Below are 144,179 nucleotides of genomic sequence, written 5' to 3' on the forward strand. Positions count from 1 at the left end.
TTTTCTTTCATAAAACTTCGAATTCCTTGATTTAGTTCATTTACGGAACATATTTGGTTCTTATTTATAGTTTAGTGTTTTTCACTCGTTACGTTAGTCATTACTAACTCAATCGTTTTTAACTCTTTTTGACAAATGTAGGGTAGTAAATGAAACAAATCAAACGTGAAGTTTATCGAATAAACTACACGTAATTTACCGAGTAGATTACCTGACGTAATCTACTCTGCCATCTCTGTTCAAGATTAATTGTTGTAATAAAAAGTAATTTCTCAAATTAACTGTCCGCATTTAGCTTGAAACTATAGGTTGCTGACAACATTACTCGCATACAGGAATGGTTAAGAGTTGTAAGTCACTAGGCCCTAGTTCTTAAAGGACTGTTGCGCCAAATAATTTATTTAAAGCTGACCATACACGAACGATCTAAAGAGCCAAATGGACCATGTGTGTGGAAACTGAGGCGCTCGGTTTGGATCTGTTCATCCATTAGGATTCTCAACAAGTTGAAACTCGACGAGCTCGAGCCATAACAAGCCAAGGCTAGGCTCTGCCGTGTGAGAGGAATCAACGAGACAAGTATTTCTGTCGGATTCCACAATTTTCGCTCGCCGTCAAACAAACTATTTCGGCCTTTCTTATGCAATAATTGAAGGAAGCGATTTGTCACTGCCAATTTCCTTTTTATAATTTTCTCTAGTTCCATTTGCCACCTTAAAAATGTTCGGTCATATTTTTCTAAATCAAATTTTCTTAATTTTAGTATTTTTTTAAAACAACGACCAATCTTCAATGTGTTTTATAAACATTTTTATTTAGAAGACTTCCCAAGAGATTATAAAAGCTGTGGACATTGGGCTGGTGACAACATAAGGGACTTTATTTCCTTTGTCATGAATTTCAAATTGAGAACTTTATTCCACATACCTCTACTTTAAGTTCACAGTACAAAAACTACCAAAATCATTATTGTCTACAAAACACTCCTCAGGCAAGCTACAAGTCAATCACGATTTATATTTTGAAGTGTAAAGAAGTACAACTTATTTCTTTTCCAAATTTACAAGAAACCCTTTAACAGAAAGCATTAAATGAAGGTGTGCAGAAAATAAATAAATCATAGAGTAATTACGTTCAGATTTCAGTTGAACGAAAAAAAAAATGATCAACTTGTCCTTTTGATAGAAGTAGACATGACTTAATAGTCAGGGAGATTTTTCTTAACTTAATTTCCAGTCAACTTTCCATTAAAGTTGCCTTAATTGGAAGATTATTTTTTGGGAGCTGGCCATTCAGATACTAGAAACTTGCCTAACTTTCAATTAACTTACGTCTTCTGTATGTTGCAAATGACTTCAAATTTAACATTTAAATTCAAAAACGACATAAGTTTTAATGGAAAGATTATCGGTGAATGATCTTAGAGACATTAAGTTAATGGACGTTACGAGGAAGATTAAAAAGGTCAATTTGTAAAACCTAAAGCCTGGTCAAGCAGAGCGTGGTCAGGTGGGATAGGAAACAATTTTGCCTGTCACGTTCTCGTTCTTCTATAGAATTATAAGTTTTTGTTCAAACAGAACACGATCAAGGCAAGCGGTTAATAATGGAAGGTGACGGTTAAATTAAAGTTGTGAATTTTTACAAAGAACGCAATGGTCCAAATAGAAACAAACACATATTTTTTGCTGCTAAATATTTCGAAAGAATTTTAATTCTTCACAGCAATCCCTAACTTTTGCTGTTAAAAATGACACTGGAATTTTTTGGATTTTTTTTCGGTAAATTATAAAAACAAAATAAAATGAGTTCCCGTGATTTTTAAAACTTGATCAATAGAACTTCAAAAGTTGACCCCGATTTGTTTCACCGGATTGCATTCTGAATCAAAAACACGCTTCAGCTTCGGCTTCACCTGACGTTTACTAGTTCAGCCATAAAAATTCAATGCATGCTATTAGAATGGAGCTTCGACCTCACGTTTCGTTAGACAATCGTAAGGAAAAGAACGTAATGTGACTCCAAACGGAAGCTCTAGTTCAATTATCTGAACATTTGCTTTGTCTGACAGCTCAACAGCTGTACAAAAAATGTCAACAAACAAAATATTTGCTCTTTGGAGGGATGAAATAATAGCAACCTCGAAGAAGGCCCACTGCAACGCAGACGAATCCGAAGCTGAAGCGTGTTTGTGATTCAGCCATAAGTTCCTTGAATATTCTAATTGCGGGCATTATGTAACCCAACAACGCTTAGAACCATTTCTTTTTTGGTATACCTCTATACCACTCTTTATAATTTAAAATATATGTAAATGTGCCAGAAAATGTTTTTTATCATTTTTGTATAATGGCATTTCCTATAATCTGCATTACTACAAATCTTTTGTATTTTCATATTTTTCCTCTATTTAAAAACTATTCTTGTGCGAAGTGGATCATCTTCAATCCATGATAATGATCTTGAAAACCAAAATGTTTGTATTACGCTAATAAAATGGTTTAGGTTGATAAGTGTAACTGAACAAAAACCTCTGAAACTTTTGTTAAATACCTTATCCACTGTGAACAAACTAGCCTTTGATGTTATGGTCTTACAATGGTATTTTTTAGGTTTTAATTAAAAAATCGAATTCAATGTTTTAAAGAGGCATTTGACAAGTGCAACGTTCTAGTTTCAAGCTACAATTATACGATCAACGCAAAGAGTCAACGAGTTGACTCACTAAATTCACCAAAAAATTAAAAATGTCTCTGTCAACCATTGGAGCCGTTTTATGTTGTCCCCGTAAGGACCGACGATGATAGTACTACAAGCCTTATATATAAAGATGACATCCTTTGGTCCTAAAATGCATTAACGCGTATGTGAATCACCGTGACATTTAGGGTTCTCTGTCAACGCGTTGACGTTGGCAAAATAGGAATCGATTTCATGTTAAACACATGTTAATTTTTGTAATTCATCAATGTTTAAAGTTAGGCCCCTTTGTGCCAACAAATGTTTTAATTTAAGTTATTGTTAAATATTATTTATATTAGAATTAAGCCAAATGTATATACATTTTTTATGGTTAAATGTGAAAAATAAATGTTGACAAAATTTAACTCAACGTTATTTTTATAATTAATTTTAAGCTTTGAAAGAATGCTATTATCATTGGTACAATATGTGGTAGGAAAATTCATAAGAAATAGAAAGTTGATGTGAAGGTTTGATTTACTGATTAAAAACAATAATGAGAAAAGTCATAGATATTGATGATTTTTTTATAGGGAAATGTATTTACCTATAACTTTTTTCGGGGAGCGTTTATAGTCTTAACTTTGATTTTAACTGATTAAAAGTTGAACAAAAAAAAACATGAATACATGACTTTAATTTTAGCACTGATCACTTGCCCCATTCTTTCCTCACATCCTGTTAAAATGCGCCTGGAAATTTTGGTAAGGTCTTGGGTTCAATGCCTGCCTGTTTCACGTAGTTTTTTCATGGGTACTGCCTCTTGCAAGGAATTGACAAATCCTCTAAGAGTAATTGTTGTCATGAAAAGCGCTTGCTTAAATTAAACGAATTATTTTTGAGGCACAATTTTGTTTGATTAACATTTAAAATTATAATTTGGAAAAGACTAAGAAAATTCAAAACCCCTTACAAACTAGTTTTGAAGAAATTTAATATTATGGGTGAATTCGTTATTGAGCAGTATTAATCAGATGTTTCAGATATACATATGTAATGTATGTTATGATTGCATAGTAATGTAACCTTTAACCTTTACTCTATTCAAAAGAAAAATACATATAATTTCCGGCATTTTGTTTCAACATTCTTAACCCTCATATATTTGGTTCTAGCTACTACATTCCTACCCTGTCTAGGACAACATGTCATAATACTCCAGTTTATCGAAGTTTAAAGAACCGAAGGTAATACTTTTACATTCAGCGACATTTTATTTAGTTTAACGTTCTTAAAAACAAAATAATAGTAATAATAATAATAATAATAATAATAATAATAATAATAATAATAATAATAATAATAATAATAATAATAATAATAATAATAATAATAATAATAATAATAATAATAATAATAATAATAATAATAATAATAATAATAATAATAATAATAATAATAATAATAATAATAATAATAATAATAATAATAATAATAATAATAGCGTATTTAAAAATATATCAGATAATAAAAACGGTTTTTTGTTTCGGTAGCTGTTTTTTTATAATAAGCACACACTCAAGGGGATATTACTTCCCTTATTAAGCAGACACAGTGTGAGCACGATGAAAAGGGGAGGGTTTGAAAGGAGCGTCGGTGCACATTGGTTTTGAATTCCTAAATATTGCAATGACTAGGAAAGACGGAGTGTGGTAAGGTATTCCTCATTCGCGCAGTACGGCTAAAGAACGAATCTCTGTATTTAACAGTACGGCCGAAGAAGCGCGGGTATTTCGGTTGAACTGTTTAAGGGGAGAAATGCAGCTGGCTATTTCACTAGAGCATAAACCGTTAAAATAACGGTAAAAAAGGGTCATACAAGAAACATTACGACTATATTTAAGCGAAGTAAATGAACTTATGAAGATATTATCATCTATCAATTTAAATGCTCTACGTTCAATATTATCCGAGAGGCTAAAGCAAATTGCAGGAGCACCAGCCCAGAGATGGGAGTAATACTCAAGTTTTGGACGTATATAAGTCCTGTAGATAACAGCCAGATCAGAAGGGGTGAAATATTTCTTGCAAGGAATGTATCATTCTTTTTGCAACAAGCATGAGGAACTGTTCAGGGGATCGATGTTAAAATGAAACAAGGATTTAACACATGGGAATGAGGTTCAATAAATTGATGGTATTACAAGTGAATGTTTAATTTTGATAATTTATTTTTTTTTAAATTAAGTATATAGATATACGTATTAAACAACCTTTTTACATTTTATTTATTGTATTCTATTACTATATTTATCTATTTAAAATAATGCTCCTCCTAAGTTTTTCGGGAATAGATTTGTAGAGTAGGTTAGGTTAGGTTAACGTGGCTGCGGATTGAAATCCACACACATCTATTGAATTACTTCTTACTAGTCGAACCATTTTGAGCTTTTTATAAAGCGAAGAAGATATTTTATATCCTTTCTAGCTAGTTCAATGGGATTATCAAAAGAGTAGTCCCCCAGATGAAGTTTGCGTCTGAGTGAAAGAGCAGGGCAAGTGCAGAGGAGATGAGAGATTGTTTCCTCCTCTTGTTCGTCCATACAGCTCATACAGAAGTCATTTGAGGCTACACCAAGTCGTATTGCGTGTCTGCCTATAAGACAGTGTTCCGTAAGGATACCTATTAGGGAGCTTATATGAAGTCTGCTTTGAGATAACAAGTCTTTAGAGCACTTTATGACGGTTCCATTTTTAGCGAGTTCATCGGATCGACAAGCGAGGGCCGTTAGAGATTTGGTTGAGACACCGTCAAGGGATTTGATAGCAGCCTGACTGTCAGAGAAGATGCGGATATCAGAAGTTGATATCACGTTTTTTCTTAGCCAGAGAGACGCTACAATGATTAGGGAGGCGGAATGAGATGCTTAGATTAAGCTTTTCTGAGTACACACCACTACCAACTCCCTCATTTGTCTTGGATCCATCTGTATAAAAATGAATACTTTTGTTATCCAGGAGTTTTTTGTCTTCAAATTCATCTCTGGGGGGTTATTATGAAAAACGAAACTCGTTCAAAATAACGCTTATTCGTTAAATTGCGATTAGAAAAAACGATTGTAGTGGCATTAAATCGTCAAATTGCGATTAAGAAAAACGAGAATCGTAAAAATGACGATACTCGTATTTTTATTTACGAGTGCCTTCAGTTCTCGTTCAGCTTTCGTTTTGGGGGTAGATGTCAAATGTCATTTATTTTTTTGTTTTTGTTTGGTTGGTTTTTGTTTTGTTAAGTGCGCAAAAAATGTAAGTAAATAATAAATAAAATTGTCAAAAACATACAAATAAGTTATTTGTAACCTTCTAGGCCTACAACTAATGCTAAGCAGTTGGATTTGCTGGTAACTTTTATGGAAACCAATCCAAACATAGCAAAAAATTACTTGCCGACGAGCCAAGCCAAAGCCAAATCCAAAATTCTTTGGAAGGCTTTGACTGATAAGCTAAATGCATGCGGTCCTCCAGAGAAACTAATGGATGGTTGGAAAAGTGTAGGTTTTCTTAAAACAAAACTTTGCGTTTATGATTAATTCTGTTCTTCGTTAGGTATGGAAAGATTTTAGGTACACATATTTGAATGCGTCCTTGTTCAAACGATAAAGAAGCTTGAACCTGGCAAATATTTAAGGAGTTTTTTTTTAATACTAGATGGAAAGGATTTCACTTTACTTACGTTGAACTTGGAAGGCTCATTGGGTTCGATGAATCTCTTAAAACTCTTCTTTTTATACGCATTTCCTCTTCTTAGTTAGTTTGGGATTCATCTTCGCTTTCAAGGAAATAGTCGCAGTGAAAAAACATTTCATAGAATTTATGCAAATTACATTTATTTTTGAAATTTCCTCGACTTTATTTATATTTTGACATTTGTTAATAGGAGTGAAGTTAGTTGCTCCTTTAACAAATTATCATTTTTCGTTTTTGCCTGGCAACTTTTTTTGCTTTCTATTTTCGTATCTTATAATCGCTCTTCACCATGACTTTCGTTTCTTCGAGTTTCGTTTTTTCTGCCGTTCGTTTCGTAATTCATAATAAGGGCCCTGGATAGAATGGATGACTGGAAGTTTTTTCCAAATAGGGGTTTAGGAATAGTGTAGTCTATGTACTTTGGTATAGAACCAAAGTGGTTCAAAATGATGGAGTGCCCCACATTGTTGGTGTCCCATTGAGTTGAGGCGTTGAGTCTTATAGCTGTACTCGCTGCCACTTGTTTACTGAAGATGTCGAGGGGTGTCAGATGGAGGAGAGTGTCTAACGCTGCTGACGGGATGGTTCTCAATGCCCCGCTAATGCAGAGACATGCAGTGCGTTGGACTATGCTGAGTTTGTCGTAGTATGTGACTTTCTCCAGTGCAGTCCACCTTACTGCAACCCCGTACATAAGTATTGGTCGGATGACCGATGTGTATAGCCAGTAGGTTATGCTAGGTTGAAAACCCCATTTGCTTCCTATACCTTTTTGCAAAGGAAAAGAGCTGCTGTAGCTTTTTTAACTCCTTCCTGTATATTAGATTTCCAACTTAATTTTTTGTCCAATATCAGACCGAGGTATTTGGCTTCATTGGTAAACATTAGTGGTATACCTTTTATTGAAGGAGGTACAATTACTGGGATCTTGTATTTCCGTGTGAAAAGGACGAGGCCTGTTTTTTGAGGATTAATACTAAGTTCGCAGTGATCAGCACATCTAGTGAGCATATTGAGTGCAGTCATAGCAGAAGTGATAGCGGATGTGTCAACGTTGTTGAAAGCGCCCTCAATATCCAGGAAGGCCACCATAGTATATTCCTTTTTCTCTAGGAAGTATTCGATAGTTCTTACCAGAGTGTGCAAGGCTGTTTCTACCGATTTCCCTTTGCAGGAAGCATGCTGAGACATTGAAAGTCTCTTCTCAATGTTGTTACGTATATGGATATCGATCAATCGTTCCAGAGTTTTGAGAATGAAAGAAGACAGGCTAATAGGTCTTAGGTCTTTAGGATTGACATGCGAGCATTTGCCCGCCTTGGGAATGAAAACTACCTTTACATCTCTCCATCGCTGAGGTGGGTTTGTAGAGTAGATATTAAAAACTTTGTTTTGTTTTTTATATTTTTCATTCATAAAACCATGTTATGAATGTCAGGATTTTGTCTTAACTTATTACTTTAAACTAACATTCGTTTTTAAGATACTATACTGCATTTTGATTTTTTATGTTTCGATGACTTTAATATTTTAAAATACGTATTCATTTACATATATAGTCGATATAATATATAACATAATATATTTAACATTCCTTTTTTTATTTTTGTACGCCCCAAATCAGCTTTATTACGAATTCCATTGTAATTGGAAACTTTTACGGTACCTGTTAATTCTTTTATTCTTGTCTTAATGTTCATAACTTCTTATATAATGAAAATTGTAATGCGTACAACATTCGAAATTTGTAACTACGTTCCTTTAAACTTTTTTCCATTTAACTTTATGGAAGTTACCGATGCGGTAAACATAAAAAAGCTTCCAAATTTGATCTAGCTGTGTCGCAAAAAGTTCGAAATTTGTCTTTATAATTTCGAGTTTTAATATTTGACTTGACTGTTTGAAGAATGTAAAGTTAGAGAAAATAAGCGATGATTTAACGATAATCTGTATATTAACGGTATTTTCCTTTTCAGTTCCTGAAAATCTGAATATTTTCTGTGAAACTTAGAAATTAATAAAATGTATACCCTTATTTTTTCATATACATTAAAAATTTAATCTTTGAAACTGGTACATACAAAAAAATATACATATAAATATTTATTTGAATAAAATTCATTCCATTTATTTGAAGTTTGCTAGAAATTAATCTATACTACTAAAACTGAAATCAAAAATAAATAAATAATAAACTTAAAACCTAATTTCTATGCACAGATTTTTGGCAATATTCTTTATACATTATTTACAGTGTTATTTTTATTAATTAATTAAAAAAAAAAAAAAAACAAAAAAACGCAATTCAATATTATTTGCTATGGCTTTCATTTAGTTATTTATATTCTCCTTTTTTCGTCCTTTTCCTCCCCCAGAGTGTGCTTTCTCAGGTGCAACATAATTGTTATTGTAGACGTAAGGCATAACATTGGTTTTATAATCGACTTCTTGTTTCAATATTGAGCTCAGAACAAATTCCGTTGTTAGTATCCAGCATTTGGGTTTACCTTGTCTCATTATGTCAACTAAAAGTGGCAAATCTTGCGGACAGGTTATAATTATATAGTTATCAGGTGATTCAGCGCATGTTTCATTGATTTGTTTCACAGTTCGTCGACTTTCTTCAACTTTTCCACCCGAACTAACAATCATACGCACAATTTCACTTCTTGGTGGAAAAACATCGGGAGTTACATAAAAGTATTTATTAGAAAACAACGACCGGCGTTGGGTTGACATGAGTGATTTCTCCAAAGGTATTTTCATGTTTTCGTCAACTTCAATATATTGAATTTTATACTTTTCTGGCGAAAGAAATTTACCAGATTTAGCACTATCTTCCAGCCATGTGCTCTTAAGAATATAGTCTACATGACAAATTGCATGTATTAGCTTGCAAGTACGTGCCTCTCGTGTCATTACCAAATAATTTGCTTCTGCTGGATCTTCCACAACTAAGCCTCCAAGAGAACTATAAAATCAAAACAAACAAAATATAATTTGACACACAGATGATTGTAAGGATAAGTAGGTAAACTTACAGAACTGCCTTTGTCAGGCGATCAATATATAGAACCTGCGAAAACATTATCCGAGGAGGTTTATCCATGTCAGGATATTCCATGCAGATTACGTTTTCAGGTATATCCTCTTGAAATTCGGATACTTTCTGTCTTTTGGTACGTGACTCGTACGGAGACTCGGAGGCTGATCGTTTAACTCGTTCGTGAGCCTCTTGAGTAAGATTAATTGGTGCCTTCCATGGTGCTATAAATAAATATTTTATATTTTTTTTAAAATGCCATCAAACCATAAATAATGTAGAGATTTCTTTATGAGATGATACATGAAATGAGTTTAATATTAATTTAATTTAATGATTTATCTACGCATTGCTTGATAGAACAGAATTTCAATAAAAAAGAAACACACAATCTCTTTATCATCTCCAAATTCAACAATTTATTCAACTAAAAATCCTTCAGGCATAAAAGAACAACAAACATATTTAAACAGATTTATTCTTTTAATTTTGCATAACCACTTTGTCTAAGCCAAATAATCTTTGTTAAGCTTGATATGTTGTAATTTAAATAGCCGAAGAGTAACAGAAAATGATTATACTGCTGCGAGCAATTTAATACAAAAGAAACTACACTAAACTATTATTCATGCCTTAAAATGTGTTAACTTTTCGACCAAATTATAAGATACTTTCCTTTAACATAAACGAAATGAAAAAAAAAACTGAATCACTAAAAATAACTTTAAAAAATAGTATAATTCTTTACTCACCCATCAAATGACCAACAAGCATATAATCAATTCTAAATGGTGAAGTCAAATTATATTGTTGATACTTTTGATTCTCATATTGATGTAATCCACTCAAATTTCCAATAACAATATCGCTAAGCCACAACGAGTTTACAATTGGTATTTGCCATTCCTTTGCTTTGTTGTACTTTTCACCATCAGCGTAGCGGCAAATAAGTACAGTATTCATTGGTGACAAATATGAAGTGTATAGGGCACCTGTTTCTTCGAGCATATTTTGCAGCCGTATCTCATCCTCATCATCAAAACCACTCACAGTAATTATATGTTTTTCTAATGGCTTTTGTATGCCGTATATGCTGGGAAAAGGTAAATGAAGACACTGCCATGGAGGTTGCATTTGCTTTTTTAAACATGTATCACTAAGCCAAAAAGCTGTTATACAGCGTTTAGAATCACGTATTGCTTGCATCACAACTCCATGCCGTTGAGTGCGGCACAGAACATGCGTTACTCGAGGTCCATAGGCGGTTTCGACTTCGCCACCAAAATGTTTTATGGCTTCAATCCAATCTGGTAAATCTTCTTCGTCAGTCTTATCATATTCTACTATATGGAAATGACATCCTAGTAGGAATAAATTCGGCGGCAGTTTAAGGTTAGGATTGTGGCCATAGAACTGTGGTCTGGGTGGCAGTGGAGTTCTAGTTTGTACAAATTGCGCCCCAGGCATCATTGCAGCATTTTGTTGGGGCGAAGTTATAACATTTGCGCCTACAATTTGAGCATTAGCTGGCGTTATAGTTCGTCGTTGCTGTTGTTGTTGTTGTTGCTGTTGTTGCTGCTGCTGTTGCTGTAGCAGAAGGAGCTCCTGCTGTGACCGTGCCACTGGTACACCTTGACTTAAAACCGCATTTCGTTGTTGGGTCATCAGACGGAGAGTACCAGCTGCAGATGGTTCAACGGGTGATACTGGAACCATAGGGGATGCATTCGCATCTACAGATACAATTTGTGAAACATTGTTGACAATTGTGGCACCATTGTTGCTTAAGCGATTGCTTAGCATATTGGCTAAGGCAGTCTTGGTTTTGAGGTTCATTTGTTGCTGTTGAGTTTGTAGTACAGCATTTTGCGTTTGTAAACTGTTAGCTGGATCTTGTGGTAGAACAAGAGTCTGTTGCTGTTGCTGCTGTTGTTGTTGTTGAATTGTAGTTATCATGGATTGACCACCACTGCCAACAGCAACAGGCGATTGTAGTCCTTGTAATTGTTGATCGGGCAATGAATTGCCAATAACATTAGCAGTAGCAGGTATAATTTGAACTGGAGATTGCTGCATTTGCGGAGGTTTTTGTTGCTGATTCTGTTGCAACTGAATTTGCTGCACACGCAACTGTTGTCGCTGCAACAACATCTGTTGGTTAACATTACTAGGGTCGACAACACTGAATTGTTGCTGTGTTGCTTGGGGTTGTGGTGTGCTTGGTGGAGGTGGTTGTTGAGATTGTTGAGTTAATGGACTCAAGCCTGGAGCAGAACCTAGAATTATTGTTATTTTTTTTTGTTCAATAAAAAAGAAAATACTTTGCCAAATTTTCAATAAAATAGCAATTTAATTTTTTAACTTTATTGTTTATTTTGTTATTTTCTTCCAGCTTGTAGTGCTTACAATATTTAAAGATCATATATTTGAAATAAAATAAGAACACCAAGTGAATATTTTTAACTAAAAAGACTTCAAAATTAGCTTGAATATATAACGTATTATTTCCTTGCAAAAAGTAAAATTTTAAAGGTACAGAAAACAAAATTCATATTGTTTTTTATTAAAGCACTTTTTTATGTGATGTTACGTACAATTTTGCACAATAATAGAAAATGGTATTCTCAGAAAAATACAAAATTTCTACTGAGGAAAAAATAAAAATTAGCGAATATTTTAAATGCAACTTTTAAATGCAAAACTGTTCGCAGTTATGTCTGCCAGTTCAATTCCTGAATTGAAAGTTGAAGAGCGCAGTTTTTTGGTTTTAGGTTCTAAAATATACCAAGTTTGTTTATGACTGTCAGTACGAATTTCGTGTTAACATATCCTCTAATAATTCAATGCCCCACTCAAAACTGAACTTTAGAAAAATTGAATGCGTTGGATTTTTAAGAATTTAATAGAAAATAATTTAAAAAAATCAAGCTCTCTTAACGATTTTCGTTAAGTCTTTAAGCTTAGATCAGAAGGTTTGTGTATGTACTTACATTTTATTCGTTTATGGTATCTTCAAATTCTACACACTTTTTTCAGAAATACGATTTGTGTGTTCTACAAAAAAATCTGTGGTTCAGCCAAATTGTGTATTTTATCTCACAAATACAAATCGTATTTATGTAAAATCAATGTTTTAAACAAAATAAAATTATGAGAAAATTTGTATTTACATGAAATCAATTATGTTCTGTTCGAGGAAGCGTTAAAGGTAAATAAAAGGTTGCGATGGTTGCATCAAATCCGGGTAGTATTTTTTTATAACTATGAACGCAAACACATCACCGATGGTAGTCAACTACCGCACAGATTGCACTAACTAGCCGAGGAATACCTGTGCCCTGTGCCGTATGGTCAACGCGGTCTAAGAATGGTGCAACGGGTCTTCAATTATTGAGTGAATCGTACTCGGTACCACATAATAAGAAAATGTCTCAAGCAACATTATCTGCAAGTTTTTGGTTCTTTGGAAACCAATCGATTTAGACGCAAATAAAAAAAATAAATAGTTCGATACACGATAACAAAGTTAATTTAGTCATCGGTTAATGTCGAGATGTTACAATTGAGACAACGCTACATCCAGTGCAGTCAGAGGTAGACCGAAAAAAAAGCTCGACAACAAAACGGTTCAAAAACAAATTTGCAAACTACTTTGTCGAGAATGGCGAAGTAAAGTGAGTGAATGGCGAAGTAAAGTGACCTTTTTCTCTTTGGTCTATCAAAATATAATGACCATGCATATATGAACCGTTTGAGATTTAACAATATTTGTCCTTATTATTCGTTTGTCCTTGCACAGACTAAGTGTCCACCCAGGAAGCAGACAATTTCCTGTCAATTGTGGTCATCAAAGTTTGTATTTCAGATGTTTCGTGAATTTGTATGACAGTAATACACAAATGAGTGAACAATTTTTTGGGTATACATTAATCGCGTGATCTAAGCTTTAATATTCTCTGGGTTTATAACTACATTTATGATCGTTCGTTTTTAATCAACTGTCTAAATCTACTCATTCATAAAACGGCTTTGTTAATGACAGTGCCGTGAGTTTTGTATACTCCTTTCCGGATTCATCTTTTTTAACCATCGCACTGCAACAGCGTATATATGTTGATCCATTAAATTTTGAATTAAACAGTATTGTTAGAGAGGGACTCAAAACTGCCTTGAGCCGTTAAAGCGTATTCCACTTTTCCACTATACATGCATGGAAGCAAGGATAGAGTTTTTCGATTATGTATGTGCTTCTATAAAAGGACCACATCCATAAATAAGTCTCCCTCTACGAATATTCACATGATACGAGAATTAGAAATTGATTAAATGCTAAAGCATAACATACAATGAGAAAGTCATTTTGTTTCTTTGTCCATCTTTCACGTCTCATCTAAACAATATTATGACATGATTTTTGTATGTGGTGATAGTTATGGGGCTGGAGAGACTACTTTTTACCGCGTTAAAATATCCCATTCCTAGTATATTGGAGGAGATTCACCAATAACACTTATAATTAATATTATATATTCGATTTACAATTTTTTTAGAACACTAATTAGTATCATATTAATATCGTGTTATAGTAGAATAAAATAAGGGGCGACATATAGTTCGTTAAGCATCAAATAATTAAGAGGAGAACTCGCTTCGTTAAGCATCGAGAAACATCGAGGAGAACTAACTTCGAGAACATTCAGCGCATACAAGAACCTCGAAGGGGCAACATCTAGTGATTAAGAGGAGAACTAGCTTTGTTAAGCATCGAGAACAACCTAGTAGTTTCTCCAACCGATTTGAGGTATATAAATAGGCGCTCATAAGGGAAGCGGGATTATTATTGGTTGTAAACTGCGATAAAGTAAAGACTGTGTTTAAAAAGTAATAATTGAGTAAAGATTGTGTTTGAAAAGCATTAACTGAAAGTGTTCAATAAATAAGTTGGACCAATTTAAATAAAGTAAAATTGTGTTTTATCTGCAAGTGTGAATAAGTTTTAATTGTCGGACCAAGCCGAATATTACAATATCATTAGGTTCTTCCTGCATTTGGACCTATCATCGTTGCCTATCATTAGGGGTTTCTTATAATGCCATTAACGTACGAAACATGCTGAAACACTAGATGGTCTGTTGAAAACCAATACCGAGACACTAACGGAAGATTTTTGTAATCTTGTACAGGGCAAACCTGAACTTATTGGAAGTGTTTACCCTTATTTACAAAATAACATACAAAACAATCAATTTCTTCGTCAAATAAAAATTCTAGCACTAAGAAAGGATTTTGTTTTGAAAATAAATTCAAACATATTTGATAAATTAGCAGGAGATATGATGTATTATTTGTCAAAATACACTGTCATGAACTCAGGACAGAGGACTTGCCGCAAGTAACATCTAGTAGACAAGATCTAAATAAAATCTTATTAGTTAGATTTTTTAGCAAAATATTTGCCATGTCTATTTTATGTTCGTCTTATTATTAAAACAGTTGATGAACTTAAATAAAAATAAAATGCAAACTATAAAAATATCATAAAAAAAAAAACCAAAACAAGTCAGAAAGTTAGTAAACTGAAGGCACCACAAGATGGAATGAAAAAGTGATGAAATGTTAGATGGGACAAATAAAAAATACTACTAACCTGTTCTTACAAGAACTTGTCGTGCTCCTTGCTGCTGCAACCACTGCATCTGTTGCTGGTGATTCAGGCCTGCTGGCATTTGGCTTTGAACTATAATATGCGATGTTCCGGCTGGTCGTGGAGCACTTACATTATTCGCCACTACATTGGGAGCTCCAGGGCGGGGTTGATATGCAACCGATTGTCTCAACATCACTCTTTGTTTGCTTTGCAACTTTGCTATATACTCGGCTTTCTTCACAGGATCTAAGGACATGAAATGCGCATGTGTCTTGTCATCCAATTGAATCAATTGCCTTTGTGGAGTTCCTGGAATTCCTGCAGTTGCTGTTGTTGGCCACTGACCTGGCCGTACCGTCCGAATGTATTGAGTCGGTTGTGCTGCACCTGGATTTGGTGTTTGGCGGCCCGATTGTATTTGCAATACTTGCTGCTGCTGTTGTTGCTGTTGTTGTTGAGCATTGAGGGGACTTTGTGAATTCCAGTGCTGTTGTTGTTGTTGTGGAGATTGTTGTTGAATGATTATTTGCTGCTGAGGTGATTGCGGAGGAGGAGTCTGTTGAATTTGCTGCTGGTTGATAATGGTTTGAGGATTTTGTTGATGTTGTTGTATGAGAACGGTTTGCGTTTGTGGTGTCACCTGAGTTTGAATGATTTGAGTTGTTGATTGTTGTTGCTGCTGAGGTTGTTGTTGTTGTTGTTGCTGTTGCGGTTGGAGGGTTACCTGATGTTGGCCAATTAGAGGATCACCTTGCTGCTGCAATAGTTGTTGTTGCAGTTGAAGTTGTTTGTGTTGTTGTTGCTGTTGTTGTTGTTGTTGCAGAATCATTTGATTCTGTATGGCAATTGTTTGCCCTTGATTTGTGAGAATTTGCTGCTGTACCGGAGATTGAATTTGCTGTGGCGATTGTGGAATTTGTTGTGGTGGACTTTGCATTATAGTTGGCTGGTTGGAAGTTGAGCTGGGCTGTGTTTGTTGAATTATAATTTGCTGCTGAGTGGATTGCTGTTTATTTTGAAGAAGTTGCTGTTGTTGCAGATATTGAAGACGTTGAGGATTTATAATTTGCTGCTGGTTAATAATTATTTGCTGCTGCTGGGGCTGTTGTTGTTGAGATATCGTGTGCTGCTGCTGTTGTTGGCTTCGATGTTGTGGTGAGTTCAAAATTACTTGTTGCTGTAGTTGTTGTTGTTGTAATAAATTACTTTGCATATCAGTCTGACCGACAGTCACGTTTGGCGTGTGAGGATACATTGGTGGCGGTGGTTTTTGTTGTTGCATTCGATTTATGGTTCCGTGAGAAGTTTGGAGGTTATTGATTTGTAATTGTTGAAGTTGTTGTTGCTGTGGGGATTGTTGAAGTTGTTGTTGCAGAATTTGTTGTTGTTGACCAATTGGTTGTTGTTGTTGTTGGACTTGCTGTTGAACCTGCTGCAAGTTTCCTTGGTTAACGAAAAATACATTTTGATTTTGATTTTGTAATATTTGCTGTTGTTGCTGGGGTGTTAGTTGATTAAATTGCTGTTGGCTGATGATGAATTTTGCAGGGAATTGTTTGCTATTTGTTTGAGAGCCTACATTTATCTGTTGTTGCTGCTGCTGTTGCAATTGTTGTTGCGGTAACTGCTGTTGTATTTGTTGCACCAATTGGGAGTTTTGTTGTTGAACCGTTTGCCCCTGTTGTTGAATTATTTGTTGAGGCTGCTGCGTTTGTTGCTGGTAAGTTGGTGATTGAAGCTGTGATACGACTTGTTGTTGTTGCTGCAATTGGTGTTGACCAGTAACTGATGTCTGCTGTACAATTTGCTGGGTTACTCCAAGACCTTGCTGCTGTATAATTCGAACTTGTTGCTGCAAACCGGGTTGTTGTGTTTGTGTTTGTTGCTGTTGTTGTGGTTGCTGGGAAAATTGCACCTGATGCGTCACACTTCCTGTATTTTGCTTTTGTAGCAGTTGCTGTTGTTGTTGCAACAGTAGCTGTTGTTGTTTTTGTTGGTGCATGTTCAGCATATGGCTTTGAATGATTTGCTGCCCCTGAGCTGTCGATGTGTTTATCACATGCCTTTGGGTGATTATTTGATTATTGCCTTGGCTTATGACTATTTGTTGTTGTGGTTGTTGCTGCTGCTGTTGTTGTGAATGTGGTGATTGACGTGGGGACTGTTGTTGTTGCTGTTGTTGTTGTTGCTGCTGTTGTTGCTGTTGCTGCTGTTGTTGTTGCTTTTGCAACTGTTGTGCCATTTGCTGTCGAAGAATAAGTGAATCATGAATAGGGCTTTGAGCTGTTCTACTTAAGACTTGAGCAACTTGCACTGGATCAGTGGGATCAATCGGTTTTGTCATGATAAGCTGTTTTGTTTGTGACTGTTGATGAAACAAAAATTTAAATATGATAACTCTCTCAACTATTCAAGCTATACATTCGATACAACTTCTCTTTATATGAAATTATTATTTACCATTATTACGGTATAAGAATAAAAAATGTTTTAAACGGATAAACGGAAGAAGAATATGTCATTTTTTTTAAAGATCTTACCTGAACTGAAACTGATGGATTTCCATGTTGTGGGGATCGCTGAAGAAGTTGTTGTTGCTGCTGCACTTTCTGTTGTTGTTGACTAAAGGAAAGCAATTGTTGTTGCAGCGATTGCTGTTGTGCGCCTGTTCCTGAGCCAGCAGGTGTACTTATTTGCTGTTGAGTAACGATCATTTGTCTGTGGGGTTGCCCTGCTTGTTGCTGACGTCCTTGAAGTTGCTGTCTCAGCTGATGATGTTGAACCGCTATTTGTTGTTGTGGAGACTGGGGAGGTGGTGTCATTTGTGGAGCTGGAGATTGTAAAGCTCTAGGAGATTGCGATGATAGCAGACTTTGAAGCTGAGGCTGAGGAGATGGTGTTTGGTGGACACTGGGCGAAGGGTTCTGTTGCATCCTCGTGTTCTGTTGATGCAATTGTAATTGCTGTTGCAATGATTGTTGTTGTTGAATGAGTTGTGCCTGTTGGTGTTGAATTTGACGTTGCAGGCTTTGTTGATGTGGTGTCAGACTCTGCCCACTTTGTTGTTGTTGTTGATAAAGCTGTTGATGTTGCTGCAGAATTTGTTGCTGGCGAAGGATATGTTGTTGTAGCATTTGCGGTGACATTGGTATTGATTGAGTTTGTGGTTGTGTTTGTTGCTGCTGCTGCTGTACCTGTGGCTGTTGAGAGAGCTGTGGCTGAGGCGACATTGCAATGGACTGGTGTTGTGGCGATTGTATTTGAGGTTGCGGTGTAGACGGTTGTGAAAGAGATTGCTGTGGGGTCCGTGGTTGGGGAGTATGTGGTGCACTTATGGATTGGGGCGTCCTTGGTTGTTGAAGCGGTTGGTTTTGTTGTGGTTGAGGAGTGCGCGGCTGTTGAAGTGGTGTGGTGCATTGCTGCGGTTGTGGAGTTCTAGGTGTACCAGTTGGCGTTTGGGGAGTTCGTGGCTGCTGTGGTGTTTGAGGCTGAGGTGTAATAGGTTGAGGTGTTCTTGATGGAGGTGGTTGCTGTTGCAGTTGATGTTGCCCCATCTGTTGCTGCTGTTGTTGTTGTTGCTGTTGCTGCTGTTGTTGTTGTTGCTGCTGTATTTGCTGCTGCTGTTGTTGCTGCTGTATTTGCAATTGTTGCTGTAATCGTTGTTGCAGCTGGTGGTGTACCTGAATTTTCTGTTGAATAACTTGTGTTTGGATCTGTTGTGGCTGAATTTGCTGCTGTTGGTCGGACGGGTTCTGTTGGGAAACTTGTTGCTGTATTAATTGTATTTGGGGCCCAGAACTTGAAGGCGATTGCTGTTGTTGCAGTTGTAGTTGCTGTTGCAAATGTTGCATTTGCTGAATGGATGGACTCTTAAGATTTCGCTGTACTTGGACATTAACAATTTGAGGAGAAACATTGACTGGAGATTTGTTGAGTGTAGATGTTACAGCCTGCTGTGGTGCTTGATTTTGTTGTTCAACAGCAACTGAATTAGGCTGTTGAATAATCTTTTGTTGAAGTATGATTTGGGGAGGTTGAGGAATAGTGGCATTTGGTGCATTTTGACCTTTGCCTTGTCCAATAGACCGTGGGCGTACAAATATGACTGGTGATTGCGTAGCTTGGGCTTGTTTGTTGTTGCCTATTTGCGAATTCGGAATAGTCGTGATGATAATGTTGTTTTGACCTCCTGAAGATAATGTCCTTATTATTTGGGCAGGCGATGAAGAGGCTGATACTGTTTGCACAGAACCAGATGAAGTAGTTGTCAATTGAGGTTGCGAGATAGAAATTGCTTGTAATTGCTGTTGCTTTTGAGCTGGAAGTTGCTGTTGTTGTTGTTGGGATTGCTGCTTCTGAACAAGCTGCTGATGTAACTGTTGCTGGAGTATTTGCTGCTGCTGTTGTTGTTGCTGCTGATGTTGTTGTTGTTGCTGCTGCTGCTGCTGCTGTTGTTGATGTTGTTGTTGTTGCTGCTGTTGTAGCTTTATTTTCTCTTGTTGCAGAAGCTGTTGCTCCATCTGTTGTTGTTGAAGCTTTTGTTGGTCTTGCTCTTGCAATAATTGCTGTTTAATTTGCTGAATTTTTTGCTGTTGCAGTAACAACTGCTGAGCTTCTTGTTCTTTTTGTAATTCTTGTTGTTGTTGTAGTTGCTGCTGTTGTTGTTGTTGAAGCTGTTGTTGTTGTTGCTGCTGTTGTAATTGTTGTTGTTGGAGTTGCTGTTGCTGTTGTAACTGCTGCTGCTGTTGAATTTGTTTAATTTTATCTTGTTGTTGTTGCTGCTGCTGAAGCTGAATCTGCTGTTGCTTAAGTTTTTCTTGATGTTCTTCCTGTTTTTGCTTTTGCTCTTGCTGTGTTTTCTGCAGTGCTTGTTGTTTTTGTTGCTGCTGCTGTTGTTGTTGCTGTTGCAATTGTTGTTTGTTTAAAACTGGCTTTCCTTTCTTTTCTGTACTCTCATCAAATCCAATTATCTTCGCTAGGGAAGTCAATGACGGTTTTTCCACTGTCGGTGTGACACTTCCTGCCGCTGCTACTCCAGGTAAAGCTACCGTTGAAGGTAAAGCTTTTACGGCCTTAAGTCTTTCTACAACCTTAAGCAATCTGGGATGATAGGGATCACATGGGAGAATTTCATTTTTGTTTATACAATCCAAAACCCAATCTGGCGAAATAATATTTATTTTTCCTTTTGGCAGGGCATTGGCTTTTTGATATGCATTTCCTGATGCTGATCCGCAAATTAAATGTGTGGTTTTTGAGCTGAGGTTTTGACACACTTCAGCTCCATGAAATGTCAGCATGGCATATAATTTACGCCTATCAGATGGGATGATTTGTGATAAAGTAATTCGAACACCAGCAAATATTCGAGGTTTATTTGGATCAAATGCTTTTGTTGATGCGAGACGACCAAGTTTTGCACTGTGAATTATCCAATTTTCAGTGACAGGGGTAACGCTGTAAAGATCAATTCCCATAACTAGTTCTTCTTCGGTAAAATTGCTTCCACATACTAGATGGGTAACTATTTCGTTCAGGTACGATCTTGATTGAGCACCACCAGTTTTTAAAAGCAATTCAACCTGTAATGGAAGAGAAAAGTAATCAGGTGAAAAAATGAAATTATTTGAGCATACAAAAAAGAATCGAAAAATATTCTTCATTGGAAGCTGTTACTTTAAATGTAAATTGGTGAAACCTTTTCACCTACTTTAGAAGTAAAAAAAAGCAACAATCAGTTATCTGCACAAATGGCACATATCGTCTGCTTGGACGTAAAAGTCACTAAGTGCAATTTTTTTTCAAATTCGTGAAAAAGTCATGTAATCATCAACACACAATGACATTTCCCATAAGTATGAAAAGTCACTAAGTGAATATAACTACTATAAGAGCAAATCAGAGAATGAAAAAATTCACTATTCAACTATTTAGCGTATCCCCGTTTTTTTGCTCTCCTGACAAATGTTGATTTTGTTACTTAATGACTTTTACCTCCAAGCAGACGATATAATCTTTTCATTTGTAAGTTTTTTTATAACAGTTGAATTGGAGCCAATTTTTGTGTTGCATGTTCTGCCTTACCTGAAAGACTTTTACCACAGACCAATTCTTATAACTGGAACAAAAGTCAAACGACTTTCTTATAAAGGTTTGACACTAGGTTCCTTTGTTTCTTATTAGAAGTAATTTCATATTAAGCCAAAATTGTAAAAAATCATCAATAAGAAAATTGAACAATCCCAATTATCTTGTAAGCAAGAATCCCTTAAACTTTTCTCTGCGTAAATTATCAAGAGGATAAAATTTTGAATTGCAAGATTTTGGATTGATTGGATTCTATCCCAAAAACAGGGCATGTTTTATAAATTAAGAAAATTAAATTTTTGTTATGAGAAAAAAACATTCTGTTATCTAGGGCAACTCAAATTGACGGTTATCAAAAACTCTCTAGAACTTATTTTTTTAGTTGAATAGAGTGAACTCATTTCCTTTTTTCGCAACATTTAAAAATACAGCAATCTGCTATTTACATATAGATTATATAATCGATTCACTAATTCGATTTTGTTTACACTGCCTTTGAATTCTACTTTCGATCGGGTGAACTTATTTAGTATACACGCTGTTCAAGTGAAAATCTTAGATAAATTGTTTTGACTTTATGAAAAATTTTCGTTCAACCAATTCGTAATTTTCCAATTTCGATATACATAGGTACCTATTACAAGTATAAAAAATATACTACTACCAAGTTGCAAGATCGGGCTAGTCTACAGTAAAAATTGACAAATCTTTCGAAATAGTTTTGCAGCCTAAAAGTTCATCAGCGTTCGATCTCGGTGTTTACACTTGGACTCATCAATATTTTAAGAGTGAAAAAATCTTGGTTATACTCTACATTTGTTTGCGTCTAGTTCACCTTATATAATGTAAATCATTTCCAATAAGATTAAAGTTTGGAAGAAAGTTCTTTTAATACAAATTCTATACATTTACAAGTAGAAGACAATGCACTTATTATTGAACTGGTGAATTATAAATTTGAAATAGCTTTGCGGTCCATCAAAAATTTGTAGGTTTTTGCGAAAATGTTTGCTTATAGATGTAACAATGTAAACTTTTGCTAAGTTTTCATAATCAGGTGCAAATTTTTTTGCTCAAAGTTTATGAATTATCTTATTGATATAATTCATTTTTATAAGTGTGGCGAGTTATTAAAAAAAAAAAAAAAACATGCCCGTTAGGTTAGGTTAGGTTTGGCGAGGTGATGAACGGTAGGCCAAAAACCATCTCACTCCGAACAATGTGGATTTAATGTGATCCCTATGAAATGGTAAGGATTTGATTAGGCATAGGTAATTAGAAAAGGATTTAGGTTTCTGAACCAACCTGATTTTTGTGTGAATATCAGAATGTCCTTAGGTGGCAATGATGAGACGTCGCATAGATCGTTGAAAAAGTATTTTTTTTTCTAATATCGTATTTTTTTTTTGATTAGGCTTAAACATACCATTTCCTCACTTTCGAAACCTCTGTATAAATAAGCTATCCATTCTACTAATATTTGTCTAGGTATAGGAAAGTAGATAAGGATTTAGGTTTCTGAACCATCCTGATTTTTGTGTGAATATCAAAATGTCCTTAGGTGACAAGGATGAGACGTCACATATATCGTCGAAAAAGTGTATTCCTAGTATCGTCATTTTTTTTTTGGTTAGGCTTGAACATACCATTTCCTCACCTCCGCAACCTCTACATAATTCACATAAGCTAATATCCATTCTGCTTATATCCTACCGGGTTACGATGAATTGTAATCCGGTAGGATACCTATCAATAAGGATAATTGAGCCGTGCTAGTTTCAAAAGGTATTTTTTTTTTGGGAAATACTTGGTCATAGGTTTCTGGAAATCCGGCAAGTTTCAAGCTCCGCTCATCTACTATTTGTGGTTAGATAAGTCCATTTGCTTGATCAATTGGCTTTTAGATCCGTTTTTGGCAAATTTGTTTGCTCTTTTATTTCCTTCAACGTCACAGTGCCCTGGGATCCATCCAAGAGTAACTGTGTTACATTCGCTGAGTGAACGTAACTCCCATAAGAACTGTTCCTCCAGTGTTGACTATCTATGCTTGTGTTTAACAAATTGTGGAAAGGAGGTGCAGTAAAAACATAATTTTTTATTTAAAAAATGCTCTTTTTGAAAACGATCCATTTTGTCCATCTGTATATGATAAGTAGACAGATGTAGATGAGGGACCGTCTCTAAACCTACCGCGTGATGTTGTCATGTGTTTTTTCTGTCTGTTTTTTCTCTTCTGTTTTTATGTAGAATGTAATATGTAATGTATTGATAATTCTAAAATCCTATTTTGAATTTTTGGCGTTTTATGAAACACATTGCAAATTTTTTTATGAACTCTTTTGATTTCGGTTTCTGCTTTTATGAGCAATTAAGCAATAGTTTTCAATAAATTCCTGTGAATAAATACATTATGCGTAACAGATCGTAGAGAACGATGACCTAGCAACTTACAACTCTTAACCATTCTTACTCGTATGTGAGAGTAATATAAGGGACCTATGGCATGACAATCCTATGCACTTACCATCGAACCACAGGTACCTTGATAAAACATCATTGCCTTAAAAAAGGAATTTTCATTATAATTAAAGACTTTCCTTTCAAGAATTCATTTTGATGTTTTCGTGATGGTGTTTTGAAGAAGACTTGTATTCAGGCATTCTACTTCATTTCTGTCCCACAGTACAAAATTTATTCGAATATTCCCCCAACTAACCGGGCGATATACTTATTTTTGTGGGCCGCATATTGAGCTGTTTCGTCTTATGCAACAGAAATAAAATGTATTAATTAATAATGGAAATGGATCACAAGTTAACTTTTCCAAACACAACAGTAATATTAATCGGATGGTCTCCATTAAGACTAAATAACACATTTTTATAACAAAACAGATCCCTATCAATTGCAACTGTAGATAGAAACCTAAAGGAGTTTAAATGATGATTGTTATGATTTAGATTCATAATAAAAATATCAATTGGTATAGTCAAGTCCTTATTATGTGTCCTTAGGATGAAATGAAAATGCCAAAATTTCAATTGTTACAATTGGCAATACAAATGTTGAAATCATTAGTCATAATAAACTTAAATTAGAGTACTAAACTGTCTTATAAATACTTAAATTAACTTCTATACACTACAAGTTTTTAATTTGGTTTAGATTCACAAAATTAGTTGGCGCCCAAAAATATTGCTGCCCATTCTTCTGCAAAAGCCCCAATAACTTTTAAATACATAAATTTCATATTTTACTTTACCTTATCATCCAGATTGCCGCTTATATAGTATTTCACACTGGAGAATAGATCCTCCCGAACTTTGAGGTTCTCCATTTTGATCAATTTTTTTCCAAAACTTTATTTTTACTATGCAGCGTTTTTATATGGCGCTAATTTGTATTGTTCTTATACATTTGTATAAATATGTTTGATTACTTTGTTTTTATATAATTTCTTAAAAAACTAAATCACTGAGCACATTAAAAAAATAACTTTTAACACTGGTGTTATTGTATCCGAGGGGAAATGCACTCGACACTTGCTATTTGCTAGTTAGTCCCTGTATGTAGTTCCTTGGGAAAAAGGAAAAGTTTTACACATAAATCATGAACGAATTTAACTAAATTAGTATTTGTTGTCGGTTCCAAATTAAATATAAACAAAGAAGAAAGTTATTAAAACTTATAATTGCCTACATTTTTCTTTAAATTTAAGAAAATATAACACAAAAATGATAAGACTATAAAAAATGAACGCCATAAAGACGACGTGAAAGCCCGAAAAGAAGTGAAGTTTCGAATATTTAATGCAAGTGATGCCAGTACTGACGTTTAACTTAACTTTAAGCAAGAAACATATTGATTGACAACAGTACAACATTTTTGAGATTGAGAGGCAGTCTTTTATCACTTTGATAATTTACTTGGCGAGAAATATTTTATGTCTTAATTATGTGTTTTTATCAGTGATAAGTATACGGGGCGACTTTCCATTACAAGCACGAACTTCCCTTTGATTTTTTTTACAGTTAGCTTAGGTTAGTCATAAAAAAATATTTTCTCTTTCGGACCTAAACCTACTTTTTGTTGAGTTTTGTTTTTTGAGCCACTGTGCACGCTTAAAACTAGTTTTTTTTTTATATAGATAGTACGGTGTACTAAATGGCATGGCAAAACATAGGATTAGGGGTGTTTGTGGGGTAAGGTATATGCAAAATACTGTTTGCATTTGAACACTAGAAAACTTAACATATCTTTTTTGTCTGTTTTTGTTCTATTTAAAAAGCACCTGCCTTGAATTCAATGAAATTTTCTTAAAATTAATAAATAATTTGAAAACAGAATCTAAAACAAATCAAGAAAATCCCAAAAAAACAGGTATGACAATACTGAAACAAAAAACAGGGAGAAAATGTCAAAAACAACCGTTTTTATGTGTGTACTAAGTGAAAAGAGGAACTTTTAAAGTCAATTTAAAATAGAAATACAAATTTTCGGACAACCAAAAAGAGAAAATATGACATAATTTTGTATAGTGTTTTCCATAGTCTCAAAATGATAGTTAGAAGGTATTTATAAATTTGTATGCAGTAAAAACTCTTCAAAATTCGGTAAAGTGTCTCAAGTGTAAGAAATACATTGCAATTGGTTGCATGAACCTCATAATTGAAATGAAATTTTTGAAAAAAATATGGCAACACTGGGCAGACAAAGACATTACAATAAATGTGAACATGTTAGCCTTCACTATAATCTTCATCCGATTTTTAATAATATGGGTTTTTTTGAAGACTTTCGAATTTTTGATCTTTTCTTTCTATCCAACCAGTGTGATTTCATTATTTTGCATCCTCTTTGTTTACAGACTTTAAAGTGCAGTGTGCAGTACAGGTAGATTTAAAACCACCATAGTGTGCCAAAAGCTGGGTTTTATTATTAAAAATGATCCATATGGGTTATTTTTTTATAGTTTACATTAAAAAGGGTAGATGTTTCACATAGGGTAATGTAAACTGTTGTTTAAAAAAATGGACAAGTTACGTTTAAGAAGTAAATAAACATAAGGAAAAAAACGATAATCGTATAAAATTAGTATTATTTTGGTTTATAACTTGAATAACCTAAATCATTTGTGATAGTAAAATTCGTCTAAAAAGTGCCTTTCATTAATTTTGCAAAAATTCTCACAGTAACATTTATCGCTATCACAACCGCTCAAGTTTAATCAAGCCTTAATTTTTTTTATGAAAAATTTCTTGGTATCACTTGTTTCTCGAATCAAATATATTGACAGTTATCTTCGAAAGGAAACACCAACTTTAGAAAAACAAAATTTGAGTTGTCAAAATCGAAGTCGAACTGACAGCGCCGACGATATTCTATTTTCCAAAATAAGTTTGTAGAAAATTATTTCCGTAGAGAAATAATAATTTTTCAGTGCTTTGCTATCGGAATTATTCTGAATACAAACTCTTAAAATGGCCTCAATGAAAATATTTTCCCTTGCTAAATACGGTAAATATTTTACTAAGCAAACATTGAAAAAAAAAACATACCTACGTTATTTTTGTTTTCAATTAGCTGCAAATTAGGTTATGAGTTCTTATGTCATCAACAAATCTAAATCAAATTTATTATGAAAAGACTTTAATATTATTTTATTCTATTCTAAGGACGATGGGGTGTGCCAAAAAATATTCGAATGTATTCTTCAAGGGACAAAGATATTCTACCACCAGCTAAAGGATATATCTATGTTAACAACAAGGAATTGAGTATGGAACTTAACGACGTCACCGATCGATCAGCCCAGACACTCTTCCTATCCGAACTTATGCGTGGTTTTGGTGTTACTTTGGCACATATCTTCAAGGAACCTGCAACCATTAATTATCCATTCGAAAAAGGACCATTGAGTCCACGATTCCGTGGAGAGCACGCCCTTCGTCGGTATCCCAGCGGAGAGGAACGCTGCATTGCATGCAAGCTGTGCGAAGCTATCTGCCCCGCTCAGGCCATTACAATTGAAGCAGAGGAGCGTGCCGATGGTAGCAGACGAACAACACGTTACGATATTGATATGACCAAGTGTATATACTGTGGTTTCTGTCAGGTACCTAACTATTCCTGTGTAGTTTTGTTATTAATACATTTATTTATTGCTTCGTCGCTAGTTTTTTGCGTTCCAAAATCACCAATATGTAAAACATCAAAACTGCATTATATTCAATTTGTTAAAGAGGTTCTTTAAAAAATCACTTTATTTGTTCTAAAGATGGCTCTATTACTCAGGGATTATTAAGTCGTTTTTAGTGAATTTTCAAGAGGAATTAAAAGTCACACTGATTGCATCTCAATTCTTTTCTAAAAAAAAAAATCGGCTGTGTAACATAAAATTAGATTAGTGTTTAATATTTAAAGCAAAATTCGGAAATTACGTTGTTGAAAAAATGTGTTTTAGTGTGGGAGATTGTCTTCTACTGTGCCAAATAGGTCTTAATGAGACTTACCAATTTATTTTACAAACCTTTTGTTTACAACGCATTTAAAAGAATAAATTAAACAAAATTATTGTTTTGCCAACAAATATTTATATTAAAACAGCAAGGTTGGCCACCTTCAGAAGTCTTAAACCAATTTTTCAGTTTGCTAACTACAAGAAACAATCTAATGGGTACCCAATGGCTATCCCATTAAATAACAAAACCGTTAAGACAATTGCCAATTTTTTTCAAACAATCTTTTGATAATACACTTTTCTTTCTGATTTCTTCTACTTTAGTTATGTACAACAATTTTATCTAAGCCAGTTTCTCATTTTTTTGTCTAAATTAATTGAATTAACTTCATGAAGAATTTAGTCGTGGTCGTGATGGTCCGCGTACAATTTTTCTTAACAAATTGCCCTTCTACACTTTCCTTTTATATCTCAAAAGTCGAAAGGAGGTGTTAACAATTGCCTAAGCATTTCCAAGCTTTCTAATGTACCTAAACTTATTGAATTTTTTTTGTACGAAATATTAAGCTTCCACTGTAAATCATTTTATTCCTTTTGTAGAGTGTACGTGTAAAATCACTTACCTCATTGAATTTGTGTCTGTCTATCACCCTCTCTGTCTTAGAAAAAAGTAACGAAGTCGATGTTATTCGTTTCATATGTGTCAAATCATACCCTTTCTTCGCTGCCTCTGGTTTTCCCCAAGGCAGCCATCTAAGTCCTCTTTTATTCTTCCGATCGTGACAGAATAATAATCGTGCCAATCAATCAATTAATTTGCAAAATCAACTCTTTCACACTGTTAAAAACATTCGAAACCTTGGTATTTTATGGGGCTAAGAACTTAATTTGATCTCCCATATATAATTTTAAAATCAAACTTAGCACTTGGTTTTGTTAAACGTTGGTCCAAACAAATGTCTGAACTCTATGTGAAACTGTCCATATTTATAACCTTTATTTGCCCAAACCTCGAATACACATTTCAAGTTTAGTCCCCTTTCCAGAGCTTTCATATTTTCAGAATCGAGAGCATCTGACGTCGTTTCTTTGCTTTGCTCTTCGTGGTTTATCTTGGAACAATCCTCTTATCCTTTCTCCCTATGTTGACAGCCTGAAACTTCTCAGCTTAAACCATTAGAAGAACGTAAATAAATTTCAGACATTTTCTTTAATCTTCGCATCCTTCTTGGTCCCATTGACTACATTTCAATCTACAACTCTATTTCTTTTAACACTAACCTTCGTAACACAAGTAATCCTCGTTTTTTTTTTTTAAATTCCTACCCACCGAACCTCCTATGGCTTCAACGGATCTATATCTCGTATGCTGCTAAATGTAAATTTGCACTTGATTTTTTTAATTTTGACCTCAGTACTCCTTCCTTTAAAATCCATCTTCTGAGCCACCTTTCCCCCCTCCACAATCTAAGGCCAAGTGCTTGGTTTTTTAAAGTTATATTAAGAATTAGCTTAAATTTAAGCCGAATAAATGGGGGTTTTGATGATTAGACACTGGTTGATATGCTAAGAGATGAAAAAGTTCTCAGAGTCAGAGCTTACGAGCTTGAACTCGCATGTGAGATCGATCGAGCAGACTCGGACCCAGTTTTATATGCAAACGAGTTCACTCTCTACAGTTCTGACTCAGTGATATGAGAACAGTCTCAAAGCTCTTTGTATGCACTTGCACTAGTTAAAACAGTAGTATCTATGCGGTCAGTCGAGTCAATAAGGAAAAATTTCTTCTGAAAGTGAAAATGAAAGTGTGAATTTCTAGTAACTGGAACTAAATAAAGTTTTACTGGAGAATTCGCGGTTACCACTTTTAAAGGCAAGAAAAAGAGATGCTATTCTTAAAAGCTTAAAAGCATTTAAAAACAAATTTGGCGAGGACTTAAGTGAACAAAAAAATTTTAAAATAACAGGAGATAAGAAAATAGTTCTTAAGGACCGGGAAAAAGAATTGCTTATTTTTATGCTTGTAAGTTTTTCATCCGCGTTGCGCGTAGCCTGTGCATTTATTGAGTAGTATCTTTTGCGGTTGACGTACTCCTTGTGATGATAGAGTGGGTTCCTTATAGGCACATGTGTAGAACCTAGAGCACCAATGGCGTAAGGAAACTCATACTTACTGCTCCATAACCTTTGCGCTTCTTCTATTTCTTCAGAAGTGTGTGGGAATATGATCCAATCAGTTGCAAGGCTTGAAATTTTTGTTGCGACTAACTGTACCACCCTAGATATCGTTGATTGATTGACACCAATGTCTTCACCAAATCCACATTGAAATCCAGGATCTCCTAAATAACGCCGAAAATCATCATTTTTTCTTGATGAGTCAAAGCACCACCGACCGCGTGTTTCCAGGGTTGGTTAATAATTGCACACCTGTTTCACTATTCAGAAACTCGTCCATTTTGATAGTTGTTTATCGACTGAGTAAGAAAAAACCAATCCTCAACATTTTGTCAGATCGGCCCCATGCAATCGAGCGTTTGCTCATCTTTTTGCATATCAAAACTAGAACTTTCTCACATAGAGCTTTCGTCAAGAGATAGATCTCAACACTTTGAGCTCAAACTCACACTCTAAGAAAGTTCTCAGAAAAGTGAGTAAAGAACTTGAACTCATCTTTTTCCATATGACCCATTGTGTGGTCCTTAGAATAGATTTCCCACGTTAAGAAAAGAAAACAGACTAAAGCTGGGCGGCTCATGTAATCATTCGGTCAAATTTGCGGGTTCATGAAGAGTTTGATCCGTATCTGCTCCAGAATTACAATGAGATATATTTTGGGACCCAAATGTTCATACATATGCCCCCACCAAAGTTAATATGCTACATATACATGAAATTCATAAGAAATGATTTTTTTGTCACATCTTAAATTTTCAATTATTGCTTTCGCCTTCTTCGTTTTGAATTCGACCAATTTACGAATTCGAAGGCGAATTTGAAATGTCATGTTTGTTGGCGAGTTGAAATCCGACAGCTTTTTTTTTTACAAATTCACAGGCAAAAATGTTTATTATTATTCACTGTTCGATTTCGTGGATTCTTCCTTGATTGTATTGTAATTCTATAAAAATGTGAGTTAGCTTTATTTTACTTTTCTTATAATTTATCCACAATCCACAATAAAATATAAAATTTTAAAATTCATTCATCTCCTGGACACCCGTAATTTTGATGGGTGAAACACATACACGCTTCAGCTTCGTCTGCGTTACGTTAGGACTGCTTCGAGGTTGCTTTGAATGAAACTTCCAATATAACATTTCTAAAATGGCACTTTTTTTCTCAAAATAAATCAAAGTTTTGAAATCGAAAAATTGAATTTATCGCTGAAGTAACTTACACAGCCTATAATAACCAATGGGAATCCCTCCAAAAGCAAATGTATCTTCTTTTTTGCCATTTTTACAGCTGTTGAGCTGTCAGACAAAAAAAATATTCAGAAAATTGGAGTCACATTACGTTATTTCCTTACGATTGTCAAATGAAACGTGAGGTCGAAGCTCCATTGTGATAGCACGCATTGAATTCCTATGGCTGAAATCGTAAACGTCAGGCGAAGCCGAAGCTGAATCGTGTTTGTGTTTCAGCCATAGAGAATTCGAATTTGAAACGCCGAATTTTTAGGTTATCATATGAAAAAGATGAGAATCAGTTCAGATGATGATTATCTATTTAGAGGGTGCGGTGACGAGGAGGTGCATGAAGACACTCCGCACTTTGTGTCACTGTCCCGCACTCTCCCATCAAGGGAAGAAACAAGAAACTGCTTGGCAAATATTTCTTCGGTCATTTAGAAGAACTCTCTAGTACGCCAGGTACTAACATTCTGAACTTCGTCAAAGCGCCTAAATGGCTTGATTAACTGAACACATAGGTTTTTCTTATTAGCTTGAGTAGCAATACTCACGGGTATCACAATGGATCTGTATTGATCTAAGTATGACGGTGAAGACATCAACTGTCAGCCCCTCAACCTAACCTAACCTAAAGTCGAATTGAAAACGATCTCCCGCGAACCTCATAATCAGGTCCAGTATTATTAAATTGTTTATTAAATTTTTTAAGTTTTTTTCCTTAAATGTATACAAATTTTGTCTACATTGTAAATAAAAGGGATAGAGCTTAGAAGACTCGTTTTTAATAGTTCTTTTATAGTCGGCTGGTTGCATTTCAATACCCCCACAAATTTAACTTAGATCACAATTCATTTCTCGCTTCAAACAGAACGGAGTAGCTAGCGTTGAAGCAGATAGCATCTACCTAACGCCAGTCCATAAAAAAGGTTCTCAAAATTTAGTAACGAATAATCGCCCTATTGCGAAATTGTCTGCTGTTAGAATTCCTTATCTGTGACATATTTCTTTTGTTATTTGTGAAAATCATGAAATTCTTCTTAATAAATTAAGTCATGTCAATTTAAAATCAATTGTGGTGTACCTCAAGGGAGTTATCTTGATCCATTGTTGTTTATTTTATTTGTTAATGATTTGCCTTCTGTTTCAAATAATTATATATTGCTTATCTCTAAATAGATGATTTTAGCATTTTTCGAATCATAAGCTTCATCAAGAACTGTAAGGCGCTACAAGAAGATCTAAATCCGAGATACATACGTAATTAAAATCCTGGGTTTTTCATACACTTACTTTGTAGGGGCGCCATACTCTTCCGTTCGTGGTATAACTTATTTTTAATTTAATTTAAAAACAAAATAGACTATTTAATGTTCTTGAAGTATAATACTTTATATATACATTTACAATTTGCATTCAATCATTCCAGTTCAGAAATGTAGTAAGTGTAATTTTGCATTCACAAACCTAGTTGAAATTTGACTACGCAGTCACTAGCTTTATAAATGCCCCTATTTTGTCTATGATTATTATATTTTGCATAGTTTTGGTAATCAATTTTGTTGACTCAATCAAAACTTTTTTAAAGTAATTGATAAAAAAACTTTCATTTTGAATGCAGGTAAATCTTTTCTACTGCTTCTAAAAATGTCCGTATTCTAATTGTTTTCTTATAAAATTATTTTTTCATTATACTATTTATTTGCAATTATTTTTGTAGTAAAATCTCCTTCCTTCAAAAAGAACTTAGTAAATTATTAGGTCTACATTCGTTTGGGTACATATCACTTTCTCTGTAGAAAACTCCACTAGATTTAAAAAGCCAACTCTTTATCTCTCTGGGCGACACACGTTTTGTTACTTAAGAATACCTAAAAATTCAGCATGGTTTGGTTTACTTTTCTACCAATGAAAACACATGAATAATTTTTGGTCCATGCGTTTGACTAAAGATATAACATTGCAGCATATTTCTCACTTAATATAATCCACTAACTATTTTAAAACTCAAAACATACCATTTTTTATATGAAATAAACTTTAAAAACTTTATATTGTCATTTCAACATTTCAGGAAGCTTGTCCCGTTGATGCTATAGTTGAAGGACCAAATTTCGAGTTCTCTACTGAAACACATGAAGAATTGCTTTACAACAAAGAAAAGCTATTGAACAACGGTGATAAATGGGAATCTGAAATCGCATCAAACTTGCAAGCCGATCATCTGTATCGTTAAACAACTCAAATGAAAAATAAAAGGGGAAAATGAATGGTCTAGTGATATATTAATAAGTAATCAATATAACAATACGAAAAGAGCTCTATTCATAGAAAACATTGGAAATCCCCATTAAATTTACCGAAATAAAACAATATGTTGGTGTTTCCATTTTAAAACTTATTTAATGGTTGTTTTAAGATTTGTTAATATATAAAAAAAAATAATAATAAAACAAAGTTTTCTCTTACTGGCCTGGTCCAGAGAGTGACTTTTCCATGAACTTCTTTTTTGCAAAGCAAGTCCACCATTTATTTGGCTTTCCATCGTCTGAGAAGACTTTGTCACATACTCTGCTGCCTGTTTCATGTCGCAGCTGAAGCAGATATTGCCTCATGAGATCTGAAAACACAAATCAATATTCTAGATATATTCGAATGTATAGAGTGCACAGTGCTCCTCACCAGCATCTCCTGGTCCAGATGGTTTGGCATACACAGAGTTCAGAGGAAATCCTGCATCACCTGGCAGGTCAAATTTAGAAATAGCAAGGCTGTACATTTCTTGTTGCCCTTGGCTTTTGTTGGAACATCTTTGAAGCTTCTTTAGACATTCAGTAATGTAAAGAGTTATGTAAATAAGAACCCGATCGATTTCGTTCTATTAGGAAAACATAAGATAGTTTATAGATTACAATTTAAGGCATTTTATAGATTTGTAAATCGAAACCCACCTTAACTTCGTATGTACGGAAGAATACGTTCGCTTTGAAGTAGTACAGTGACTCATCGATTATATCGGTTTCGATGTCTGCAATAGGAGCTGGACCTCGGGATTGAGTTCGCAGTGGAAGAATGGCCATATTACCAACTGATTGCTTATATTCTTTTATTTGGGAATGATAGGCCTGCAAGAGTATTAAGAAAGAAAAAACAAAAAGTTATTTAGGTTTATGCAAAAATGTTTATCAAACAAATTCTGATTCAGTTCATCACTTATCAGTGAAGATAACCACGCCCGTCTTTATTTTATTGATTTCTTTGAAGATATTATTTCTTACCGGCATTTTGTAATTTTATTATTTAATTATTTTAAGTTAAATTGGTTTAATAGTTTAAAAAATCAACAAATATAAAATTGAAGAGAATTCAATTTTAAATTATTTGCAATTTTCACTTTTGACGTTTGATTGAGTAGCAGTAGATGTGTTTGGTAATGTGGTTTAATTTAAAAGAAAAGAACAGAGGGAACACTTAGCGTTAATTTCCCAAACAGACATAGTAAATTTCAAATAGATGCGTTCGTTACCTATTAGGGGAAATATTTAATAACTCTTTTATCTCATTAAATTAATTACTAATAAAAATATTAAAATCGTTGTGCCATGGGTGGGTTTATATTTTTAAAGATAATTGATAAACAGTAGTACAAGGAACATTTTTACATTCGTAAAGTTAAGAAACTTTCCAAAATGACATTTAAATCAGTGCATTGAACAAAATAAAGTACATATATTACAGGTTCAACTTTCCTTGATCGCTGCAAGAATTTTCACACGCACAAATAAGTAATAATTACCACAAACTTAGAGTGAAGAAAGATTTATTTCTACTTTAAATTAATTTTTAAAGTTCACTTTTTAAAATAAAAACACATGTAAAATGTTTTATATTGACATTTATTCCCTGTTTTTTTTTCTTGAGTGATGCTATATTTGTTTTTTGGTATTCCATTAAATTTTATTATATTTTAAAATTATTCATACATTTTAAGAAAGCTACAACTACAACTTTAAGATAGTTGAAAACTTTGTCTATCGAAGCTTTAAAAATTAAACTCTTTCAAGTACAAAAGTTGTACAGTGAGTCAAAAAATATTAAAGAAATAATGGTTAAATAAGAAAAAAATCGGAAGTATTCTTGTCCTTCAGAAATGAAAACTCGCCTATTGGTGTCAATTAAAACCAAAGAAAGCAACTACTTGCATGTTGTTTGTTTATCGAAAGTTTTAACTTATTTTTGAAAAAGTGTAACTAGGCCTTAACCAAATGAGATCAATTTCGTTCTTTAAATATCTTAAACAGAGATTTCGTTTTTCTAAACTAGTCCACTTCATGATAACATTTAAATATGTGGGTTTGAACTCAGCCATTCATTTGACATTTCTCGTCTATGAGCCTAGCTGAAATGTGTTTTGAAGATTCAAAACTTTGTAAATTGTAATATCATAAAAACAAATTAGACAAAGTCCCAATTTTCATAAAATATTTCAAAATGCGATATGCTCAGATCGTTATGGGTCCAGCTGGTAGCGGAAAGGTAAGTGTTTTTTATTTAAACGTTAATATATTCCATACTTTGTTAATGTTGTGTTTTTTAAACCCAGTCAACATACTGCGCCTTCATGCAACGCCATGCTGAAGACATGAAAAGATCCATTAACGTAGTTAATCTCGATCCAGCTGCAGAACACTTCGATTATCAACCGATTGTAGATATCCGGGACCTAATACAATTAGATGACGCTATGGAAGACGAAGAACTTCAGTACGGCCCTAATGGTGGTTTAGTGTTTTGTCTAGAATTCCTCATACAAAACCAAGACTGGCTAAGAACTCAGCTAAGCGGTGGGTCAGATGACGAAACCGATTGTGATCCAGACGATGATTATATCCTCTTCGATATGCCAGGCCAAATCGAACTATTTACACATCTGACAATGGGAAAGGAACTAGTTAACTTATTGGAATCATGGAACTTTCGTTTGTGTACGGTGTTTTTGGTCGACTCGCAATTCATGATTGATGGGCCGAAATTTCTATCAGGCACTATGGCTGCACTAAGTGTAATGGCTAACTTAGAAATGCCTCATGTGAATGTGCTCTCAAAAATGGATCTATTAAGCAAGTCAGCAAGAAGTCAATTGGACAAATATTTAGATCCAGATCCAAAAGCTCTATTGGGTGATATAACTGAAGAATCATCATGGGGAAGAAAACACCAAAAATTATCACAAGCAATTGGGGCGTTAATTGAAGATTTCAGTTTGGTGAGGTTTGTTCCTTTGAATGTTGAAGATGAAGAAAGTGTTCAAGATTTGTTGATGCAAATCGATAATGTTATACAATATGGCGAGGATGCTGATGTTAAAATACGTGATTTTGATCCACCTGAAGAAAATGATGATGATGATTATGAATAAAATATTGTGTTTTTAAGATTTTTTAAGTTCGTTTTTTTTTTTGTATTATAAAACTTGAATTTGTACATTTTAATCTATTTACATAATATGTATAAAAGAAAAGAGTAAAATTTCGAGTTAGTTTTAGGATTTAAAAAACTTTGTAATACGTTTATATGCAATAACCCTTCCAAATTAAATAGTTACACCATGCCTGGCTGGGCAAAATTGTTCCCAACATATTTAATAATATCTATTTTGTCACTTGACTTCGAAAAGGCTTTCGATAGAATTGGTTTTCATCAATTCTTTAACAAAATTGAAGCCTGGGGAATAGGCCCGAAGATATTTCATTATATAAAATCTTTTCTGACAAATAGAAAAATTTGTGTCAAAACAAACAATTGCTTTTCTAATTATTACTCTTTTCAGAATGGCATTCCCCAAGGGTCTACGTTATCATCGAATGCTCATTTAAACACTCTATGTAACGTTACAAGATCTCTGATATTGCTTACTTACTTAAGGTGGCTCTACAGTCCTGTTTGAACTAGGGCCTCACCCAACAAACTTCTCCATCTAGCTCGGTCCCTAGCTAGATGTCTCCAGTTTCGCGCTCCAAGTTGGGTGAGGTCACCTTCCACTTGTGCGCGCCACCTGATCCGCGGTCTTCCTCTACTGCGCTGTCCTGTGGGTGCGGATTCGAAGACTTTCCGGGCCGGAGCATTGGTTTCCATGCGCTCTACGTGACCCAGCCATCTTAGTCGTTGGACTTTTACTCTTCTGGCTAAGTCTACGTCGCTGTACAGCCCGTACAGTTCGTCGTTCCATCTTCTCCTCCACTCCCCTTCGATGCATACGTGATATTAAGTAAGATTTATTATGGTATTCTTATCTATGGTAACTCCCCAAAAACAACAATCAACATTATCAAAGCCCCGTATCGCCAAACAACACGAAGATGCTTAAACGCTTTTCCCATAAGTCCTATACGTAATATTATGGCTGAAGCTGGACTTCCTTTGGTTTGCGAACGCCTGTTGTTAAAAACAGTAAATACTTCCCAAACCCCAATTTAGCACATCATTCGCATCAACTTACGAAGATAATATTGCATCTATTTTTACTGCTGAGGTATCAGCGATCCGAGAAACCGCAACTATAATGACAAAGTTAAACAACAATTTTGGTATATGCTCAGACAGTCGTGCAGTTCTCAGCGCAAATCTGAATCCAAACAACAGAACTGTTATACTTGTAATGTAAGCAACATAAGAGATCTTCTGGTATAACATCAGAACAAATCAAAATTAATGTGGATACCTGGGCATGTCGGGATTCCTGGTAATGTACATGCTGATAAGGCGGCTAAAGAGGCTCACTCTGCTCCAGTCAAATCGAGTTCTAGTCTTACCAAACGTGATCTCTTGCGCGTAACTTAAAACAAACTCAAGGAAAAACAACTTCGTGACGTGCACAACAACAACTATCAACACCCATACAAATTAATCAACATCGACAAAAAACCATGCTATCTAATCACCACCTGCAAGCCGATGAACACTGTTATGCACTCTCTGTGAAATTCATAGTTGATAAACGTTAAAGTAAAATGGTTGGCGAGGTAGTCCTCTTGTAATTCAAATAGTTATCCATTCCACAAATTAATAACAGTTAAATAAAATTGTTTGGCAATGGTGAGCGTATAGGTAAAATGAATAGTAATACTTTTTGAGAATGTACAAATAGAAGCATTTCACTTAAATAAGCATCACCAAACATTAAATATTTATCTCAATTATAACCTTTTACCAAAGAATTTTATGTACATTCATATCTTGGGTTATAGTAGATGAAACACCTAGACAATTATTTAACGTCACATTAAGCTTTTGTTAACATTCGTAGTCTAGAGAAGGATATACATTGTAGTGAAAAGTAAGAGAGGGCATAACGAGACTTTTTACAATAGGTTTTGTGAAAACGTGAACCAAGATATTTTAAGAAGATCATAAAGAACGTATAATAAACATCTCTTATAGAATCAGAGACAGCTTTACAACAGGTAAGTTTGTTATTAATTTGGAAACCCAAATATTTCAATTTTGTATATTCATGAAATTTTTGTTCATCCATTAGGCCAAATTCTCTAAAAATATAAAGATCACCTTTATACACTTAAATGAGGCAGCTATGAACAATATAAGAAAGATTACCCTTACCCTTATTATTTAAAGACCCATTGTGAGCACTAGGAACAGGAGAGAGAGGTTGAAAGGAGGTGTCGGTACATATTGGTTTTGAATTCCTGAATATTGCAATGGCTGGGAAAAACATTCCAAATTCGCGTAGTACGGCTAAAGAACGAACCTATGCACTTGACAGTACGGAAGTTGGAATGAACATTCCCAGAAGCGCGAGTATTACGTTTGAACTGTTTAAGGGGAGGAATGCAGCTGGCTATTTCTCTTGAGCAATAACCGTGCATCTCGCTTGAACGATACAAGACAGCATTGTGTTTTAGAAGCATTAAATTCCACGCGTCTTAGGATGCTTCGAGAGAAAAATTCTCCGGGTGATTTTTGGTCCCGTACGCATAGATGGAGAATGGAGGAGAAGATATAACGACGAACTGTACGGGCTGTACAGCGACACTGACCTAGTTAGCAGAATTAAAGTCCAACGGCTTAGATGGCTAGGTCATGTAGAGCGGATGGACATCAACGCTCCAGCCCGGAAGGTCTTCTAATCCAATCCCGAGGGACGGCGCAGTAGAGGAAGACCGCGACTCAGGTGGCGCACCCAGGTGGGAGACGACCTCAACCAACTTGGCTTGCGAAACTGGAGACAGCTAGCTAGGGACCGAGCTGGCTGGAGACGCTTGTTGGTTGAGGCCCAGGTCCGCACCGGACTGTAGCGCCACCTTAAGTAAGTAAGTAAGTAAATTCCAAGCGGTTTTTTATTCCCCATTGTAAATTGCTGTTTAGGTCGGAATTTATTGAACTTATCATATTTTGTCGTTGCGCCAGTTCCACATCCGAAGAGGAGAGATGCGAGTCTAAAAACGAATATAAAAATTTAAGAGTACTATCGTCAGCGAAAGAATGTATTGGATTAGAAGTAGCAGACAAGAGATCATTAATAAAAATGAGAAAGAGTGTTGGAGATAGAACAGAGCCCTGGCGAACACCAGCATTTATTTTGTGGTTTTAGAACCCATCCAATACTATTTGTATTGCACGATCCGAAAGGTAATTACTAATCCAATAAAGCAGGATTTCGTGAAAACCGAAAGCATGCATTTTCGATAAGAGAGTTTGATGTCAAACCCTATCAAATGCTTTTAAAACATCAAGTGCAATAATCTTACTTTCTCCAAAACGATGTAAAGATTTTCTCCACTGTTCAGTGAGATGAACCATGAGATCACCAGTGGACCTATGGCTGCGAAAGCCGTACTGCCGGTCGTTAAGAAGCTTTCGATCCAGCGGATTTATGTGTATGGCACTCTCGCCACAGTACGAGTGCGAAAAAATATTTGCCCCATATAATCATTAACAAGCGGAATCATAACACTCACTGGCAGCGTTGAATTAGATTTCTCAAGAGAGCTAACAAATGGAGTATCATTTAACAACGAGCGTTGGAACCGGGGAAAAGGAAGAATTCCTCATGTCTTTTTCCGAATGACCAAACATTTTTACTGCCTTTGGGACATTGCAGTATTTTTGCCGTAATTTTTGGTTATGTAAATATGGGCTTTGTTGGCCTCCCTGGCTTGCTTGATCATATTCCGTTTTTCCACAGTTGGGTTAGCTTTAAAGCAACGGAAACTTATCTTCTTGACAGCTTTGCATCAAAGCATGCGTTTTGCTTAGGTCTGATACTTTTAACGCTATTCGGGATAAAATTACTTATTCCCAAGAGAATGAAACTTGTGATCAGCGCCCGCATCAACGTCACTATCGAGGAGGCATAGTGACTAATTAAAGATCCTGAAATAATGAGACCGCCCCAGTTGGTTTTCTCGTATTGCCAAACGGTTCTCTTAGGAACTCTTTCTTTAACTGTAGAGTTATGATACGAGAATTTTTGTTCTGATATGACACAATGGTCAGATGCGCCGAGAGGAGATTGAACACTAATAGTGTACTTACGAGGGTCAGAGTGTTTTCTGCTCTACCTACCACGTCCGATATTCGAGTGGGCTCATTGACCAGCTGAGTTAGGTGGTTCAACTCAGCGAAAATCTCAGCACACACTCCTTCGGATGTTGTGTGGCCCGAATGTCGAAGTCAAGAAAATATGTTTATATTTAAAAATAGTGAGAATAGGAGTGGTCCTTGAACTGACCCTTCGGGAACAACATGATTAACAATAAATGTACTTGGAATAGTAGTTTAATATATTTAAATCTGTTTTTAAAAAATTGAACTAATGACTTGATTGAGAAACTAAAATTTGATGGCCAACGCAGTCAAGGCTCTTAAAAAATTCCAAAGAAACAAGAGCAGCTTGAAAATCCGGGGTTACCTTAAGGACAACAGAACCAGAGGTATATTTTTTAGGAAAACCAGGCTGATAACTTATTATAGAAACCAAGAAATAAAATGTATTATAATAAATAATTTAACTTTATTCTAAACCAAAGAACTCTATGAGTAACATAAGAAAATCATAAAAATAATCACAATATTGTTTGCAAAATTTAACTTGTTCTTCTCAAAATCACTCAGCTTAAATTAAGCCTGCTAAAAACTAGTATTTAACATTGTCCGTGTCCATAACTAAATTACCATCTTTATCTTTAAGCCTAACTCTCCCATTTGAATATCTCGTTTCCTGGCTACCATCTGGATATAGCAATTTTACAGTTCCATCTGGATACTCCCTCCGCTTACTGTGCGCTGTATGAATCTCTTTCTGTCCATTTGACATCAAAAGAATCTTATCACCGTTTTTCATTTGAATTAAATTTGTTCCATCAGCGAATCTCCATTCTTCTAATTTATTTTCATCCGATGGATTAGTTACTTTAATTGAATTATTCGGAAAGTGCACTTCAATTTTTCCATCCTTGTATCGATGTTCGGTTTGTCCATTGGGAAATTCCAAGATTTCAAGACCATCTAGGTAAGTTGTATGCCATGTATTCGTTTCGGCGTAATAGTACTTGACTGTACCTTCATTAATATTTGTTTCTTTTATATCTTTGTTAAAATAGAGCATTCGAATTATCATCCCATCGGATGATATTTTCTTAAGATTGCCATTTGGATACCAAATGTCTTTGCTGCCATCGGGATTCCGAATTTCACGTTTGAATGAAGCATCTGCTTCAATTTGAGTTGAATCGTTTGGATCTAATTTGTTTGTTGGTGGTTTTTGAGTCTGCGGAGATGTCGTTGCTGATTTTGCAAAGGTTACTTTTGAAATGGATTTTTGATGACTGGCCTCATCAGAAGACACACTGCTCAGATCATCTTCAGAGCTATTGACAGGTGTTTCTTGTCGTTTTATAAGACTTGGTTTTCGTTTCAACTCGCTGCTTCTACGTTGAGTCAGTGTTTTGGTTTTCGGTTGATGCTTTGAAGTATTGTACGTTTTAGTTTTGGGTGATTCCTCCACATAACCTACAGAATTCTAAAATTAGAATATTAAGTTAAATTAGAATATCAATTTTTCAGATTTTATTAAAACATGCTTAAGGTACGTAAAATTTGTCGTCAAGTTCATACAACAAATGTAGAAATTGATTTATTCTTTACAGAAACTTTTAGGAGTCATGTTTAAATAATACAATAGGGGGGTTAGAGTAGTAATGATCAGAATATGCTGTTCTATTTTTCAAAATCTAAGATAGGGACAGTTAAAAATTAATTTTACATGGGATGGTAAAGCGCTGTTTTGAGTGAATGTTTACTTAAAAGGTTAAAAGTGACCGTTATTTGTTCAAAAGGTAGAAATAGGAACTGGAACGCAGGTGACAAGCATGATGATAAGCAATTGGTGTGCGAGCAGAACATCGGCAACTTGGCAACATTGGGCTGGAGATTGTAGACCAATTAGATTAAGACGATTCTAGTAAGGTGGAAAGTTCAGATGAAATTCAGCGTAAATCAAAACTAATAAATGCTATGATATTCGTAATATTATTACCAAATTTGGCAAAACATAATCACGAGTAGGTCTTAGGAAAGTGATATAATAAGATTATGTTACAAAGGGATTATCAAATTCCTTAGACAAACGTTTTAACAAGCAAAAAACAAAAAAAAGACAAATCATTTTTTCTACAATAATTTGACTGCAATAATTTGAGATTTATTGCATTCTTTGTATTCACTTAATGTCTTTGTATTCATTCAAAAGAATGCAAAGACTTTATGTTGATGCAAGGACTTCAAGTGAATTCGAAAAATGCATGAAGTCTTAAATGATTGCAGTCAGTTTAATTGATTAGTGACTGCAAAATATGAATGAACACAATCTTTAAGTTGAATTCATTAATTGATTTAAAATGAATGCATTCCCAAAAGAGTGCATTTTTTACATTTGCTTATATTTGACTCCAGAAAATTGTAGTCACTCTAAGAATAAAACAGATTAAGACCATTTTTAGGTTGGAACAGAGATAATGAAGGATGAAAGTGCCTTGAATATTTGAAAATCATCCGCAAACATAGAAAGAGAAAACTTTTTAAATAAGATTGACATAATTGCTTATAAGGATGAGGATTAGAGGTCCACGCTTACTTCCTTCAGGAACTACAGATGTAGTAAAGATAGATTTTGGCAATTATGATCTCAACCAAAGAGTACACCTTTTTTGAAAGTTAAGAGCTTTGAGCGTCATCAATGTTATCTATGAAAATATTGACTTGCTATTGAAGTAGATTTAGTCATAAATGGTGGTGGTAGGTGGCGCAACAGTTCGTGTTGCAAACTTCATCTGGGGGACTACTTTTTTGATAATCCCAGTGAACTAGCTAAAAAGGATATTAATTATCTTCTTCGCTTTATAAAAAGCTTAAAATGGTTCTACTAGTTAGAAGTAATTCTCTAGATTCATGTGGTATCACAATGGACCTTTCTCTTGGCCTAAGTGTGTGGCTTCTAAATCCGCAGCCACGTTAATGTTGTCAGAGAAACCTACAGTTTATGTGTCGAATCCGAACGACTAATTTTGAGAAAGCACTTTTTCATGACAAGAATTACTCTTGGAGGATTTGTCAATTCCTCGCAAGAGGCAGTACCCGTGAAAAAAGTTAGGTGGCAGAGGCAGGGATTGAAACCCAGGCCCCTTGCATGACAGTCCAACGCACTAAGCTTCTCGTTACGGGTACTAAGACTATACTTCACAGGATCATTTCTGTAGTCAGTCTTCTCTTACTTTTAAAGAAAGTATGAAATTTGGATATGATATGCAGGTTTTTTTTTTAGGAGAAGAGTTGGGACGCCATCGGGACCAGGACTGTAACTATTTTTGAGTATATTTTATTTATCAATAACTAAGTCCCTCGTTATTTTAACTGAAAGCAACTGAAGAAACAGTCACTATGTATTAACGGGATCTTGCTATATGATTAGCAGAGTTAAAAAGCAAATACGTTTAATACTGTTGTTGGGTCAGATAATGTGAAGTTTGGAAAAAAGAAGTTGAATGAAAGACCGTTTGATAACCAGTTTATATTGATAAAATTAAAATAGCACTTTAGTTCAAACCCTTACCGTTTTCAACATTAATCGCTTTTAACTTTAATATGCAAGATAATGGCTATAAAGTAATAGTTTAGAAAAACAAACCGACATCAGTCTCTCATATGTGAAAGTCTAAATCTCTTTGTAAATAACGTGATATCAGTGTGGCTTTAGACCAGGAAAGTCCACCATTGACCAATATTCACGTTTCGGCAGATCCTGCAAAAACCCACCAACTTCAAATTGATACCACCATATCTATATCGATTTCAAATCCGCTATTTGAAAATTTACCGTTTATGCACAATGAGGATGTAGAATGCACGCTGCCCCATTAAGGTCGGGAAAGATCTGTTGGCTCACAATGCTAGCATAAATATCCCCTTAGCTACATGTAAACTCATGCTAAAGCAAGATACCATAGAGAAAACAAACTTCAGGTGGAATAACACCACCACCTGTTTAGCGAATAAACTAATTTGGGCTTATCTTAGCGCCAGGCGCTTAAAACAATTAATCTCTCTGAGTAGATTGCACATTAGCTACGTTATTGGTGTCCTGACTGGGCACTGCTTAATAGGGAGGCATGCTATTCGACTTAGAGCGCCTGCAAATGATTTTTGTAGGAGTTGCATGGACGAGGAGGAGGAAGAGACAATCTCTCATCTTCTGTGCACATGTCCTGCCTTATCACAAAGATGTTGAATCTAAAAAAAACTGACATTGTCTCCTACGCTTCATTCAGAGCTCCAATTGGTTCGACGAGTTAAGCTGATCAACTGATCCATGTGTTATCACAACGGACCATACTTTGGTCTAAGTGTGTTGGACTTCCCAACCAACAGCCACTTTGACCAAATTAACCTAAGGCAATGCACTGACATTCAACATTTTCAACATCATTCTGGAAATTGTGCAAAACTCAATCGTCAACACTAAAGGCACAATCTTCAAAAAGTCTGTCCAATTACTCGGATACGCCGATGATATTGACGTAATTGGAAGATCAAAGCGTGTTTTCAATAGCACATTTTTGAACATTGCGAAGGAAACGGAGAAGATGAGTTTAGTGGCCAACGACACCAGCGCTGAAATCAAAGGGAGACTTAGAAGGCAATTGAGTAGTAAAGTCCTCTGTCGAGCATCTAAAGTCACCATCTATAAGACGCTCAATATTGCAGTTATCATTTATGGCGATAAGGCTTGGCCCTTGTCAACGCAAGATGAGATTGTGTTGCATGATTTGAGAGAAAAAATCGACGAGTGATTTTTGGTTCCGTCTGCATAGATGGAGAGTGGAGAAAAAGACAAAACGACGAACTGCACGGGCAGTACCGCGACCCTGATTTAGTTTAAAGAATACCAACGACTTAGATGGCTGAGTCATGTAGAGGGAATGGACCCATGTGGTTGAAGAGCTAAGCGAACTGGATGCAGTTAGCTATCAACCGAGTTGCCTGGAGAAGCATATTGGTTGAGCGCTCAGGTCCCATCTCGGAATGTGATGAAAGTGATCAAAGGAAGATTTAAAGAAAAAGAGTTAAGTAAGTTTTTCAAAAAATGGTTATCTCTTTCGAGGGAATATTGGAGTTAATGCATTACTTTTATTATTATTACTTATTATACTACTTAAGAGTACCTCAAAAACCTTCAGGAAGTGCACAATACACAAAATGAAAATATTAAATCTTACCCCTTTGGGTGCCAGTTTAGCAATGTTCCTATTAATTTCTTGCAGCATTTTATTGTTATTTTGTCGATTGATTTTTAGATTCTCTGCTTCTAGTCTTTTATTCTCTTTGGTAAGTACCTCAATTTCAACATTTAACTGTCGAACATCTTTTTCAAGATTTCTTACTTGAGCTCTTAATCTCGATTGTGCTGCTATATGCGCTTCATCTTTTTTCTTCATATCCTTTTGCAAACTTTCTATTTCTTCTTGCAATTTGGCTATTTCTTTTTTTTCCTTTCCTGAGCTTAAAGCCTTCTGATGTCGAATTTGCTTCTCCATTTTTTTGCGATCTGCTTCGATCTTCATACGTTCGTCGTGTAAATAGATTTCCATTTGAATCCTTTCGTCGTTGAGTTTTTCGGCGGCTTCTAAGCATTCTTGTTCAAAATGAGCCTTGTCTAGTTCGTGTTCCTGCTTCGACTTTACTAATTCTAAGTTATTTTTCTTAAATGTATTAATTTCGGCTTCGAGTTCAGTTAATCGAACTCGTATTAGTTCGGCTTTCTGAAGAATATCTTGTGCTATCTCGTTATTCGGCCTATTTTCGATGGTTGTGTTTGAGTCAGCAGTTTGATTGGCAAACAGGCGTTTTTTAAATTCTTCAAAGACTTGTGACGCATCGCTATTCTCAAGTGTTTGCGATTGCGATTGGTTTGTTTCTAAAGGTTTTATTAGTGGTAGTGGAGGGTCATCAGAAAACCTAACTCTAGCTGACAGCTTAGGTTGGCTGGTATCTATTTCCTCCTTGTCTTCTTCTTCTTCAACTTCCGATCCAGATGAATCGGAAACCAGGGATTTAGAGCTAGAATGTATTTCATAAGGAATAGGGGGAAGCTTGAGGGCAATCGGAGAATCAGCTTCTTCTTCTTCATTTTGATATTTATGTGTGTTTCTCATGAACCTTTTTATATAACTTGAATTCAAATCAAAGCTGCCATCTTTGGCCTTTTGCTCGAGCAATTCAAAAATACTCATGTTATCCGTATTGTCATTCGATTCCAAACAAATTGGACTAAAAGACGGTTTTTCAATTGGCTTAATGTTCATTGGATCAAGAATTGTAGCCCAGGAAATTGGTTCAGGTGTTTCTTTGATAGACGACTGTGACAATTGAGATTTGATATCTGGTGTTGAATTGCAAGCGGTTTGAGATGAAATTAAAGACTTTTGAAATTTTTCTTCCAATTCATCGAGGTTCGAAGGATTTGTTTTTGGCTTATCACTGGGTTTTAGTCTCAAAACTGCTTTCGAAATGGGTCGGGAGTCCTTTTGTTTTTTAATCTTTTCTGGTGGCTTTTTTGCACAGTTTGCTTTTAAACTTGGATGAGAAGAAGAAAATTTGTATGGCGGAAGGTTATTCAGGCGAAATTGATCAGGATCAACTTTAAAACGATTTATCAAGCCTTGTTTCCTTCGAAGGAAAGGTCGCTTTGTGTTTGCTTGGGGTTCTTGGTCTTCTTCGTCGACGGTTTGGTCAAGAGCACTTACTCCCATATCTGCCTCACTATTAGAGTCAGATTTGTCTGCCCTTTCATCATCATCATTTTCATCTAATACACTCGAATCGGAATGATGATAAATTCCAAGAGTTTCATACATTTTCCTGTGCTCCAGCCCAAGAAGTTTTCGTTGATTATTTTGCCGTTCAAATAAAATTTTCTTTTGTTCCTCTTGCCACTGATTAAGCTCTTCAAGACGCTGTGCAATGCCAGAGGGATCATCTTTGGGCTCTGACATGCTAAGGCTAACAATATTTTACAATAAATTAGTATCGTTTCAAATATGAAATTTGTGTGTAGAACAATTGGAAATTAGTTTTAATTTTTAAACAAAAAACAAACAACTTGTTTGATATTTGTAAATCAGTTGAGGCAACATTACAAAAAATAAAATTGTAATAGAGTTTTTATTTGAGCGAAAATAAAGGTGGTCACGTATGTTGATAGAGCAAAATAGGAGCAGATTACATCAGCAACAAAAGCAATACATTTTTAACACATGAGTGGAGTTAAAAAAAAATGTAGTCCGCCCTAGATTTCTAAGTCTACTGAGAATTGTCAAAAGTATTTGAAATGCGCAAGGAAATTGAATGAATCAAAGTTGCCAGTCAAAAGCAAAAGAGTGATAAATAAAATGTGAGCTTGAAATTTAATTTTGTCAAAAAAATTGTTTTTACTTGAAGCAGCAGATACTTGACCATAAAACACATTTACATATTTAGTTGCATAAGTTAACAAAGTAAGGGAGGCAGATATATGTCAAAAACCAAAATTTGGAGAGAATATACCAGTAGTAACTGTTTACTTCCCATTCAAAATAAAACACCCCTTAAAAGTGATTCCACTATTTTATCTATGAAGGATTGACGGACAAATTTATAAATACTTTTTAGTACAAAACACCCCTTGAAAGCGTTTCCACCTCTTTAGCTATATCTGTAGGTCTGACGGAAAAATTATTTTTTAAACGTCATTTGCTTTCAAAAAATCAAGTTCAAAAGTTTCTTTAAATTTCCGCTGGACCAAAACAAGTACGTATCCAGTAAGTCAATGGGGAGCAGCATGTCCCCATATACATGTACGCCTCTGTGCGGCATACGATTCGATTAAGAAAACACGTTTCAATCGTGTTCATCTGTGTGTCTGTTTTATGATTAAATATTTATTTATTTTAACTTATTTTCTTTTGATACCCGCAGAAAAATGTAAAAAACTCAGTTTCAGCTTAAGAAAGCCATTAGTAATTGAAGTTATACATAGAAATTCGTAAGCAAAATTTGGTCTGAAGGTTCGGTGTTGGACATTTTTATTTTCATGCACTTTAAAATTTCCTCTCTACCAATAATGCCTCATTTTGTATCCGACTTAAATGTTTCTAGTACTTTCTAAATATTCACAAAGATTTTTCAAAGGAAATAAACAACAAAAAATAAAAACCTACACAAAAGCGAAAATCAAAAGCAGCTGTCAGTAAATATTCACGCAAAAATTTTGATAGAGTTAATTTTTTAATTTTCCAAAGAAAATGAAGTAAGTTTTTATTAAAATATTTAATACTTTTTAAATATTAACAATAACATGTATTCCTAAAAGGCCATCCGGTAATCCACATACGATGCCGTTGCCATCGAATGTCCCCTGGAAATGGGAATGTATGCCTTGGTCCATGACTTCTGCAATGCAGCAGCAAAATGGTGTTGTGCAGTTTTCCGCTCCACATCTAGTCCTGGATCCTACAACAAGACGTACCCAGAATCTGCATAAACGAAAATCAAAAATGATTCCTCCATTGTAAGTGTGTAAATTTTATGAAAACAATTAGCATCTTATTAACAGATGTTAAATCCAAAATTTACAGGCCTAACAAACAGTTCTTCTCCGAAGAAAAAGTTATTGCCCATTTCAGTGGAATGCACATATCCCGAAACTATACCGAACACAATGCTGGCAGTAGCACAAGCGCCGCCGGCTCCTTCAATCCATCATCAATGGACTTTGATTTTAACAATCCAATTACACAAAAAGAACTCGAAGAAAAACTCAAGAATGCCAACCGAATAACTGTGTGCGATGAAATCAAAAAATTACATGCCGTTCATTCCAGTTTTATGCCTGCTGCATTAATGCAAAATAGAATAGAGCAACCATGCACAGCTTTGGTTTTATGGACTCCGCCACCTAAGTTAGAAGATCTATTACCCGAAGGAACCAATCCCAAACCCCAGAACAATAATTTAATTGATTTGGACTCTCCTGAAGATGATGAAGATGAGCTAGACAATAACAATTTTATTAACTCTAACATGAACACCATGGAAGCATCCACGGCAGATGGCATGGACACAGATTTGTAGTAACCGCCTTCGTATGTAACTTTCAGCCTAATATTTGTGAGAAAAAAGTATCTAACAAGTAGTGATAACAAGAAACAAAATAAAACAAAACAATTTTAAGTGAAATTCGAGAGGAGATGATAATGAAAAAAGTCCTACTACAGAATCGTATCGTAATTGGAATTCTCTTACGAATATTTAAAAATCATACACAAAAAGTTAAACTTTGCCTTTATTTTCAAGATTTTTAATCGGAATTCCAATTGCGAGAATTCAAATATTGAATAGACTCGTGGGATGGGTCGACTTATCAAGACTTATTGTGTTATGTTTCCTTTTTTTTATAATATTAAATATATCTTTATTATGTATTGTCGTTAGTTTTAGTTTGTCAAGAAATATATCTATATTAATAGAGAAGTAGATGTTTTTTTTTTGGTTTTTGTTTAATTCTGGAGAAAGGACTATTGTAAAAATTATGCATTTTTTTAACAATTTAGTATTGTAATAATTTTATAAAAATATGACTAAAATCAAAACGTTATAATAGTGTTTCTCATTGCTTGTTAAATAGTTGCTTTTCGGATGATTTTTGGAATGGTCGCCTTGTTGAGTCGAAAGTTGGATTTGCTAGTTAGAAAAAAAAACTTGCTAGTATAAAGAAATTTTAACATTGAGATAGGTCATAATGTTGAGGTAGGTAGTGATTAAAGATTTGCTTTGAAAGTCATTTATTCAAAGTGGTCATAAATGTTACTTATTCCCGATTATTCATTCATAAGTGTTGAGAAAAACCTAAAATTTGTTTGGAAATTTGTCCTTATATCTATGTAAGATCTATAATACAAAGAGCTGTTTTTATTTCGCTGTTGCCTCAACGTGGCTTTAAAAGTTTTACATATAAAGTTAATTAAAAAAAACTGCAATAGCTAATGTCGCTATAGCCACTAATTGCTGCCCCCGGAAAACCCACGGTAATAGTACAATAGTTTTTTTTTATACAATAAGCTGTGTTCAAATCGGTAAAGTGGAAGCTTGGCAATGTAAATGAAATTCAATGACGGCTTGAAATACAAAAACCTACCACAAAATAAATTGCATGTTGCTGGCATCTTGATAGCTTGAATGCCGAGCTCTAAAAGGCAGCTGGAGATAGTTTGGTTAGGAGTATGAAACAACTAATCTGTAAGATATGGTAGGAAGAAAGCATGTCTGATAAATGGAACATAGTTATTGTTTGATAGATGCTGAAAAAAGGAGACCCTCTAAACTCCACCAACTATAGAGGAATCTGTCTACTTTACATCGTTTATAAAGTCTTCACTGCCATAACATATGCAAGTCTAAATCCCATCGTCAACAACCTGATAGGATCAGGTGGTGCGCACAAGTGGAAAGTGACCTCACCCAACTTGGAGTACGTAGCTGGAGACATCTAGCAGGGACCGAGCTTGTTTGTTAGTTGAGGCTATAGTTCACACAGGACTGTAGTGCCACCTTAAGTAAATAAGTAAGTTACGAAAATCGTAAAAGACGATTATAGTCACTTATTTTCTTTTTATCTCAAATTTATCAATCTTTATGAATTTTGTGAAATGTATCTATAAAATAAAATGTATTTGAAGTCGATATCTCTACTGTATCTCTACTATATCCTGAACGTATGGACGTGCATACACACCACGTCGAAAAATGTCACCATTTTCAATTCGAAAAATCTGACAGATTACAATAACTTCCAATTGGAAGTTAGAAATGAAATTAAAATTGTATTGATTACCTAAGTGTAAAAGTCCGGTGGGTTTTTTTTTGGCACCACTGTTGTAGAATCGAAGATTAAAAAGTCGTTTATACCCGAAGCAGAGTTTCATGTAATGACCACTGTATCTCAAGAGCGCTGCAAAAATCTCTAATGAATGTCATGTCGACGGACAGTGTACATACATGTTCTTTGCATAAATAAAATACACTCAAACATTATATTTTACAATTTTTTGTGTATTTGCTGAGATTCTTTATTTTGAAATGTTGAGTTTTAACAACTTGTGATGCATTTATATAGGCGGCCGTCACAAATTAGCTACAATGACATTAGCTGTTGCAGTTTTGTTTTATATAACTTTATAATATAAACAAGACTTCCAACACCACCTTCGAAAATTTACGATACCAAAAATGACAAAAATCGAATTAGTCGTTTTAATTTATGAGTGATAGCTTATCTGGTTTCGAATAATATATAGCATCGAAATACCTTACATAAAGCTTGCTCTATCGTTAAAGATCGAATTTTGATTTTAGACTATGATTCTACAGATATTCTTAAACTCAAAACATATGTTGCGAACCTTAACAAATTATCATCTTAATTTTTTTAATTTCATTCCATTTACTCGTAGTTGCCTTACTCGTCACTCGAGACATCTCTATAGTTCTCTCGTGGGACATTAAATTTAAAGTTCAAAGTGCTCGGTGGCGCTGGTGATTTTTTCATATTCTCAATTCTAAAAGAATAAGTTGCTCTATTACCTCCATGGTATCAACTTGGTCCTTCCTCTCAATGGTACCATTTAATCTGGTATTCGATATCCTGGATAGTTGGATTTTTAGAGACCTTATTAAACGAGTTGAATACCTAAATTGAGAAAGCTGTCAGAAAAAAGACTTTCAGTTGTTTACAAGAGGTTCAAAAATATTGTAAAATAAAATGTTCGATTGAAAACTCCTCGGATTTTTACCACAAACACATAAAAACTTGAAATAAATTTTTAGGCTCCTTTGAATTCAACCAAATGTTCAATCAGATTTTCTTTCATATACCCAAATACGCCAGAAATTCTTGAATACCTTTATTTTTTTTTTCAGGCTCCTTTGAATTCAACCAAATGTTGAATCAGATTTTCTTTCATATACCCAAATACGCCAGAAATTCTTATTGACAGCCAAGCTGTTTTTGATTAGCTGTTCTTTTATACAATAAAGTATCCGAATATCACCAATGACAGTACCATTCGTTTTACAAACGTACAATGGTGTCATTAAGTAGGTTAATTTATAAAAAAAAAAACGAGAAAAGGTAAAGATGTTGGCGTATTTTACAAAAATAGTTTTCATATAATGTTTTTTTCATTCTGGAAATACTTTTTTAGTCACTTGTCTACGGATTTAAGCCCGAGAAGTTTAACGCTTTGAAATAGAATATTCATACGACCCAAATTGCTGCAGAAATTGGGCTTCGCTTCCGGAATCCATTCGAGTTAGCCAGGCCAACCAACTACCTAAACCTATTTTTAAAACATAATGGCAAACCCTTGTATTCATAATAAATTAAATGGTTGGCCATGAAATTATATGCGTATATGGAAACTGCTTTTACAATAGTTAAACCACATAAAAAGAATTTTAAAAAAAAAACTATTACATCATTAGAAAAATCCCATCGACAACCAAACAAGAACCATCAAAAAGTACTACTTCTCAATTCAATACAATCTGCAAAGTAAAGTACTTATTTAAAGACGGAAAAGTGGCAACACCCAACAGCGCTGCACATGTTCCGAAAAATTCTATATCGCTGCTGTCATTAATGGCGATGCCATTGAAAGGTGTGGACGTGATATTTTTTCGTCGGTTCAATAGCAACGCGAAATATTTTTCATTCAATTCAATTCCAATAAAATTTTTTCGTTCGTCGTCGTACCCATATACCGCATCGCTGCGATTATAATTAATTCTAATTTTAATGTTTTTCAAAGTATCGAAGCTGCTTCTTGAGAAAATTCAACTAAATTTCGGAAAATAAACAAATTATTAACAATTTGTTTCGCCGTGCTGTGCTTTTCTCGCTTGGCAAGGACATTTTTGCGATCTACATAATTTTTTTTTCCTTCCGTATCCGTTCCGACATCAAAATCCTCCCAAGTGAAAAAATAATTAAGTGCGAAAATTACAAATTAAATGTGATAAAAAGACGATGATTTGACGTGAAAACTAAGAAAAATTATTAACGAAAAAAGAAGCACTCGGACTTTTTCGTGTTTTTTTCAAGTATAAACCCTCTGTATTTGTTCCCTGTGTGCTGTGTGTTTGCTTGCTTACTGCTCGCATCGCATCGCAAGTCGCAATCAGCAGCAGCAGCCCGCAGCTCTAGCAGCAGTAGCAGCTTTAGCTGGTGTTGTTTTGTAGTTGTGTTTGTATAGTGTGGTGGTGGCGGATAAAATACAAGAAAAACAAAAAAAAGTGATTTGGGCTCTGGGTCTGGTGCGAGAACGACGAAGACCGAAGACGTGAGGTATTTTTCAGTGACCCGTGAGTGATTGGGTTTAGAAAATCGCCCATAAAAGCAGGAAAACAGAAACAAAAACAAATTTTTGTGTTGATTTTGCTTGTACTTGAAAGTGTAAAGAGGCGATGTCCGAATCGGGGTCGCCAGCAAGAAGTCACCAAAGCCGCCGTCAATTGGTAGGTGTTCTTTATTATTATACCTAGCTTATATCATCATAGTTATTATCTAGCAATCTATTCAGTATGAGATGCAGATAGTCCATAGGTATCAAAGTGTTTAAGTGAAATATCCTGGAGTCCTTTGTGGCGTGGTGGCCGATATAAAATTTATTTATTTTTGATTAAATTGGCGCTTGAAATCCAAACATATAATTACATGGTCTCCTATGAGCACTCTATTAAGACTGGCCTTCTTTCTTTCGTATTCTTTGGTCAAGACTTTTGCTTTTTATTGAATACAAACACCGAAAAAAACCCACCTGACTGGTTTTCTGGATGGACTGGACATGGAGTTGGATTAGTTATCGATGGAGCCTCATTGTGTACCTAAGTCTGTAAAGCGTTGGTTACAATAGCAAACAAAATGCTACATCCCGTGTTGCAAACAATAGGCATTTAAAATTAATTAAACAAGTGCTTTATCCCAATCAAGAGACTTTTACGAACTAGGTATTGTTTTAAAGTTGTTCTTGCGAAAAATAACTTTTTGAAGATAATTCTCTTCAGTTCCAATGAACACTATTTACCTATTCTGTTGTCAAATCGTCTTTAATTCTTATACCTAGTCAGTCATCTTCCAATCAGCGTTGCCGCCAAAAAATAAATTTTCGTGCCGCGTTTTTTAAAAAAACGTGCCTTTATGAAATTTTCGTGCCATACGAAAATAAAACTGAAGTTGTTCTTTAAAAATAAATATAAATTGAATACTGTTACTATTAAAAAAAATCACTTCCTCTTTTCGTGCATGAGTAGGTATTATTATTAAAAATATGTATAAATAATATAAAAATATAAATACGTAATAAAGCTTTGTTATAATAATTTAAATAAATACATTAGCTGAAGGTTAAAATTTTGACAATTATTAGACCTAATAATTTTATTATATGACAGTATAGCATTAATTGTTTTATATGACAATTTGTTTTCGTTGTTTGTTTTAATAATATTTAGCCTTAAAAACACTCATTTTGCTGATGCACTTCCGTGAGGCAAACATAAATTTGAAAATATTAATGAACATTGCTTTATCAATTATATTTTTTAATTTATACAACTTACGCCTTAACGTGTTTGAATCTTCAAGAAAAAAGCTAGCCCGAAAATTTTTCTCATAACATCTTTCTCGCATATATAAAATATTAAAGTGTGGCAAAATACTTTTTTATGTTTGAATTATTTTTTAAACGCATTAACATTAAATTAAGTTTTTTTTTCAAATTCTTGTGAAAGTTTTTTATAGAATATTTGACAATCTTTTAAAACATTCAATTTTTCGTTAGTCTCTAAATTTCGAACCTCTTCTGTGCATTCAAATCCCAAAAAAATATCATCTATTGGCTTACAGTTTTCGGTTTCATATAAAATACCATGTTTGTTTTTTTGAAGAATTAACATAATCTTCTTTAAAAAAGTTTAGTTAGGAAAATTGGGTGAAAAATAGTTATTTCTGAAATTAATAAATTTATTTTTGTTGCTTCGCTTTGAAATGACAATAAGTTTGTCTGTAGAAGGTAGAACGTAATCCAAAAAAATTGAAATATGATTTTATTCAGTTATCATTCAGTAGGTCAAGGAGTCTTTTTGACTTTTCACTATTTTCTTCTTTTGCAGCGAGTAGAAAAAATGAGACAAAACCATCCAATTTTTTAACAAACATTTAACACAAATGAAAGCCTGAAATCATTTTTGGAATTTTCTTTTGTTTATATTGAAATATTCTTGAAAAACTGCCATTTTACTTTGGCTAATTCATGTATTTCTTTCAGAAGAGTAGAGCACGCATTTGAAACACATATTTGAAACGAATGTGAAGTTCAACTGCTTGAGCAAATATTGAACTCCCCCTTTTTTACCAATTAAGTTTGATATGGGAATATTATAAGTTTCAAAAAAATTAAGTATGATTCTTGATACACTGTTCTTTTAACTGCGTTTACACTATGAGTTTAAATTTATGTAAAAAGATTGACATAATAAAACGTGCCATATTTAAACTTTTCGTGTCACCGTGCCACGAGAAAATTTCCGTGTCAAAAAGGCACGATCGTGCCACATCGGCAACGCTGCTTCCAATAAAAAGCGTGACATAAAAACAACAAAACACCGGGCGCGCAATGTTCTATAGGTATGAATAATCGGAAAATTATTCTTGCTGGGTTGGCTGATTCCACGTCCACTGCTTATTGGGGCTGGTTATTTTGATTTTCTGAATGCGGTATTCTATCTAACACAAAAAGGAATACGTTTGAAGTAAATTACATATATGTACAAATAAAAGCTAAAGCTGGCTGGTTCGCATTTGCTTATCTGCTGAAGCCTAATGTGCAAGTTTTCTGGGCTCATTTGTTCGTAAATAATTGAGTTTTCTTGCCTGCCTCAGACGATTTGCCAACTGTGCGTGAGCGAGTTCTTTATCATCCTATGGAACGAGCAGTCTCGAGTTCGAGTTTCGAGAAGGAGAGCCGACGCGACGTTGGCAACTCAGGCAAGACTGATTTTTTTTATCTACCAAGCACCGCATCAACCAAGTATCGAAGCGAACCGACGACCGACGCTGATATTATTTTTTGTAAGACGAATGTGGTGGTATGGTAGTGATTTAATTTGAAAATTTCAATCTTCATCGCAGATTCAGCACAGATTCAGCGCTTCGTAAGTTTCCCTTTTCATGTCACCCCTGACGTGTACGGTGTACGTGTATTCTTTATTTATTTTTTTTGTTTATTTTGGTCTAAACAATAATATGCATAGCATAATTGAATAGAGGCTGTGGATGGGGAATGCACCAAAGACCTTCACTCGATTTCATTTGTGTTGCCGGAAATCTATTAGAGATAGATAGGTACTTTTTTGTAGGTATTATTTGTTCAATAAAATAGGAGATAAGTGTAAGATCATTTTAAAATTGTTGAATGAAGTAAAAGAAGGAGTGTTAGTTTGAAGTAGTACCTATAGGAAATTGGGTATATTCATAATTAAGAACTTAGAGAAAATCGTGGTGCTATACCTATTCCATTACCGCAGGGCGATTATTCTACTGTAATTTTTGTTTACAGTTAGAAAAGGGTCTTAAAATTTCGTACTTACGGCCTGAACACAATGGGTGCAGCTTGAAGCTTAAAAACGCTTGAAGCATTTTGAAGCAAAGGGCGTTCACAATTATGAAGCGCTACAAGAAATGAAGAAAAAGTTTTTTAAAAACTTAAATAGAGATGATTGTTTTAAACGAACCCATTCAAATTTTAAAAATTAACATATAATCAAGTCAAAGGTTTTCAACTTGATCCCTCAACTATCAATATAAACCACAACAAATGTCGAAAATCAGTTCAGTACGAAATAAAAAGTTAAAGTTAACCCAACTTGCGCTTCAGTTCGGGCTTCAATTTTGCATTGTAGCGTTGTGTATTGTTTTCGTACTTTTCAACTTCGAAAGTACCACAAGTTTCAGCTTCACCATTGTGTTCAGCTAGTTAACCCTACTTTTTGTTATATATTTTTTTTAGTCACGTTAAACGCCTAAAACAAGTTTTTTTTTAAAGATTAGAATGGGGCGTACTAACAGATCACACTATAGGACTTGGGAAAGATGCGAAGTTTCTTTGTGAACTAGGGCCTGTTGACTTATACCTCTCAACCAGCTCTGCGTGCTAGTAATGTCAGGATTATAGGAAGCCTACAGTTTTAAGGCGAATCCGAAAGGCTAATTTGAGAAAGCAATTTTCATAATTCAAGAATTATCAATTAATCGCAAGAGGCAGATTGAACCCAAGACTTCTGACACTACTACGTTTTAATACTAGAAGACATACAATTATAGGATTAATTGAAGTTCATTTTTTTCTAACTCAGGGTTAATATTTTGATATAAACGCAATGACTGTAGCACAAAATTTGGCATTAGGTTTATCACGCATACCAAGAATTAGTTTCAATGCAGTATTCGTGTTATCCGATTCTTGAATCTTGTTAAAGAAACTGCATCGAGACGTTATTGGAAAAATGGCAGAAAGTCTAAAGAAACAACCGTGGAAGAGAGAAAAATTATGTTTAAAATGCGTGATGACGGTAAAACATTAAAAGATATTGCTGTTTGTGTAAATCGAAGCATATCAAGCGTTAATTTTACAAAGAAATTCTTTGCAAAATTTATATCGTTGTGGTAGGCCAGGAAAAATGTAATCCTTAAAATACGAGTTCATCAGTTATATATGGGGGTTGCAATGTGATGTTGTGGGGGTGTATGAATGCAAGTGGAGCTGGTAATATGCAATTTATTACAGATAAAATGAATTATTACCAGTATATCCAAATTTTAAAAGATAATTTGGGGATAAGTGCCGAAAAATTAGGTCTTTCGGGCAGTTATTGATTTCAACAAGATAATGACCCAAAGCACACTGCGCACAATACAAGGCTTTGGATTCTTTTTGATACACCAGATACTTTGAAAACACCACCATAATCCCCAGATCTCAACCCTATCGATGGTAGATATTGAACGGTCGATTCGTAAGCACCTGATCTCTTCCAAAGATACTCTAAAAAGAGCCATTGTAGAAAAATGGAACAAAGTTTTTTCAGAAAGAACACGTAAGCTAGTTTTATCGATGCCCAATCGACTAATTGAAGTCATACGACTGAAAGGATATGCCACAAGATACTAACCCACACATAGATTATATCGACATAGAAATTGAATTCCGAATAATTTTTGGATTTGTTTTAAGTAACTTCTTTTTACCATAATAAAATTTGTTTTGTTATATTTTTTTCTTTTTTTTCTATTTGTGTTGAAATATTATGAAAAAGTTATAATGAATAAGTCCAAAAAGAAAATATTTTTTTCAATATTTCAATATTTTTTCGCCTCAATTATTTAATTTATTTAATTATTATTTAAAACCCCCCTACCTAAGTGTAAAAAAAATCAGTAGGAAATTCGTGCTGCGGTTATGGAAAGTCGCCCCTTTTATCTTAAGTAAGACAAAATTACAGCAGTACCCGTGGCATGATGGTTAGTGTGATGGACTGTCATGCGAAAGGTCTTGCGTTTGATTCCTGCCTATGCCACCTAAAGTTTTTTTTCACGGGTACTGCCTCTTGCGAGGAATTGACAAATTCTCCAAGAGTAATTCTTGTCATGAAAAGTGCTTTCTCAAATTTGCCGTTCGGATTCGGCTTAAAACTGTAGGTCCCTTCCACCCCTGACAACGGTACTTCCACCCCTGACAAGTCTTACGTCAGGTATCTTTTTAATGTTTCAAAAACCTGAAGCAGTTATATATTAGCTACGACCTTGCTTTTTATATTCCTTATTAAATTGTGAAACTGTGTATTGAACTGTGGAACGGCTCCGTTGTGCAATCTTTGCTATTTCTTGAACTGATTTTCAGGTTTGCAAAAATGTTTGTTTTCCTTTTAGTATCATTTCGTCGTGTGGCAACAAATTACCATTACCTTGATTTTAAGTAAAAATATTCGAAGAAAAAATTGAAGGAGAAGTCCCGTTACCGAGTTACTACCGTGCAAAACTGTGAGTGTCCGATTATGTGTGAAGTGTTAAAGTAAGGAAGTGTTTTTTTTTTGTAATTTATTTGCTAATTAATAACTTGAAATGTAGTTTTTTTTTAATTACTTTGTGTTTAAATATTAAAATGAAGATTAAGTTCTAGAAATTCTTATACATTTTCTTAATGAAGTTAGTCGTGGGAGCCACTACAAATGACCTTCAAATATCTATTATTATTCTTTGCTCATAACTACTGCTTTAAAAGAATGTTCGTCGACTAGATCAGATCCGTAAGATACGAACAAATTTCAAATTTGCTCCCATGCAACAAATCCCTAAACCTAAATACTTGTAGGAGTGTTTCATTAAAGTGTGAACCTTTTTAAGAAAAACCTTACTTGATTGCCAAGTTAGCATTACCAGATGTTATTTAAAAAAACAAGCGCGTTTCTTTCACAAAAAACCAACTACAGTTAATACCCTTATTAGTTTCCTAATATTTTAAAGTGGGAATGCTTACTTGACGGACATGGCTTTTCTCACCAACATGATAACGCGATTATTCAGTCACTGCAAAAAACAAAAGCTTCGACAGGGAGCAAAATGTGTACTTTCTTCAATAATGCTGCTGCTGTACTCATTTGATCTAAATATTATTAAATATACTTGGGGATGTTTGATACCCACAATTAATGAGGTTAGTCGTCATTTGGCGACAAAAAAAATCCTTGCTTTATGCAATTAAGTTAACGTACAGTTAAATTTCGTTAAACTATATTAAAATGCTTGGTTCATGCCGGAACTAATTTATATTATGACTAAAAGTAAATGTGGAGTTACTAACTACCAAACTTAATAGAAACAATTTCAAATTTGTCTACCTATTCAGTTGATGAAAGAAAAAAAACAACACTGGTAGAAAGCTTTTCACCAACAGATTTTACAATAACCATCAATATTTGGAAAGAAAGGTACAAATATAAAGAATTTAATGTTATTTTATCAAGAATTAATTACAATTTACGAAGACTGAGCTTTACCGAATTCACATATCAAATTTTCCAAGCTTATGACTGGTTGCATTTGCTTCAGAAATACAATTGTCGCTTTCAAATGAGGGGCAGTGAACAAATGTGTAACTTAATGACTGGCCACGAACTATCACCAGAGTAGAAAAAAAGAAATCAGTATTTGGATCAATTTGGATTGACATTTCCTCTTGTGACCAACGAAGGAGAAGACAAGTTCGGTAAATCTGCTGGCAATGGTATTTGGCTGGACGAAGACAAAATTTCGCCATTTGTTCTTTATCATTATCTTTTTTGAAAATGCCAGATTCTGAAGTCGAGAAGCTTCTCAAGTTGTTCACTTTTATCCCACTTCTGATTTTATAAAGAATATAATGTTATTTTATTAAGAATTAATTACAATTTACGAAATCAATTGAAATACTAATAGAAAATGTAAGTTATTAATAGAAAATGTAAGTTCAATGCGCAGAAGGATGTTCTTAGGTCGAGCTGTAGATGAGAAGTGAGTAATGTCCCATTCCAGTTATGAACACTTCCTTATTCAATTGGGGAACGGATGGAATTGGAATTGGCTTGAAGCGGGGATGTTATACAAAGTATTTTCAAAAATGTAGAAATTAATTCAACATTTTTCAAAACTACAGATATAATCAAATAAATATAGGGACAAGCTTTTCTCGTTTTTATTTGCCGATGTTTCTTAAACCCTTAGGTTTTTTTTTGGAAAAACCCAAATGTGGGATTAAAGTTTATATTGCAAGCAAAAATGTTTGGATTAAGTTGATAAATACAATTTTTCTGACGGTATCTATTTTTGTGTCACATTGATAGGGACCTGTAAGACACTTTAAAGTAAAGAAAATATAAAAAAAAATCTTATGGTTTAGGTAAATACTGGTTTTATTGAATGGATAACGATAATTTTTAATAATGCCTTTTATTTTAGCCTTCAAACCAACGTATTCTGTACTCTGCAATTTCTGAAAGGTATATTTCAAAAACACGACCTACTACTACAGAAATTATAAGGTGAGATTTAAATTCAGGAAAACAAATTCCTTTGAAAAAAAGTATTTTTTCGGTTTGTGTGTCAAAAAAAAATTATTTTGTGTACCAGACTTATTCTCAAATTGTGGCAACACTCAATTTATAGCTTTTAAGCGAAATGGGGAAAACATTTAAAATCAAAACACATTGACATAAGTAAATGTTTGTGAAAGATACGTAATAATTCCTTCTTGAATTGATAACAATTTCGTACAATGCGCTGAATGCGGGATTGCAAACACATGTACCTATGTAGTTGTGTTGAACATGATTCCTTACAGATTCAGCATGAAAAGGCAAAGTAAATATTTCTGTATAAGAGAGGAGAATTTGCTTACAATACAATCACACACAGGTGCACACACATTCTATGTTCTATTTCAGCTGCGCAGAGCTATACAGCCAGCCTCTTGGAAATAGAATTTTAAAATATCAAACTTGATTTTGCTGCTTCAGTATTCTCGGCATGGGGCAATACTTTTGCTATCATTCTGTTTTGCAAAACGAAGACGAACACGAACCTTTGTGAGGGGTACAGTACGGGCGGAACCTTCTAACACGTCATCGGTTTATTTAGCTCTTATGCCTACGATACGATACGACCTATGTAGCTAGTTACAAAATATACTAGAACGTCACAATCACAAAAGATTCTTAATCAACAATGACTGAATGAATATTTACGGAATTGGATTAAGTACATACATACATGCCTATATTTATATTATAGTCAGTGATAAGAAAAGGGGTATTGTTTATATTGAAGTATGGGTAGGTTGGGTACATACCAACATTCATAGGCTACATAGCTGCAGCGATAAGATAGTTAATCCTTAAGAAATGATTTAATCAAAATTGCATTGGTTTTAAACCACCACAAAATCGATATCTTATTTAAATTGGATGTTCTTGTTGATAAAATATTACAAATAAAGCAACCATAATATTTATCACATTGGAAACAGTGGTCTAAGTTGTACCATACATTTTAACGGTTGTTTTTGAAATGTTAAAAAAAAAAATCAAGTGAAGGTCACACAAATCTACAGAGTTGGTATAGTTGACTCATTTGTGATAAATGAGTATGATGAATGACTTTTCTATGGAGAAAGGTAAGTATAAATTTAAATTGCTTCGTTTAGCATTTTCAAATAGTCGTGTTATATTATGATGTTTTAAATGGTGACCATCGTCACTAGGTCCAGCCAGGTACTGGCTTACGCTGACGACATCGACACCATTAAGTGGCGTTTTTCTTTTTTAGTTCAGAGCTGAGCTCTGAGCACAGTGTGAGCTAGCAGAGTAGAGTAGAGTTCTGAGCAGAGTATGTTCCGAGCTCTCTGATTTAATTATGAAACAACTTGAGCACTAAACTGTAATGATTTTAAATGTCGTCTGTTTGAAGGCGTTCAAAAATGTATTTAATCAAATTAATTAATAAAACAGTTATGGAGTTGGTCCATTTGACTCCTAAAATAAATTTGATTCATAGAAATGCTATATGCAATTAATTTTTCTAAATTATCTTTCCTTCTACACTGAAGCAACTAGCCTCTTCCGCCATTTTTATTGTTTTGAAGATCATTTTTTTTATTTCCCGGCTTTCAAATATCAAATTCTTTGTGTTCAGCATTTTACTCCGTTTACTCTGTTATTTTATTCTGAGCTCACAGAGCGTGCTCTGAACATGTTCAAAACTAAAAAAGAAACACGAATTCGAAGCTCTGAACGATCAGAGCTCAAAAAGAAACACAATTATTTTTTTGACAGTTCGAGCTCTGCTCTGAACTAAAAAAGAAAACACCAAAGAAGAACCTAACAATCTGTACACGATTCCTGGGGAGAGTACTATATTTCAGGCGACAAAGTTAAATGACGGATTTGCATAGAGCAGTTAAAATCATGTATTTGTGTATGGGGGGTCTATTTCACTCCGTTTAGGCGGTAGGGGCAATTTAAACTAAGTTTTATACATTTTTTTACAGTCACACTTTTGTCTATTAGCTTGTTTTTAAATTTAGTCAAAACTATGCATAGTTTTTGAAAAATGGTTTTCAATTCAAAATTTGGGCAGAAAAAGTTAAAAAAAGGTTTCAAATGTAATTTTTCAAAACTTTAAGATTATTTACTATTCTTTTTTTTAGAATCCATTGCTCTTATTTGTTTTGATCAAAATCTGAAGACTAGATGATTTTATGTCTTATAGTTTTTGAAAAAATTGAAAACTAAAACAAAATATTTTAATTAAATAATTTATTCCTTGCTTGAGTATTTAAGCACTATTCACATGAGTACGACCAACGAATGAACGAATATTCGTCGATTTTGACACTTCTTTCACATGATAGTTTTTAATTGAAGTTTGACTTTGACAAGCCACAGCCGAACATCATTGACCACCGAAACCAAAACAAGAATAATTTTTTAAGGTTAAGCACGCGATTATTTTATTCGTTGCAAGTGTGGATAATGTGGAACGAGAATAAAGTTTGACAGTTCGTATCAACTACAATTTTTTTCGCGACGAATAAATTTGTTTTATTAAATTTATTAATAAATGACATTAAAAAGTAAAAGTATGCATCATAAATCAAATAAAAACTAAATTGCTATCGTTTTGTTAAGAATTTGTGTGGAAGTATCTCTTCAAACGTTTATAAACTCATATTTTGTAACTTATTCGTCGTTCTTTGGTCGCGCTCATGTGAATACTGCTTTACGTAGTCTTATTTTGATAGAATAATCGAATATGGATTAAGATATACCTAGTATAAATAAATTTTTCTTAAATTCAGCTTATTTAAATGTAAAAGAAACTTTGCATGCACCCCACCTTGCATCCACCGCACCTTGCACCCATCCCAAATCCTATAATGTGCCCAAACATGGTGGCTGGAGGGGGCAGCATGCCACCCTTAACACACATCCCACTGTTGCATACATCCAAACTCGCACACACCTTACTGTTGCATACACCCAAACTCGCACTTACCATTGTAACTATCAAAATAAGGCCACTCAAGCCAATTAAAATAGTATGTAGTTCTGGGTATTTTCAATTTTTTTATTTTTTTTTTTCACAAACAATAAAGAACAATAAATTCTTAAATAAAAACAAAAGTAGATCATCTTGAAGTATTGAAAAATTACACTTTAAACCTTTATTTTTAACTTTTTTTTTACTCAAATTTTGAGCTTAAAATTAATTTTTTTAAAAACTGCACAGTATTGGCTTTGTTTAAAAACTGACTAATAGATCAGAATGTAAGCTTTAAAAAAATGTATGAAACTTAATTGTTAGTATTACCGTTATTTTTCAACTATTTTTTCCCCCATTTTAAGTAATCATTTATAAAAATAAATTGCCCCTCCCGTCTAAAAGGCGGGAGATAGATCCCCTCCCATAGTAACAAATTGTTTTTAACTATTTTAAAAAAATCCGTTTTAAAATCTTATGAGTTATGGTACTCTTGCCGGATTCCTTCACTAGATCAAGCAAGTGGCACAAAATCTGAGGCTGAGCGTTTCTATAGCAATCAGTAAATTCACGCCATTAAACTATACTTATAAAGTAACCTGGAGTTTTGCCCCTCCTTTTTTCTGTTCATTTTTATCAGTGATTATTTCAATGATTTCATGGGATTATAATGAAATAGATAGGAACCTTCATCTACATACAGCTAAAATTAAAATTGAGCGTGTACTCATGAAAACAAGTAATTCGTTACTTGGCGACGTTTTTGGCATATTTATCTTATTTCATATTTTTGTTATTTTTAAATTAACTTATTCGTCTCTGACGGATGAAGGATAAGGCCCAATACAAAATTCAAAAAAACAGAATTTGCGTGCTAATTTAAAATATGGATGACGTTATAAGGGGTGTTTACATGAACCAGAATGTTCGACAGCAAATTATTGTTTTCTCCCAAACCAAAAATCAAAAAATTACTTGTTTGTAAACAAATCAATTACTTTGACAGTTCAACACTTTTGTGGTTTATTACATATCGTATCTATTTGACACTTCAACCACGAATTACCATAAAAAACTTAACGTTTAGGAACGACAAAATTTAAAGATATGTAGTTGAAAATTGAAAAAGGACAGACCTGGCATTTGACACCTGTCAAAATTAGCTGTCATTTGCAGTGTCGTAATGGCTGCCTTCAATTTTGTCATTTTGATAATTTTAATAATTCATCGGATTTTTACCAACAAAAAATGCAAATTCGAAATCAGTTTTTGGGTTCCTTCAAATTTAACCCATATACATAGGTCTTAGAAAAAAAAACAAGCATTTACTTAAAAAGGTGACGTTGCATCCGCAGTGATTGTTTGATGGTGCTCTACGTTCAAAATGAGTCATTATTCCTTATTTATTGTATGTATGTATGTGTGTTTATTTAGCTTTTCAACTATTTGATTACAAATGATATAAATTTACATTAATTTTTGTAACATATTATATGGAATGGAATAAAAGAACTTTACATCAAATAAATAATTTAACAATTTTTTAAAAAAACTTAATAATATAATAATAATGTATATGAATGTTTCTAGTAATATAATTTACATTTATAATGATACATTGCGCTGAGTTTTTATATGCGCTATAATTTTTCGTTTGAAACGTTTAAATTTAATTCAGTCTTTAATTCACTTGGTAAATCATTTAAAGCTTGAAGTCCTTTGTAAAAAATACTGTTCTGACTCGCAGTTGTTCTTTCCATAGGTAATCTAAAATCTTGATTGTTTCTTAAATTAAAGGGTTGCACATTACCAACATAGTTTAGCAAACGTGACAAATAAATCAACATGAAATTGAAAATAAATACAAAAACATTCAAAAGGATCCTTTCTCTAACATTTAACCACATCAACACATCCAACAAATGACATCTTTGTGTATAAATATTGCACTTTAACATAATTCTCATGGCTTTGTTTTGAAGTTTTTGGAGTCTATTTAACATACTTTGGTTCGACAAAAAAAGGACAGATGAACAATGTTCAAAATGCGGTTTTATAATAACGTTAAATATTTGTATTGCACTTATGTTGATATGTTTTTTAAATGTTAACTTTTTATCTATGACAACACCAAGATATTTTATATCTGTTACCATTTCAAGATTTTGACCATCAACTTTTATATTTACAGCAGAATCTCCTCTTAAATTATTACTTAAAATCATAATTTTGGTTTTAGCAACATTAATCTTTAATCTATTTGCTCTGAGCCAAAAACTAAGACTATCTAAATGAAATTGCATTTTCATTACGCCATCTTCTAAGTCGTCACATTTTAAAAACAATAAACCATCATCAGCAAATAATGCACATTCGCTATTTCTTAAAACTTTTGTAATATCATTTATATAGATGTTAAATAAAAATGTTCCTAAAATAGAACCTTGTGGAACGCCAATAATGATTGCAGCTTCTTCTGATAGTACATTTTTCACTTTAGTTTGTTGTTTACGATTTGACAGATACGAGGTCATCCAGTTTAATGATTCAGCACGAACTTTATACTGTTCCAATTTTTCCAATAAAATTACTCTATCAACTGTCTCAAATTCTCGTTTTAAATCAAGAAAAACACATATTATTTTCGTTTTTATATCGAATTATTGTTTCCAATTTGCGCTTACCATATTAAGTGGACTTTTACATGAATGTTGTTTTCTGAACCCGAACTGGTTTTCAATTATCAACTTATTATTTTCGAAAAAGGAATCCAGTTGAATATATGCAACTTTTTCGAACACTTTTTCATAGAGAAGGAGGGCATTAATTGGTCTAAGGTCTTCTCATTTTTGTAAGTTTTTAACTTTCGGGATTGGAGTTATTTGAGACACTTTTCAAGAGTTCGCAAACTCACCATCACTAAAAGACTGGTTTATTATTTTCACCAATGGAGGACCAATCCAATTGATCATGTCTTTTAAAATCTTAATATTTATATAATTAGGGTCTCGTTTATTTTTAATTTTAGCAAACACTTTTTTCAAATCAGCCAATTGTATTTCAGAAAAAGTGAACTCTATCGGGTTTATTGTAATATAATTTACGAATGGGGCATTAAGGATGAAGTCACTGATTACCGTTATACTTTCAACAAAATACTTATTGAACTTGTTAGCTATAATTGAATTGACACTACACATTACATCTTCAAACACAATTTCAGAGATTAGCGATTGTTTTTCTTTAAGAACAAATTGTTTTATATTTCTCCACATTGATTTTTGATCAGTTGAACTGATTATTTTATTTTTTAATAAAGTTACTTTTTGCTTTGTTTATCTCGTATTTGTACTTATTTCTCAAATTTTTATAACTGTACCAATCTCTAGCATTATTTGTAAAACGGGCCTTATAAGCGGCAATTTTTTGATGTTTCAAGATTCGGAGTTGGTTACTAAACTATTCAAATCCATCTTCACACACGTTTATAGTTTTCATTTATGCAGTTTGTTCGATAATATTTTTAAATATGAAACCCATTTCATTCGTTTCATTTAGATAACAAATGTTATAGATGTTACTTGAATTTAAGTGATATTCAAAATTTGCTCGGTTATATTTTAGCACCGTTAACTTTTTCTTTTTAATCTCTTTTTTATTTTTATATTAATATTGATTAAAACAGATTCATAATCGGTAATTTTGAAATCAGGGGCAGTTTTAACCGTAATTTTTTTTTAATTCATAATAGCAAAGTCAATTAGCGTTTTTGAAGATTTAGTTATTCTAGTGGGAGAATTCACAAGTTGTTTTAAACCGTTTGTTTTACATATTTTTCAATATTTTTCTTGTAAACGTCATTTGACTGGAACCAGTCGATATTAAAGTCACCAACGATAAGTATTTCGTCCGAACGCTCATTAAGTTCATCAACCCATTCAATACATTTTTTACAAAAAACACTTTTTGAGCAACTTGGTGACCTATATTCGCAGATGCCTATAACATCAAATGACTAATAATAACGATTCTACACCGTTAGATTCCTTTATGTTTATAAATAATCCTAAAATCCTCATGAACCCGCATCCCTGACCCGAATGCTTACATGGGCCACACTCTCCGTACATCATTAGTTTTTTGTCTGTCTTAAACATGAAATCATCATATAAATAAAATAGTGTCGATACAAAACGTTCCCTTTCATATTTTTATCAATACTTAATCTATTAAGAACTAACTATTTTAAGTTGTACTTAAAGAGTAAATATTGCGTTATCACAACTAGCAAAAATCTAGAACTTGCAGACTTATATCCTGGCCCTATTAGAAGGTTGCCAGGCTTAAAGAGGTGGGTCTGCAAAGTGTTATTTAATTATTTTTGGTGTCAAACGAAAGGTTTTTTAACTAAATTGTTGGTTAAGGATTAATTTCTTAATTTCTATTAAACTGTTTCGCTGACGACAGTACTCTCAGCTTTTCATACTCGTTTCAAGATTCACATCCTTGTCCTTCGGATGTGGAAGTTCAACTGCAGCTTATGTTAAGCTCATTAAATTCCGATTTTGTCAGCTTCGTCCAATGGGGAATTATTAACCGTGTATAATTTAATGCTTTACAAACTCAATGCTCTCTCCTAGTGTAACCCACCTCAGATGCCATTTTCCAACAGTGGCACTTGAATCTTGGAGGATTTGTCAATACCTCGCAAGAAGCAATACCCGTGAAAACTAACTTTAGGTGTCATAGACAGGAATAAAACACAAGACCTCTTGCATGACAGTGTACTCTACTAAAAACGTCTTTATTTTAAGAGAGAATTATTTTTTAGCATTCGCATAAGCTTACAATCTGAGTTGGACTTATTGTTAAGTAACCCTGAAAAGATAATTATAACAGATGAGGGTAAGTAATCAAAACTTTCCCAAGACTTAACATCTCAAATCCATGCAACCCTTGTTTGACCCACTTGGTTAGGCAACTTTATGCTATCAGACGGATATTTGAATGCGCTTTCATTTAAACAAAAAAGGCCAACTAACACTTGGGATCAATTTTCTATGCTTTCCAAAATGTTTAAATTAAAAATGCATTTAAATCTAAGTTATGCTAACTTTTGTCTAGACAACAAAGAACACGAGATCAATTTTCTACACTTACCAACGACTTTACAATTCATATACAGGCAACCTAGTGTTATGCCAAGTTTTGGTTAAGCAACCTTATATTGTTTGAAGTAAAATTAAAAAACCTTTCGTTTGACACTAAAAGCAATTAAATAACAATTAAGGATACTCCTCAGACTCACCTCTTTAACTCAGGCAACCTTCCGATAGGACAAGGATTTAGTTGTTTTTTTTTGTCAACCTTATATTGTGGTCTTTCATCATATACCCTATTTTTGCAAATAAGTAGTACCTTGGAACCAGGTTATAGCTACGCAACCCAAGCTTAAATTGTTATCTTTGATAAAATATTGCTCATTATCAAATAAAGGATGAGATGTTGGACTATGCTTATATAGAAATTAATGCTTAAACTTAAACAACTGCTCGAAAAAACAAAAAGTAGGTTTAGTTGAACTTTCGAAATCTGAATCTCAAGGGATACAAAAAAAATGAATTGGGTGGCACAACAGTCCGTTGAGAACTAGGGCCTAGTGACTTACAATTCTCAACCATTCCTGTGTGCGAGTACCGTTGTCAGTAATGAAGGGGACCTACAGCTTTAAGCCGAATCCGAACGGAAAATTTGAGAAAACACTTTTCATGACATTAATTACTCTTGGAGAATTTGTCAATTTCTCGCAAGAGGCAGTACCCGTGCCACGGGTACTACAAAAAATGTAAAATAAATGCAAAACCTCTTAAAAACATATTTATTTATTTATTAAAGTAACTTACAAACTAAATTTATAAATTACTTATTTAAGGCATCAGGGTAACCATACCATGCGATGCCGTTCTTAATTTACTAAGGCTTAAGGCAACAATTATTTACATTTTTAGAATATTTAGCATTGAAAAGATAACAGTTATAGCAAGTAAACTAATTAAATTTCAACAAACTTCATAATAATACAAATTTACATCAATTTGACTGAAAAAATGTTCTTTTAATATTTTACAGCGCGAAAGAAAACAGAGGAAACTATACCTAGAAGAATGGACATTGGGTGATGATGAGGGGGTTCGAGGATTCAGCGTTGCTGAAAAATTGGAATCTCCAAAGTTTGCTCAAGCTGGCATGGTACGGGAAATGAGGGGTGCTGATTTGACTGTTGGGTGAGTATATTTGTTTTTGTTGTCTCACGGTCTCGACTGTTAAACAAAACACCTGTTGCTCTCTTTTGAAAGCAAGTGTTAACTTTGTTGATGTTGATGATTCAATGTGCTCTTGAATTGTTATGTAATGATGTACTCTTTTTTCTTATAGTTTTCTCCAGCAATATGGCTTCAATATTCCACTTTTATTTCGAGATAAAGCAGGCCTGGGTATTCGTATGCCATCGCCTCAAGAATTCGAGGTAAACGATGTTCGTTTGTGCGTGGGTTCTCGTCGCATGCTGGATGTCATGGATGTAAACACACAAAAAAATCACAATATGACCATGAAGGAATGGGAGCATTATTACGAAAGCACAGAAAAACATCGGCTTCTGAATGTTATCTCCTTAGAGTTCTCTCACACTCGATTAGATGCATTTATTCAAAGTCCTGATATTGTACGATTAATAGACTGGGTCGATGTAGTTTGGCCGAAACAGCTTAAAGATGCACAAACTGAGGGTACGAATGTGCTTGGTGACATGATGTATCCGAAGGTACAAAAGTATTGTTTAATGTCGGTAAAGAACTGCTACACAGACTTTCACATAGATTTTGGTGGAACGTCAGTGTGGTATCACATATTAAAAGGTAGTAAGGTGTTTTGGCTCATACCGCCAACTGAAAAGAATCTCCAACTCTACGAAAAGTGGGTTTTATCCGGGAAGCAGTCGGATATCTTCTTTGGTGATACAGTTGAGAAATGCGCCCGGGTCTATCTTACAGCTGGAAACACCTTTTTTATTCCAACTGGGTGGATTCATGCAGTTTATACTCCAACCGATTCGCTTGTATTTGGAGGAAATTTTCTACATTCCTTTGGCATAGTGAAGCAGCTAAAGACTGCTCAAGTCGAAGATGCAACAAAAGTGCCACAGAAGTTTCGCTATCCCTATTTCACAGAAATGCTGTGGTATGTTTTGGCGCGCTATGTTTTTGCTCTGCTCGGCCGTTCTCATTTAGAAGGTGAACCATCTATCCCTGAGGCAGAAATTGAAAATCGACCACATGTTCATTTGACTCACTACGAACTGTTTGGCTTAAAAGAGATCGTAATGTATCTTTATGATCTACCACCGCAAAAGAAAAATGTTCCAGAATTGGTACGTGATCCAGTGGCATTAATTAAAGATGTTCGAACTCTGGTTGAGCGCCATTGCAAAGATAAGCCAGATATGGCAATAACTGGAGAACCTGTGCTTAAACCTCAACCTAACATGCAGCCAGAGTTTCAAATTTATGACCGTATGAGGGTGAAAGAACAAATAAAAGTTGAAATTGCCCGAAAAAATGAAGAGTTATTGCAAGAACATACTCAACTGACAGAGTCTTCCTGTTCGGTTGCTACGGCTGAAGAAGAAAAACCGCTTGAAGATTCTGTCAAAGATGAGCCCTTCTCAAATGGTCATTTCGATATATTGGCTGTTTCGAGTTGCGGTAGCAGTTCTGCAAGTGGAAGCACGCCATCAATTGAAGATATGAATTTTATTTCTCCTTCAGTTACAAAAACTAAACCCCCAAAAAAGATGATAACTGCTGCAGTTGCTGCAGCTGCCGCTGCCGCAGCAGCGTCTGCATCAGCTTCAGCAACAAGCGTAAGTTGTGGCAATGCATTGCCATCTGATTTGCCATATACAACAACCAGTGCGACAGTCACCAGTGCTGGTTTATCAATGAATCAAAACAGTGTGATAGTCAGTGCCTCATCGTCCAATCAAATTAATTCTGTCGATTCCAAAACAAATCAAAATCAGCCTAGACGTCGTCGTACTCGCTGCAAAATCTGTGCGGCATGCCAGCGTTCTGACTGTGGAGAGTGCAGCTTCTGCTTAGATATGGTAAAGTTTGGTGGTCCAGGACGAGCAAAACAAACTTGTATGATGCGGCAGTGTCTTTCGCCAATGTTACCAGTGACGGCACAGTGTATTTATTGTCATTTAGATGGTTGGCGTCAAACTCCTGTTTCTCCACAAGCCAAACTGCAAGCTGCTTTAGAAGGGCCGTCGGCACTGATGGAATGTTCAGTGTGCTATGAGATTGCCCATCCGGATTGTGCTGCACTGGCGAATGGAATGACAGAAGACGTCAAAGGGATTATAAATGAAGATCTGCCTAACAGTTGGGAGTGTCCGACTTGTTGTAAATCTGGAAAAAACACCGACTATAAGGTATTTCATGAATAATTCCCCTGAGTTTATATTTAACAAAAATACCCTTTCTTTTTTTAGCCACGACATTTTCGTGCTCGACAAAAGTCTTCAGAAGTTCGGAGAGTCTCCTGCAGCAGTGATGTCAATTCAATTTCTGATGGAAGACATTTTCATGATAATAATAGCAGTGGATCAAATCTAGTAGCGAATTCAAACAACAATTCTCAACATCACGATTTTGTTTTCTCAAGTGAATCTGAAATGGATACAACAAGCTATAAAAAAGATCTTAAACGTTCATCGATGTCCAATAAAGAAATTTCAAGTATTAAAGTTGATAAAATCGACAGTAATAATCACAATACCGAAGGGAACCACTGTCGAAATCTTAATCTCAGCTCAACAAAAAGAAGAAAAAGTGATGAAACAAGTTCAAGTTGTATTGCGTTGCAAGATCAAAATCACCACCTTAACTCGGAGGCATTGGAAACAAATTCAAGTGGCTTAACAGCATTGTCAGCACCAATTCCAACGACGACGACGAATCCTACTATAACAAGTTCAACAACAGCATCCCAGCGTAAAAAGAACTCAATAAGATCGCAATTAGCCCAACAGATGCTTAATTCTTCAACAAGAGTTTTAAAAAAACCCTTATATGCCATCCGACCAACACCATTTCAACAGCCTCAAACGCAATCGCCTTCCAATTTGGCCCTAGATGCAACTCTCTTGAAGATTGTTTTTCGTTATTTACCGCCTGAGTCATTGGTCACTTGTAGTTCAGTGTGTAAAACCTGGTCGAATGTATCAGTTGACCCAGATCTATGGAAAGTTATGAGCTGTGCCGAGCACAAATTATCAGCATCCCTTTTGATGGCGATTGTACGCCGCCAGCCGGAACATCTCATTCTCGATTGGACGCAAATAGCAAAACGACAATTGGCTTGGATAATTGCTCGTATGCCAGCTCTAAAAAATTTGAGTCTGCAGAATTGCCCTATCCAAGCAGTTTTGGCACTGCACACTTGCCTTTGTCCTCCATTGCAAATCTTAGATTTGAGCTTTGTGAGAGGGCTTAATGATTCGTCAATTCGTGACATTCTTTCACCGCCCAAAGATTCTCGTCCCGGGCTGACCGATTCGAAATCCCGGTTAAGAATTTTAAAAACGCTTAAAATTGCAGGCACAGACATATCGGATGTTGCATTGCGTTACATAACACAAGGACTGCCCTCTCTGATTCATTTGGACTTATCATCATGTCAGAGAGTTACTGACGCTGGCGTAGCACAAATTGGCACTTGTGCGAGTGCCATAAGTACCCTTGTTGAGTTGAACTTAAGTGGATGTCGTTTGATAACCGAATTGTCACTTGATCATCTGAGTAAATGTGAAAAGTTGACTTGGTTGGATGTAAGGCATGTTCCCCAAGTTTCAACACAAGCTGTGATCAAGTTTGCTGCCCGCTCTAAACACGATCTCTGTGTGAAGGATGTTAAATTAGTGGAACGTCGGAAATTACCACTCAAATATTAAAGAATTATCAATTAAAGACAATCAGGCAACCTATATAATAATTGTTTGTTTTCAAAACAAAATCGTATTGGTAAGTGGGCTTTTTTAGTTAAAATAATTATGACGTAAAAATGTAATTTCTTGCCAATATTTGTAAATGTATTTTTAAATATTAATATAAGTGGAATAGAAATTCTTGTATCTTCAAAAATAACGTTACCAACTCTTATGATCAAAATAATACTACATTTTTATAAACAAAAAACGTTAAGCTTGTGTTTTTTCACTAATAAAGACACATCGGTGTATTTTTCTTGAGTTGTTTGAAGTCAGATAAGAGATAAAATATGTTGGAAGTTACATATATTTCCGTTGCCAGCATTGATAGCTCATTTTGTATGACTACACTTTGTCTTACTTTTTGTTTTTGTTGAATTGAGTTTCAAGGTAGATAGACAGTTGCATTAAGGCTTTGAAGTGAATAACACCAATTCCGCCAAGATCTTTTACTATTGTTAAAGCGGAATTAACAGATATTTATATACATATAATATGTTTATAAAAATTTACGGGAAGCCCACTTTCATTGTAATGGAAGCTTTATTTCTTAAGGGATTCTTGTTTTTGATTTAATTTCACTGGTTGGCAAGGTTTTGTTCCTGGCAATCAATTTGCAATAGTTTTGTTTCTGGCAATCGAATTGCACATTTTCGATGGGTTTTAATGGAAATCATTCAGATCCGACTCCAAAACGATTCTATCACATCAGGTTTTTGAGGTATTACTCTCTAAAATTCGAAAAAATCTAAATTCATGAAAACGTTTTTTTTTTTTTCAGCACTAAAAATTAACTTTAACAAACAATGAAAGCCGGGAATCTTAAACAACTCTGATAGAATCCCAGCAAAGCTCAAAATTGGAGCATATTTTATTCTTAACTATTATCTAACATGCAAGGCTATTTATGTCGTTACTACTTTTATTCTACAATTTTTATGAGAACCAATAACAGAATGCATGGTTTGAAAATATCAATCAATTTTCCTCTATTGAGTTAGATTCATGTAGTTAGTACATTGCCTTCTGTATTTAAGAAGTTAAGTTTTTATCCAATTATGTTGAAATCCAAATTATAAATATTTAAAATTTGACTGGTAAAAACATATTTTTATTAATTTCTGGTGGTGATTTTCATAAAAATAGAAAAGAAGAAGTGTAAATAACATTTATTACTAATAAACAATAATTTATTAAACTATCGATGGCAGGCTATAGTTTTTTTTACTATCGATAGATTATCGATGTTTAAGCAACCCTACGAAGGCAATAAAACGACATATATTCTGGACTCTACACGCCTCGGAAACGTTGCGACTCTTGTTGCAGCATGGCCGTACCAACCCAACCTGGAGTTCGATTTGCCTCATCTTTCGAACTCCCCTCTTTAGAGTAAAGCCGAAGTTTACGTCCTATGGCACATGCTCCCTTCACTGAAGGCTTCATCCAGCCCTACCTCACCCCTTGAATTTTAAATCAGCACCTCATCGTGAGATTTTGAGAAAATAAAATAAAAGCAACGAATCTTTCAACCAATACTTGATTTACTTTTCTTTTCTTTTGATTAAAAGGAAGTTTTACATAAATAAATTACTATGGAACATAAAAACGAATAAAATGACTTAAGTTCCCTGAGTCTCCCCAGAAATCTACTCGGTCTCCCTTTATTGGAAACGGCTGGTTATCTTCCGCTTATAATCCTACCTAACAAGAGCTCTCTGTAGGTAGTTAAAAGTTGTTTCTACCTCGACAGGGTGGGGCTTGGGGAACCTACGCCTCGAAGAACCCTACCCGAAATGAATTTAGCGACCCGAAAAATCGCTTCACACACCGATACACAAAAGGTGTCAAAAAAGTAAATTCAAAAAATTATTTAAATATTAAATTGAATTGTCACGTTATTGGGTAATTATAAATCCGTATATACAGTCATTCACAAAATTCACATTACGTATAGTGTTAAAAAGTGCTAAATTGCCGCTTTTAGTTAAAATTCATTTGTTGTATTAATGTAAAAAAGAGTATTTATTATTTAAAAATAATTATGCTTTAGCAGAGGTGCAAATTATTATGCAAAATATGCAGAAATTGAAAACGATCCATATTCCCTTCAATAAAAACTAGCTTCCCTACACCAGAGGCTTGTAGAGCCCCCCAAACCATCACATGTCCTCCTCCGTGCTTCACTGTAGCAACAAAATTTTTGATATCTTTTGCTTGGCTCACCTTCCGCCATATTTATCCCCTGCCATCGGATCCAAAAATATTTATTTTACTTTCAACAGTAAAAAGTACCCTCTTCCAAAAACGTGGTCCTTCGAAATTTACCGGTTCGCTAGCTCTAGGCAGTTTTTCCATTAACGTTTTTTTTCAACCAGCCTGTCTCTGAACCATTTCCTCTTCCTACCTTTTCTTAACTTTCCCCTTTCTACGAAACTTTTATTTAAATATCTAATTTTCGTCTATGTTGTTGGCCTTGTCGAAATCAGCGAAAAATATCGGTCGCATCTACTTTTCCCTCGTCATCCTTTTCTACTTTATCTCTACTAGGAGTACCTCTTTTTATTGTATTTGGTCAGGATCCTTTTCTCTTTCTTATTTACTTATTTGTACAGTATGTCTGTTCCGTCATTTTATTAAATTTATCAGTGGACGTTGCGTGTGCTTAAAAGAAAAAACAATCAAAATAAATCGGCATACAAATAAGAAGTCGACGACGTTCTCAAATCGACAAATCATCGGGCTGGACTGTCCTGATGTTGTACCGAAAGTAAAGATCAATTAGCTATTACAAATAAGGATAATCAATATGATATGATAAAATATCACTGACAACATTTATAGCAAAGACCTTACGGCGCGGTTTTCTATTGTCTGTATACCAATAAGCTAACATCTTACGTTATACGAAGGCATTTCAATGTTCCAGCCTAGTTTGTGTACTACAAATCTTATAAATTTCAAGAATATTATTATTTAATGAAGGGTCATTGATGGAAATGAATTCCATTTCTGAATTTTTATTGAAATTGTTATTGACACCAGGCGTATCACCATCTACGCGATTCAAATTATTGTTATTGTCAATTTGACTTGGCGAAGAGTCAGGCATGATTTTCTCTCTAATTTGCGTGGTGGGAAATTTATCTGAGACACTTAAAAGAAGAAAACTCATTCTTGAGATCAGAGGCCAATTTTTCTATACATTTTTTTAAGCGTCATAAGTTACAATCCGTAACTATTTTGAACGGGATTTTTTCTTAATAGACATCAAAACGTCGCACAGTGTGGTACATAGGTAAATAGGTCTAAAACTTGGCCAAAAATATTTATTTTTCTCTATCGCTTAAATATTTCTTATTATTCAATTTTAACATTAATAATCACTAAAAACGGAAATTTTTGAATGATGAAACACAGTTTTTATTTACTCTTCAGTACTATTCACTCACACAACAAAACAAATTTCATTTCATAGAAACACTTAGAAACATAACAAAATTCTTTTTAAACTAAAAATATCGGTACATTTACTCACAATTCACATAAACTGAAGATATACCTTATTTTCACAAACATCATATCAATAAATATCCAAAATATATATCTAACAACTTAATGAAAAAAGGTTAAGAAAAAAAAGTTTAGCAATTTTAATAATCCTCTATATCCACGTTTTTTCCTAACTTCAGCAGACAGTTTAAACATTTGAACCCAGCGGATCTCGCATCACAATGCAACTCAGTTTCTTTCGTTCAGTCATAGATAGAGAGAACCGGTGCCAGTTCCTTTATTCGTAGTAAAACTTAAGCCACTAGCTGCAAATGTGATTCGGAATCAACAGCCCCTGCAATGATGTCATCCATATAGATGGTAATTAAACCATCATCAATCGAGTCTCTAAAAACGTTATGAATGTACCTCTGAAAGAGAACCGGCGCATTTTTCAAGCCGAACGGAATACGCATATACTCAAACTGATCATACGGTGTGACAAAAGCCCTATACTTTATGGAACCATTTCGTAAATCGAGAGTCAATTTATTTAACTATGGATTATTCACACATTTCCGAATTTCACCGTTCTTCTGTTAAGTAAATAAAACACAATAAATTTAACACGAGACACTTTATTTCTGGACAGGATGATTTGTCCAATTCATTAATTTCATTAGTTATAATTGAATAGTTTGTTTTTGCAATGAGTGAATAATGGTTGTGTTCAGTAAAAAAGTAAAAAAATAATGGGGTGACTGCATTCAGCTACAATTCTGTTCTCTTACGACTTCAAAAAAATCCATAGGGGCCTATTATGTAAGACAACTAAGAACAAAGTTGAGTTGTAATCCGGCAATCGGTATTACCGATCACAACTAGTTGACTGTCACAAGTCAACCAGTAGTCAACTAAAAAATGGTCGACTTTTTAAGTATGTTCGGGGTATTATGTAAGCCAGTTGAGTTGTCTCTCAGTTGTGATTGTTGTCAAAATTCAGCAACTGATATTTACTAGTTGTGTAGTGCATTTGTGTGTACAAAAAAATAACGATAGGTATCAACAGTTCATTGAAAACCAATTTTTTTTAAGAAAATGGAGAAAAAACTGTAGGTTTTACAAATAATAATATAAACATTTGTAAGAAAATAATTTTTTTAGATTAAAAATAACTAAACCTGCCCAATTCGAGACAATTCGGTTCAACAAAAAGAACCCAAGACGAAGAATGGGAAAATATAGCTGTTCAACTGAATAGCATTGGACCAACATCAAGACCACCATTTTTTGGTGCTATGATTCGAACATGAGTTCCATCGATGCATCCTATTACTCCAGGAAATCTGGTTTTCTGGTAAAAATGAATTTTTGATAAATTCATCTCATCATTTGTCATACGAGCCTTAATCCATTGTGGACAGATACGTTCTTCTCTACGTCTAGCACTTTTTTAAACACTACCGAAACTGTTGGCTAAGCAAGGCCTAAATTAAAATTATTACCACTGCACTTTTGGTAACTTCCTTCTGCCATGAAACGTAGGGCAGTGCAGAGTTTGAGAATTGGTGGGATTGCGGAGGAACGCTGTGGTTGTTTTAAATGATCTTTGATTTCATTTAGCACATAAACAAATGCGTCTTTGTTGAGTCTAAAATAACTTATAAATCTGAAACAAAACAAAGACATTAAAATCAACACTCATCAAAGAATTTGTTTATAAATAATACTTTTTGTTTGGAAGTTCCAATGGATTGGAGTGATCTCGAATATTTTTTCTCATCAGCGCAACATTCAGGGGATTTTCTTCTACCGAATTTCCAAGAAACAAATCAATAGAACTCTCCATTTCCTATTATTTTGTCTTTTTTATAAAATTTTGCACTGAGTTCAAAATTTTGAAATTCCTACGTATTTTACTTTACACAGCTGATTTTGACACAAAACAAACACATAAAAGTAGGCAACGTATTTGGTCTACTCAACTGAAAAAAGTTGTCTCCCATAATACGATTTTTTTTTGCAGTTGTCTTCAAATTGAGTTGTCTTGATTACAACTGAACTAAGTTGAGTTGTGATCCATAATAGGCCCTATATATTCAGCCTCTGTGGAGGAGCCTGCTACAGATAACTTGTACTCCAGCATATTGTACACCGTTCAACAATTTGAAGATGTAACCTTTAATACTATCTCTCTCATCATTAACTTTTAACGAGCTGTTTTGCCTGTGGGGCGTCCTGACTGGCATAATTGAACCCGTAGCTTAGCGGTTCTCATCACAAAAAAGACTAAAGACAGTCCAGCATTCCGGTGGTAGTGATGCGCGATATATTTACTTAACCCTCCCTACCTGGTTGTCTTCCTTGCTAAGAACAACCCCATTCCTTGGCTTCTTCTCCTTCCCCTTTTCTTCTTAATTCCCCCCCCCACTCTCTCATCCTTTTATGCAAAAAAACTTAAACCATCATTGTTATGGTTTTAAGTTTCAAAGAAATACCATTCTGTTCTTTAAATAACTTACAAAATGTTTTATTAATGTATTTAAATTTTAACTTAAAAGACGCATATAAGTATGTGTTAAAAATTCAATTTAATTTAAATGTAACACAAATTTAAATTAATTCAACAAACATTTTAAATTTAATTTAAATTAACAAAATTAATCGCATTTGCGTATGCCAATCAAATGAAATCTATTTTTTTGTATTTTGTTTGTAGTTTTGGAATATATGTTCGTAATTTCTCAAATATTATCTTCATATGAAAAATAAAAAAAACCGTTATATTGAAATTACAAGTTTTAATTCAACAACTTCTATATTCAAAATAAACAATTTTTATTAAAAAAAACAAAAATTAGATTTATTTAAAAAAATTATTATTGTGAATTGTGCTTTATTGAATGCATTTCGGCTAGTCTACTAGCTTTCATCAGCAACACGACTGAGGGGGAAGCTACTACAAAAATTAAATTGCACAATCGTATGCATGAATGTCAAAATTAATAAATTAAAACAATACATTTGCATAATTAAAAAAAAAACTTTTAAGAAAGAGAAATTATGAAAAAGCTAATAAAAAAGAAAGAATTTTTACAATAACAATAACATTACAAAGTAAACAAATAAGACTCTATATTCCCCAAAATCTGCATTCAACACTGAGTCATCTCTTTGTATTTAAAGGCTTTCATATGCATCAAGTCTGCGACTCTCGTTCACGCATTTCAAAAGCTTTATATTATTGATTGTTGTTGTTAGATGATGTTTTTGTAGTGCGTGCAGTGCAAAGGCAGATTTTCTTGGTTCATTGTTTTTGATGTTGTTGTTGTGCTCTTTAAACCTCCTTTTAACACTGCGCACATAGGAGTATTTGCCTCGAAAAACCGCTCAAAAATATTTTTTTGTTTTAATGAAGTGATACTTGGCTGAAACAACTGTTAAATGAATTTAAAGCTTATTTCTATCGAATTAAGGTATAAATAAAGTATTTTGGATATATTTGGTTCATAATTTATTGATTTTTTCAATAAGGATGAAATAAATAGATGGAACTTAAAGTTATTCAGTGAACTCTTCCCAAGATTCTTCGTCATCAATACATTCCTCAGCTGTTTCTTCATCTTCACTATCATTAGATATTGTAGTATCATTAAAATTGTTTAATGTTGATGAATCAGGAATCCGGGAAATAAGCATTTCAAGGGCTTCTTTGCAAAATTGCTTAGATTTTTTAACAGGCAAAGATCTTAAACTGGTTATTAGAGGATCTGAACTTAAAAGTAACCTACAGATAGTATGAAAAATAGAATTATATATTATTTCCCACTTCTAATAAAGTTTTAAAAACCTGTTAAGTACATCCAAGTTGCACACCGTCCTTGAAAACTTCCTTGCAAAATTTAACCGGTACAACCTGAAATGCTTGTTCTGTGCTTCTGCTGCTTCTTCGGATAGCTGCCCAATAGGTAAAAGAGCATTTTGAATAACTTCCGGTCCATGTATAAGAATCTTGTGTATCGTTGGAGTCATGGGATGCCACGGATAACGCTCAACATACAACTTTGCCGTATTAAAAGCAAATGCTTCAAATTTTGAAGCATCTATTTCAAATACACTAGAAAGAACTTCCAATATGATTTTGAATCTAACTATGAGTTGCAAATCAACACCAGTTATTTCAGCAACTAGTTCTGGATTGTTAAAAAATCTTCGGCTTGTATTGCCATCATTAGTATTCCAGAAACCAGGTTTGGGTACATCAACGATGAGTCCGAGTTTTGATTTAAACTTTTCTTGTATATTAATTTTTCTTTCTTTAAGAATAATTTTGTCTGAAAGAGTTCTTAGCTGCGATTTCTTCAACGGAATCTTGTAAGCAAGATAAAGAATGCTTTCAAAAAATCGTATCCTCGCATGCAAAATTGACAATCCAAATTTGATCGCATCTTTATCTACTTCTTTTCTTCTAGAAAGATCATTAAAATCTTTTGAAGTAAGTCCACAAATATAACACTTCATTGTAGATTTTGTGTTAGTTGCCGCGTTGCAAACTTTTCCATCGACCATTGTAAAAGCTAACGTGTGTTTTACTTCCAATGTTCTATCGCCTTCTATCACTATTTTGTGCAATCTACTTATCTTGGATTCAATATTAGCTATTTCACTTTGTGTAATATCAAGAGATTCTTTTACAAAACTAATTTTTATTGGACGCCAATATCGTGGCGAGGATGGCGTTGGATTTTGCCAAATAATTTTGTTGTTTGAACTGCAAAACAAACGCAGGGGCACAAATGAAGTTTGGAAGATATTAGCATCTGAATCGGAACTGCTTTCAAACTTTTGCTTGAATTGCGTTTGTTGCGAACCATCACATCCCCATTTTTATACAAGTTCTAAGGACCTGCACTCGTTTTCATTTAATGCAGCTGCGTTTAGTTTGACCGTAATATTTTTTGTCGCATTCATTAAAATTGATAACATATACCCCAGCTTTGTCAAGTTGTTCCTTTTTGTCTTTTGTAGAGAGCAAGATATTTCTAAGTTTAAAGGGGTTGGAATAGACAAGTTGCATACCATTTCTATTATATGACGCTTTTAAGGTATGTGCCCCATTACACGAGATGTTTTTTCGGTTGTTTCATTTTTCGTCTTTTTGACAGATTGGGCGAGAGGTGTAGAAACGTAGGGGGAAAGAAGTCGTGAAAAGAGTCCTTAAAATTTATGGACTTTTTTGGTTGAACTTTGACGTTTATGCTTTGACAACCAATAAAAAAAAACAAAATGCATAATTTACAGCTATAAGTTCAGTTTTCCTAAGTACGGTGTAGTAAAGGCAAATATAAAAGTGTAATAATGTAAATTTAATTATGAATGATGATCAAATTTGTCCAATCTTACATCTCGACGGGGAAGGATTGCTGCATTTCTTTTATTTTTCTTCTCGATCATGTCTTCTATGGCAGAAGACGGTCTTCCTCTTTTTCTTTGTAATGATGGACCACACATACAAAGACTTTTAGCGATTTCCAGGGGTGCCAGCACGTAACTTGATACAATCGAGGATTGTCGATCGTCGATCAACTCGAAACAAATTATTTTTGACAGCACGTAATTTGAGACGAGTTCCATTGTGACTTTTACTTAAAAAAGTCATTGTGAACTATAAAATGAAATGTCAAATAAGTTTATTTTGAAATTATTTCATTCTACTTTCAATTTTAAGTCTTTTCCGAAATGTTTTTCATTGATTCGGAGAGTGAAAGTGAAGGCGATGAAGTGTCCGGTACTTAAATCAAAAGAAGATATTTGAGAGATAATAGCAACCCATTCGAATTGAGTAAAAATGAGCAAATATTCAAAAATAAAAGAAAGATCATGTAGGTATAACATTTGTAAAACATTTTACAGTTTAGAGTCAATAAGGAATGTTTTCACAAGATACTCAGCTCGTTAGATCTTCCTGAAGACAGAAAAAGAAAATAAGCTCCATCAGTTCTACAACTTTGTGCAACATTAAATCTCCTAGCCAGTGGGCGTAACCAAACCAATGTTGGAACAAATGTGTTGCTGAGTATGGCACAGACAACAGTTTCCAAGTTCTTTCGCCGAACGTTGGTTATCCTGGAAAATAAGTATTGTCCGCAATGCAATAAATTTGATAGCTCTAAGTTTGGAGACAGCAAGGAGTATTATTATATTATACATAGGAAATTTAAACTACCAGGAATACTGGGCTGCGTTGATGGTACTTATATTTTTCCTCCCTAAACCAACGTGAGAACTCATAAAATTGGTTAAAATCTCAGTCTGTTTTTTATTTATTGACATTATTTTGTTTTGGCATATTTCTAACACACATTACTCCTGACGATAACTATTTTCTGTCGAGTGAAAACTTTTGTTTCAAACGTTAGTTTGAAGTTTGTGTGCTGCCGCATCTGGCGAAACAATCGAGGACACTCGATTGAACCAAAATGTGTGCTGCCAATGCTCGATTGTATCGACTAAACTCGGTTGTATCAAGTTACGTGCTGGCACCCCAGTTTAAAATCTTTTAATTTAATCAGAGTTTGTTCATTCTTTTGTTCTCCCACCCTCTTGTGCAGTAGCCAGCTATTTATGGTGGCCATGTCTAGAAAATGGTAAAACAAACGCAGTGCGCATTTTTATTTTGTACTTCCCAAGAAAAGAGTCCAATAAATCCACTCCCCCATATGCTTATTATGGATTTTTACTATTTTGGGACAATCTACTTCAATATATTTTTTCTGTTTTTTGCAATGGGCTGTAGACCTACAAAGGACGAGGACAAAACAACAGGCTTATTATCATACCACATCACTGTACCAACTTCCGTGCCATCTACATCAGCTACCCATTCTTCTGAATGCCCTCGTTCTGTTTTCGTACTCTTCTGGTCTTTTAGGGATGGGATTTTTAAATCTTTGCCTAGTCGACCTTTTTTGACCGTTCCCAGTGATTGGATACCTTGTTTTGAAAGGAAAGAAATAAGTTCTGCAGAAGTGTAATAATTGTCGAAAAATAATTTGTATTGTTGGTATCTCGGGATAGTTCTTGCTAGGCGGACTACAATATTACTACTTGCACCTAAGTCAGGCTCATTAGCATATCTCAATTCAGAATTATTTACCATTCCAGAGTATATCTCGAAGTCGTATGCTATGCCTCTATCGTCACATAGCACGAGAAGCTTATATCCCTATTTGTGCGGTTTGTTGGGAAGATATTGACGTAAGAAATTTGCAGCTTTCGTTGCGCACATCTGTTCGTCCACTGATAAAGTCTCCCTCTTAGGTATACTCTGGAATTTCTTTTTTAGACTTTCTGTTATTGGCCTTATTTTATGTAGGCGATCATGTCCTGGAATTGTCGTTGAAGTGCAGGAACTGTCTTATCTTCTCAAAATGATTCACGGTCATAGTCTCTCTTACTAAAGGTATACCTAACTCAGATTCCCAATACATCCGTATATTAGGCAATGGAGCAATAATGCTCATAAGCAAACATATACCTAAAAACTTTTTTAATTCGTATGTGGTGATACAGAACGGTTTAGATGGGTCTTTTTGGATGCTGAATTTAGGCATTTCTTCAACTATGAGGGTAAGTAGTTCATCATCAAAAAAATATAAAAAATATTGCATTGGAGTATCGATAGTTGTGATTGGCGGCACTAAAACTGTATGCCCAGAAAATTGGGGTTGGTTAGCCTGTAAAGACTTCTTTTTCCAAATTAGATTTCTTTTCTTTCTTTTATCAGTGGTATTATTATTTGAAATCCGATTTCTGGTAACTGGCAATGAACTTCTTCTTTGGCGTGATGACGTACTTGGCTCTGAAATTCTGGATTGAGGATTTGTTTTGGTGAAGGAATTATTTTCGGCACAGAGAGTGCTATAGTAAGTAGAAGATAATGGTGCATACCTGGTAGGCTCAATATCATTTTCAGAGTCACTATCTGCAGACATTTGGTCCAAGTTTTCTCTGATTTTCGCCATGTCATCATCACTTTCCGCATTTGAAAAAAACCTTCTTCGCCATTATCTGTAATCAAATCCAACCATGCATTAGTTCAATTTTAATATGTTGTATATTAGAAGTGAGCTAATGCATGGTGTACCATATCTGGAACGTTTAAATAAGTAGGTATATTAGTACATAAAACAGTAATAATTAAAAAAATAACTTAACTTCGTTAATTATACTTTATTTTCAATGTTAACTTATTTTTTTCCACTTAGAAATATTGGTACAACTATTTTATTTGGATTTTTCAATTTACGGAAACCACGAAATCAAATCGATCGTTCAACTTTCTGTACGAAACAATATCAATCGATAGCTTACGCCATCTAGTGCATACATTTGTCCCTAGTAAACCGGTGCTAAGAGCTTAAAAATTATTCCGTCGGTCAATAGATGTCGCTTTGTATCTCTAAACAATTAGGAGACTTGTTTGTTTTGTCTGTACCAGATATGGAACAGTATGCATTGTAGGGTTAACGCTGTTTCAAAGTTGGCCCAATTGCAATTGTTTATAACAGCTGAACAAAAATTATAAAAATTCGAAAAGGGCTTTCAAAAATCAAACCGGGAGTTACAATTTCGGATATAAAAAGTAAAATAAAAACAATTCGGTCACAAATCCAAAAAGAAAGAACCAAAGAGAACAACACAAAAAAAAGTGGAGCTGGTGCTGATGATGTTCATGAGCCAACTCTTTGGTTTTACGAAATGGCTAGTTTCCTAAAACCAAGTTCAGAGGAAATAACCGGAGAATCGAATATATCAATGGTGAAAATGTTATTTCACAGACTTCAGGAACTGTAATAGATATAAATGATTCCGAAAGCCTACTTTGATATTCAAGGCTCCTAAAAGATTCACCGGAGGCCAAGAATCTGAGAACAAGAGCAACCTTTTCTGGTACTGAAATTTAATTTCTCATCACTGTGTCCTTTTTTGTAAGATCAACCTTTACGTAGTTTATTAGTTCCTGGACGCAATGATCATCCATTCGTAAGTAAGCATTTTTGTCTTCAATTAAAAGTTCTTTCGTGAGTAAAGTATAGCAACCACGATCTTTCCTCCTCATTTTTCATTTCTTTACCCACTCTCGTTTTTTTTTCTTTCTTTTCTTTGCTAGTAAACAAATAGTAGCTTCTGAGCTAGCTAATAAGCAAGAAATAATTTTATTAGTATTATCTTCCATAAATTTGTTTTATTTTTTACTAAATTATTGCCACAGATATCCAATTATAATTTGTAGGTACTCTGTGATTATTACCGCCCGGACAACGAAACAAATTAAATTCTTCCCCCAGTTTTTTCAGAAACGTTAAAAAGAGGAATAACGAAAGGAACGAAAAAAGGAAAGGTGTAATCACGAGGGTAGGTACCTGTCAAAAAGACGAAAGACGAAAACGAACGAAAAAACATCCCGTGTAATCAGGGTCTATTAGTTATCTCTGGAGAGAATGTCATAACTATTCTTTGTTTTTCTTTTTCAATTCTTTTGTTTTGTGTATAAAACGTTGTCAAGTTGTGCGTTTGACTTTTCATCGAATATCGGTGGATGATCTTGTCGATGATTATTTGACTGTAGCCATTGTCTCTAGCTGCGTTCTTTATGTGGTAGGTTGACTAGGCGGTGGGCTAAAGAGTTGAAGGCTGCTAGTTTATGTTGTATGGGGGTATATGAGTCACTTGGGATGAAGCGTAAGGTGTAAGTGTCTTTATGATGTATGCTGATGCCAATCTTGTTGTTAAATCGATGAAATTCCAAGTCGAGAAATGTTATTTTGTTGTTTTCTTTGATCTCGCATGTGAAATTTATCTCATCATGTTGTTTGTTCAAAATTGAGAGCAAATTGTCTAGTGAAATCTAATTGATTCGATATTAATCGTCTTCGATTTATTAAAAAAATGGATCTTCAAGATCTCTTGTACTTTCTTATTCTTTTAAAATTTCAACTCCCCTTTTTATTTGAAGCACCTATGTATGTATATCTTTTTTTTTTTTAGAACATTCTTTTACCCGCACTTCTACTGTAGTTGCCACTGCTGCTGGAAGGCTAGGGCCGATGAATAGTTTAATGTCGGTAATAAGATTGACGAAAATGTTCACTGGTAACTTCAAACAAAACCAATTTAACTAATTTTACTTAACGTTTCCCGAAACGTATCTCATCAAAAGATTTTTGGCTTTAAGCAGATATTATTATCACCACACCTTTAATTTAAATTGAAAGTTAAGGTTTAATCCAAAATAGTTAAGATTTAGAATTGTATGTATTTATATGGTGGGGGTTGAACAGAAGTAGGCGTTCCTCATGTGCTTTTTATTGGCGCCTAGACCTACTGGCTATCGGGCTTCTTTAGTTTAGAAGTATTAGGTGTTCAAGATGAGTCCGGCCACGTGATCATGTTGGGTTTCTTTATTTATTAATCCTTTTTAAAAAACCTCATCGATTTTTAACTATCCTTCAGGATACCTTTCGGAAGCTTATCAAAAGGAATTAAAAAAAAAGTTTCCGTAAAAAAAAAACATAAACACTTTATTTAACAAAGTGGGTCTTTAAACTTATAAACATTAAATTTAATTTTATTCATATTACCGACTGTGACTTTATTTGAGGATGTTTCCTTTAGGCTTTCGGTTTTTGGAAAGAGTAGGCTTCCTAGCTTACCTGCGGGCTACCCATCTTCATATTCTGGAGAATCCAGCAAAGCTCCTATCCCATTGATGGTTCTCTAACACACCAACATCCGAATCCCAGTTCCAATCTCATGCTTCTGAATCTAGTGCGAATTGGTCTCTTCTAGTAAAGTGGAAATGTTGCGTCTTAGAAACGCTACTCAACCTAAGATTCTTAACCAACATTTCCACCTTACCGACTCCGTATCAGCAACGATTACTATCTGATAGTAAGGTTTGTCTTATTTTTGTTGCATATCTTAGGGATACCCGGTTTCGGTTAGTTTAAAATTCTAGTTCTAGGTAACAAATGCATCGCGGAGATTTGTAATTTATTTTCATTAATGGTTTGCCTATTCCGCTTAACAACTATTTCATCGGTAACTGAATTATCCTCTACTTCTATTAAATTACTAACAAGGTTTGAGTCAAGCACACAGAAATGCAATTGTTTATCAAATGGATTTTTATTAAAACTGTTTAAAGATTTACATTTGTTATTTATTTGACACAAGTGTAAAATAAACTAGTTTAAGAATTCACGAGCTAATATTAATGTAATGGCCAAAATTTCATCTTGCACTACATGTAAAAATACATTTCCGCAACGATTTTTCAATTTTATTTCGGCTTTGGTTGTCCTAGGTCATCAGTTTTTGTTTTCCAAGACCGGTATATTTTGACTTGACAGCAATATTCGAAATATTATTGGGCGTCTGCACATCAGATTTGCGTATGAAGTTAGTTGGACTACCGGAAGCAGCTACCGTCTGGTCGCTTTTCATACGGGCAGTTGCTTTGGTAATGTCACATCTGCGTGCAGTTTTAGCAACGGACTTCTTTTGCATCGGTTGCGCCAGCTTTTATATTGCTTTTGGTCGTCGGTGGTTTTTGTCTTATAGTGGCAGCGGTTACATCGGGTTTAGCAGCAAGTCGATTGGGACGCCGCGCCGCTGCTCGTACAGATCCAAGGAATTTTTAAACTGATTCATCGTTCGTGCGTTCACTAGGAGGTGTGACTCTGGTGAAGTGTCTCGCATTCCGTCGATGATGAAACCAATCAGTTCAAATTCGTCCATAAAGTTGCAGCGGGCGGTCATACTTCCAGCGAATGTTGTAGTTCTTGTTCCACTTGTGTTTCATAAGCATCTGGTGTATTTTGTTCAGGAGCATTGCCTTCAGTTCACCATAAACGAGTGCATCCTTGCTGAGGAGCAGCCTAGCGGTGAATCAAAGAATTACACAAAGACGTGAAGCGGAATAGGTCATCTGCGCCAACCTCTCTCAGAATTTCTCCAAAAAGTTTGTACATTGTAGACCCTCGAAAAGTCAGCCGAGATGTTGACAGATGATGTAGAATTTTGTGTAGCAAATAGTGTAGGTTGTGCATCAGCTTGCTCCAATTTGGCTATCGATTGCTGCAGTGTGAGGACTTCCTGGCGTTTGCGTGGGAGCATTAATTTGTGGTCGAGTTCGGCCTCGATTTCCTCATTTACAGCAGGCTCCTCGGATGCACAGTGCGTTGAATGTATGGGAATTCGGGAAAAAAATAAAAAAAACACAAAATTTTAGTAAGCATATTATTTTCATATTTATTTGTTCATTTTATGGGCTTAAGTAATAGATACAAGAGAAACCAAAAAGAGGTTCTTCAATTATCTTCATCAGAAGAAGATGATTGGTCGTCATGATAATCAATGATATATTTTTTGATATCAGTATCGTATATTTTGGGTTTTCTTTTAAATTTTCTTTGAGAAGAAAGGTACGGGTCTGACATAAGTAGTAAGTGGTTCATAACGTCCTTACAGTTGTTAGCTCTTGAGGATTTTCTTGCATGATTAAGCCTAGTCCGGCGGAAAGTTTTGTGCAAGCCTTCAAGAGCTTCTTCAGACAGTTGCCCGATTGGTATGTGAAAACTTTTCATGACATCTATACTATGAAAAAATAGTTTGTGCAATGTACAGGGCATATAGTACCATCCGTAAAGATCCAAATACATTTCTCTTGTTTCACAAATTAGTATATTAAATTTATCGAAATTGATGTCAATTCCTGTTGCCATTACTCGTAAAATGATATTTAATTTTTGGATCAAATTTTGGTCGATTTTTGTTATTTCGGAACTTTTCTGTGGATCAGAAAAGAATGTCCGAGCAGTGTTACCATCGTTTGATGACCCATGACCTTGCTTCGGTTGGTCAACAGTTAGTCCCATTTTCGATTTGAATTCGGCTTGTATACGCTTCTTTTCAATCTGGAAAAGAGTTTTGTTTTCTTCTCCTTGAACCCTCCATTTTCTGAAGGTTAGCCTATAAGAGATGTGCAATAAACATTTGAATGATCTTATCCAAAGATGCAGAGTCGATAGACCGAAACGATAGTTTTCTTCATTGGGTTTTTTCTCAAAGCATTTGGCTGTGTTCATTTCACTAGGAAGTGCGCCACAGATATAGCATTTAGCGGACGAATTTGTTTCTGACAAAACATTACACACGCTCCCATCAACCATGGTAATGTGCAACTCATATGAAATAATGCAACTTTGCCCTGCTATGATTTCAGTATGATCAGAAAGACTCAGAATTTTGTCTTGCATAATAGCCTCCTCCCGTCTAACAAGATCCGGACATTCTTTTTTAAATATAAATTTGACAGGCCTACAATATAATATAGATCCAGGACGATCATTCACCCAAAGAGAAGAGCCGGAATCAATATCAACTAATTTTAAAGGTACAAATGCTATAACAAATAAGTATTCGTCGATGTTTTCGGTATTTTCAAATCTGAGCTTGTACGCACTATGGTTACCACTGCCATCGAATCCCCATTTACAAATTAATTTAGCTTTTGTGTCTTTACTTATAATGACAGATTTGCAAATGCTTCTAACAGTTTTTCCCACAATATCCTGAAATTCGACTTCCGCTGATGATTCAGTAGCTACGCATTTTGGAAGAATACCTGTCTTAGTTTGCCGTAGTGCATAAATACTTGGGAAGCAGTCCTTGTGCAGAAAGTTCACGGTTTTCCTTAATATTTCATATTTTCGTTCCGTTAGATCAAGGTCGAGGTATAATGCAAGGGCTTCTCCCGGTGTCAAAAACTGTTTTTGTTTCTCTGAATTTAAACTACTGGATGAATTCAGTATTGACAGATCTGTTGCATAACTTAGCTCTTCAAGCGATCTTGTCCTTACCAAATCGTCAACTCTCTGTTTTTTAGTTTTTTTGCAACACACTACAAATTCTTTTTTCGGCCTTCCACCCTTATTTGTGACATCTTGGCTTCTCGATGCACTAATCACACTTTTTATGCTGTCGGGGAAAGAGTGGAAACTGTCAAGCCAGTCTTTGTTTCTGCTCAAAAATCGATCGCGATTTCTATGGCAATTTTGCCAACGTTTATTAATTTCTGAGCAAATTGTTGAAGCATGTCTCGTAAATATTTTTTTATCTTCAGGCTCCAAAAAGTCTGGTTTATTTAATTTTACCTTAATTAACTGCAAAACACCGAGCACTCGGGCAGTTGAGTTGGAACTCCATACGTTAAAAAGCTCCCTGTTTGAACACATTCTGAAAAAAATATTCGTAAAAAAACACCTGTGGCACGAAAAAGTGCAAGTTGTCGCAGAAAAAACTTACTTTGTGTAAAAGATACGACCAAGTTCTTTATTTAAAAAAAAAAAATGTTTCCTATATAGCACCACACAAAATAAATAGCTTAACACAGTCAGCACTTACAGTGTAAAATGAAGCTTAGCTTTGATCTCTCCTAAAACCTAAAAACTTGCATGTAACAAAAAAAAAATGCAGTAAGAATAACTGTATTTTCCCTGCAGAAGCTGAGCAGAGCAACAAAAAAAATGGTTTTGTTTTTAACTCATTAGCGCAACGCTATTTAAACCGCCACAAATCTTACTCTCACTAACTCTTTAATTGTGCGGGTTCTCTGAGGCTCTCTAACAACACAAGAGTGGACTTTATCATAAATAAACTGTTGGTTTACTTATTCAGACTTGTTAACATAAATTTGGCATACTTGTAACAAAATTTTGGAAAACTTTTTTTTTTAATTTCTTCCACTTGTCGCCGCACTGTGGGATGGTTCTTCAACTTCTGTTCTCTGTTAGTCGTCAGCATATGCTTTGTCATCGGCTTCTCCAGTTGGGAGAGTTTTGGCAGCGGCATCTTCAACGTTTGATGGGTCAGCAGCTATGATGTGCAGATTTTGATACATCTGCTTCAGCCGGGGTTAGACTGATTGTCAAAAGCACGTCAATGCCTGCGGCTTTTAGAGCTTCTATCATATCCCCCTTTGTGTTCTGTTGGTCGACCATGGTGCTGAAATTGTTATATTTTTTGTTTTATATTGTATTCCTTTTTAAAGGTGAATATAACATACCCCACATCTGATGTTTTAATACTTGCAAACATTAAAACACTCTTTATTATATAAAATGCTTTATATTTGTTCGTTAGTTTACTTTAGAAAACAGGAAAAATATCGAACGGAATCATAGAACTTTAATTATCGACTTTTACTTTAAGAGTGAGTCAGTCGTTATTTTATTTTTATTAAAATCAAATACTTCGGGTTCTTTTTGACAACTCGAGACGATCGCCCATAATAATAGGACGTTTACATTTTACATGAGTCAATTTTCATATCATATTAATTTGTATGGTATTACAATTTTAATATTTATAAACTATCAATTGAATAATGACGACAAATGGGCCGTTACCAGTTTGCTTAATCGAATTTTTATTGGTAATGAGTTCTTTTTTTGTTTTGTATTTGCGCACTACACGTTCGACGGATACTAACGACACAATTCAAGTAACACTTCTTCGGTAGGCGTGTTTTTTGATTCTCTCTCTTTACTTAAATTCTATTCTAGTGGCAGCCCTTTACATGTATTAGTTGAAAGAGATGTTACATTTATACATTTGCCTTTGTTTTTATTTTGTTTTTTCTATTTCGCTTACAATTCTTGGTTAATGCATGGCTTAAGGTTTGCTACCTCCCATACTCCACTATAGGGTTTTTGGCTGATCTGAAACCCTTCAACGTCCCACACATACCTGTCATTATGTAATACTTGTCTTACTTCGTAGGGCCCTTTAAACTTGGGCATTATTTTCTTACAGACATTTGGTTGGCTATCAAAATTTTTCACCAACACATAATCTCCTACGTGATATTCCTTACTCACTCTCTTTTAATCTTTCTTTTGTTTATTGTACTCCTGTACTCTCATTATCTTCTCAGCCGATCTCGTTCGTATTTTCTTTAAATCCCTATCACTCTCATTATTCACTAATCCCTTTCATACCTCCTTTAATGGATCAACAACATCTCCCCTTTGACTTACACCAAAAAGTAACTGACTTGGATGAGTTCCTATTCCTTTATGTAAAGTATTATTCATGGCGAAGTCAATCTTTACTAACGCCTTGTCAAGTGACAATGCCAAGCCGCCGTTTGTGATTTTCGCAAGCATATATTTTCTTGCAAGTTCTAAGTGTCACCGGACCAAAGTGGTCGAATGGAACGTCACCCTTCAGGATGTTGTGCATGAGACCTTCATGCTTGCCCATCTTTGCTCAAAATACTAAACTTTTAAGACAGTTAATAATGTGGCCCTTCACCTTCTTATTTAATTCTGGAAACCAATTTCAGAATGTTGTCTACCACTTTTTCCAATCCTTCATGTCCTAACTCGTGATATTTTTGCAAAATATTTCGTTCCATGCATGATGGCACTACAAACAGTATGTTCTTTCCCATTTTCCTATATACTAACCCATTCTTCAATTCGTACTTCCTATTCTCTTGCACCTGTAACTTTTCCCTAATCTTTTGTATGCTCTCATCCTTCTTTTGGCAAATCGAAAACGTTTTTTTCGAATGTGTTATCTTCAAGTACCAATATAGTGGGTATACGACTCAACGCATCCTCTTGCTGCGTCTTACCACCACTTCGATGCTCCAAATCGTAATCGTAGTATTGTAGCTCGAGCGCCTATCTAGCAATTCTAGGATTTATTTCCTTCTTATTCAATGTTAGCGTCAAAGAATTACAATCTGTAAAGATTTTAAACTTCAACCCTCTCTTCATTGTCAAACGGCTCTCTTCAGTGTCAAACGGCTTTCATTTGAAACGAACATTTCTCCCATCTCTTTTAACAGCTGCTCAATAGACATTTGTGCCAAGTTACTTTTTGAGTGAAACTACTTCAGTCCGTTGCCGCTTAAGCGGCAAGAAACCAAAATACGCGCGTTATTGTCGTCCAATTTGTACGCTTTGATAAGTTTTCTAAGTTGGGTTTCCCAGTGCGAAAAATGTTCTCCATTAAATTCTGTTACTATAACTCCTGTAGTGTCAGCACTGGTGTATTTCGGCTGCTGCTATCCTGTAGAACCTCGCCAGCTCTGGATGTGTTTCCATGTAATAGTCTTTCCACACCAAACCAAAAACCCGGTTTTTGGTAAAAAGTTTTCGAAAACTCATAAAGTGTTCACACCGAGTATTTACAAGTTTTCGTTTGACATTTCCATAATTTTTTTATACTAATTGTTAAATTTTGTATACTCGTAAATAGTATATTTTTAATTTAAAAATGTATTAGTTTTCGAATAATTTTTGAAATAAATGAATTCTTGCTACCGACATTTCCTTGTAAACGTGTAGATTTTATCTTGCACCACGCAATCCCGGCCCCTTGTCAGCCCATAACTCCAGAAGGAGTTTCTCGTCGGAAATTGTCCACAACTTTCTAAGTTTGTTCTTTTTCTTTTTATTTGTTTCTTCTTCCATTTTCTAGAAAGAAAAAGTACAATTATTTATTATGTTTCATGATTGATACAAAAATATTACCTACCAGTTAAATAACCTTAACCAAATGCGGTTCGGTGTAGAAAGGCTATAAGATGAAATCATTTTTATTTGTTGTTGAAAGGCTTTCCTTAATTAAAACAAACATTTGTATTAATTTATAACCATTATTAAGTAAGTTTGCAGAAATGAAACTTGGCAAATCGCAAATCTAACTCAATAAACACAACAGCTAATCGAAATGACATTTATGTCTGTTGCAATTTGTACCAAGTTTCCCAAACTTGGGTAAGTGGATCAAACATTAAATCTACCATCAAGAATCAAAGATGTGGAATTTGGACCCATCTGATTCGGCAGTTTTATTTTTATATCCATTTACAAATGTAAATCTTTTCTTCTTCTTAACATCACTGACAAAAGGTCTTTTACGGTCAACGCAATTCTTAAATTCAGACCTATTCGCAGTGGTTTCGGTTTTATGGGGAGAGCGTAAAAATTCAATAAAATCGGAACCACTCAACCGATCTTGATGAAACTTTTAGATATTATTAAAGATTTCATAAGACATCATCATACAAAATTTCCAACTTCTGCCACGCCCACTTAAAAAAAAATATAATCCCTAAAATTGATACAGGGTTGTTATAAGAACACAAAAGTGATAACACGTGACATTTATGACGAAATTTTAATAGTATATTAAAAAGTCAAAGAATAAACAAAACAAGCACTATTATTTTTTGTATTTTTGACGTATCGGCGAAACCACTATGATATAGAGCGATCTTTTAACGGTCCACTCAGAAACCGTTTTCTTTAAGTTATTTGCAATCTCGTTGGCTATTTTAGTATCTTTTTGAATAATTCTTTTTATTTCCCTCTCATCAATCTCATTTAACTTGCGACATCGCGTCGTCCTTATCTTTGTTTATTTTTAATGCTTTTTACTATACTACCTTCTGTACTGTTGATTACTGTAGTCCAACGGATGTAAATCTGGACTTCCTGATGGCACATCTAAAGCGGCGATAAAATCCGGAATGTTGCTTCGAAGCCAATTTTTCGTTGTTTTGGCCTTGAGCGCCGAAGCAGAAACTTGTTAGAATATCCAGCTTTCTCCGTTGGACAACCCATTCGTTAAATTTTGTCACAACACCTTGGAGAAGATTCTCCTGGTAGACTTTTGCTACGGTTTTAACAAAAGAAAAAGAAGATTTAAATCAATTAATGAACAAATATCCTAGTAACGTAGGTATTGATAAAAGTTAATTTATTCTAGATCGGTTTAATTAAAAAAAATTCTTTTTTTCTTTTACAGGGCAAGTGCCCAAAAAGTCCAATAAGTAACTTGAAATGAAAAATTAAATTTATTTGGTTTAGTTAACAAATAACTTCTTAAAAATAAAAAACATAAACATAAAAACTAAATTTATTTAACAGTTAATGTTCACATACAAGCAATACATTCGTATTCGTACAACTCTTCATTTAATAGTTATTTAAAAAAAAATAAAAATAAAATGTAAGTTTTTAATATCTAATTTCATATCCTTTGCTCCTTATGACTTCATAAAACCTTTTTGGGTGTATTCCACCCGATTGCATGTCATTCTTGAATTAGTTTTTGTTCAAGCTCTCTTTTGCCAGTAATTTGTAATTTTCTTATTTTTTTGTCCAAGTGATCAGACAGATTCTCCATGGGATTTATATCTGGTGATTTTAGTGGTGATACATTACTTTTGGGCATTTGTATAAACACCAGGTACGCGCTTTCAAGGCAGTGTGTTTGGGATCATTGTCTTGGTAGAATAAAAAGTTGTTTTCTACACCCAGTCGAATGGCACTCTCCTTAAGATTTTTTTGCAGGATATCAATGTAAACATCCTGATTCATTATACCAATTATAATATCAAAGTTTCCCACTTTTGCTGTCGAAAAACAACTCCACACCATCACGGAACCTCCACCGTGTTTCACTGTTGGTACTAAATTCTGTAGCGGTCTTATTTATTAAGAACCAGTTCATTAATTAAAAACAATACGCAACGTAGTTGAATACTTTTAACTTTATTTAACAATCCAAACGGATAAAATCTTAACTTAAAACAATTCAATTATAATATTTTATGACGAGTCAGAACATTGAAATCAAAAGTTCACTCTATCGCCTTAAGCGCTCGTACATTTCAAACATGAACTAAATTCTCCTTATTTGGAATTCTCCTTATATCCCAAAGTACTCCTCCCCATGTGACAGCGATATGTTGTGTGGTTGATTTCTTAATTTTTAGTTCTTTTTATTGCAAATCTTATTTGTTTATTTTGTACGTGCCTTGAATTGAAAAATTCCGTCGGGGTCACCAGTTGTAGCGGTCTTATTTACTAAGAACCACTTCATTCATTAAAAACAATACGCAACGTAGTTGAATACTTTTAACTTTATTTAACAATCCAAACGGATAAAATCTTAACTTAAAACAATTCAATTATAATATTTTATGACGAGTCAGAACACGTCTAGACGGCAGCTGATAAAAATAAAGAATGTTCTGTCTGCAATTTAGTTCGGTGAAATCAAAAGTTCACTCTATCGCCTTAAGCGCTCGTACATTTCAAACATGAACTAAATTCTCCTTATTTGGAATTCTCCTTATTTCCCAAAGTACTCCTCCCCATGTGACAGCGATATGTTGTGTGGTTGATTTCTTAATTTTTAGTTATTTTTATTGCAAATCTTACTTGTTTATTTTGTACGTGCCTTGAATTGAAAAATTCCGTAACCGTCGGGGTCACCAGTTGCAGAGGTTTTATTTACTAAGAACCATTTCATTCATTAAAAACAATACGCAACATTTCTTATTGACCTCCAAAAACAGCAATTGCTTGAAGTACTTCCAATTCACCGTCTGTGAATCGGTTGCACCTTGTCCAAATTTTTTTTCTCGCAGCTTCGTTCTTCTAAAACTTCGCGCCAGCTATCCATCCTAGAACATTTGTACTCCGCAGAAGCAGCATTTCACAACACCGTGATTCAACGGCTGCAATCAGGGCTCTTACTTCATTTTCTTTCCACTCATGCTGAATTTTGAGAATTCGATGCCTGCAGCACTATCTGTATTTAGTTACTTTTCTTGGAATATCCAGAAATCACATTCTTATATACTTAATTATCATGTTATGTTAAACGTTTGAAAGGGACTACGTCACCTTTCCCATGTAGACAATTGTCTATTATTTGCTGCTTGACAATGACGTTTAACGTTGACTTCTATATTTAGATATGCCTTCCTGGAATGGTTGACTGTACTTCGTTCCACAGTTGTAAATGGAGCGATTTATTAGTTTTTTTTAGTCGATTTGGATTTCTTTAAGTTAATAGTTTAAAAATCTTGCTGCATTGATTCGCATGTCAGGTTAAGGTAGATTTCTGTTTGAAAGGTTGTAAATTCCAAATTATTAGGTTTCTTTATTTTCACGAACCGTCACTGTTTTTACACATGTTAGGATGGCTGTTTTTAAATCAAAGGAAATTATTAACTAACTACTTAGCAAAGCGAAAAGAAAGGTTTAAGATTTTAAAAATATTAAATATGCGACAAAATATCTCCACAGACATTTTTGGTACAAACTTAATTAGAAAAACACTGAATATTCCACAAATATTTTCAGTCCTTCAATCTAAAAAAAAAAAACAAATCATTTAAAATAAATAATTTTTTACAATTGGCAAGAAATTATATAATTACATATTACTAAAGCCCACTTCATGTTAATTAAACAGTAGTTACCCTTTTGTAAATATATTAAAATAAATATTTAACAATTTGATTGTGTTATTTTCAATATAATATAAAATACATTTACCATTTATAAATGTAGAACATATTTTCTTTTCTTATTAAATAAAATATTTAATCATATTTAACTAGATATTAAAAAACTAAGTTTTATTTAAATTTAACAAACATTTTAACAATTTTTTAAGATAATTTGGATATTTTAATTCAATACTTTCCTTAATTTTATAGTGTTTGCATTACATTAATGAATTTCATGCTCTTTTTTACATTGTAAAATTTAAAAACATGTATAGATACATAGATAAATGTATTTATCAAAAATTAAGACACCACTTTAGTTATAAATGAATTATTAACATAAATAAAACTTGATTTGAAAGCAATATCGTGCAATGTTGATATAACATAAATTAAATTGGTATATGATTTTAACGATACTAAGAGTATCGGGATGAAAAAAAAAACATCAAATCGTTTTCAAAACCTTGTCACAAACAATTTCTCACTTTGGAATTTGATAAAAGGTATTTTTAAATATATAAAACCAAAGATTTTGTTTGTTGAGTTTTAATCAACAATTTTTTGTTTGTATTATTTGTAAATAAATTAGATTTAACAAAAAATGTATTTCTAAAGTAATAAAAATATAAAAATTAAAAAAAAAAAAAAAATAACTACATTTCAATGATAATTTTACCAGAATGTTTATTTCTACAACAACAACAACAACAAATATAATAAAATATATTTACATTTTAAATATTATGCATGATGTTGGTATATTAAAATTTATAATGAAAGTGAAATTAATAATAATAATGTTCTATAAGTTAAAGTTTAAGAATTATAAAAAAAAATAAATCTAAGCGTACCTATATACATATAAATATATTCGGCGTAATTAAAAAATAAATAAAATGTTTTATAAATAGTTGCGAATAGCATTTGTTTTTATTATGTAAAAGGAAATAATCATCCACGATGTATTGAAATCCTTCCTAAAGAAGTAGTAAAGGGTGTTTTTTTAAACGTGTGGTTTTCAAGAAGAAATAAAACGCGACAAACCCTTTAATAAATTGATTGTTTTAATACGTCGATCGCGCTAACCGAACTTTGTTGAGGAGTATATCCATTAAATAATTTTAAGCCCAACTGAGTATGTCAGCTGTCAAAAAGGTCAACCGAGTATTGCCACATTGAAAAACTAAATTGTCTAAAAAACACCTGTTGTTTATAAGCACTACATAGAAATTGGGTAAAGTAGAAACGCATGCAAAAAAATATACAGTGAGTGTCATTAATATTCGGTTTTTAATCTTAAACATACTTTCGATATTTTTCTCGTAGTAAAAGTTGAATTTAGGTTTATTATTTGGATATTTTATAAATTAATAAATATTATTCCCTTAATATTTCATTAAAAAAATGGTGCAATCAATAAACTGCATTAAGATATACAATAAACAACGCAAAAAAGACGCATGATTAACAGTTTGTCTATTCAAGGCTTATAAATAGTAAGAAAAATTAAAACAAGTCCTCGTTTAAGTGCACCAAAAATTGTACAAGAAGTGTTAATGGAATTAAAAATGAAAATATCTGTATCAACGGTACGCTGAACCATAAAGGCAAATGGCTACAATGGTCGTGTTGCACGAAAAAAATCCATTTATCAATATGCGCAACAGGCAAATTCGGATCAGATTTGCGTGGGAACACAAAAATAAGGATGCAACTTGGTGGGATGATGTAATATTTCCTGATGAGAGTAAGTACAACCTCTTTGGATCGGATTGGAGAGTTATGGTGTAGCGCAAGACAAATGAAGAACTTAAAAGCCAACAGTGAAGCATGGATGCGGGCACATCATGGTTTGGTGTTTATTTATTTATTTAATTTTAATTCGTTAAAATCTAACGTTAACAATATTTAAAAAAAATTCTTATAATCTAATAATATCTAATATCATAATTTATATTTATTATACAATATTGTTTAAAAACATAAGTTTAAATTGTTTACATTTTATATTATCATTTACAGATTCTAAACAAAAATGAAATTCGTTATAAATTGTTATTAACTGATTGAGAGGGCTACATACACCATAGTTTGATCTGCTAAATATTTGAATAATATGTTGCTGTCGCCTTAAACTTGCACGACTGAAACTGAAATTTAATTTACTTAGAACTGATGGTAATGATATCGAACCATTAATAATCCCAACAATAAAACAAAATTGTAAATACTTTCTGTGGTTAGTCAAAGAAGGGAGGCTGATCAAAGCTAGTCTTTGAGAATAAGGAGGAAATAGATTTTCCCTTGCCCATGGAAGAGACCGAAGACAGAAACGCAGAAACCTTTTTTGGATCGCTTCAATTCTTGAAACATGTATTGAGTAATAAGGTGACCATACCACACAGCCGTATTCTAAAATTGGTCTAACAAACGAAATAAATAGAAGTTTAAGAACAAGGATCCCGAAAATCACGACCGAATCTTTTAATGAATCCAAGAACCCTATTGGCTTTTTTAATTATATAACTTAAATGATCATTAAATGATAATTTGGGATCTAGAATAATACCTAAGTCAGAAAACATAGAAACTTTACATAACGGACAAGAATCAAACATATAGTCGTACAAAAACGGAATTTTTGTACGTGTAAAACTCATAGTTTTACATTTGTCAACATTTAAAACAAGTCGGTTTTTATTGCACCATTCCCTAAATATTGTTAAGTCTTCTTGTAATAATAAACAGTCAGAGGAGGATTTTATACTTTTGAAAAGCTTAATGTCATCAGCATAAATAAGGACAGACGAGTTTTTTAAGTTTGAAACCAAGTCGTTAATAAATAAAACAAATAAAATAGAACCTAGGTGGTTGCCCTGAGGGACGCCAGAATTGACAACAAATTGAATTGAACTTTCATTACGAAACAAGACAGAATAACGACGATTTTTTAAGTATGAAGAAATCCAATTTATAAAATTGTTGTTAAATCCTAGATAGTATAATTTTAGAATTAGTGTATTGTGACATAACTTGTCAAAGGCTTTACTAAAGTCAGTAAATACGCAATCAACTTGCCCGCGTTTTTCAAATACATCTAGACAAAAGGACACGAAGTTAAATAAATTATTTACAGTGGGGGGTGCATTTCAGCAAGAGGCATGGGAAATTAGTATTCATCGACGGTTTATTGAATAAGGAACGCTATTTAGGGATCCTAAAAGAAATTTAAGGCAAAGTGCTCACGAAATGGGCATTTTAAGGAATTTGAAATTTTACCAGGACAACGACCTGAAGCACAAATCACATGTTGTAAGAGAATGGCTTCTGTATAACTGTCCAAAAGTTATCCAAACATCTCCACAATCTCCAGACTTTAACCCAATTGAGAATTTGTGGGATGAATTGGACCGTTGAGTTCGCGAAACTTCTGTCTCGTCAATAAGTGCACTCAAGCAACGGCTTCAAGAAGAGTGGAGCAAAAAAGGCATTGAATACCTTCAAAAAATTACAAAAAAAAATATGCCCAACCGACTGGACGGAGTTTTATCTAATCAAAGGTATCCAACAAAATATTAAAATCAATGGCATGAAAGATTAATTAAAAAATTGGTTGGACAAACTGGTTTTTAACTTTTTTAAAGTTTAATGTGAAAAGCAAAATGTGTTTATATGAAAAGAAACAAAAAAAAAAACGAATATTAATGGCTCTCACTGTAGATAGATCAGTATACATAGATATTTTATCTAAAACTAAGGCACTGTAGATATGTGTATTTAACATTTCTTCTACCTAACATTGAAAGTTATGTTGCGGTTAAAATTTGCGGCAACAAAAACTTAATTTTTTTCCCTCGTTCCTTTCTTATTTATTTAAAAGTGTCTTCTTACATCTTCTAGGAGAGAAAAGGTCAGAAGTAGTCCATCAGCTATTGCTTCGCTCTCTCAGTACTTGAAGGACTCAATATACGAAATGTCAGTGGTGACAAACTTCTGGCAGAATCTATGTTCAAGTGACAGATGGTCCTTAATGGAAAAACAAAATGATAGATAGGCGTTCTGACCAAATACTATGGAATGGCTGAGTGCCCAACATAAGTTCAAGTTTCATGAAAAGTTGTAAAAGGCGGAACGTCTTATTGTTTTTTTTTTTTACTCCACACTGGTCATTCCGTAAAACGATTATCGTCAACGATATTGTTTTTACGATAGTCTCACTTCACTTAAGACGATAATCGACTGTCATTGATTTCCAAATACTAACTAAGCAAATTGATATAAAATTGTTTCAGTGTAATTGAGTTTTGTTACAAAGTGAAAATGAAAACCCAGAAAAAAATAAAATGAATACGATTATGGAAACAAATAAGAGATAAACCAGACCCTCTATCTCTCCCAACCAATATGTATTTAAGCATTATTGTTTTTTTCTTTTTCACTTCTTAAATAATCTAAACCAATATTGTTTTGTTCAAAGTTTTTTAAAAGAGGCCATTATAATTTCAATAAAATCAGACATAATAACATCGTGGGCAGCAAAAAAATAAGAACAGTAACAATAACAATAATCACCGCAAAATAGTTTTTAAGTTTAGTAAAAAGCAATTTGTTGCAAATTTTCACAACTTCTCATAGACAAAAACCAAGTTTAATAACATTACCCGTGTTTTGTTGGGAAATCTATCCATAGTAAAGTAGGATTTTACACGAATAACAAAAAACAATATCCATAGTGAGAATAACACCGATAAAAGTTAGAGTAAAATCTCACTATGGATAGGTTTTTGACATTTATACGAGCCTCGAATGGATCTTATGTGATGGCTGTAATCGTTGAGTAGTTCTGCATTTGGAATCATGTATGTTTCCCATTGCGGAAAAAACGAATCTATTACTGTTGATATTATTTAGTTAATGGCCACATACCAAATTTCGATGATGTAAGAGTACTCGACAAAGAGAAGAGAATGACGACGAGGTATACTCTTGAAAGCTTGCGCATACAACAAAAATAAAAAGAACGATGAACACTCAAGAAGATCGAGAGAACACCATTGTAAGCTTCGCATTAGCAATAAAATAAGTACTGAAATACATTGTGATAATTTATGTTTGTCTTTTTAATTTATTAGTCTCTCTTGTGTTTAATGTTAATTTATTAAATTGTTTTCTTTCATTTTAAAATAAAACAATCTAAAACACAACAACATAAAAACAACATGTAAGTTTCCTTTTTTTAATTTAGACAAATTGTTTCATAATGTTAAATAAATAAAGATCATAATAAAAACCCCTGAAGAAGTCGTGAGTAGCGACGAAACGTTGGGTAAAAGATGAAATAAAGTTTTTTATTTGCATTTAAAATCGATTGACCAAAACAGCCTGCGTTACTAAACATAAATCTACACATATTCAATAAAAATTGGTCACATAAAACATACATAAATTATTTAGTTTTGTTAGTGAAAATGGACTAACCTGGCTTATTTTGCAAGAAAAAACAATAGAAAAGAGATTTATGTTTTAATATGTTTCCAAACAAGGTTTATCTCAGTTTAGAATAGATAAATCTCAACTCGATTCAGGTATATAAGGAATTGAGGCGAGCTTCAAGCTCGCTTTAACACGGTTATCAAATATCAACACGATGTATGAGAATAGTTGATAATTATCAAAAAAAATAAATGAATCGGTATTATGGTGATGAATTATCAATATTTTTGATAAATAGTGAATTAAAAGATTTATTGTGAATAGCTTTATTGATAAACTCGGTATTACTTCTATCAAACATACTGATACCCATGCAATATTCTATCAGCTACAAAATCTTCGTTAAAAAATGTATCACATATTCGTAAATGGTAAAGAATTGTAATTTAAATACGATTTATAAAAGTTTTTAGTAGTTTTTATTGAATATATAAATTGAAGAACGAAATGCCTTCACTAGAATTGTTGTTTGAGGGCAATTGTACTGAGAAACGAAGCCCAAGCTATTAAGTTCCAAAGCGATGTCTTCCAATTTGTTGGTTAGGACTGGCTTAGCACAAGTGCCTTTTGCAACCTCAGGATTTTCCTCAATTAGTTCCACAAGCCTTTCTGTTAGTTTTCTGTTGCTAACTATTCTACTCCTAAATAAACAAAATATTATTAAGAAAAAATAGAAATTTATTTAATGAAAACAACTAACATTATTATACACAAGAACTCAACACAAATGACAAACGTTAAACACCAAACAAAACCTATTCACAATCGTATGTTGATTAGTATTCACAATGGGTAAAAAATTACATTTGATACTCATAATACCAAATTATCAATAAATTGATAGAAGTTATCAGTTATCAAATAATTGATAGTTGATAGCCATAATAGGGCTGTGAAAACTATAGACGAGACTATAGTGATAAAATTACGTGAAGAAAATTATTGATGATATCGTTAATGATAATCGTTTTAACGATTTTCGTTTTGAAAATTACGGAATGACTCCCCAGATAAAACCAAATAACTTTAAATTCATAAATCCTTTTACAAATATAACTTAAGCTATGGTATTGACCGAGATTTTTTTTCTTGCTTAGTTTAATGAGACTTTTTCTTTCGAAACCAAAAGATGTAGGGAATTTGGTGGCTGAATGCAACAATAAAAATGTGTCCCAAGCAAACTTTATTAGACCCTCTAGCTATAGGGTGTCAAAAGACTTTTTTAAATCTCAGTACCTGTGTACTGTTATTTTGATTTATTTCATAGATATCAGAAACGCCTTGAACCCAAGCTGTTTATCCGGGATTATTTGTTTGTCCGCAACCCACTTAGTCAAAGCCCTATTAATGATCTTCTCGAAAACTTTGTTGTCGCTCGGAAGAAGACTTATCGACCGATGATTTGACGGGTTGGAGTTGCCCTCTCCCTTTTTCGGCAGAGGATGAACCACAGTGGTCTTCCAATGCACTGAATATGCGTTGTTCAGTGCATTATTGAAGAGTGTGGTATAAAGTATAAGAGTCAACTGCCTCCAACGGTAAATGTCTTAGTAAAACGTTGGATAAATTTTCATTACCTGCTGACATTTTGTTCTTTAGTGAGTTGAAGATGAGCGGAAGCTCAATCTTCGTTATTGACAAGTCAAATGGTCTAGTTTGATCTGCAATTATGGCGATATTTGCCAAAAAATTGTAAGGCTCTGTTTTCTAGGTCGTGGTTGGGGCTAATGCACGACACTTCCTGAAAAGTAGCTCCAACTGTGTCCACCTTTATCTTCGGATCTTCATATATGTACAAGTCTTGACAGTTTAATGTTTATTAACACAAAAAAAAAAAACAGAATTTAAATTGTCTGATAATAATTATTTTAAATTTAACAATCAGTTACCGTTATATGATGTGAATTTAAGTACAATTTAAATTGTCATAAAAACTTAAATCCAAACTAACTTGAATAATAATTTAATGGTTATAAAGCATCTTGCACATGAGCTACGAACTGCGAATTCAGGATGTTCGCATATTTTGAATTTTCTTTCACGTGAGTTTTATTTACATTCGTATACAGCGACGAATTGTCAATTTATAATTACAATTTCCAACAAACCAAACAAGAGGGGTGTAATTTTGAGGTAAAGTTGAGTGCGAACAATTTATTCGTTGCAGTGTGGATGGTATGTGGAACGCGAATAGAGTTTGACAATTCGTAGCAACTACACTGCAATTCGTTACTACCAAATTGTTTTTACAAAATTTTCTTGTTTTAGAGAACGAAAAGCAAATTTTATTATCCTAACATGAGTGTCAATTGGTTTCTTATAATTTAAATGTGTTTTTGTTAGAAATTGACTTTTTGAAATATTTAAAATCACGTTTGTTCGTCCATTCATTCATTCGTTGTTCGCTCTCGTGTGCATGGCCCTTAACACCACATGATCTTAAATGAGTTCAGAGATGAATGTGTATTAAAAAAAAATGTATGATTAGATAAAATTACCTAAAAATATCTAAAACTCCTCTCACATTATAAAAGTGCTATACCTGTAATTACACATATATAAGATGAATCCTATATTCAAGTATTTTTTAAAAAGAAACAATGCATTTCAAGTTTTATTTGATTAAAAATTCCATTTAAATTTTTTAATGATGACATTTCATTTTACTGAACAGCCAACTGCCAAAAGGCAAACAAAAATCCATTTCGTTTTACTGTTTGTGTTCCAATTTTTTACTGTTCCAAACACATCATTACAAATTTTACTGATGAAAGCAACAGTAAAAAAAAAGTATGGAATTTTTGTGACCTGTCAAAAATTACAACTCCACAACTTCAATTTTGCAAAACACAACAATTTGTTTTCATTTTGAATTTAACGGATCTACATTAATAATGGCTTGGTCCCATAAGAAATGCACGTGCGAAACGAAAATTCTCATACAAAAATGAAAATCGTTTTTCAGAACACTGCTGAACGACGAAATGTGTCATTTTAGTGGATAGCTGTACTTAATTTCTTAGTACACGTTCTCAATTTAATTGCCCGGCATATTAATTGCTTGCGAGATTTTGACGTTTAATATTTTTTTTATTGAGAACAAATTGTTTACTCTTGACTTTCGGTGTTTTGATTTTGATTTATATTTGATTTAAAATTCAAAATAAAATTGATTTGTCTAATGTGTTCCAACAATACATTTCTGAATCGGAAATTCAGGATGTTGAAGATGTTATTGGTGATGTACAAGAAGTTATGAAGCCGAGCAGTGAAGTAAAACTTCCAAAAAATAAACAGAAAAAAAATGATTTTTCTTCGGAGGAAAAAAAGAAGTACTAACTGCTCAACAAAATGTAAATGAATAGAATTCTTTTCCACTTTTGTTTACCAGCAGCTGACTATCAGAACTTGTCAATTGTTTTTGATAGCTGAGAGAACTCTCCACAAATATTTATCCGCTGTGGTTTTCGTTTTCATTTTGCTCTGCACTTGGAGACCGCCGAAAAAATTCGTTTCACTTTAACTGCGTACTAGGCTTTATGGACAAAATCCTCTCAATTTAGCTTGTAGGCCGAAAGAGGGCAAACCCATTTAGTTGGGAATCTAGATAATATATTTCCTCTATGCGGTGGATGGTAATTTTTCGAACCAAATTATTTTTAGCGACGAAACACATTTTTCACTCGGTTAGTATGTTAATAAAAGTAATTGTCGTATTTTGGCTTCTGAGAATCCTCAAAAAGTCACTGTTTGGTGCTCTCTTTTGTCCGGAGGTATGATTGGACCTTACTTCTCCGAAAACTACGATAAAACGACTAACCCAATTTTATTTGCCTGCTATTAGAGAATACGACTTGAAGAATATGTGGTTTCAATAAGACGGTGTCACAAGCCACACAACTCGAGCGAATATTGCTTTATTGCCAGAGACATTTCCTGGCCCCGCTGGAATTTGTTTATTCGGATAAACCCTTAACTCTTGAGCACTTAAAACCATCATTCGTCAAGTTATGACTGAGATTAGTGTCCGACCGAAGCTTCGGCTTCGGCTTCGGTTCGGCTGAAGTTCGGCCAAAAAAACAACATTCGGTCAAACCTTCGGCTTCGGCCATTTTAGGCCGAAGTTTTGGCCGAAGCCGAAGAATCTGTTTATTCGAGCATTGTAACAGGCGCCGAAAATAATTTAAATTTTTAAAATTTTTGAATAGGTATTTCAAAACACTTGTGTGCCATCATAGTAGTCATAGTAGGCGCCGCAGAATTTCAATTTTTGAATTTTGCCTGACACCTTTTGCAAATCGTTTGTGTTTAGTTTTGTTAAATCGTGGTTTCGGTTTGGTAAATAAATTTCAATAAAAATAATATTTGTATCCAATTGGAAAGGAAAATTCTTGACTTTTTTTAACCTTAGGCTTCGGCTTCGGCTTCGACCGAAGATTTTCTTTCAGCCTAATAATTCGGCTTCGGCTTCGGCTTCGGCTGAAAATCGACCTTCGGTCGGACACTAACTGAGATACCGCCCAATGTGTGTCAAAATTGTTCGAAATTACCTCAAGAGAATCGATGCTTGCAGAAACTCGCGCGGTGGTCATTTAAATGATTTAGTGTTTCATACATAATGTCAAGGATTAAACTTTATTATTAAATATAAATATAAACAAAAAAATATTTCATATATGTTTTATTTACGTTTGCTTTTGAAACCGCAAAATGGGTAACCCTTTACATCCACATAGAATCCAAATTCTATTCTATATTAAATACTAAAGCACTTTTCACATGAGAACTAATATTGGTCGGTTTTGACATTTCTTTCACATGATAGTTTTAAATTCGTCGCGAATCAACCAAAACAAGAATGATTTTTTTAGGTTAATTAGTACGTGCGATTATTTTATTCGTTGCGAGTGTGGATAATGTGGAACGCGAATAAAGTTTGACAGTTCGTATCAGCTACAATTTTTTTTCGCGACGAATAAATTTGGTTTCTTAAATTTATTAATACATGATATTGAAAAGTAAAAGTATGTATCATAGATCAAATAGAAACTTTATTGCTATCGTTTTGTTAAGAATTTGTGTGGAAATATGTCTTCAAACGTATATAAACTCACATTTTGTAATTCATTCGTCGTTCGTTGGTCGCGCTCATGTGAATACTGCTTAATACAATAAATATACAATGTGTGTCCACCTTAGAATCAATTGGAATTATATTTTTCGGACCTGGAAGCTGGAAGATTTTCAATAAAATATTCTCATTTCAATTGTGTTGTTTTGGTTTCATTCATAACAAAAAATTAAAATACTCCATTCGATGGAGTAACGACTAACGTTGTGTTGTTTCGCTGCCGCTTCTGATAATGTTTATTTATTATTTTGCATCTCTGGTTTATTTATATTTTTGTTTTCTTACTAGAAGCCGGTATTTATGTTTTGTTTTGAACGTTGAAATAAGTGCTTTTACTTTCATTCAGTGATATGTATGTATGTCACATAAAATTGACAAGCTTAAGGAGAAATGTACGTATTATTGCTGTGTCTGTATTTTATATTTTGCTTTTAATATTTTAACATGATTTAATTTGTATTGTTTTAGATTAAATCATTTAATTTCTGATTTTATTTTACAATTGCAGTTATACAATTCTATTCTGTATTTGCCGGAACATATGTAAATGGAAAATGGATTTCAAATTATATTCAAGAAACTTGTTGCATCAAAATTCAAAAAACTGCTTACTTCATTCGTATCTTCAAAGCGTGTATGGACATTTTATTGTAATTTGAGAAGTTTTTGCGAGTTCTTTTTCCCGGAATGAAAAATACAAAAATTGTAGAGGTAAGCAATTTCAGATTCTTTTCCCATTAAAACAATTCTTCATACAGTGGATGAAAAAAGTATTGGTAATTTCTTTGTTTTTTAACTTCCCATAGGAAGTTATTGTAATGGGTCCGATTTGTCAATTTTTTTTTCGTCGTTCATAGCTCAGAACCAGAAGAGATATCGATTTAAAATAAATTTTGTTAAACAGATAATAAAGCAGAAAGATGCAGAAAGGGTTCTCAAGAAAATTGCGTGGGTGGTTTTTTTACCATAGCAGTTTGAAAAAAAGGTGAACATTTTGGTTAACCCTAAATATCTTACGAACCAAAAACGCTAGAGACTTAAATTAAATTTTATATAATATATTGTAACGTGATATCAAAGAAGTATATTAAAAAAATCCATTCAACGGTTTTTTTTTATAAATCAAAAAAACTGAAAAAAAAATTTGTCAACTCCAAAATTTTACGACTAAAATATGATTTCATCTCCAAAACACTTTTGTGCAGCGAAGAATAATTTTTTTGGCATCTGATAAAGTTTTGAAAAAATCGAATTGACAATTGATTTTACAAAAAAATAACAAAAGTTGGTAAAAAATAATTTTCGAATCAAATATTTTTCAAAAATTTAAGACACATAGCTTCTTACTATTTTTTACTTATAGAAAAAATATTGTTTTTAAAATTCTGAAAAGTGTTGAGAAAATCGAATTGACAGTTTTTTTTACAAAAATTAAAAACCTAAAAAAAATTATAAAAGTTGGTAAAAATTGATTTTCGACTCAAATATCTTTTCAAAAATTGTAGATATTGACTTTAAACTACTTTTATCTTTCAACAAATATTGTTGTTAACATTCAGTAACATTTTGAAAAAAAACTCGAATTGACAGTTTTTGTACAAAAAATTAAAAACCTAAAAACAATTTAACAAAAGTTGGTAAAAATTGATTTTCGACTCAAATATCAGTTTGGTAAAAATTTACTTTCATTCAACAAAAATGGTGCAATCATTTAACTGCATTAAGATATACAATAAACAACGCAAAAAGGACGCATGTAAGCGCTATATTAATATTCGTTTTTTTTTGTTTTCTTTGCTGAGTTTGACATTTTCCACGATTACCAGTTTGTCTATTCAAGAGTACCGTTAAAATAAAGTGTTCACTAGACGTTCGAAGCGAAGGATCGAACCAAAGAAGCAGATGGGTCAACCAAAAAAGTTAACAACGAAAGAAGAACGGCTTATAGTAAGAAAAATTAAAGCAAATCCTCGTTTAAGTGCACCAAAAATTGTGCAAGAAGTTCTAATGGAATGCAAAAAGAAAATATCGTGTTGCCCGAAAAAGAGCCATTTATCAATATGCGCAAATGCAAATTCGGATCAAATTTGTGCGGGAACATAAAAATAAGTTTGCAACTGGTATGATGATGTAATATTTGCTGACGAGAGTAAGAACAACCTCTTTCTAACGGATCGGAGAGTTATGGTGTGGCGCAAGCCAAATGAAGAACTTAAAAGCAGGAACAAAAAGCCAACAGTGAAGCAGGAAGGCGGGGTTTGTGGGGTGCATTTCGGCAAGAAGCATGAGAAATTTAGTATATACATATATCCTAAAAGAAAATTTAACGCAAAGTGCTGAGAAAATGGGCATTTTAAGGAATTTGATATTTTATCAGGACAACGACCAGAAGCACAAGGTGCATGTTGTAAGAGAATGGCTTTTGTGTAATTGTCCAAAAGTTATCCAAACACCTCCCCAATCTTCAGACCTTAACCCAATCGAGAATTTGTGGGATGAATTAGACCGTCGAGTTCGCGAAAACCCTGTCTCGTCAATAAGTGCACTCAAGCAACAGCTTCAAGAAGAATGGAGCCAAAAAGGCATTGAATACCTTCAACCAATTATAAAAAATATGCCCAACCGACTGGACGGAGCTTTATCCAATCAAGGGTATCCAACAAAATATTAAAATCAATGGTATGAAAGATTAATTAAAAAGTTAATAAAAGTATGTAAAAAAAACGAAGTATTATTTTTTTGGTTATCGTATTCTTTTTTAATTTATTTTGTTAATTTGCTATTTTAATTAAAAAATGTCTGTATATTGAAATGATTAGATACAAAATATTTAAAAAAAAAACTGTTTTTTAACTTTTTTAAAGTTTGAAGTGAAAAGTGAAGTGATTTTATAAAAAGAATCAAAAAAACCGATTATTAATGGCACTCACTCAAATTTTTGATAGTCAAATTAACTATCACCGAGTTTTAGGTCTATGCAAGATGATTCAGCTCAATTCAACTCGATTGAACAATTTCAGATTAGAATTGTCACAATTCATTGTTGCTATGGTGAAATTTTAAAATGATTCCCACAAAACATCTAAATAAAAGTATCAAATTACTTTTTTACGAATTTTGCAAGCTTTGTCGGCCACAAGAATGTTTTTTTTTTTTTTTTAATAATGTGGCCAGGGACTGTATGTCTCAACATGCTATTTTAAAGGCAAATCAGTGGAAACGGCTTAACACACCTTAGTACACCCCATCGAACAGACGAACACTCCACATCACTACCATCTCTGAACGTAAAAGATTCGCTTGTAGAGTTTATTCATTTATTGCTTACTAGCAGAATAATAAACTTAAAATTGAGCAACTCTTCTGCTACAAGATTCTTTAGTAGAGGGAAATAACAAGGTTGTGTTCTGTCCCTTCTTCTCTTGAACCTGGTGGTAAATAAAATCCTAACTGGTCTGGATGCGGTGGGTTTCAAAGTGATTGCCTATGCGGATAACGTTGTTATAGCGGTTTCAGGAAAGCATGTTAACACGCTTAAGGAACTCTTACAAAATGCTGATCGTTGTGGACTGTGTCACACAAAAACAATTAAGTGTTATTTTCGAGGAAATTTATAATTCCAAAGCTTAACCCTGCTAAATTAAAGGTATCCCATTAAAGTTCTCAAACGAGGCTTAGTATCTGGGTCTTATTTTAGACAAAAAAACTAAATTGGAAACTAAATATTCAAGAAAGAGTCAAGTCAAAAAAGCTACGGTAGCTCTTTTCTCTTGCAAATAAGCTATTGGTAATAATTGAATTAGGCATTGATCGGTAAGCAGACCGATTTTGACTGAAATTAGGTCTCTTATTCCCCTTTTCCAATTTTTGTAGCGTGTTCCAGGCGGAACTTTTAGCAAAAAAGGCTTTTCCTGATTGAAAGAAACCTTATCAAGATCTGATATCCGTATTTTCTATAATAGCCAGACCGCTGTCAAATTATTAGACTCTGTCTCTTCCGAATCAATAACAGTACATAATTTTAAATCATCTCTAATGAAGATGGTACAATAGTTTAATTTTCACCTCTGCTGGGTGTCGTTCGATAGAGACATTCCAGGAAATTGTAAGACAGATGCACTCGCCAGAAATGGTACGGTAAAAATTCTACCTAATGGCTAATGCTGGCATACCAATTGCTACATGTAAACTATTGCAAGTTACTATGAAGGAGGCAAACATCAGTTGGAATAACATCACCAAGTGTAAGGTCACGAAAAACATTTAGCCTATACTAGATTGAAAGCGATCAAGGTACTTGCTATATCTAAGCAGATGACATATAACCTCGAAAGTCGGTGTCATAACCGGGCACTGTCTAATAGTAAAGTATACCACGCCGCAAACCGTGAAGTTGTATGGATGGATGTTCTTTACCTCCTCTGTTCATGCCCTGCTTTTGCTCAAAAACGCAAGAACCACCTACAAAATTCTTCTATAACGATCTTAACGATCTCAATCAAATTAAAATAATCAGCCTTTCACTCTTCGCAAGGGTCTAAAACTGATTTCATTGAGCTTAGAAGAAAGCTTCAAGATTCATGTGGTACCACAATGGGCCATTTAACTGGCCTTAGATCTAATAAAACTGAAGAAATCATAAAAGCTAATTGTTTCAATCTTTTTAATTTTTAATTTAATATCCACTGTAAGTGAAACAAAATTGAAACAAAAAAAGAGGCTGGGGTGTGACCCACACTGATAACTTTCCATCCCGTCTGTCGATTTGTCTTGCTTAAAAGTTTGTCTATTTTATTTTTTATAAAAAAACGGACTGTTGGATTTTTAAATAAAAATTACTGAATATTGAAAACAATATTTTCTGTGAAATAAAAAAAGTTTGAAGCCAATATTTTGAATTTTTGAAAAGCTATTTGCGTCGCAAGTAAATTTTTAACAAGTTTTAGTATTGTTTTTTTTTAGAGTTTTATTTTTTGAAAAAAAATGTCAATTCGATTTTTCTCAAAATGTTTTCTTTTTTTTTTAACATAATTAAAAACAATATTTCTTGTAAGCAAAAATTAGTTAGAAGCTATTATCTCAAATTTTTGAAAAGATATTTAAGTCGAAAATAATTTTTCACCAACTTTTGTTAATTTTTTTTTCGGTTTTTAATTTTTCGAAAAAAAACTGTCAATTGGTTTTTTTCAAAATTTTACTGAATGTTGACAATAATATTTTTTGAAAGATAAAGTAAATTAAAGCCAATAGCTCAAAGTTTTGAAAAGATATTTGAGTCGAAAATAAATTTTTACCAACTTATATTAATTTTCTTTAGGTTTTTATTTTTTGTAAAAAATACTGTCAATTCGATTTTTCTTAACATTTTTCAGAATGTTGAAAACAATATTTCTTATAAGATAAAATAAGTTTAAAGCCTAAATTTCAAGTTTTTGAAAAGAGATTTAAATCGATATTTAATTTTTACCAACTTTGAGTAATGTATTTTTTTAGTTTTTTATTTTTTATAAAAAAAACTGTCAATTCGATTTTTCTCAAAACTTTATCAGATGTCAAAAACATTATTCTTCGTTGCACAAAATTGTTTTGGAGATAAAATCATATTTTAGTCGTAAAATTTTGGAGGTGACGAATTTTTTTTTCATTTTTTTTTAATTTATAAAAAAAAACGATGAATGGATTTTTTGCAAAAAATATACTTATTTGATATCAAGTTACAATATAATATATAAAATTTAATTCAAGTCTAGCGTTTTTGGTTCTCAAGATATTTATGGTTAACCAAAATATTCACCTTTTTTTCAAAACTGCTATGATAAAAAAACCACCCACGCAATTTTCTTGAGAGCCCTTTCTGCATCTTTCTGCTTTATTATCTGTTTAACAAAATTTATTTTAAATGGATATCTCTTCTGGTTCTTGAGCTACGGACGACGACAAAAACGTCGCGAACGTACGTACACACGCACGCACAGGCATCTTTCTAAAAATATTTTATTTTGACTCTAGGGACCTTGAAACGTCGAAAAATGTCAAAATTTTCAATTTGACAAATCGGACCCATTACAATAACTTCCTATGGGAAGTTAAAAATAATGAGTTCAGTAATTCTATTTTATAATTTTGAATTTATTTATTTTTCAGATAATGGATAAAACGAAATGCTACTGTCATACAAAAATGTGTAAAGAAGAAAAACAAACTGATACAAGAATACATTCAAAATTCCGAAAATATAAAAATTATTGAAAATTTATCAAACTTAAAAAACCTATACAAAATTATGTTGGATTAGTACCTTACATGACATCGTTTTTAAAATCTTTCTTTATGGATATTTTTTTTATTCTATAACCCTAGGTATTCAAAGTGTTTTCAACCTAGAGTAATAACAGCCTTTTGTTTGTTTGTTCAAATCAAATCGAATCGAAAATTCAACTTCTTATTGTAATTTAAAAAGAATGAAATCAAAGAACAAACATTATTGTGTTAACTTGTATCTACAGTGTCAAGTGTGTTATTCCTGTACCCAACAATCATATATTATGTTAAAAACATGACACTCAAATTGGTTTTGAAATGTGCAACGGATATGATACCATATTTGCGAGTTTCTTCAAGGATAGGCTTTTCGATCCTGTTTTTTGGACACGCCTTCGCTCAGATATTAATGAAGAAAGAGAAAAGACAATTTTATTGTCTGAATATTGACAAAATATTGGAGAGAGAGTTTATGCTATCAACATCAGTTCGAGATATCAGAGGCAAAACATCTCATAACGCCTATTCCGGAATCAACATCTAACCCAATATTTCCTAATCTAATTTTACATAATCTTATAAATATGAAAGAGAAATCAGGTAAGTGGATATATTTATGTAAATGTTTGCCAAAAAATTTAAAAGAACAAGTGTATATATTTTCTTTGGAGGTATTATAATTTTCGGTAATTTTTTGACATAAACAAAACCTACCTGCAAAATTGTGTATTTGAAGAATTAGATTTGAGAAGAATTAGTTTTTCCAAAAAAAAAAAAAAATTATTGTTTTCCTATTAATAGCATATTAAAAATACACTATTATAAACTAATTAATAAGAGCGCCAGCAGCGAAATACTATCGCCTATAAAGTAAATTTGTTTAAGATCAAAGCTCTAAGTAAATGTAATATGTATTTTGTTTATAGTTAAAATTTTGGATGGAGTAGAATCTTTTAATAATTCTATAATATTTGGTTTTATATTAATTTTTTAAATATTGGTTTAAAAGAAATGTTGCAAGCACCGAGCTGGTGATATTGAGGATTCTTAGGCAGAGAAGAAAAGTAGGTGGTGATTCTTTTTTGAGAAGATCGGAACATGGGTAAGATAGGTTTGTCGTAGTCGAAGCCGGATACAATTAGTTATCATACCTTTTGGATTATGTGTCGACTAGAACGTTTTTTATTGGTGTTGTTGCAAAAGCAAAAATACTCCTTCTCGCCGCTTGATAATGCGTCGTTGGTTAAGATATAGATAAAAAATGCTTAGCAACACTAAGTCTAGCCTTTAGTGACTTTATGAAATTGTTAAAAAATATTTTTTGTTAGTTATATTTAATGTTAAAAAGTATTTGAATTCTCAATTTTTTTTATGAGTAAATGTCTATTTTTCTTAAAACATAAATGAAGAATTTTGCATTTGCTTAGTGATTGTTTTGGTCCGAAGATAGTAGAAGTTATAAAGTTCCGTGATTGATTAACAAAAAAATATGACGACCGCCAACTACGTTGGCCCAACTGGTTCGTATTAGCAATAAATACAATGACCGATTCGTTCTATGACAAGTCTTAGACTTACAATTTATTTCACTTAAAGATATAACATCGAATATCCACAGTAATATTAAAAGTTATTTTAAGGGTTAACGGCCGCCACAGGTTTCCTGTGTCGTCGTCCAGCGTTCTCGTGGGAACTTCTCGACCACAGTAGAAAGTTGTCCGGTGCGTGCATCGATATTGATGACTGAAAATGCAGTTCAAGCGTAAGTTCGTCATTTTGCTTGCGTTGCATTTTCACAGGGTTTTAACTGTCCCCCTCTAAATGTCTGCGTCCCGCAGATTTTTGCGTCCCTTTAGGTCAGGTGAGTGTGGTAGATTAGCAGTTAGAATTCCAGGGATCTCGAACTTCATGTGCAGCTTCTTCCAGATTAGGATGATTATATATGCCACCAGTGTTAATACAACTGCTTCTGTAATCATAGAAATATTAAATTCTTGGTTAACGTTACCTATCCTCTTGATGTTCTGCAGGCTGAGGTCATGTACATATCCTACGTCGACCGCATAGTCCCTTTTGGTGATATTGGCTGATACCGGAGGGAGGGCTTGTGTTGATGACCTCATGGAATTAGTAAAGCTGCGATTTCCCATTATTATTGTCTCGTTATGAATCTTTTTAATATAAGTGCCTGAAATGCCTGAAAGGTTTCCAGATATATGATTAGAGGTAAGTTGTCCATTGAAGTTAGTGGCGAAAACGGTGTCTTCTTTTAACAATTCTACGATTTCGTCAGAGCTGGTGCGGAATGTGCAAGTTATTGGTCCTCCCTTTAAAAGACGGGCTAGGCAGCTATCTTCAGCGACCTTTTCTAAGGCTCTGCTTAGGTGATTTTGTTGATCGATAAGCAGGAATCTATCAGCCCATATGTCTTTTGGTGGTTAACTAACATATTGCTGTATCTAAGGTCAATTTGCTTTCCTTCTATTATGGATGGTCGTTTTATAAGAAGGTTAAATTCCTCGAGTCCCACCTTTGGTATAGAAAGAACACATAAAAGCATCGAACCTTTCGTATAGATGGATGGTTTCCCGTACTCTACAGCTTCGATATCATTAGTGTTTAAGGGGATACATTAGTTTATGCAACCCAACAAAAAAATAAAAGAAACAATAAACACAATTTGTTTTAAGATACAATTTATTTTTTGATTTGTTATGCTAATGATACATGTTTACTTCGTGAAGGTCGGACGGCAATTGAAAAGTGGATTTTAAAAATTGGATACTAAAAGAGACTCCACAATCCTACTGAATTGAGGAATCTATACCAAGAAAAGACTTTAATGACAAAATTAAATGTGAATATGAAGCCAGCGATTGCGCTTCCCACAATAATTGCTGTTCTTAGATTCATTTCTTAGAATTGAATCATAATGTTTTTCTTTCAACCACTTATATTGTAGTAAAAAATAGAACAAATAGGAAATGCGATACAGAAAGTATGCATAATGATATGACACTTTGGAATGCCAATTTATCTTTTGTTTATAAATGATACTGAAAATGATACTGAACACAAAATGTGCTGAGTTGAATAAGAGAATAAAACAAATAAGTGTTTGAGTTAAACATGATCTAAACGTATTGAGTTAAACAATTAGTGTAGGGTAAAGTTTCTAACTCGTTGATAATTTTGTTTATTTCCTAAGAGTCTAGAAGGTTTGTGTTAATGACTCCGCTTTTGGCCATTTGACAGGCACGTACGATCTCGTTTATCTCTTCTTTGGTGATTTGGATTTCATCTAAAAGGTCTTGTTCTATTTTCCCAGCGACTGCTTGTTCACTTTGAAGTATTTTACTTCAGTCATCTGCATCAGGATTTCCTGCGATCGATTTCCACGCTGACCCTATCCAATTTATTGACCTCTACTCGATTTGGTTTGCTTATAATTTGATTAAGGCGTTCAATTTCGTTTTTTACTGGTATTTTCCCAGCAGGGGTAGCTACTTCAAAAGGAGTCTGAACTGGGATTGATTGAGATACTATTTCGGATCTGATGAAATTTTTATTCGCACCAGTATCCACGAGAAAATCAAGTGTTTTCCCGTTACGAGTGACGTACTCTTAGTAAGGTACGCTGGAAAAGAGGCCCCATTCCATAAAATCCTGTTCGGCGTCGGCATCTGTCTCTTGGTTTTCGAATATATCTGAAGCACTTGTTACTAGATTAGATTAGATTAGAAAATAGATTTTATTTCATCATAAGTACATTTTTGAATTCGGTTTACAAATCTTTAAAGACATGGCAAAAGCCGTCTGCCAGATTGACAAGTTTATGATTTCAATAATAAAAATTAATAAATAGGTGCACTAGGTTTACAATACATTTTTTCATTTGGTTAAAAATTTAATTAAAACGCTTCTCTTAAGATTTGGTTTCTATATCTTAATGCTGATTTCACAAAGTTGCAAAGAGTCGCCCAATCACGTCCGTTCAGTATATCAATAACTTCATCCTCTTCGTAATTAGCTTTTCCCAAGTGTAGTTTTCTTAATTCTTTAAGTATGGGACAGATGCCTATAAAGTGCATGATGTCTTCACGGGTTTTCAAGTTACACAAGGAGCATGTGATAGGCAAATCCGGCCGGTGGGGTATGTAGTTTAATGGCAGTAACTCTCCTCTCACCTTAAATATGGTTGAGATTTTTTCTGCATCGACATTGCTTCCAAAATAGCTAATCATGCTTAGATCGTGTTCCAGTTTCGAATAGTACCTTCGATAAATTGATGATTGAGCTTCTTCAATAAAGGCTTTATGTAGTTTTTCATCAAGATTCTGGAGTATATTGTAGAGTTCAACTTTCATTTCCTGTATGTTAAATCCCGATAAATTTAATGGACGTCCCGTCCTCTCAGCCAGCTCTTTCCATTTCTGAAAGCATGATGCTTTTTTTGCGATAGCGTGCGTAGCAACTATTTTAGGAAGTCTTGCTTCGTGCATGTTTAATACTTTAAGGACGTAATCAAAATGGAGTTTCAATGTTGTGATGAACAATGGTGGGAGCCCTGTTTCAATGTGTAACATATATGTGGGAGTCGTCCGGGGAAGGTGCAGTACTCTTTTAAGAAAGAACCTGAGAAGCTGTTCTACACTCTCATATTGTAAATATCCCCAAACTTGCGTTGCATAAAACATAACTGATCTCGCTGTTACCTCAAAGATTTGATATTTGACTCGAAGTCCTATGCTCTTATTTTTCATACAAGTCAACCAGGTTGTGTTTATGGCAATTTTTGCACTTTTCAGTTTTTCTAGCAAGTGAGTTTTAATACTATTTTGTGGTGTTAGAATTACTCCCAGGTATTTGTAATTATCAACTACTTCCACTGTTACTACATTGTACAACCTTTGCTGTTTGTGAGGGTTGTAATTGTCGGACTCGGCTTCTCTTTTGAATGGGTTGTTTGGCCGATTCATGTAATTCACGTTTCGGCTTTGACCAGATCCCAATTCCATTTTAATTGGTGGTTTCGGTCCTGTGGGTTTTTTGGTGGTGGTTCCGAAGACCTTGGATATTGCCGTCTATTCTGGCTATAGGAAAGATACCGGTTCCCATATTGCCCTTTGTTATAATTTGAATTGTTCTTGAAATTATAATGAACAGGGGCGGAGATGGTGTTTGGCACTTTCATATGCACCGAATTGTTCCTAAAATTGACGTTATCCATCTCCAAGCATAGCGAATATGCCTCAGGTAGGGTCCTAGGCTTTTGCACTATAATGAGTTTTGACAAATCGCCGTTAAGGCCTCGCACAAAAACGTCAAGAACTCTATCTCGATAAGACCCTATTAAAGCATCAAGAACTTCTGGTGAACGTGATTCAACCCTTAGTTTGTTCACAATACGGGAGAATTGGTGATTATTCGTAGCATAAAAATCATCAATTCGTGAATTTCCTTGGGTGAGCTTATTTAATTAATATTCGAGGGTTCTGAGGTTGTACGATATTAGGGCAGAATCAGCTTTGCCCCTTATCTTCTGACGAATGTGTTGGAGAATAGCACGATAAATTGGCTTGTTCCGGACTATTTTATAGTCTTTAAGAACACTTTTCACGCTATGTACCCACGAAAAATAGTGCACAGGGTTACCATCAAAGACTTGTAACTCTTTCACAGCGTCAGGAAGCTTTGAAATTTCGTTAAGCTCCTGTACTGTGTTGGGACCTCTCAGAGGTTCGAAAGCCTCTAAAGGTTCGTGTGCAAAGTTCATTCCGCTAGAATTGTTGGACTCTACCGTCTTGAATTGCTCCTCTAAGTTACTCAATTTTACCATTAAGGACTGGATAGCTGAGAGAGGATTATTCCGCTCAACTTGATACATCCTAGTTTCGATGTTTTTAAGTTTTTCAAGGACGCTATTTAGAGCAACACTTTACTATTTTTTCTTTAATAGGGTGAAGGTGTGGACGTGGTTTGGAAATACAATTATTAAATCGCTTTCTTTTGACTACCGATAGGGGTGAGGACAAACACAAAGTACTTTAGTACGTTTCTTCGCGATCACTAAATTTTATTTTGACCACTTCGTATCAACTTTCGGTAAAAGTATATTTTTTTTATGTCTGAATATCTTACCGACTGCGCCATTTATATATTTTTAAGGTGAATCAAAAGACGACCGCATAGTTTCGAGTTCCAAACTCAACTCAACTGAACTCAACTCTTTATGCCAAATTAGAAAAAGTATTTTATTTACAAATGTACGTATGTATCTAAAATTAATGCTTACTATGTACAATTGATATTATGAATTAAAAACTTATTTATGCTGATTAATTTTTATTGGACGTTGGAGTAAAGGAACGGAAGTGAGGTGTTTATTTACCTTACCATGAGAGTGGTTGTAATTTGTTAATATTGTCTTGATTTATAGACTCATCACTTTTCTTGGTAGGGTCAATATACGTTACTCCTCCCTGCTTTAAATCTTAAGTCTCCGGCTTTATATTGTTCACAATTTTTATCGTTTTATTTTTTGATTTCAATAATAAAAAAGTAACAACACCAATTATGCTTAATATTAATACTAAAGCTAGGCTAGCCATACATTATTTTCTTATGATAGTGTAGATTGATATGATTAAAGATTCTCTCTTATCTATATTAAATAGCTATGATTAGTTTAAGCTTTTTGACTGCAGAGATCACTTTTCAGCAAAAGCATTAAACATTTCTTCTTTTCAAATACAAATTTGTTGGATTTATACAAATTTTAAGATCATAATATTACAAACATGTTTCCATTCTTCCCGCATAATTTTACTTCGAAGCAAGTTTAAAAAAATATTTAAACACAATTTTAGAGGTTTTTGCTCATTTCTGGCCAAGAACTTATATACCAACAAAATTAGTTCAAAATGAAAGGTGACGTTAAGTTTGTAATTTAAGGGTCAACATTTTCAAAATCGGTAGTGTGAAAGGTGAGATATTTAAACTTGTGAGTATTAAATTGAATCTATTTTTTTTTGTCTCTCCTCTTTTGATCTTACCTGACACTTTTTAAGCTTAAGCCTCTATGTAATATCAATGTAATATTAAAAAAAAACAATCAATGCATGAAAAGGAGCTTATCCAAATTCAAATCATTTGGTATGAACCGGTCTTTCTAAGCATTTCTCGATTTCGTTCATTTCGAATGGTTTGGCACCCCAGATATAACATCTGGAAGAGCTTGTATTACTGAGAGCTGAACAAACCGTTCCATCCTCCATTTGTTAACTACAAAGAATGACCTTTAGATACGTTTTGGTCGTCGATATTAATAGTAGTTGAACTTAAAGGCGCTATTTTCTCTTTGAAATACCTCTCTTCCTCAATAGAGACGGCCGATTTTTATAAATTGGAAAAGGTGTCCATAGTTTAGCGCTCACAAAATCTTTAATAAGCCAACGTTGACGTTTTGTGAACTTTGTGCCTGCAACTAGTGATAATACTTCCTGGGTGGCTACAGATAAATATTTCATATTACTGTGTGAATTATTTCGTATTTCACCAATCAACTCATCATATTTAGACAATCATTAATTCTTCTTTGTTCTGTTCTGAGTTTAAACTCTTTAAAAATCTTACGCGGCCGTCCACGCTTTGCCTACTTAAGGTTGAGGTCTGGTCTATATAAAAATAATTATTCAAACATAAAAAATCGAAATCACGAAATATTAAAACACTTTACAAACCTTCTTTTTTTATTTGCATTGCGAACAAATTGCACAAATATATCTTTTATAAAAAATCGCACTTTAAATTCCTGATAAAATTATTCAAAACTACCAGGCCTGTAAATTCGACATTTCGTAAATTAAAAACTCCTTACCACTGGTGGGAGGAAGTAAAAATAACGAACTGGTAGGTTGCCGTTTTAATAGCAAGTGAAGTTTATTATTATGAATTTCCTGGTTTTATACAAAATAAATGAAGTAACGGATTTCTGATCCTTCAAGTTCAAAAAATATAATTTTCTGGGACTCGGCACTGTCCCAATTAAACACACGAATTCAGTTTTGTATATTAGTATAATATATTTGGTGCGACCGCACTCTACAAAGTTAACAATAAGAATGATCATATCTCAATCATAAATACATTTTGTTTCTTAGTCTAATTATGCTGACCAGCAGTTCCAATACAGACCGAGTGCAAAGGTGTTTGCTCGGCTCGAGTTTCCCGGTGGGAAACAATCCAAAGTGCGAAGCGGATGCCCGTGTGCATCGTCGACACTTTTTTATGATTGGGTCAATGCCTGACCGTGATAACTGCCGCCTCTTCAAATATCTGCGTCCCGCAGATTGCTTGCTGGATGGGGGCAACAACCTGAGCTTTCGTAGATGTCATTGGCCCTTGGGGTAGGTCTAGGTGCTGGTGTCTGTTTCCGACGGAATGAGAATCGAAGCTCCGGGATGTTGGCTTTTCCATAGATCTTCTTCCATAATACACAGATTATAGCTACGATTGATACAACTAAACAGATTTCTGTATGAATAGAGGAATTAAGGTTCTTTTTTATGATTCATGCACGTATTCCAAGTTTGGCTTAATCTTGTTGGCCGTTATGTTCGCCAGGACTGGTGGAAGCGCTTGGGGACTTAACACTGTCTTACTGTAATATGTCTTCTCTTTTATCTGGACCATCTCGTTGTCTAGCTGGATCAGGTACAGTGGCTCAAAGTAATAATGGGACACATGAAAATTTGAAAAACAAAAGCCATTCTCTGGAAACCTATACATGAAATATAACAAATAGATATTAAATTAAATTGTTTATACCTATTATTAGTTTATTGAATAACAAAAATTGCATAGATTCATAAATTATAAGTTTGATAAAAAAAATATTACGTTAAACAACTCAGATATGTCACCTCAAAGTAATAATGGGACACCCTTTAACCTTAATTCATATTGAGCGAAATAACGGTACTTTTTCGCTTTCTTTCAATCAGGATTGCAGTACAGTTATTCTTCACTATTTTGTGTTGCATTGAGTTCATTTGGAAGGAATAATTTTATTATTTATTAATTATGGCACCACGCGGTCGTCAAACATCGGTTAAAATACGGGAATTAATTATTAATCATTCCAAATCTGGAAAATCTATACGGAATATTGCCGAGATTGTGAAACAAACCAAATCTACAGTTTTTAATATAGTAACGCGGTATAAAAATGAAAATAATTTTAGCAACAAACCAAAACCGAGCAAACGAAAAATATTTTCGGATTCAGATGAGAGATGGCTTTTAAGACAAGTTAAGAAGCAGCCGCACCTTAGTGCCCCAAAACTTGCTGCAGAAGCAGAAAAGTGCCTTGGGAAAAAATCAGACCCAGAAACAGTGAGAAATGTCTTAAGAAAACATAACTTCAACGGTCGAGTTGCGCGGAAGAAACCTTTCGTGAGTAAAATTAACAAGAAATAATGCGTTATGTTCGCCAATACATATAAGAACGAAGATTTTGCTTTCTGGAGTAAAGTAATTTTTACGGACGAAAGCAAATTCAATGTTTTTCGTTCCGATGGGCGTACATATGTTTGGAGAAAACCCAATGAAGAGCTTCGGGAAAGAAATTTGAGACCAACAGTAAAGCACGGTTCAGGATCAGTAATGGTATGGGGTTCAATGTCAGCAGCAGGACCCGGAAAACTTCACATAATTGAAGGCATAATGGACCACAAATATTATCTCAATATTTTAAGATCAAATCTGGCGGAAACTGCTGATAAACTGGGACTTTCGGAGGATTATTATTTTTACCAAGATAATGATCCTAAGCATAAGGCGTATAATGTTCGAAGTTGGTTGCTGTACAACTGTCCTCACGTGCTGGAAACGCCCTCGCAATCTCCTGACCTTAACCCTATAGAACATCTTTGGAGCTATTTAGAAGAAAAATTAAGAATTCAGGACATCAAAAACAAAAACGACTTAATTGCCAGCTTGAAGAACGAGTGGGACAAAATTTCGCCAGATTACAGTCAAAAACTAGTCAAATCCATGCCTAACCGCTTGAAAGCAGTAATAAGCCAGAAGGGCCTTCCCACCAAATATTAAATTATTAAGATAAAGCTTGTAATACATTTTATTTTCATATTAACATGTTTGTCCCATTATTACTTTGAGGTGACATATCTGAGTTGTTTAACGTAATATTTTTTTTATCAAACTTATAATTTATGAATCTATGCAATTTTTGTTATTCAATAAACTAATAATATAAACAATTTAATTTAATATCTATTTGTTATATTACATGTATAGGTTTCCAGAGAATGGCTTTTGTTTTTCAAATTTGCATGTGTCCCATTATTACTTTGAGCCACTGTAGGTACCTTCTAGAGGAATGGAGGAATTTTTATTAAGAATAGACCCATTAAAATTCGTAAGGAAAACTGTATTTTCTCCTATCATTTCTATTATTTCTTCATCTGTCGTTTTGTAATTACATGATGCATTGCCACCCTTAAGAAGTCTGGTCATGCAAGAGTTTTCGGGGAGCTTTTTAAGAATGTTTTCTTCACACACGGAGGTGTTACCTATATTAACACAATCTCCATTTAAACCGTAGGTTACGTCATGGCTGAGTAAAAGTCTGGAGTAGTCTAAGTCAATTTGTCTGTTGTTTCTAACTGCTGCACGAACGGTGACTAGGTGATGTACCTTAGGGTCAATTTTTGGTATAGATAATACGTAAAGTAGGAATGTGCCATTACAGTATATTGAAGGTCGTCCGTATTCGACAGCTTCTACAACATTTTGGTAAGGCAGCGTTTCAAGTTCGTTCACTATAGTATTAATTTCCTCTGAGTCCAAAAGATTACTATTTACGATACCACTCTTGGCCATTTGGCAAGCTCTTACTATTTCATTGACTCCTTCTTTTAGAATAAGTATCTTGTCGAGTAAGTCGTGTCTGAGTTTGTTCGTTTCTCCTTTTTGGATAGCGTTATTAAATCGTTCAATCATCTTGTTAACTTTCCCTGTAATTTCTTGAGTTGTGTCAAATAGTTTTTCGTTTATAATGTACTGTCGGTTGTTGTTTTCTGTGATATCTCTCTGTTCCTTCAGAAGATTGTCCCAGTCAGTTGCGTCTGGAGAACCACCTATCCATTTCCAAGCAGTTCCTATCCAATTTATTGACCTAATTTTCCTTGTTCTTGCGTCTCTCAATTCAGCAATCCTATCTTTAATCTGATTTAAGTGGTAGCCAAAAATAGGTCTTAATTCTTCGTAATTTAGGTATTTAAACGTTAGTTGTTCTGTCTCTTGTATCAGTGCGTCATATTTTTCTAAGTCAATTAAATGTACCAATTTAAAAACTCCATTTGTTACCCAGGCATTCTTCTCTTTGGTTGTCACCACCGGAGACTCGTAGGCAAATATGTGCAAGGTCTGCATAGGAGTGAAAAGAACTACTAATCTGTAATGTAATTAAAGTTTATTAATCGTGAAGTTACAATTTTATCTTAGAATCTAAAATTAATGTACATAGTGCATTCATAGATTTTCATTTTTCTTTTATATTTATTCTTAGTTTAAGAATTTTATTAATAGTTTGATACATGCTTTTTCTTTTATCTTTTTTTTTTTTTTTTTGTAGGTATAATTTTTCTTTGATGCTTGATAGGTTAGCTCTCCATTAAATTTTCGGGGTAGTCACTGGATCGGAAGGCTCGTATTGTTCCGCTTTGGCTTGTAAGGTTAAAAATTCTCAAACAGCCTACTAGGGTACGAAGACCAACACCACCATAATTACAATTAAGTAATTTTTTAGTGAACCGGTCCCTTGTTTCGTGAGAGCCAACTTCAAGGCATGTTTTGTACATTTTGTATAGTTCTTTTAATGTTAATTTTTTTATTTGGCTTGTACCTATTCTTCCTTTTTTTTTTTTTTTAATTAAATATATGTATTTTGTATATACATATGTATGTAACGAGTAAGTATATGTACTTTTATATTCAAATCGATTTATTTTTGAGGAAAATTTTAATAAATTTAGTTAAATAAATATAGTTGTAAATGACACAAAATGTTATAATTTTTACTACTTATTCTTACATAACAAATGACAGCATCCTTTCCTTAAAGTTGTGTTTCAAAGTTGATTCTTAAAGTTGATTGTTAGAGTTGGTTTTTAAAGTTGATCATTACAGTTGATTTTTAGAGTTGGTTTTTTTAAAGTTGATCTTTACAGTTGATTTTAGCCTTCACCTTCCTATATTTAGGTATTTGCCTCTCGGATATTTCAGCACAGAGTAATAGTTTCATAAATGTTATTCCACGATTATAGTTTTGTGTACTTTTTGTTTAATTAATTCTTCATGATTTTATTTCACTTTTGCTTCTTTGTAACTTTGCTAGGAAATATTCACTTTTTGTAGATTATTATTTGTTCTATTTTACGTAAGAAAAGATTCACATTTTCCAGGTTAATTTTAGTATATAATAATATTTTACAGGACTGTCGGGTCCCTGCTCGGGCGCCAGTAACGGATTTCTGATCCTTCAAGTTCAAAAAATATAATTTTCTGGGACTCGGCACTGTCCCAATTAAACACACGAATTCAGTTTTGTATATTAGTATAATATATTTGGTGCGACCGCACTCTACAAAGTTAACAATAAGAATGATCATATCTCAATCATAAATACATTTTGTTTCTTAGTCTAATTATGCTGACCAGCAGTTCCAATACAGACCGAGTGCAAAGGTGTTTGCTCGGCTCGAGTTTCCCGGTGGGAAACAATCCAAAGTGCGAAGCGGATGCCCGTGTGCATCGTCGACACTTTTTTATGATTGGGTCAATGCCTGACCGTGATAACTATGATTACTGAACTATTTTAAAATAAATAAATACTGACAAAAAATGAATATGATACAATTTCAAAATTCAATGAAATATGATTATGTTGCTTTTAAAAGTGAATGGCGTTGCGTCGCGACGACGACGACAACGCGAGTTATATATTTTAAAGTAGAATAGGAAAACGACTGTATTGCTTAGAGTTCCAAACTCAACTCAACTCTTTATTGCCAAATGAAAGAAAAAGTTAATTTTTTTTATTTGACGTTCGAGTATAGCAACGGAAGTGAGGTGTTTATTTACCTTACCATGAGAATGGTTGCAATTCACTTTTCTTGGTAGGGTCAATAAACGTTACTCGCGTGCAGTGCTTTTTGTTAGAAGTGTCATATTGGTTTTAATATTGCTGTTGTTGTTACAACGTAGTGCTGTTTTTGGGTGGTGTCATGTTCGTTGGATTGTTTCTGTTGTTGTCACAACATGCTGGGCCCCTCAGCAGCAAATGCAGCATCAGCTATTGGTGGTTCCTTCAATACTGTTTCAGTTCTCTTTGTTTGCAGATTATAACCAGAAACCCAGTAAATCCAAATTAAGAAAGTGATGTGTTACTAAGCGGACGTGCGTGACTGAGTGGGAGTTTTAAGTTGAGTTTAAAGTGGTTGATTTTCCGTTCCAAGTCCCTTAAGTTGAATATTAATACTATAAAACAACTACCGAACTCGTTTTTTATTGCAACTTAGAATAACTTTAATTGGTTTATTAAATAAATTAATTTTAAATTCTACCCGAATTGTCAATCTAAAATTTAAAACAAAAAAAATAAACAAAAACTGTATCCGTCTCACTCACCTTTCATCAATTATTGCACATAGCATTTCCCCTTATAACCTATATTAAAGCTTTAAATGGGATCACGAAGCAAATTACGATCCTCCGATTCACCTTCTCCATCTAATCCGAAAATAACACCATTATCAAAAGCGCAACCACTATCACAATCACCGGCAACAACGACTAGAGATAGCAAAAAAAAAAAGCTCTTGAAGAAAACTCTTCCACTATGGACTTGATTGCTAAAATTGAGAAATCTATGCTTGCACAAACCGAGGCTATCACGTCACAGATTACGTCACAGATTGCTGATTCCGAAAAAACAATCACTGATAAAATAAGCAAAGATGTAACTGAATTAAAACTCTCTATTGAAAGTATAAATACACGGCTATCCCTGATTGAAGCAAAACAAGCTGAGTTTGAACCCTTAAAAGAGGAAATTCGCGAGCTTAAACAACAAATACTTGAGCAAGATGATAAAATTAAAACTATTTCCATGCAACTGGAATCCAATGATGAACACCAGCTGCTTAAAGAAACGATGAGTGATGCACTCTTACACGGCGTTCCACTCTTGCCAAATGAAAATCTTCGTTTGATCTTTTATCAGCTTTGCACTAACCTTAATTTTAAATCACCAACGATAAAAAGTATTTTTCGTATAAGACCGAAAACCGACACTGAATCGCCATCGCCACCAATTGTTATTAAATTTTTTACACCACACGATAAGCTGTTTGTCTTGCGATCGATTGCCGAATACAGAAGAACAACAAAAGCACCGCTTCAGCTTCATGATCTTGGCCTTCGCACTGACAGTGAGAATGCAACGGGAAAATCAAATGTTTTCATTCATGAGAGCTTAACACCCAAAAATCGCTATATAACGCAGAATGCGTTGAAAATGAAACGCAATAAACAGCTACATTCTGTTTTTACAATTCGTGGCCTGGTTTATGTGAAGAAGAGTAAAGATGAGGAGGCAAAATTGATTGAGACCACTGATGACTTAGCTGATACTACCATGATGACGCAAACAACGACAACAAATGATGCAGATAAATAGTACACTGAAAAATAATTTGTTTGCTACTTGTAAATTTTGTTTTTTTTATTTTTTGCAAGCTTCTTATATTTATTTTTTCTTATATTATTCTACCTTTTTTATATTATTATTTTTTTTTTATTTTGAATTAAAACATAAAATACTCGTAGAATGTAAACTTTTCTTTTTCATGTCTCTATTTTCTTTTTCTCTTTTTCTAATATCTAATCTTTGTCCTCTTCGTGTTTTAGTTTGCTCTTTCTCTGGAACGGGTTATGCAATGCTTGGTGCAGTTTATTGGGCACCTCTTATTTATGTCATTGACGTTTATGGAGGATCCTAATGAGCAGCATATAAGGGATTCTGTACAGGCTATCAGTAGGGATAATACGCGGATAATGATTAATGTTATATGCAATCAACATACTGGTTTGCAAGTTTGTCATCTTAACACACAAAGTTTGAGATCAAGAGAAAAATTGGATGAATTTAGATACTTGTTTGCTAGTTCTAAAGTTGATGTGATATGTGTTTCGGAATCTTGGTTTTTAAGTGATGTTGATGGTTATAAACTTTTTAGATCTGACAGAATCAATCGTGTTGGTGGAGGTGTAGCTATCTATGTTCGTGAAAGTTTCGATTGTCAACTTGTAAAGAAGGCCCCTCATTGTAGTGAAATGCAATATGTTTTTATAAAAATAGCTTGTAAATTCAATAAAATATTATTGGGTTCTTTATATCGACCGAATGCTTCAATTCAAATTTCACCGTTGATTGCTATTTTAGATGAGTTAACGCACGTATCACCTTTCGTTATAATGTGTGGAGATTTCAACAGCAATATTCTTGAAGATTCATCCTTTGTAAATAGTATGAAAGCTTTTAATTTAACTCCAGTGAATACATCATTTCCTACCCATTTTACTAAGGATAGTAGTACACTTATTGACATTTTTTACGTGAATCATCCATACAAAGTTCTACACTTCAATCAACTGTCAGTTCCTTGTTTTTCCCGTCACGATATGATTCACTTAACATACCAGTGTGATACTGTTAACATTGAACAGAAAATTACGTTCCGTGATTTTAAGAACATTAATATAGATCAACTAAAAAAAGATATTGTTGCAGTAGAATGGTATAGGATATATCGAATGCCATATGTTGATGACCAAGTAGGCTTCTTTCAAGACAAAATTCTAAGTCTTTTTAATACTCATGTTCCACTAGTTACAAAGTTATCAAAAACCAAAGTAAGTTCATGTCCTTGGTTTACAACAGGTATCAAAAATCTAATATCCCAACGTGACAAGGCATACAATCGGTGGAAAAGATTTCGTTTAGACGTACTTTACAGTGCGTACCGTACTCTCAGAAACAAGGTAACTCGTGAAGTACGCGAGGCTAAAATGCGCTTTTATGCCCCACGCCTTGATCCTGTTCAGGCTAAACACAATTTGTGGAAAAATTTAAAGGAAATTGGTTTAGGCAAACAAATCAAAAGGAATATGGATAATATTGACTGTAATGAGTTAAATAGGTCTTTTGTTTCCTTTCCGACTCTCAACGACGATGACGGTGAAATTTCGAATGTAAGGTACACTGAAGAGCATTTTGCGAATGTTAACAACTCCTCTCCTAATTTTTGCTTTTCAGCTGTTGATGATGTTGAGGTTTTAAAAAGTATCTTGTCTATTAAATCAAATTCGATAGGGTTTGATGAAATAAGTCCGGTTTTCATTAAAATTATTCTTCCTTTTATCCTAAAATACATCACACACATCATTAACTCCATATTTATGACGGGAGTTTTTCCTTTAGCTTGGAAACGTGCTAAAATAATACCAGTACCCAAAAATCAAAATGAGTTCAGACCAATTGCCATTCTACCGTTTTTATCTAAAGTACTTGAAAGAATTATGAGTTCTCAGATACAAAGATTTCTTCAAAATAATAATCTATTGTGTGACAATCAATCGGGTTTTCGACCAAAACACAGTTGTACAACTGCTTTAATAAATGTGACAGAAGATATAAGACAAGCTTTAGACAATGATCAAGTAACTTTTCTTATCTTACTTGACTTTTCAAAGGCATTTGATATGGTTAATCACAATGTTCTCTGTAAAAAACTTCAAAGCCAATTCAATTTTTCTTCATCGTCCACAAAACTCATATCTTCTTACTTAAATTGTAGATCTCAAGCAGTTGTTTCTAATAATTCCATATCAGACTTTCTTCCACTATCCTCAGGTGTTCCACAAGGCTCGATTCTTGGCCCAATATTTTTTACTATGTACATTAATGACTTGCCTAAGTTCTTATTTAGTTCTTCGGTTGATATGTATGCAGATGATGTGCAGATGCGTAGAAGTTTTCCTTTGGGTCTAATGGAAAACGCTGCTTGTGAAGTAAATGAAGATCTCGACAGGATTCTTCAATGGTCTCGCATGAACTGTCTCCATTTTAACCCATCCAAGTCAAAATGTTTGGTTATTTCCAGAAAACCGGTAGATACTTCTTATTTTCCGTATATTTATCTTAATAACAGTCCTATCGTTTTTGTGGATTCTGCAAGAAATCTAGGTATAACTTTTAACAAAACTCTTACATGGAATAACCACATCAGGTTGACTTTGGGTAGGGTTTACGCAGGTCTTCGCACACTTTGGGCAACACAGTCGGTAACACCTTTAAAAACCAGATTAGTTTTAGCTAAAACACTAATCATACCAATTATTATGTTTGGGTGTGAGTTATTTAATAACTGTGACTATGAACATAAGCGGAAACTCAATGTGGCATATAACAGTATCGCACGCTATATTTTTGGATTGAAAAGATATGACCACATTTCCACTTTTTCAAAATCTATTTTTGGTATCACACTTGATGATCTGTTTAAAAAGAAAACGTTGACCTTACTCCACAACGTCATCCAAACGCGCCTACCAAGGTACCTATATAACAGGATCTGTTTCACCCAATCAATGAGAACTCTTGATCTCATACCAATACGACATAGTTGTTTGATTTCCGAACGACAATTCTTTATCCACGCGATACGTTTATGGAATTCCCTTCCCCGAGCCATTAGGCTAATAAGTAGTATAACCTTGTTTGGGATCAAGCTCAGACAATACTTGGAGGCACCCAGATGATGATTAGATATTCGAGTCTTTCTTTCTTTCTTGCTTTCTTTCTTTATTACTTTCTTTCCTTCTTTCTTTCTTACTTTCTATCTTTCTTTTCTTTTTTTTCCTGCTTTATTTATTTTTTGTTTCAAAAAGCAATGTTATACTTGCTAATTAAAAAAAAAAAAAATAATAATAATAATTACATATGTTGTAGTAATAGTTATAAATATATTTATTTGTCATTTTTACATTTAATATCTTTTATTATAAATTGTAACACATTCACTTAAATATTATAAATAGAATTATCAATGAAGCTTGCACTATCAAATGAGATATTGTATCTTACTGTGTAAGTTATGAAAATAAAGTTTGAATTGAATTGAATTGAAATTGAATTGAATTGAGTACTGATGAATTCGGTGGGTCCTAATTTCTTTCAAGATATTTTCTTGACTTCTTTGAAGCTCTATTGCCTGCTTGATATTTCCAAAGAAATATTTGACTGCTGTAAGATCGGTTGTTGTTGCTCCGTTTTAAAAATAAGCGAACTTAACTGCTCAGAGAGGTTGAATGATGGCAACACTGAGGATTTCAGTCTGCTTGTCATCATTTGTCTTCCAATAATTGTTGTAGTCTGGCCATGTATCAAACAATTTGATGGCAGCTGCATTATCCCACAACCTCTTAAGATAGTAGGTACTGAATCGAAGTCGCAATTGATGTTAGCTGATGTAGAATTTGGGACACTATAAATCCAAGTGTTCTGTTGATGCATCTCAATCCAGTACGTCTTTAGTGGGATATCTTTTACCAGACATGAATCTATTTGTTGTCGGTCGTTTTGAATTATTTTCATTTCACATGAACTGTCTGAATATCCACTTGTGTATAGCGGGTGTTGGAGAGTACACCAGTAAGTTTCAAATGGCCTTTCCTTGCAACGCGAAAATTCGTCTTTGTTAATTGGATAGTAGTGGTTTCGTTGTAAATTAACCAGCAAATAGTCTGATGATGGAACGATGCAAGTGAAATTTCCATTGTTGAAGGTTGGGACTGCGAGCACCTTATATAACTTAAATTCTTCGTTGTATAGCAAAGGTAGGGTAATTTCCATTATAATATTGCTACCTCTCAAATTTAAGGTTTTATATAGTTATAGGATTGATTCGTGAGGCCTCTCTCCAGGAATCATCAATGTTCGGGGAATATTTTCATGAATTTTTGTTAGTTCGTTTTTCGTAATATGTTTTGAGTCGACTTATAATTTATCATTATGATGATGGCATTTAGAGCTGCTGAGGAAAACAATTTCAGGTTTTCGTACCATTTTGTTTCGTTTGAAAGTTTAGAAACAATTGTACTTAATAGCTGGATTTCTTTCTAGTTTTCTAATTGTTCCTTCTTAAAAATGTTAACAGTTGACTCAATAATCGTCGTTTGATTTTTCATTAGGTCTGTTATCTGTTTTTCATTTTCGTTTACCGTTACAATTGTCTCCTCATACTTGTCAGCGAATCTTTGATCAAGTATTCCAAAAAGTTCGTTTGTCACCGTTCCAATAATATCAAATGGTGACCGTTTTCGTCTTCTTGCCGAGTGCTCATTAGCATGAAGAAGGATTTCGTTGTTGAGTTTGATTTGTTGAAGTTGATGTTTGAATTGAATCAACGTTTTGTCACATAATGTTGATTTGACTTCAACCAGGTCTGTTGATCCACAAAATAATTCCATTGAATTAATTAATTTTGTGAACGTTTCGTACTCGCTCCAATAATTACTCATGTTGAAAAACACAATCATTTTCCAAGAACTAGAAATTAAATTGGCTTGTCCCACATCTTCGAAATAAATTCCTGGCTGACTTTCAAATGGTGTGATTTCGACCTCATGCTGACGGGTTGTGGGGAAGGAAGTAGTCAAGCTCAGCACTCCGAATAGTATGAATAGACAAAAGAATGGCTGAGCTATATTCGTTGATAAGTTGACTTGTCGGACTTGTGTTTCTAGTTGTTCATTTTCTATGGGCAATCGACACAGTTTAGTGATGGGCTGTTTAAAGTGTTTATTTTTACTAAACACTGTAGCTGTTCGAACACATTTGTCGGTGCCGGGGCGAACTTCTGCTATTTTTCCCATCATCCAGGTTGTTGGTGGTAGCCGGTCTTCTTTGATGAGCACAATGTCATCAACTTTGATGTTTTCTGCTTTTTGTTTCCATTTGGGAAGTTGTTGCAGCTGCGAAAGGTATTCGGATGACCAGATCTTATAAAAATTTTGAGTCATTTTTTGTATCAACTGCCATCGAGATCGAAATGTTTTCTTTTCGTCTATAATTGGTTCGGGTACTGCATTAAGAGCAGCTCCTATCAAAAAATGTCCAGGAGTCAGAATTGTGGTGTCATCAACATCGTTTTCGATTGCCGTAAGTGGTCGAGAGTTTAAACAACCTTCTATTTGTGTCAGCAAGGTTGACAGTTCTTCAAACGTAAGCATTGTTTCACCGATAACTTTTTTTAGATGATATTTTGTCGACTTGACACTTGATTCCCACAGTCCTCCAAAGTGCGGTGATGCTGGTGGTATAAAATGCCATTCGATTTCGGCTTACACAAGTCTTGATGATGCATCTTCTTTTTGACGCTTGATGATTGTTTGCATTTGTTTTTGGATTTCCTTGTTGGCCCCAACAAATGCGGTACCATTGTCACTTGTCATTGTCACAGAAATGCGAGCAAAGACCTCTTCTTGAAGTAAATCGTTTCAATGCAGCCATGAATGCTGCTGTGGTAAGGTCACTCACAAGTTCAATATGGATAGCTTTGGTAGCGAAGCAAACAAATATGGCGATGTAACCCTTGGTCGATCGGTTTCCTCGCCCCTTGGAGATTAATATTTGAATTGGTCCAGCATAATCAACACCTGTGTGTGTAAACGGTCTTGATGGTGTTACTCTAGCTGCTGGAAGTAGTCCCATTTGTTGGGTTTCTTGAGCACAAATTGTTTGGTTCTGCTAGCCCTTGTTCGAACAGGTTTCTGCTTTCGGTATCAAGCATTTTAGTCGTCATGTGTACTATAATTGGGTCCCATGATGTGGTATCGAAACCCATGTTTTTTAGTGCTGCCAGTCCTTCTTTGATGGCATCAAAAATGTTTTTGATCGACGTTGCTGATGGAATGTTACTGGGCTGTCCAGCCTTAAACATCTTTTCTAGATGAATAGATACAATTTTTCTTTCGTTATTTTAACGGTTTTTTAAGATTTCCCACGCACTATTGTAGTTTTCACTTGAATATGTAAGATGTTTGATTAAATGGAGCGGCTCTCCCTCTAGATGTGTCTTCAGATATTCCATTTTTTCTGATGTGTTGAGGCTACTTCTATTGTGTATGATTGTCTAGAAAAGATCATAAAATGGTTGCCATTCTAAGAAATTTCCTTTGAAGGTCGGAATCTTCAGCCTCGAAAGCATTGATTCGGATTTCGCTTCTTTTGGCTTGTTATAATTGTGGCCATTGACTAAATTGGATGCCATTTCGTGAAGGAACCTATTAATGTCCTGTTTTACACCCTTATACTCGTTGTTTGCCACATACGGTACCTTCAGATCTTCCTCCGATGCATTTGCAATAAAGTCTTCATGCAGATCGGTGATGTTTCGAAGTTGTTCAAGGAACATTTTTTGTTGGTACTCATATATTTCCTTGGAGTAGTCATCGAAAGTTTGCTCAAATTCTTCCAAGTTCTCAACTATGGCGGTGACTTTAAGCCTTAGTATTTACAACTTTTGCATCTTAAGAACATCTGCACTGGTCTTTGGGTTTTCCTTCACTTTCATTCCTTTTTTCCAGTTCTGGGATAATTGCATCTAATTTTTTCCTTAGTTCGTCGTACACCCTTTGCATGTAAGGATTGTCCTTCTTTACTGTAGACACGATTTTTTGATGGTTTGAGTCAAACTCATAGTGCACTTAGACGTTTGAGTCTTTCTTCTTTGTATCTGAGGGTTTTCCTTGACGCACTGTCGTTACCAACATTTCTGTTCAATGTTTCGATATCTTCAGCCAAGGTTTTTTGCTTGGCTACAATAATGAAAACTTCAGTTTCGTCCAACATGATTATAGCACTTTTTTTTGTATGTATTGTTTTTATTTATTTAATTTATTGGTTGCGTAGTTTTATTTTCATATAATAGCTTCACTTGTATTTGTTCGTAATTTGTAGGTAATTTTTCTCGATTTAGATAACTTTTTTTAGATTTGTTATTTAAAATATATACCAATGTCAGAAGCCTTGGTAACGCTTCACTGTTTCTTCTTCTCGAAAGACCAATGTAAATTCGACAATTCGTAATTCCTTACCACTGGTGGGTGGAGTAAAAATAACGAACTGGTAGTTTGCCGTTTTAATAGCAAGTGAAGTTTATTATTATGAATTTCCTAGTTTTATACAAAATAAATGCTTACTGAACTATTTTAAGATAAATAAATACTGACAAAAAATGAATATGATATAATTTCAAAATTCAATGAAATATGATTATGTTGCTTTTAAAAGTTCATGGCGTTGCGTCGCGACGACGACGACAACGCGTGCAGTGCTTTTTGTTAGACGTGTCATATTGGTTTTAATATTGCTGTTGTTGATACAACGTAGTGCTGTTTGCGGGTGGTGTCATCTTCGTTGGATTGTTTCGGTTGTTGTTACAACAAGGCCAATAATTGGATCACTTTTATTGCGAAAAGAGAACAATTGGTATTTATCTCAAAGGAATTGCACTTTTCGTGATAAAGATATCATATCTTTGCATGATTAAGATATCATGTGTTAACTTGCGCTAGCTATGTACCTTGACTTGCGGCTTGAAGTATTATAAATATTAGAGTTTATAAAAAAACATGAGCATAAGTATAATGAATGGGGCTGCCGGAGTTTCGCGGCCCAAAATAACTTTTTAAAAAGTATAAAAGAGTTTTTAAAAAAACAAATATAACTTTATTCAGAAAATAATATAAAATGAAAGGAAAGAACTGACGAAAGTCGGTTGTCTATTATGATGTGTGATTTGTATCTGATGATCGCTGCAACTCCAACTTATCTCGTGATGCTGTCCGATGATTGTTGGCCGCATTAAAGATCGTCCAATGTTTATTTTATCAGCTTGATTTTATAATTGGTTTTTGACTAATGTTTATTTTATCTCATATTTCTCAAAATGCTGTTAAAATTTAAGTGTCGTCGTTGCTTCGGTCTCAAGTGGCTTGTGCAATATATTAGGGTTAGGGTTAGAAGATGTAGTTGTAAATGTATAAGTAAATAAAAGACCTTTAGTCGTTGAGTTCTGTTTTTAAACTGACTTTATTCAATATATTTTTATTTAATTTAATTTTCGCTTGCAAAGCGACTAAAACATTTGGCTTTTGCATTTGCAAGCTTTTCTTAAATTACATTAAAATTATTACAATATAAAAAATAAATAAGGTGCGAGAACGTGGGAAAATAAGAGGTACAAGTAGAGATAACGAATGTGGGAGAACGTGGGATAATAAGAGGTGCAAGTGGAGATATGGGAATGTGGGAAATATATTATTAACTTCTCCCATCCTTCAGACTGGACGTCCTCGTTCATGATGTTCATAACACGTAATTTTAAAATTTCTTCATCTAACGCTGATTAAAAATTGTCTGTTTTTGTTGTTATTTTAACAGTTTTCGGCTTAATTTTTACATAAAGCAGGACAAAAATCACAAGTGCAAGTATAGCTATGGTGCCATATAACATCCATTTGCTTGTCTCGAGCGTAATCGAAAATTCTTTTATTTTTTGGTTGTTGATGATGTGCAGCTTGTGTAAACGCGGAAGCGTAATTTTTTCGTTGAAGACGACTTCATTCAAAATAGTTCGTTTTGGTGCTGGTAGGTGATTCACTTCTATAGACTTTTCTGTGAAAAATTGTTTGCCATTGATATTGATTTTATCATCGTATGTTATGGACGATATACTGGCCTTTTTCTTCTATAGTTATGTTCTCGTCCCTGGCTACGATAAGTCCATTTCTTACGACTTCGATCTTTTTGATGTCGATAGCATGAGTTGTGGGGCAGTGTGCAGTATTATTATTAAGGAGTTGGGAAAGGCAAGGATTTTGGGAATCTGTTTCACAATAGGAGTATAAGGGAGCTTTCTTACAAGTACTTAAGGGATATTGAATATTTTTACAAATTGCTGATATATTTGAACTTAAATCAATAATTTTATTATAATGAATAACAGGAATAATTTCGAATAATTTACATATTTCCTAAACCTCAGGAATCTTAACTAAATAAATTAAAGAATTATATTGGTAATACATTTTTACATCGGCTTAGAATTAAAGGATTAACAATGTTGTTTTTGTCAAGAATGAGAGAGTAAATGTTATTGGTTAAATTATTTATTATAATCCTATTTATTTGTGACATAACTGCACTTAATTTGTCATAGTTATTAGCCGAATTAGGTTTATGAATTTCGTTTATATTTATTGTATTTATTATATTAGTTATCTCGTCTATTTTTGCCGTGAATTGCGTGTTTATTTCAATCTGTCTGTTGTTAGCCCTAGTTAGTTCGTCTTCCTGGGTTTTTAACAGTTCCATATCTGCATGATCAAGAGTACCAGTAATAAATTTGATTGCGGAACCTAAAAAATCTATCAATCGCGTCTTTCTCGTGGAAGGTCTTAGTAATGTTAACAAGCGTTCAATTTCATTTATGTCCTGATGCAGTATTTCTTTGCATCTTTCGTTTTTGATTTCATTTAATATATTGCTATTTTCTGACATTATTGTATTAATATCCGAAAAATTTGTAGTGTGTTTAAGATTTCTACATTTCGTAAATGGCAACTTCTCCTGCAGGAAAAGGAATGAATAACGCTGAAGAGTAGTCAACAATTTTTGCGGCGCAAAAATTTTATCTTAGATTATCTTTATGCGCTTGTCTTCCTTCAATTACTACAGCTGTGCCTAAATCAGCCTGAATAGTTTTTTGGTTATAAAGTTTGGATAATTTATTACCAATTCTTTTATTAGTTTTTACATATACCTTTTCACCTGGCCTAAAATCTTTAGGCGTGGTATTTTTATTGTGGAATTCAATGTTTTTGATTTGTTTAGTTTTTAATTTTGAGATAATTGCATTTGTAATTTTTTTAGAAATATCGTGAAAAATTTCTGAGGGCTTATGACCTGTTACCGAGTGATGAGTTGTTATATTTGAAGGTTGATAGTAGCATTATGGAATGGAAATGGAAAGTTTCTACCTGTCCATTGCTTTGACTGTGGAGTGCTGGTACAGAATGTGTAGAAATGTTAAATTCGTTTTTTAGCAATGCCTGCGTTGCAATTGATGTAAAAGTGCCTTCATTATCTATAACTATTATTTTCGTATTTCTAAATTGGGAAATTATTTCGATTAATGGGTTTTTTATGTCAACAGAATTTCTGGATGGAATATGTTTTATAATGGCAAATTTAGAAAATTTGTCTATACATATAAAATATTTTCGACCAGTATTTTAAATATCTAAATGCAAAATCTCTCCTACATACGTGGGAATTGGTGTTGCACCGATCGGATGTTGCGCTGGTCTACGGTGATATTTATTTTCTTTACAAATTTTACATTTAGAAGCGTATGTATTACATAGCTTCATAAGATTTGGAAAATAGTATACTCTGAGATTATTTGTTTGAAGTTTTCTTTTGGTCCTCTATGTGCTCTGTTATGCTCGTTTATGATAAGTTCCTCTTGATCGTGTGTGTTAAACACATCTTGAACAAGTTTGTTTGCATATTTAATTTTTACTTTGGGGAAAGCAACCATGAGGTCATTTTGTATTTTACCTAAAGTTTCAATGTCACAATCCATTGACTAAATCTGTATGAAGAACATCACGCAATATTTCGATAAGTTCTCTGATGGAACTGAATGTTATTGTATGTCTAACCTGTTTTTGGAAAAGAATTTTAACTTTTTTGCTTTTCTGAGAACCTTGACTGATAAAGATTTGATTTTTGAAACAATTGATTGGATTTTCTATCGAAGGTATTAATTTTGTTAAAGATTCCTAGCTATGAACAGTTTCTCCAGAAGTAGAGTGCGTGTTAATATGTTGTCGAGATAACGCATCAGCTACCTTGTTTTCTTTACCAGGTTTATAATAAAAGGTTGGAGAATATTCTTCAATAAATGCTCTCCATCTCTTCAATTTGTTGTTAGGATTTTTTTCAGAAATCGCAAATGTGAGTGGTTGGTAATCTGTATAAATATGAATATCGGGAGCACCATATAAGTAATTTCTCAAAGATTTCAATGCCCAAACTATTGCTAGCATTTCACGTTCATTTGTAGCGTAAGTTTCTTCAGACTTGCTTAAAGTTCGAGATATCATTGTAATAGGTCTACCACCTTGAGAAAGAAGCGCCTAATGCTTGCGATGAAGCATCGGTAGTTAAGTCCAAAGGCTTTTGAAAATCAGGATAGAATAGTAAAACATCTTCTGAGGCTAAAATGTTCTTTATTCTATTAAAGGCACATATAGCCTCAGTATTTAGATTAATTTTGATGTTCTTAGACTTATTCGTTCCTATATTTCCGTTTTCTCCTCTTAGGTATTTTGTTAAAGGTTTAGTTATTTCTGCATAATCTTTAACAAAGCGACGGTAATAATCTTAGTGCACGAAGTGTTTTTGGCACTTCGAAGTCTACAATGTCTTTGACTTTATTTGGTAAGGTTTTAATGCCGTCTCCAGAGACAAGAAATCCTAAAAATTCAAGCTCATGCTTAAAAAAATTACATTTTTCTGGAGATATTCGCATGTTAGCGTTTAAAAGTTTAGAAGAAATATTCCTTATGTCTTCTAGATGATCTCTTTCTGTCTGCGAAAAAATGATTACATCATCTATATAAACATGACAACATTTGCCTATTTCATCTCGCAATATGTTGTCTATTGTTCGTTGAAAAATTCTGGGAGCATCTGGTTAATTCTCTGGGTTCTTCTGTCGGTTCTTCTGTGGTTTCTTCTGTGATCGATGTTTTTATAATTTATAATTTGCTCTATTCTCTTTATACAAATATTTTCAAAGCACACACTAATCGAATTTTAAAGTTGGGCGCCAGTAAATAAAAGACCTTTAGTCGTTTTTTTTTTTTTTTTTTTTTTATTAAACTTTATTTAGCTAAAAAAAGCTATTTAAAAATACATATTTTTATCTTAAAATCTATTTTTAACATATATTTTGGTTAGTCTTTTAAATTTATCTATATTGAATTCATTCTTTATTTCATTTGGTAAGCTATTAAAAATAGATAATCCTTTATGCATTACCATATTCCTAGTTCTTTGGTTTCTATAGTTTAATAATCTAAAATCATTTGCATTTCTTAGTTGATAAGAATGGACTTCATTTACATAAGTTAAATTTTCACATAGATAATTTGGCAAGAGGTTAAACTTCATTTTATAAACAAATAACAAAACATTAAATATAATTCTTTGATTAATACTGAGCCAATATAATTGTGTTAACATGTCTTCTATGTGCATCAGTCTATTGCACAACAAAATTACTCTCATTCCTTTATTTTGAAGTTTTTGCAAGCGATTCATC

General features: G+C 33.8%; 8 protein-coding genes, 2 long non-coding RNA genes and 1 pseudogene across 11 annotated transcripts; 7 read left to right on the plus strand and 4 right to left on the minus strand.

The window, feature by feature from the left end:
* The first annotated feature begins 5,736 nt into the window (after nucleotides 1–5,736).
* LOC129942344 (uncharacterized) lies at nucleotides 5,737–6,781 on the plus strand. The gene is made up of 3 exons (XR_008781022.1): nucleotides 5,737–5,988; nucleotides 6,050–6,233; nucleotides 6,289–6,781. It is a non-coding gene; the product is annotated as an uncharacterized LOC129942344 (long non-coding RNA).
* Nucleotides 6,782–8,519: 1,738 nt separating this feature from the next.
* On the minus strand, nucleotides 8,520–24,972 carry LOC129938423 (putative uncharacterized protein DDB_G0271606). Of its 2 annotated transcripts, XM_056045975.1 has the most exons (6): nucleotides 24,469–24,972; nucleotides 17,660–20,701; nucleotides 15,120–17,484; nucleotides 10,225–11,748; nucleotides 9,471–9,696; nucleotides 8,520–9,400 (listed from the first exon to the last, which is right to left on the minus strand). In XM_056045975.1, the coding sequence occupies exons 1-6, from the start codon at nucleotides 24,541–24,543 to the stop codon at nucleotides 8,761–8,763; spliced, it is 7,872 nt and encodes a 2,623-aa protein (XP_055901950.1). In that variant the 5' UTR covers nucleotides 24,544–24,972; the 3' UTR covers nucleotides 8,520–8,760. The 2 variants fall into 2 exon arrangements, with proteins under 2 accessions (XP_055901950.1, XP_055901951.1); XM_056045976.1 differs by lacking the exon at nucleotides 10,225–11,748.
* Nucleotides 24,973–26,552: 1,580 nt separating this feature from the next.
* Nucleotides 26,553–33,480, plus strand: LOC129940573 (NADH dehydrogenase (ubiquinone) 23 kDa subunit). The gene is made up of 3 exons (XM_056048952.1): nucleotides 26,553–26,723; nucleotides 26,882–27,321; nucleotides 33,154–33,480. The coding sequence occupies exons 1-3, from the start codon at nucleotides 26,687–26,689 to the stop codon at nucleotides 33,313–33,315; spliced, it is 639 nt and encodes a 212-aa protein (XP_055904927.1). The 5' UTR covers nucleotides 26,553–26,686; the 3' UTR covers nucleotides 33,316–33,480.
* Nucleotides 33,457–34,514, minus strand: LOC129940574 (actin-related protein 2/3 complex subunit 3). Its single transcript, XM_056048953.1, has 4 exons — nucleotides 34,358–34,514; nucleotides 34,031–34,204; nucleotides 33,762–33,957; nucleotides 33,457–33,699 (listed from the first exon to the last, which is right to left on the minus strand). The coding sequence occupies exons 1-4, from the start codon at nucleotides 34,361–34,363 to the stop codon at nucleotides 33,545–33,547; spliced, it is 531 nt and encodes a 176-aa protein (XP_055904928.1). The 5' UTR covers nucleotides 34,364–34,514; the 3' UTR covers nucleotides 33,457–33,544.
* Nucleotides 34,515–35,450: 936 nt separating this feature from the next.
* Nucleotides 35,451–36,524, plus strand: LOC129939006 (GPN-loop GTPase 3). The gene is made up of 2 exons (XM_056046859.1): nucleotides 35,451–35,615; nucleotides 35,683–36,524. Exons 1-2 carry the CDS (start codon nucleotides 35,571–35,573, stop codon nucleotides 36,496–36,498), a joined length of 861 nt encoding a protein of 286 aa, XP_055902834.1. The 5' UTR covers nucleotides 35,451–35,570; the 3' UTR covers nucleotides 36,499–36,524.
* Nucleotides 36,525–41,096: 4,572 nt separating this feature from the next.
* Nucleotides 41,097–47,720, minus strand: LOC129943328 (centromere protein J). Its single transcript, XM_056052672.1, has 2 exons — nucleotides 45,872–47,720; nucleotides 41,097–42,120 (listed from the first exon to the last, which is right to left on the minus strand). Exons 1-2 carry the CDS (start codon nucleotides 47,645–47,647, stop codon nucleotides 41,236–41,238), a joined length of 2,661 nt encoding a protein of 886 aa, XP_055908647.1. The 5' UTR covers nucleotides 47,648–47,720; the 3' UTR covers nucleotides 41,097–41,235.
* LOC129943601 (small nucleolar RNA U3) lies at nucleotides 43,825–43,902 on the plus strand (annotated as a pseudogene).
* Nucleotides 47,721–48,812: 1,092 nt separating the features above from the next.
* Nucleotides 48,813–50,162, plus strand: LOC129939327 (uncharacterized). Its single transcript, XM_056047302.1, has 3 exons — nucleotides 48,813–48,939; nucleotides 49,003–49,200; nucleotides 49,268–50,162. The coding sequence occupies exons 1-3, from the start codon at nucleotides 48,935–48,937 to the stop codon at nucleotides 49,761–49,763; spliced, it is 699 nt and encodes a 232-aa protein (XP_055903277.1). The 5' UTR covers nucleotides 48,813–48,934; the 3' UTR covers nucleotides 49,764–50,162.
* Nucleotides 50,163–53,343: 3,181 nt separating this feature from the next.
* Nucleotides 53,344–75,057, plus strand: LOC129942044 (jmjC domain-containing histone demethylation protein 1). Its single transcript, XM_056050840.1, has 4 exons — nucleotides 53,344–54,203; nucleotides 70,945–71,099; nucleotides 71,251–73,309; nucleotides 73,370–75,057. The coding sequence occupies exons 1-4, from the start codon at nucleotides 54,153–54,155 to the stop codon at nucleotides 74,828–74,830; spliced, it is 3,726 nt and encodes a 1,241-aa protein (XP_055906815.1). The 5' UTR covers nucleotides 53,344–54,152; the 3' UTR covers nucleotides 74,831–75,057.
* A 35,518-nt stretch (nucleotides 75,058–110,575) lies between these two features.
* Nucleotides 110,576–117,096, plus strand: LOC129943303 (uncharacterized). The gene is made up of 3 exons (XR_008781201.1): nucleotides 110,576–110,765; nucleotides 110,882–111,084; nucleotides 116,518–117,096. It is a non-coding gene; the product is annotated as an uncharacterized LOC129943303 (long non-coding RNA).
* A 17,890-nt stretch (nucleotides 117,097–134,986) lies between these two features.
* On the minus strand, nucleotides 134,987–135,634 carry LOC129945069 (uncharacterized). The gene has a single exon (XM_056054732.1). The coding sequence runs from the start codon at nucleotides 135,632–135,634 to the stop codon at nucleotides 134,987–134,989; it is 648 nt and encodes a 215-aa protein (XP_055910707.1).
* Nucleotides 135,635–144,179: the final 8,545 nt, after the last annotated feature.

The sequence above is a fragment of the Eupeodes corollae genome, chromosome 1 (genome assembly GCF_945859685.1).
Source record: "Eupeodes corollae chromosome 1, idEupCoro1.1, whole genome shotgun sequence".
In the NCBI taxonomy this organism is placed as follows: domain Eukaryota; kingdom Metazoa; phylum Arthropoda; class Insecta; order Diptera; family Syrphidae; genus Eupeodes; species Eupeodes corollae.

Excerpts from the sequence above, each read along its gene's own strand:
- LOC129940574 (XM_056048953.1), bottom strand. Across the intron at positions 33,958-34,030 it reads TCCGTACATACGAAGTTAAG|AACGAAATCGATCGGGTTCT; the intron begins GTGGGTTTCGAT and ends TTTTCCTAATAG. Across the intron at positions 33,700-33,761 it reads ATCTGGACCAGGAGATGCTG|ATCTCATGAGGCAATATCTG; the intron begins GTGAGGAGCACT and ends TTGTGTTTTCAG.
- LOC129943328 (XM_056052672.1), bottom strand. The coding sequence starts at position 47,647 with ATGTCAGAGCCCAAAGATGATCCCTCTGGCATTGCACAGCGTCTTGAA. Across the intron at positions 42,121-45,871 it reads CTAAACTGGCACCCAAAGGG|AATTCTGTAGGTTATGTGGA; the intron begins GTAAGATTTAAT and ends TTCTAATTTTAG.
- LOC129942044 (XM_056050840.1), top strand. The coding sequence starts at position 54,153 with ATGTCCGAATCGGGGTCGCCAGCAAGAAGTCACCAAAGCCGCCGTCAA. Across the intron at positions 54,204-70,944 it reads ACCAAAGCCGCCGTCAATTG|CGCGAAAGAAAACAGAGGAA; the intron begins GTAGGTGTTCTT and ends AATATTTTACAG. Across the intron at positions 73,310-73,369 it reads GAAAAAACACCGACTATAAG|CCACGACATTTTCGTGCTCG; the intron begins GTATTTCATGAA and ends TTCTTTTTTTAG.
- LOC129940573 (XM_056048952.1), top strand. The coding sequence starts at position 26,687 with ATGGCCTCAATGAAAATATTTTCCCTTGCTAAATACG. Across the intron at positions 26,724-26,881 it reads ATTTTCCCTTGCTAAATACG|GACGATGGGGTGTGCCAAAA; the intron begins GTAAATATTTTA and ends TTCTATTCTAAG. Across the intron at positions 27,322-33,153 it reads TATACTGTGGTTTCTGTCAG|GAAGCTTGTCCCGTTGATGC; the intron begins GTACCTAACTAT and ends TCAACATTTCAG.
- LOC129939006 (XM_056046859.1), top strand. The coding sequence starts at position 35,571 with ATGCGATATGCTCAGATCGTTATGGGTCCAGCTGGTAGCGGAAAG. Across the intron at positions 35,616-35,682 it reads GTCCAGCTGGTAGCGGAAAG|TCAACATACTGCGCCTTCAT; the intron begins GTAAGTGTTTTT and ends TTTTAAACCCAG.
- LOC129945069 (XM_056054732.1), bottom strand. The coding sequence starts at position 135,634 with ATGGAAATTACCCTACCTTTGCTATACAACGAAGAATTTAAGTTATAT.
- LOC129938423 (XM_056045975.1), bottom strand. The coding sequence starts at position 24,543 with ATGGAGAACCTCAAAGTTCGGGAGGATCTATTCTCCAGTGTGAAATAC. Across the intron at positions 20,702-24,468 it reads GCGGCAATCTGGATGATAAG|GTTGAATTGCTTTTAAAAAC; the intron begins GTAAAGTAAAAT and ends CTTCCATTACAG. Across the intron at positions 9,697-10,224 it reads GCTTGTTGGTCATTTGATGG|CACCATGGAAGGCACCAATT; the intron begins GTGAGTAAAGAA and ends ATTTATTTATAG.
- LOC129939327 (XM_056047302.1), top strand. Across the intron at positions 49,201-49,267 it reads TCAAAAATGATTCCTCCATT|GCCTAACAAACAGTTCTTCT; the intron begins GTAAGTGTGTAA and ends CAAAATTTACAG.